Source organism: Muscardinus avellanarius (genome assembly GCF_963383645.1).
Source record: "Muscardinus avellanarius genome assembly, chromosome: 3".
Taxonomy (NCBI): Eukaryota; Metazoa; Chordata; class Mammalia; order Rodentia; family Gliridae; genus Muscardinus; species Muscardinus avellanarius.
The window spans coordinates 26082023-26223259 of NC_137788.1; the positions used below are offsets into that span (position 1 = coordinate 26082023).

The 141237-nt window shown below is 48.6% G+C and overlaps 7 protein-coding genes across 8 annotated transcripts in view; 4 read left to right on the forward strand and 3 right to left on the reverse strand.

Moving 5' to 3' along the window:
• Positions 1 to 2449: 2449 nt before the first annotated feature.
• FAM167B (family with sequence similarity 167 member B) lies at positions 2450 to 3719 on the forward strand (the record flags this gene model as incomplete). The annotated part of the gene is made up of 2 exons (XM_080693484.1): positions 2450 to 2704; positions 3489 to 3719. 2 exons carry the CDS (start codon positions 2450 to 2452, stop codon positions 3717 to 3719), a joined length of 486 nt encoding a protein of 161 aa, XP_080549610.1.
• Positions 3720 to 32424: 28705 nt separating this feature from the next.
• Positions 32425 to 49700, forward strand: LCK (LCK proto-oncogene, Src family tyrosine kinase; the record flags this gene model as incomplete). 2 transcript variants are annotated; one of them, XM_080692247.1, is made up of 12 exons in its annotated part: positions 32425 to 32529; positions 33012 to 33093; positions 34027 to 34117; positions 34310 to 34408; positions 34537 to 34640; positions 35131 to 35280; positions 35550 to 35702; positions 35860 to 36039; positions 39788 to 39864; positions 39954 to 40107; positions 40187 to 40318; positions 49498 to 49700. In XM_080692247.1, the coding sequence occupies 12 exons, from the start codon at positions 32425 to 32427 to the stop codon at positions 49698 to 49700; spliced, it is 1530 nt and encodes a 509-aa protein (XP_080548373.1). The 2 variants fall into 2 exon arrangements, with proteins under 2 accessions (XP_080548373.1, XP_080548374.1); XM_080692248.1 differs by lacking the exon at positions 35550 to 35702.
• A 9555-nt stretch (positions 49701 to 59255) lies between these two features.
• On the forward strand, positions 59256 to 100724 carry HDAC1 (histone deacetylase 1; the record flags this gene model as incomplete). The annotated part of the gene is made up of 13 exons (XM_080692062.1): positions 59256 to 59304; positions 75732 to 75844; positions 83773 to 83890; positions 89247 to 89321; positions 92900 to 93038; positions 93491 to 93632; positions 94839 to 94931; positions 97529 to 97637; positions 97718 to 97858; positions 99447 to 99555; positions 99640 to 99770; positions 100048 to 100200; positions 100672 to 100724. The coding sequence occupies 13 exons, from the start codon at positions 59256 to 59258 to the stop codon at positions 100722 to 100724; spliced, it is 1425 nt and encodes a 474-aa protein (XP_080548188.1).
• Positions 100725 to 102526: 1802 nt separating this feature from the next.
• MARCKSL1 (MARCKS like 1) lies at positions 102527 to 103786 on the reverse strand (the record flags this gene model as incomplete). The annotated part of the gene is made up of 2 exons (XM_080692376.1): positions 102527 to 103042; positions 103700 to 103786. The coding sequence occupies 2 exons, from the start codon at positions 103784 to 103786 to the stop codon at positions 102527 to 102529; spliced, it is 603 nt and encodes a 200-aa protein (XP_080548502.1).
• A 27105-nt stretch (positions 103787 to 130891) lies between these two features.
• Positions 130892 to 131795, reverse strand: FAM229A (family with sequence similarity 229 member A; the record flags this gene model as incomplete). Its single annotated transcript, XM_080690724.1, has 3 exons — positions 130892 to 130994; positions 131431 to 131577; positions 131659 to 131795. 3 exons carry the CDS (start codon positions 131793 to 131795, stop codon positions 130892 to 130894), a joined length of 387 nt encoding a protein of 128 aa, XP_080546850.1.
• A 512-nt stretch (positions 131796 to 132307) lies between these two features.
• On the forward strand, positions 132308 to 133805 carry TSSK3 (testis specific serine kinase 3; the record flags this gene model as incomplete). Its single annotated transcript, XM_080693491.1, has 2 exons — positions 132308 to 132467; positions 133144 to 133805. Exons 1-2 carry the CDS (start codon positions 132323 to 132325, stop codon positions 133803 to 133805), a joined length of 807 nt encoding a protein of 268 aa, XP_080549617.1. The 5' UTR covers positions 132308 to 132322.
• Positions 133806 to 135732: 1927 nt separating this feature from the next.
• The window catches only part of BSDC1 (BSD domain containing 1), a gene marked incomplete at both ends in the record, with an annotated part of 34524 nt that continues 29019 nt past the window's right edge, over positions 135733 to 141237 (reverse strand). The window contains 2 exons of the mRNA XM_080691375.1: positions 135733 to 135765; positions 137693 to 137796. Of these exons, the coding sequence (XP_080547501.1) occupies positions 135733 to 135765; positions 137693 to 137796 (137 nt within the window). The remainder of the gene's footprint in view (positions 135766 to 137692; positions 137797 to 141237) is intronic.

The following is a 141237-nucleotide window of genomic DNA, read 5'->3' on the forward strand; positions in this document are numbered from 1 at the left end:
CAATAAATGATGGATCTTGCTGGAAACTAAAGCTCAAGATAACACTTTTTGATGGGTAGAATTGGGAATTGATGTGTATACCACTTATATGTTAAAAATTGTATATTTACTTGTGTGTCTTACAGTTTTTTATTTGAGGGAAAATTATTTTCCATCAATTTCTTCTTTGTCAAAATACCTTTTATGTTTTATTATTTTTGAAGTCATGGAGCCATCATAAAAATATTTTTAAAATCTGGATTACTGGTAATGTAGAGTGTGAAATGTCAAATTTTTAAATATAATCAAAGGTCTGACTTTTTATAAAACACACAAAAACTTTCACTACTTTGGGTTAGCCCTTGTATGCCACAGCTATGCTCTATTTATTATTATTTTGCAAATAACCATTTTAACATTTGATAAAGCATATTTATGACCATATTTCTTAATAAGAAAAATGCCCATTTTATTACCATTTTTTATCTTTTTCAAAATATTCAAGTTTTTACCTATATGTCTTATAATAAAAGAAATAAAACTTTGAAAAAATAAAAAAATAACAAAAAATCAGGCTAGGGATGTAGCTCAGAGGTAGAATGTCCCTGGGTTCCATACCCAGTACCACACACACACACACACACACACACACACACACACACACACACACAGCCTAGATGTATAGAGGGATATAGCTTAAAATGTCCCTGGGTTTAATCCCCAGTACTATAAATAAAAAAAAAAAAGTTTGAGAACCACTGGAATATACACAAATAGCCTTAACAATTTAGTGAGATACTGATCCTGTTTTTTTCTATTTATTTATTTATTTATTTATTTATTTATTTAATATATTTATTTAGTTATTGTGGGTCTGGGGATGGAACCCAGGGGCATTCAACCTCTGAGCTATACCCCTGCCCTATTTTTTTATTCTTTATTTTGAAACCGGGTCTCACTGAGTTGCAGAGGGCCTCACTAAGTAGCTGAGGCCGTCCATGAACCGCGATCCTCCAAATGCTGGGATTACAAGTGGGTGCCACCACGCCCGGCTTCTATTTTATATTTTTGAAACAGGGTCTCTTATGCCAGCTCGGCTGGCTTCGAACCTGCATGACCCTCCTGTCTCCGCCTTCCAAGCAAGGGGATTACAAGCGTGCGCCACCACGCCAGGCGCCCGGCTTCTTTTAATTAATTAATTACTTTATTTTATTTTATTTTATTTTTTGTGGTACTGGTGGTGGAACCTAGGGACTTTTCTACCTCCGGGCTATACTCCCAGACCTATTTTGTACTTTATTTGGAAACAGGGTCTCACTAAGTTGCTGAGAGCCTCACTAAGTAGCTGAGGCTGGCTTCAAACCTGTGCGGTCCTCCTGTCTCAGCCTCTCAAGCTCTGGGATTACAAACGTGTGCTACCACGCCGGACCTGAGATCCTGTTTCTAAACAAAAAATTAAAAATAGCAGCTAGGGTGTAGCTTGAAGATAGAATGATCCTGGGTTCAATCCCCAGTACCACAAACAAAACCAAAAAGAAAGAAAAGAAATGAGGGTGGGGCTGAAGCTGTAGCTCAGTGGTTAAGTGCCGCCTACCATGCTCAGGACCCTGGGCTCAATCTGCACAAACACAAGAGGAAAAGGAAAAGGAGGCCAGGAGCACTGGCAGTGTTTCCTGGGGCTGTGATCCTCTTGCTTGATCTAGGTGCTAATCACCCAAGTGGTATTTGGAAGAATTCGTCTAACTGTGGATTTATGACTTGTATGTTTTTCTGTATGTTACATTCCCATACAAAGTCTAAGAAAAAGGACTCCTCTGGTTACCTGCGATGGGCAGGGAGAGGGAGGACTGGGAGCTCATCCACGATGTGGCCCATCCTCTAGAGGCAGCCCTGGAGGGATTTCCAAGAGAATCTAAGGCTCCTTGGAAAAAAGCTTGAAATCACTGACCATCCCTGCAGAGGGTCAGTGGCTTGCCAAAGTCCCACAGCATCAGCCCGGGAGCCCGGGTCTCCTGGCTCTCAGGCTGAGCCTCTGGGCACTCCTTTGTGAAGGGGCTGACGTCCGATGAGGATGGGGCTGTTGGTGAGCCGCCTCTTCCCCTCGTCTCTGGGACTTGGGTCTTGGGAAGAGGCCAGAGCTGGTGTGGATGATGCTTTCCTTATCCCGGAGCAATTTCCTTTCTGGGAACTGGGAGTCTCCTTCTGGGCAAAGACAATAAAATTCATCTGAAGGACTGGAAGAGCGGGGCTCCTCCTGCTCCCACCCGGACGGGCATCACGTGGCTCCCAGTTAGCAGGGCAGGAAAATTCCAGCCCTGCTTACTTAGCTCCCCAGCCCAACTGCTCACCGCCCTGGGACACTCACTCAGCCTCCCACACCTGTTCACCCTCAGCTTCTTCCACCTCTCCCTGGGCCATTTTGCCAGCCTTTCCCTCCTCCTAAGGTAGCAGCCCTGCCCTGTCACTCACCATGTCCCTGGGGACACTGAAGCTCCAGGCAGTGGGTAAGGAGGAGGAGGAGGAAGAGGAGAGCTTGGATTCCGTGAAGGCACTGACCGCCAAGCTGCAGCTGCAGACCCGGCGGCCCTCATATCTCGAGTGGACAGCCAGGGTCCAGAGCCAGGTATGGCACAGGGCCCAAGCCAGACCTGGGCCTGGTGGACCTGGGGCCATCTGTGGCTTCGACTCAATGGACTCTGCGCTTGAGTGGCTCCGCCGGGAGCTGGTGAGTCAGGGTGTGTGTGTGTGTGTGTGTGTGTACGAGAGAGGGAGAGAGAGAGGGAGGGAGGGAGAGAGAGAGAGAGAGAGAGAGAGAAGAGAAGAGAAGAGAAGAGAAGAGAAGAGGAGAGGAGAGAGAGAGAGAGAACATCCTTGTATGGGACCTTTGGGTCAGTCCCCTTGGGGCCAAAGACAAGGGGTATGGGGAGGAGATCAAATGGAGCCCCTCCCCCAGCAATTGCCTACTCCTGGGTCCTGGGGCCCAGGAACTGGGAATGCCCTTGTCCAGTTTTTTATTTGGTAAGCTTTGCTGAAAAAAGATTCTGTCCAATGTACTGACCTTGTACTCCTGTGGCTCAGGGGACAGAGCCCTGCCTTTGGAGACCATTAGAGGTAGGGAAAGATACAGCCTCCTCTATTCTGGGAATTTCTATAACCCAAAGAAACAGTAAAGTACACTGACTATGCTTGTAGGTAGAATCTGATAGGGAGAGTGTTGAATATTGGCTGTCCAACCAACATGTGCAAATGTAAAGATGCCCAGGCTCCCATCTGGACATTTTGCTTGGTTGATCCGGACTAGAGCCCCAGGCATTTGTATTTGCTTAATAATGGCTCCTTAACTTATTTTTATAACCACCGGTGTGGAGCAAGATCTGAGCGTGAGGAAGGGCTGAAGTTGGGGTGAAAAGGGGCTGGGGTCCAGCGAGCCCAGTGTTGACCTGTAGGGCAAGAATGGCCTTTGAGGCTCGGGCCCAGCCCAGCAGGCTCACGCCACCTCTTGGCCGCAGCGGGAGATGCAGGCTCAGGACCGGCAGCTGGCTGGGCAGCTGCTGCGGCTGCGGGCCCAGCTGCACAGGCTGAAGATGGACCAAGCTTGTCACCTGCACCAGGAGCTGCTGGACGAGGCCGAGTTGGAGCTGGAGCTGGAGCCCGGGGTTGGCCTGGCCCTGGCCCCGCCGCTGCGGCATCTGGGCCTCACGCGCATGAATATCAGCGCCAGGCGCTTCACCCTCTGCTAAGAGGCTCCTGCAAGCCTCCCTTGCCACCTTGGTGAGGGAGGGGGCGGACTCAGGCCAGTGCAGGCTGACAAAGCCCCAGCTGGCAGGAGGGAGGGGAGCAGCTCAGCCCTCCCTCCTTCCCCCGACCCCTCAATAAATGCTCTCTGCCTTCCATCAAGGTCTCCCTGACTTGTGCTTTCAGGCCCAAGGCCACTGTCTAGCTCTGGTCTGTCTCTGGGACCAGCGACTCCAGTGTGGGAGAGAAGAGGGTCGAGATGGAATAATGGAGCCCCATCTCCCCCACAGCTCCGGCTCTAGTTTCTCCACATTATCAAGATGAGAAGTGGGAAAGAATGCAAAATTCTAAGTCACCCCCATGAAAGGTGATTTAGTAAATTGGGTGGTTGAAGAATGCAAAACCCGGGCTGGGATATGGCTGGGTGTCAGAGCACTTGCCTAGCATGCCCGAGGTCTGTGTGCCACCCTCAGTATGAAAAAAAAAGCAATCTGGAAGTAACTGAGTTCAAAGATAGCACACTCTCGCCGGGCGTGGTGGCGCACACTTGTAATCCCCGTGCTTGGGAGGCAGAGACAGGAGGATCACGCAGGTTCAAAGCCAGCTGCGACGAAGAGACCCTGTTTCAAAAATATAAAATAGGTCTGTGAGTGTAGCCCGGAGATAGAAGGGCTTCCAGGAACCCCAGTACCACCAAAAAAGAAAAAAGAAAGAAAAAAAAAAGATAGCACACTCTCTTTCTTCTTTCTTTCCCTTCCTTCCTTCCTTTCTTTTTTGGGGTAGTGGGAATGGAACCCACTGGCTTTCTACTTTGGAGCTACTCCCCCAGACCTATTTTTGTTCTTTATTTTGAAACAGTGTCTCACTGAGTTGCAAAGCCTCACTACTTAGCTAAGGCTGTCTACTAACCATGATCTTCCTGTCTCAACCTCCCAAATGCTGGAATTACAAACCTGTGCCACCATGCCTGGCCCTTTCTTTCTTCCTGCAGAACTGGGAGTCATAGCTAGCAGTGTGATTCACTGAGCTACATTCCCAGCTCTTTTTACTCATTTATTTATTTATTTACTTATTTATTTATTTTGAGGGTCTGGGGATGGAACCCAGAAGCGTTTGACCTCTGAGCTACATCCCCTGCCCAATTTTTTATTCTTTATTTTGAAACAGGGCCTCACTAAGTAGCTGAGGCTGGCCGTGAACCCAGATCCTCATTTCTCAGCCTCCCAAGGACTGGGATTACAAGCGTGTGCCACCATACACAGCTTACTCTTAGAAATTTGAACAGAGTCTCACTAAGTTGCCCAGTCTGGCCTCAAACTGGCAGTCCTCCTGCCTCAGCATCCCAAGTCACTGGGATAACAGGCCTGGGTCACTATGCCTGGCTCCCCCACTTATTTCTAGACATTGAGGGGTTCCCTTAACCACTCCCTGAATCTGTTTTCTCACCTCTAAAATAAGAATGCTGCCGGGCGTGGTGGCGCACGCTTGTAATCCCTGCGCTTGGGAGGCTGAGACAGGATTGCACGGGTTCGAAGCCAGCCTCAGCTACTTAGGCTTTCAGCAACTTAGTGAGACCCTGTTTTCAAATAAAATATAAAAAAGGTCTGGAAGTATAGCCCGGGGGTAGAAAGCCTCTGGGTTCCACCCCCAGTACCACCAAAAAGTAAAAAATAAAATAAAATAAAAATGCTAATTCTCACTCCAGTGATGGCCAGCTGGGCCTCAGCTGAAACCGTGCACAGTAAGCACCCAGTACACGGCGGACTCATGTTCACCGTCGCGGGAGTGTCGTTCCTCTGTGGACCCGAGGGGCTGGGGCTTCCACTGCAGGCAGCGGGGGCACCAGGCCCGGCTCTGTCTCACTCCCAGGGCTTACACTCTGTGTCTTTCAGCCTTTGTCTCTGTCACCCTCTGACTTTTCAACTCAAGCTTCCTCTTCCCCCACCCATTTCCTGTCCCCCCCTCCGCAGCTGAGGTGCACACAGCATCAGCTTCCACCTCACAAACCCCAACAATGCTCTGTGGGTTCCCCCTCCTCCCCGCCTGCTCCCTCGCTCACTCAGTGTAGCTCAGGAGGTGACGGACTTAGATTTTCCTCCTGGCGAGGTCAAGGCCCAGCTCTGGGGCCTGTTGGGGCCACCAGATCTCCTCTTATCACTGGTGACCTGGCCCTCAGCCTGTGATGGGTGCCACCCTCGCTTGGCCCCAAGAAAGCAATTCTTGGCCTGCCTGCTGCTCCTAGCAAGGTTCTAGCCTCCTGCCTATAACAGAAAGTTCTGTCTGCTCCTGGCCCTGGGCGCGTGGGCAGTGTTTGTTCTGTCTCCTACTTGCAGGAGCAGGTGCCTGGCCGGCGCCCCTACTTGGGCTGTGGCCCTGTCTCTACCTGCGTTAAAGTGCTGCCTCCTCACCAGCCACGATTAGTGGGCGTAGTCCTGCTCTCCGCCTAGGCAGGAACTGTCACTTTGTTTTCTTGAAAACATGGGGTTGTCCTGCATGCCTCCCCAAACAGCCTGCTTGTACATTGTGTCTGTAGGAAGTCAGCCTACCCTGAGTCTACCCTGTGCTTCTCTCTCTATTTTTTGGTGAAACTGGGGGGTTGAACCCAGCGGTATTCTACCTCCAAGCTACACCCCCAGCCCTATTTTTTTATTCTTTATTTTGAAACAGAGTCTCACTAAGTTGCTGAAGGTCTCACTAAGTAACTGAGGCTGGCTGTGAACCTGCAATCCTTCTGTCTCAGCCTCCCAAGTACTGGGATTACAAGCATGTGCCACAACACCTGGATTCTTTCTCTCTTTTCTTTAAGTTTTTTGTTTTTGTTTTTTGAGATGTTTTTTTTTTTTTTTTCCCCGTACTGGGGTTGGAACCCAGAGGCATTCTACCTCCAAGCCACACCCCCAGCCCTATTTTTTATTCTTTATTTTGAAGCAGGGTCTCACTGAGTTGCAAAGGGCCTCACTAAGTAGCTGAGGCTGTCCTTGAACTGCGATCCTCCTATCTCAGCCTCCCAAATGCTGGGATTACAAGCATGCGCCACTATGCCTGGCCATAGTCTACTTTTGAGTTCTACCCTCATCCCTTTTTTATTTTCAAACAGGGTTGTGGGGCGTGGTGACACATGCTTGCAATCGCAGCATTTGGGAGGCTGAAACAGGAGGATCTGGGTTTGTGGCCAGGCTCAGCCACTTAGTGAGGCTCTCTGCAATTTAGTGAGATCCTGTTTCCAAATAAAGAATAAAAAATTGGGCTGGGGGTGTAGCTTGAAGGCAGAAGGCCCCTGGGTTCCATCCCTAGCACCACCAATAAATAAATAAATAAATAAATAAATAAATAAAATTTAAAAAGTTTTTTTTTTTTTTTTTTTTTTTTTGCGGGTCTGGGGATGGAACCCGGGGCATTTGACCTCCGAGTTACAACTGTGAAGTATTTTATTTATTTATTTATTTATTTATTTATTTATTTATTGTGGGTTTGGGATGGAACCCAGGGACATTTGACATCCGAGCTATACCCGCTGCCCTACTTTTTATTCTTTATTTTGAAACAGGGTCTCACTGAGTTGTGGAGGGCCTAAGTAGCTGAGGCTGTCCGCGAGCTACGATCCTCCAGTCTCAGCCTCCCAAATGCCGGGATTACAAGCGTGCGCCACCATGCCCGGCTTAAAAAAAGTAAATTTCTAGCCAGGCCGTGGTGGCGCACGCTTGTAATCCCCACGCTTGGGAGGCGGAGACAGGAGGATCGCGCAGGTTCGAAGCCAGCCGCCTTGGCTTAAGAGACCCTGTTTCCAAATTAAAAAAAGTATAAAGATAGGTCTGGGAGCGTAGCCCGGAGGTAGAAGGGTTTCCAGGAACCCCAGTACCAAAAAAAAAAAAGTAAATTGTGTGTGTGTGTGTCACTGGGGGTGGAACCCAGGGGCTTTCTACCTCCGGGCTGTACTCTGAAACCTATTTTATACTTTATTTAGAAACAGGGTCTCACTAAGTTGCTGAGAGCCTCACTAAGTAGCTGAGGCTGGCTTCGAACCTGTGCAATCCTCCTGTCTCAGCCTCCCAAGCGCGGGGATTACAAGCGTGTGCTACCACACCCGGCTTAACCCTTCAATTCTAATAAAGCAATTTTCCCAAGACCTGAGGTGACATGAGTATTGTTCTGTGGGCCTACGGTAGAGCTATTTTAGCTTCACATCTGACTATTTCACGTGTGGTTTTCTCTCCAACTATTTATTTATTTATTTGGCATTGAGGATTAAACCCAGGGGCATTCTACCTCGGAGCCATGCCCTCAGCCCTACTTTATTTTTATTCTGAAGCAGGGTCTCGCTGGGTCGCCGGTCTCACCGCCGGCTGAGGCAGGTGGTGCCAATGCAAGGCAGGCAGGTAGGTGTCAGCTCTTCCCTGTTCACTGGGGCCAAAGGCAGCTCTTGAATCGCTCTCAGGTGCACCCTGGAGGGTCCGTCAAACATCCTCCCCTCAACCTTAAACCTCCAAGAGCCACCCTCCAAGTGAGAAGGGCCTGGCCTGGAGATATCTGGGACCCCTGGGGGCTGAGGGGTGGGGGGCTATGGCAACAGGAAGCTTGGGGTGCTAGAGGCTTGTGGTTGGGTGGCTGGGGCCTGGTTGGCTGCGGAGCCCTCGGGAGGAGGCAGGAAGTCAGGGTGGAACGTGGGCGCCAGGAGACAGGGGCTGCCGCGAAGGCGAGGAGAGCTGAGGCTATGTCTGGGCAGCCACGCCAGGCCAGGAGGACCATGTGAATGGGCCAGACGGCTCCCGGGCTGGGCAGGTAAGGAGTACTGGGAGCAGGGGTCTCGGGACTGGGTTAGGAAGTCTGGCAGCAGAGGGCTGCTGCGGTGTGCAGGGCCGGGGTACGCAGCCACCCTGCAGGCTCGCTGGGAGCCAGCCATGTCTCCTCCTTCCTGTGGAGATGGTGGCTCTTGACTCAGCCGCACAGTCTGCCCTCAGCCCCCATCTTAGTGGGAGCATGCTTTTTGGAGCCCTGCTACATGGCTGTCAGGTATTAAAAAGGCCTTGAGAAATCAGCAAGCCCGGCCCCTCATCCCAGAGGGTGAGGCATGCAAGACCTGGCGAGGGCAAGGCGCTCGGGGCCCACTGGCCCTCGCATGGCGATGGGAGAGCGGGTCCGGGAGAGTAATGGCCTAGGCTGGGATGACCCTCCGCCCCCACAGCGGAGAAGGGCGAGACGATGGGTAGGCTGGGGTCAGGGGACACAGGGGTCAATCCTTCTGGGCAGAATTGAGTGGCAAGAGTCTCCCAAGAGAGTCACCAGAGCATCCAGCCAGACACAGGGAAGTGACTTTAGCTCAGCCACTGGCGATTTGTGAGAGGGACCGGATGGGCATGCCAGGGGCTATTTATCATCCGAGACTGAGTCCCCAGGGCGGACACATCTGCTCTGACTCTGGGAAGTCAGAGGTAAGAGAGGATGATGGGAGATGGGAAGAGGAAGGGCTATTTTTATCCCAGACATGGGTGCAGCTGACCCTGGGCAAGGAACTTCTGAACTTCCATCTGGGAAGCGGCCATTCCTGCCCTGCCAGGTGCCAGGGCAGGATGTCCTCCTGTTGCCCTGTTGCCTCCCACCCTGCTGCGTGTAGGGGACGAGTCGTTCTTGCTGATTACTGCGTTAGACCCTAGAGGGGGAGGCCCAGAAGGCTTCCTGGACGCCTCCCACCCCTCCCACGCTGACCTGGAGCTTGCAGCTTTAGGGGGCAGTCCCCAACTCAGGCAGACTTTCCGGGTTCCCTCTGCCTTGCTGGAATTTTTCTTGTCATGTCCCTTCCACCTGGTCAGTAGTCCCAGCCTGTCTCCAGCCTCAGGCCTGCCAACTCTCACGGGGGCCGGGGAGCATACCGGCTCTCTCTGTGTTTTAGGGGGCTCATCTGTGCTGATGGCTCAGTCAGATAGTGTCCCCCTCCTGCAGGGCTCAGGAGCGGTGTCTCTTCTCAAAGGGAGAAGGGGCGAAGGTTCAGAGGAAGGAGAAGGCTGGCTTGGGGAAGCTTCCCAAGGAGCTAAGGCAGCCCAAGGACAGAGGCCCTTTTTTTTTTTTTTTTTTTTTTGGTACTGGAGGTAGAACCCAGGGGCCTTCTACACTCCCAGACCTATTTTATATATTTTATTTGGAAACAGGGTCTCACTAAGTTTTTGAGAGCCTCACTAAGTAGCTGAGGCTGACTTTGAACCCGTACGATCCTCCTATCTCAGCCTCCCAAGCGCGGGGATTACAAGCGTGCACCACCACGCCTAGTGAGGCCCTTTTCTTATTTTTGTGGTACTGGGGGTGGAACCCAGGGGCTTTTCTACCTCCAGGCTATATTCCCAGACCTTTTTTATATATATACTTTATTTGGAAACAGGGTCTCACTAAGCTGCTGAGAGCCTCGCTCAGCTGAGGCTGGCTTCGAACTTGCACGATCCTCCTGTCTCAGCCTCCGAAGCACTGGGATTACAAGTGTGCGCCACCACACCCAGCTCCCATTTTGGGCAGTGCCTGGGACATGAAGCCCAGGTCGCTATCCCTGGGTTCTGTTCATAGGGACCATGAAGACAGAGACGTCAAAGCCAAAGGCGAGGGAGCCTAGGGGTGTGGTGTGGTCTGAAGGATGCAGAGGGTCAGGCAGACCCAAGTACATTTTCAGTTCTGCCATTTCACTGATGGAGTGGTTTCAAGGCTCCAAGCTTTTGCTTACTAAACCGTGAAGAGCAGTAAGGAATTCCTCCCGTGCAGAGCACTTGCTGAGAATCAAAGCCAAAATAATGGCTGTAATATGCCCTGGGGAGTACCTGGCTCTTACTAAGCCCTTCAGGGAGGCCAGGCACTTCCTCCCACTTTGAAGGATGCACCAAGGGAGGGTTGTCAGCACCCACAATTGTACCTCCTCAAGCTGTACGCAGCGATGCAGTGAACCACCCATTCCCTCACACTTGCATGTGGCTTTGCAAATGAGCTGGCTTCCGGTACAGAGTGGGGTATGAAAACTCACAGACCAGATTCTGAGCTGGGCTATGGGGTCTGCCTTAGAAGGGGGACCCTCAGCCAGGCGTGGTGGCGCACGCTTGTAATCCCAGTACTTGGGAGGCCGAGACAGGAGGATTGCAGGTTTGCGGCCAGCCTCAGCAACTTAGTGAGGCCTTCTGCAACTTAGTGAGCCCCTGATTTGAAATAAAGAATAAAAATAGGGCTGGGAGTGTAGCTCAGAGGTAGACTGCCCCTGGGTTCAACCCCCAGTACTGCAAAAAGAAAAAAAAAGAAGAGGTATCCTGACCTAGGTCCCCCCCACACACACACATACATTCTCTCTTCCTATCCCAAACACCACATATTTATCATAGGAAACACACGTCCAGGTCTGTTCAGAAACAGAGGCAGGACTATGCATAGAGCATGGGTTGGATCCTACAAATCCAGTATACACGCATGTGCACACACATGCACATACATGCACAAACTGAAGGCTTCAAGCCAGGTTCAGTTTGGTGGAGAAACTCTGAGGGGAGGGAGATGGGGTAGAGCAGGCAGGACCATGACACCAAGTGGTTTCAGGGATCCAAACTTTAGTCTACTTATCCCTAAAGAGCAGTAGTAATAAATCCCTCCTGGTAGAGCACTCACCTTCCTTCGGGAGTATGTTTTCTTTCCTTCCTTCTTTCTTTCTTTCTTTCTTTCTTTCTTTCTTTCTTTCTTTCTTTCTTTCTTTCTTTCTTTCTCTCTCTCTCTCTCTCTCCCTCCCTCCCTTCCTTCCTTCCTTCCTTCCTTCCTTCCTTCCTTTCTTCTACATCCCCAGCCCTTTTTTTTATTTTTTGGCGGTACTGAGGATGGAACTCAAGGGCATTCTACCTCTAAGCTATATTTTTTATTATTCTACCCCAGCCCTATTTTTTATTCTTGATTTTGAAACAGGATCTCACTGAGTTGCAAAGGGCCTCACTAAGTAGCTGAGGCTGTTCCTTGAACCTGCAGTCCTGTCTCAGCTTCCCAAGTACTGAGATGATAGGCATGGGCTACCACACCTGGCTCTTTTTTTTTTCTTTTCTGGAGATTAAAACCATGGCTTCTTGCATGCTAAATTGCTAAATACATGCTCTGTCACCGAGCTACATCCTCTACCTCCAAGGTACACCCCTAGACCCCCTTTTTATTTTTCGTTTTGAAATAGGATCTCTTGCTAGATTGCTGAGTCTCACTAACTTGCTGAGGCTGGTCTCGAACCTGCCATCCTCCTGTCTCAGTCTCCCAAGTACTAAGATTACAGTGTGTGCCACATTGCCCAGCTAGGAATGTGCTCTTCAACAACCCACCTCAGTGTGGATTTTAAAATATTTGGAGCTGGGCAAGGTGGCACACACTTATAATTCCAGTACTTGGGAGGCTGAGACAGGAGGATTGCAGGTTTGTCCCCAGCCTCAGCTATTTAGTGAGACCCTGTTTCAAAAGAATAAAAAATAGGGCTGGGGTATAGCTTGGAGGTAGAGTGCCCCTGGGTTCCATCCTCAGTGCTGTGAAAGAAAGAGAGAAGTTAAAAGGAAAGAAAGGAAGAAAGAGAGAAAGAAAGAAAAGAAAAAAGGATGAAAGAAACTGGAGCGCATTTCTAACACTTGTACTAAAGCCCACACGTTTCCAGGGCTGGGATGTGGCTCAGCGGCAGAGCTGCTTGCCATTCACTGGGCCCTGGATTTGATTCCCAGCACTATGAAAAGAACACTAGCTCCATGATGTACTTGGAAAGGAAAGGGGTCTGGGCCCAATAGACAAGGCCTCGGCTACAAACTCTGTCCCCCAGGAGCTTCACAATCAGCGCTACTGGTTAAAAGTTCTGCAAGGCTCCCCAGAGAAGAAGCCTGGTTCATTTAGTCTGATCCAGGGTTTCCCTAACTTCCTGAGCACACCACCTTTTTTTTCCTGTGCTGCCTGCCATTCCCAGCCTACACTTCTTGAAACAAGGACAGGAACCAGAAGGCAGGGGAGCTTGTGGTTGATGTTTCCCAAAGGATTGTGCCGCCTGGCAGTGTCTGTGTTGCTGGTGGTTTGATTCTTTTTGTTTTTCAATTACAAAAGCAACACAAGACTGTTAAAAAAAAAAAAAAAACTTCAAAGAGGGGCCTGGTGGCGCACACTTGTAATCTTCATGCTAGGGAGGCTGAGACAGGAGGATCGCACAGGTTCAAAGCCAGCCTCAGCTACTTAGTAAGGCTCTCAGGAACTTAGTGAGACCCTGGTTACAAATAAAAATAAAGTATAAAATAGGTCTGGGAGTGTAGCCCGGAGGTAGAAAGCCCATGGGTTCCACTCCTAGTAACACACACACACACACACACACACACACACACACACAAACACACACACAGAATAAAAAATAGGGCTGGGGGTGTAGATCAGAGGTGGAATGCCCCTGGGTTCCATCCCCAGCACTAAAACAAAACAAAACAAAACAAACAAACAAACAAAAAACCAGAGGTACCTAAAGAGGCATATAAAGAAATAACAGATGGGAGGCTGAGACAGAAGAATCACAGATTATAGGCCAGCCTCAGCAATTTAACCAGATCCGGAGTGTAGCAGTGTAGCTCAGAGGTAGAATGCCCCTGGGCTCAACCTTTGGAAACACACACACACACAGACACACACACACACCCTCAGCAATTTATTGAGAATCTCTGTAATTGAGTGAGACCCTGTTTAAAAAAGAAAAAGTCGGGTATGTTGGCACAGCCTTGTAATCTCAGTACTTGGGAGGCTGAAAAAGGAAGATCCCAGGTTCACAACTACTTAGTGAGGCCCTCTGCAACTTAGTAAGACCCTGTTTCAAAATAATGAATTAAAAATAGAGCTGGTCATGGTAGCACACACTTATAATCCCAGCATTTGGGAGGCTGAGACAGGAGGATCGCAGTTTGTGGACAGCCTCAGCTACTTAGTGAGGCCCTTTGCAACTCAGTGAGACCCTGTTTCAAAATAAAGAATAAAAAATAGGGCTGGGGGTGTAGATCAGAGGTAGAATGGCCCTGGGTTCCTTCCCCCCAGTACTGCAAAAAAAAAAAACAAAAAAACAAAAAAAAAACTGGGAGCGTAGCTCAGTCATAGAATGCCTCTGGGTTCAATATCTCCAGTATTACATAAAATAAATAATAAATAAATAAATACCCTAGTCTCTGGAGTTAGGCAGACCAGGGTTCAACTATAAACTCCACCACTTATTTGTTATCTAGCTTTAGACAAATAGCTTTACCCAATTTAGACCTTAGTTTTTAGTTTTTTCTTTCTTCTTCTTTCTTTCTTCTTTCTTTCTTTCTTTCTTTCTTTCTTTCTTTCTTTCTTTCTTTCTTTCTTTTTTGTGTGTGTGGTGCTGGGGATTGAATTTAGGGGCACTCTACCTCTGAGCTACACTCCCAGCCTGATTTTTTTTTTTTTTTTTTTTTGGTGGTACTGGGGTTCCTGGAAGCCCTTCTACCTCCGGGCTACACTCCCAGACCTATTTTTTATTTTTGGAAACAGGGTCTCTTAAGCCAGTGCAGCTGGCTTCGAACCTGCCTGATCCTCCTGTCTCCGCCTCCCAAGCGCGGGGATTACAAGCGTGCGCCACCACGCCCGGCCCAGCCTGATTTTTTATTCTTTATTTTGAGACAAATTCTCACTGAAGGGTGTATTCATTTCGAGTCACCCCTCCATGCCAGTCTGGTATGGAGCTGTATTTCTATTTTCTGTATTTCTATCTTTCTAATAAACTTCTTTTAAATCTTCAAAAAAAAAAAATCTCACTGAATTGGAGAGGGCCTTTCTAAGTAGCTGAGGCTGTCTGCGAACCACCATCCTCCTGTCTCAGACTCCATGCCCAACCTATATATACTTGCTGTTGTTGTTGTTACTAGGGGTTGAATCCAGGAGCATTCTACTGCTGAGCTATACCCAAACACCTTTTTTTTTTTTTTTTTTGGTGTTACTGGGGTTCCTGGAAGCCCTTCTACCTCCGGGCTACAGGGCTACACTCCCAGACATATTTTTACATTTTTATTTGGAAACAGGGTCTCCTAAGCCAGCGCGCGCGGCTGGCTTCAAACCTGCGCGATCCTCCTGTTTCTGCCTCCCAAGCGCGGGGATTACAAGCGTGTGCCACCACGCCCGGCCCAAACACCTATTTTTTACTTTTTAGTTTAAAACAGAATCTCAGCCGGGCGTGGTAGCTTATGCTTGTAATCCCAGCATTCGAGAGGCTGAGACCGGAGGATCACATGTTCTCAGACAGCCTCAGCTACTTAGTGAGACCCTCTGCAACTCAGTGAGACCCTGTTTCAAAATAAAGAATAAGCTGGGGCCAGGTGTGGTGGTGCACTCTTGTAATCCCCACGCTTGGGAGACAGAGACAGGAGGATCACGCAGGTGATCACCCTGTTTGCAAATAAAAAAATATAAAACAGGTCTGGGAGTTTAGCCCAGAGGTAGAAGGGTTTCCAGGAATTCCAGTATCACAGAAAGAAAGAAAGAAAGAAAGAAAGAAAGAAAGAAAGAAAGAAAGAAAGAAAGAAAGAAAGAAGAAAGAAAGAAGAAAGAAAGAAAGAAAGAAAGAAAGAAAGAAAGAAAGAAAGAAAGAAAGAGAGAGAAAGAGCTAGGCGTGGTGGTGCATGCTTGTAATCCCAGTATTTGGGAGGCTGAGACAAGAGGATCACACAGGTTCAAAGCCAGCCTTAGCTACTTAGTGAGGCTCTCAGTAACTTAGACCCTGTTTCCAAATAAAATACAAAATAGGTCTGGGAGTGTAGCCCAAAGGTAGAAAGCCTCTAGGTTCCACCCCCAGCACCACACACACAAAAAAAAGAATAAAAAATAGGGCAGGGGGTGTAGCTCAGAAGTAGAATGTCCTTGGGTTTCATCCCCAGACCCGAAAAAATAAGTAAGTAAGTAAGTAAGTAAGTAAGTAAGTAAGTAAGTATAAATAAATAAATAAGAATCTCACTAAGTTGCGGAGGGCTTTACTAAATTGCTGAGGCTGGCCTGGAATGTGTGATCCTCCTATCTCAGCCTCCCAAGGAGGCACACGCCTGGGATTGCAGGCATGTGCCATCAAGCCCAGCTATATACATATTTAAATGCAAATTGGCTTATACTCTGCCTTCTGTTCTGTAGCTCACCGGTCATGCTGAATTCATGAGTCTTTTCGTATCCATTACTGGAGCTCTGCCTCATCTTATTGGCTTTGGCCGATAGATTGGTAAAAGGATAATGGTAGTGATTTTGCAATGTTGTGTCTTGGTCAGTATTTCTGTGTTGAGTTAACCTGTTGTTGCCAGCTAAAGACATATATGACTGCCGGGCATGGTGGCATACACTTGTAATCCCAGTACTTGGAAGGCTGAGACAGGAGGACCCGGGTTCGCGGCCAGCCTCAATTACTTGGTGAGGCCTTCCACAACTTAGTGAGACCCTGTTTCAAAATAAAGAATAAAAACTAGGGCTGGGGCGGGAGGCTGAGACCAGAGGATCACAGTTCCCAAACAGCCTCAGCTACTTAATGAGGTCCTCTGCAACTCAGTGAGACCTAGTTCAAAATAAAGAATAAAATATAGGGCAGGGGGTGTAGCTTGGAGGTCGAATGCCCCTGGGTCCTACGCCACACACACACACACACACACACACACACACACACACACACACACACAAGATAATAAAGCTGGGCATGGTGGCACATGCTTGTCATCCCAGCATTTGGGAGGAGTGGGGTTCGTGGACAGCTTCACCTACCACTTAGTGAGGCCCTTTGCAACTTAGTGAGACCCTGTTTCAAAATAAAGAATAAAAAATAGGGCTGGGGGTGTAACTCAGAGGGTTAATGCTTCTTGATTTCATCCCCAGTGCCGAAAAAAAAAAAAAAAAAAAAAAAGCTGGGCATGGTGGTGCACACTTGTCATCCCAGCATTTGGGAGGCTGAGATAGGAGGGTCACAGTTTGAGGACAACCTCAGCTACTACTTAGTGAGGCCCTCTGCAACTCAGTGAGACCCTGTTTCAAAATAAAGAATAAAAAATAGGACAGGGGGTGTAGCTCACAGGTAGAATGCCCTGGGTTCCATCCCCAGTATCACAAAAATAAATAAATAAATAAATGAATTAATAAATAATAAAGACAAATAGCCTTTGTGGCTTCCTGTGACAATGAAGTGGCCCTTCAGAGGGTGCTCTCCCCGTCACAGCGAGCAGGGCCACGTGATGGCAACCTTTCTGCTCACTGCCGTGTCCTCAGCACTAGACTGGAGCCTGGCTGGTCCCCCCTGAGTCTGTCAATAGGGTGGCTAGTGAAGGAAGTTGTGGCTAGGGACTAAGGGTGTGACTCAGTGGTAAAGTGCTTGCCTAGTACACACGAAGCTCTGGGTTTGATTCCCAGCACTGCAGAGGAAAAAAAAATGTGGTTTTTTTTTTTTTTGGTACTGGGGATTGAACCCAGATTTCATTCTACCTCCAAGCTACATACTCAGCCCTATTTTATTTTTAATTTTGAAATAAGTTCTCACTAAGTAGCTAACAGCCTTGTTAAATTACTGAGACTGGGTTCCAACCTGCGATCTTTTGGTCTCAGCCTACCAAGTACTGGCATTATAGGCATGCACAACCTCGCCCAGCTAATTGTGGCTTTTTTTTTTTTTTTCTGTACTGGGGATGACCACCATGCCCAGTTCTTTTAACCCTCTGACAAAGGCCTAAACCCAAAGTTCAGGACATCATTTCCATAACACAGCCTATACATGACTGATGCGTTTGAGGTCACTTGGGGGGGCGTGGACGCACATTTATAAATGTTCATTTATGTGCTTGTTTTAATGAACACCGACATGTAACTTCTATTTGTGGCTGGTGTTACTGGTTTTCCATTTATGGTAGTGAAGTTTCCATATTCCAACATATTAAAGTTGAAAAGGTATTCTGTGAGAGTGGCAAAAATGAAGAAAAATGAAAATAATAAAGCAGTATAGGCTGAAAGGTTTTTTTTTTTTTTTGTGGTACTGGTGGTTGAACCCAGGGGCATTCTACTTCTGAGCTATACTCCAGCTCTATTTGTAATCCCTGTACTACTTAGGAGGATGAAACAGGAGGATTGCAGGTTCCAGGGTGGCCTGAGAAACAGAGTAAGACTCCCAGTGACCTAGCAAGGTTCTGTAGGTAGAATTCTTTTGAGTTCAATCCCCATTACCACACACATACAGAGAGAGAAAGAGAGAGAGAGAGAAAAGAAAAAAGAAAGAAAGAAAAGAAAAGTATAAAAATCTAGGAGACTTACCCAGCCTAGGATATTTATTTATTTATTTTGTGGTCCTAGAGATTGAACCTAGGGGCATTCTATCTCCAAGCTACATCCCCAAATCTACTTTTTTTTTCTTTTTCTTTTTCTTTCTTTCTTTCTTTTTTTTTTTTTTTTTTTTTTGGCATTGGTGATTGAACCCAGAGGCATTCTACCTCTGAGCTAAACCTTCAGCCCAATTTTATTTCTTATTTGGAAACAGGGTCTCACTAAGTTTCAAAGGGCCTCGCTAAGTTGTCAAGGCTGGCTTGGAACTTGTGATCCTCCTGTTTCAACCTCCCAAGTACTAGAATTAGAAGAGTGTGCTACCATGCCTGTCTCCCAAACCTATTTTTCATTTTTATTTTTATATTTTTTGTGGTACTGGGGATGGAACCCAGAGACATTGTACTTCTGAGCTACACCTCCAGCTCTCTTTTATTCTTTTATTTTGAACAGGTAAATTTGCAGAGGGCCTCACTGAGTTGCTGAGGCTGGCTGCAAATTGCAAATCCTCATGTCTCAGCCTCCCAAGTACTGGAATTATAAGCAAGAACCACCTTCCCCAGCTTAGTTTTATTTTGAAACAGAGACTCTCATCAATCTAGTTTAATGAGCTGTTCTCAAACTTGTAATCCTCCTGTCTCAGCCTCCCAAGCACTGGGATTACAGGTGTTTGCCATCATGCTCAGCTATCCTGGGATCTTCCTTCCTTCCTTCCTTCCTTCCTTCCTTCCTTCCTTCCTTCCTTCCAGTATTGGAGATGGAACCCAGTGGCATTCTACCTCTGAGCTACACCCCCAGCCTTATTTTTTATTCTTTATTTTGAAACAGGAGCTCACTGAGTTGAAAAGGGCTTCACTAAGTAGCTGAGGCTGTCCTTGAACTGCGACCCTTCTGTATCAACCTCCCAAGTACTGGGATTACAGGTGTGTGCCACCATGTTCGGCTAGCCTGGGATGTTTCTATCAGTTACACATCATATGAACAGGGCCACCATGTGTTGGATGGGGCAGAGACTGTTGAGCAAGGAGTGAGGGAAGCAGGGCGTGGCGGTGCACGCTCGTCATCCCAGCATTTGGGAGGTTGAGACAGGAGGATCGCGGTTCAAGAACCGCCTCAGCTACTTAGTGAGGCCCTCTGCAACACAGTGAGACCCTGTTTCAAAATAAAGAATAAAAAATAGGGCTGAGGTATAGTTTGGGGGTAGAATGCCCCTGGGTTCCACCCCCCAGTACTGCAAAAACAACAACAACAACAGCAGTAGTCAAAAACAAAAAACAAAGAAGGAGTGAAGGAGGGGCTGGAATGTAGGTCAGTGGCAGAGCACTTGCCTAGCATACATGACATCCTTGGTTCAATCCCCAGCACCACTAGACAAATAAATAAAGGAGTGGGGGACTGAAATATAGCTTTCATGCTATTCCCCTGTTTGAAACTCCTGAGAGCGGTGGCCCTTTAGTAGTTCTCCTTCTCCTCCTCCTCCTCCTCCCCCTCTTCCCCCTCCTCCTTCTTCTTCTTTTGGTGGTACTGGGGTTCCTGGAAACACTTCTACCTCTGGGCTATACTCCCAGACCTATTTTTTATAGTTTTGTTTGGAAACAGGGTCTCTTAAGCCGCTGGCTTCGAACCTGCGCAATTCTCCTGTCTCCGCCTCCCAGGCGCAGGGATTACAAACGTGTGCCACCATGCCCAGCTCTGTATTCTTTTTTTTTTTTTTTTTTTGGTGGTACCGGGGTTCCTGGAAGCCCTTCTACCTCCGGGCTACGCTCCCAGACCTACTTTTACATTTTTGTTTGGAAACAGGGTCTCCTAAGCCAGCGCGCGTGGCTGGCTTTGAACCTGCGCGATCCTCCTGTCTCTGCCTCCCAAGCGCGGGGATTACAAGCGTGCGCCACCACGCCCGGCCCAGCTCTGTATTCTTTATTTTGAAACAGGGTCTCACTAAGTTGCAGAGGGCCTCACTAAGTAGCTGAGGCTGTCCATGAACCATGATCCTCCGGTCTCAGCCTCCCGAATGCTGGGATTACAAGCGTGCGCCACCGCGCCCGGCACTAGGTCCTCAGCAACACTATGAGACTCTCAGCAACCTAGTACTTAGGAGGCTGAGACAGAAGGACTGCAAGTTCTAAGCCAGCCTCAACAATTTGTGAGGTCCTCAGTAATCTAGTGAGACCCTGTTTCAAAATAAGAAATAAAAAATTGAGCTGGAAGTGGAGCTAAGAGGTAGAATGTCCCTGGGTTTTATCCCTGGTAACACACACACACACACACACACACACACACACACACACACGTGCATTTATGTTATTATCAACATGCTTTACATTATGATGTGAGACTATAATGCACCAATAAAAATATACTCTAAAAAAATAAAATAAACCGGCCGTGGTGGCGCACGCTTGTAATCCCCGTGCTCGGGAGGCTAAGACAGGAGGATCGCACAGGTTCAAAGCCAGCCTCAGCTACTGAGTGAGGCTCTCAGCAACTTAGTGAGACCCTGTTTCCAAATAAAATGTAAAATACGTCCGGGAGTATAGCCCAGAGGTAGAAAGCCTCTGAGTTCCACCCCCAGTACCACCAATAAAATCAAATAAAATAAGCTGGGTATGGTAGTGCACGTTTGTAATCCCAATACTTGGGAAGCTGAGACAGGAGGATTTCAGGCTTGAGGCCAGCCTCAGCTACTTAGTGAGGCCTTTCACAACCTAGTGAGAATCTATTTCAAAATAAAGAATAAAAAATAGGGCTGAGAGTATAGCTCAGAGGTAGAATGCTCCTGGGTTCAATCCCCAATTTCCCCCCTGCCCAACACATACACAGGCTCAAAGAACCCTGTGGACCATGGGCAGGTGAGAAGGTGAGAGGCGGCGGCATCATAAGCCCTGATCAGAGATGGTTTAGAATCTATAAAATTCTCATTCTTGACTTTGAATTCCTGAGTTGGGAAAAGAGAATGTGCTCTGTCATTCACCTTACGTCTGACCTCATTGTTGCTGGTTCTTGTAGCCCTGGGGATTCCTTGGATCTGTTTTTTCCCCCCTCCTTCTTATATTAAGCTTTAGCTTCGATTTCTTTTTACTGACCTCATTATTAACCTGGTTAGATCCTTTTGGCTACCTAGCCATGTTTGTTGAATTAAGATCAGAAGGACAAGAGAACAAGACCCACATTTGTATAAAGAGATGTATATATCTGTGATCTCACAATTACACAAGAACAGGCAGGCCATACACACCCCTCTTCTGTCACACACTTATGCACACACGCAGTGCTCACTGGGTCAGGCTCACAAACCTGCCTTTGCCGGTAGCTGCATTCCAGGGGTAGGGAGAACTGTCTTTAGTGCCGGGTGGTGGATGGTCGAGGCTGGCTGGGGTGCGGTCCGCCCGTCTAGTTTTCTTCATGACCTCTCAGGACAGCCTCGCTCTTAACCTTAGACTTCCCAGAAGAGGCAGAAGAGGGGAGGGGGTGCTGTGATAAAGAGGTAGGGGCTTGATTTGAGTTTTGCCTCTGATAACAATCCTTATTGTGTTACTGGGGAAAATAACTTAATCTTTCTCCTCCTCTTCATTCTCTTCCTCCTCCTCCTTATCATCATCATCATCATCATTGTATCTTTTCATCTTTAAAACAATGCTGGTGCTGGGCCTGGTGGTGCATGTTTGTAATCCCAGTACTTGGGAGGCTGAGACAGGAGCATTGCAAGTTTGAGACCAGCCTCAGCAATTTAGTGAGACCTTATTTCAAAACAAAAATAAAATAAAATAAAATAAAATAAAATAGGGCTGGAGGTTTAGCTCAGAGGTAGAATGCCCTTGGGTTCAGTCCCCAGTGCCACACACACACACACCAAAAAAAAAAACAAAACCCAAAAAACATTGTGGATGTAGTTGGCATGATGCATGGCTGTAATCCCAGCACTTGGGAGGCTGACCAAGGACAGGATCACAGGTTCAAGGACAGCCTCAGTTGGTAGTGAAACTGTCATTTACCAAGAAATACCAGTTTCAAAATAAAAATGAAATAGAAGCTGGGCGTGGTGGTGCACACTTGTAATCCCAGCATTTGGGAGCCTGAGACAGGAGGATCATGGTTCGTGGACAGCCTCAGGTACTACTTAGTGAGGCCCTTTGCAACTCAGTGAGACCCTGTTTAAAATAAAGAGCAAAAAATAGGGCTGGGGATGTCACTTGGAGGTAGAATGCCCCTGGGTTCCATTCCAGTACCACAAAAGAAAGAAGGAAGGAAGGAAGGAAGGAAGGAAAGAAAGAATTAATTAATTAATTAATTAGGGCTGGAGGTGTAGCTTGGAGATAGAATTCGTGTGAATTTAATCCCCAGTACCACAATAAAAAAAAAAAAAAGAAAAGAAAAAACAAGGGCTGGGGGTGGTGTATCCCTATAATCCCAGTTCTCGGGAAGCTGAGACAAAGAATAGCAGATTCAAGGCCATCCTTGGCAACTTGGCGAGATTCACAGCAACCTAGGGAGACCCTGTTTCAAAACAAAAATAAAGCCGACGTGGTGACGCACGCTTGTAATCCCCGCGCTTGGGAGGCAGAGACAGGAGGATCGCGCAGGTTCGAAGCCAGCCGCGCACGCTGGCTTAGGAGACCCTGTTTCCAAATAAAAATATAAAATAGGTCTGGGAGTGTAGCCCAAAGGTTGAAGGGCTTCCAGGAACCCCAGTACCACCAAAATAAATAAATAAATAAAATAAAAAATAAATAAAATAAATAAAAAGGGCTTGGAGATATAGTTCAGAGGTAGAATACCCTAGGTTCAATCCCAAATAACACCAGAAAAAAAAATACTAGCTGAATTACATTAGTGCTTCCGATACTCTTTCCTCTGAAGGATCAGTGCCTTGCCTTGTCCTATACTCTTCCACCCCATGGATCTCATGGTTTTAAAGCTTTATTTTAAGCTGGGCGTGGTGGCGCACATTTGTAATCCCAGCACTTGGGAGGCAGAGACAGGAGGATCGCGCAGGTTTGAAGCCATCCGAGCTGGCTTAAGAGACCCTGTTTCAAATTAAAATATATAATAGGTCTGGGAATGTAGCCTGGAGGTAGAAGGGTTCCATCCCCAGTACCACCAAAAAAAAAAAAAAAAAAAGTTAAATGTAAGCCAGGCATGGTGGCGCACGCTTGTAATCCCCAAGCTTGGGAGGCTGAGACAGGAGGATTGCACAGGTTCAAAGCCAGCCTCAGCTACTTAGTGAGGCTCTCGGCAACTTAGTGAGACCCTGTTTCCAAATAAAATATAAAATAGGTCTGGGAGTATAGCTCGGAGGTAGAAAGCCTCTGGGTTTTACCCCCAGTACCACCAAAAAAAAAGCTTGCTTTATTTATTTATTTATTTATTTATTTATTTATTTATTTATTTTTGTGGTACTGAAGGTGGAACCCAGGGGCCTTCTACCTCCGGGCTATACTCCCAGACCTATTTTATACTTTATTTTGAAACAGGGTCTCACTGAGTTGCAAGGGCCTCTCACGAAGTAGCTGAGGCTGACCGTGAACCGCGATCCTCCTGTCTCAGCCTCCCAAATGCTGGGATTACAAGTGTGCACCACCACGCCCGGCTGTTATTTTAAAGCTTTTGTCTACTAACCTATCTCATTTAGATACTAATTTACTTGTTTCCTACTTTTAAAAAGTATTTTTTATTTTTTGAGCATTGGTGATTGGACTCAGGGCCTTACACATGCTAAGCACATTTTTAGTTCAACATTTTTATGTGTGGCTGGGCGTGGTGGCACATGCTTGCAATCCCAGCATTGGGAGGCTGAGACTGGAGGATCGCGGTTCGCGGACAGCCTCAGCTACTTAGTGAGGCCCTCTGCAAGTCAGTGAGACCCGGTTGCAAAATAAAGAATAAAAAAATAGGGCAGGGGGTGTAGCTCAAAGGTAGAATGCCCCTGGGTTCCATCCCTAGACCCACCAAAAAAAAATTATGTGTGTATGGCACTGGGGATTAAACCCAGGGGCATTCTACCTCTGAGCCTCACCCCCAACTCTATTTCATTTTTATTTAAAAATAGTGTCTCAGTCAGGCATGGTGGCGCACGCTTGTAATTCCAACATTTGGGAGGCTGAGACAGGAGGATCCGGGTTTGCGGCCAGCCTCTTCTACTTAGAGAGGCCCTTTGCAACTCAGTGAGACCCTTTTTCAAAATAAAGAATAAAAACTAGGGCTGGGGGTGGAGCTTGGACGCAGAATGCCCCTGGGTTCCATTCCCAGTACCAAAAAAAAAAAAAAAAAAAAAAGGGTCTGACTAGATTGATGTGAGTCTCACTACTTACTGATACTGCTTTCCAACCTGTGCTCTTCCTGTCTCAGCCTCCCAAGTACTGGAATGAGAGGTGTGTGCCACTATGCCCAGCTATAGTTCAAATTTTAATCAGAGACTTAACTAAGTAAGCACTAAATGAGAAATCATATAATTTGTCAAACCAATAAACATTTTTCCTACAGATTTTCTTTTCTCTTATGATGCTGGAGATCTAATCCATGGCCCCAGGCATGCTAAGCAGGTGTTCTACCACTGAGTTACCGCCCAGTCCCTAGTCTTAAAGGATGTTACATACTTTCCGGTGGGTGCAGATTCAGACCAGGATATACATCCTGCCTGCATGCTCTCCTGGACCCTACCTAAGGCTTTGTGGCTCCTTCTCCCTCCCCCAAAAGACCTCAGCTAGGCCCAGGTGCCAGCTTCCAGCCCTATGATCTCCGGCCTAATTTCCTCCAGCATTTCCACTCATCCCTCCTCACGCTGCACCCCAACTCAACCCTCCTCTTCCTCTTCCTGCTCCTTCTCCTTCGTCTATTTTTTTTTGTGTGTGCGTGTATATATATATACATATATATATATGTATATATATATATGTGTGTGTGTTTGTGTGTGTGTGTATGTGTATGTGTGTGTGTGTGTGTGTGTGTGTGTGTGTGTTACTAGGAATTGAACCAAAGGGCATTCTACCTCCAAGCTACACCCCTAGCCCTATGTTTTATATTTTATTTTATTTTATTTTAATTTTTCAGATCTGGGGATGAAACCAAGGGGCATTCGACCTCCGAGCTACACCCCCAGCCCTATTTTTTATTCTTTATTTTGAAACAGGGTCTCACTAAGTTGAGGAGGGCCTCACTAAGTAGCTGAGGCTGTCTGCGAACCGTGATCCACCTGTCTCAACCTCCCGAATGCTGGGATTATAAGCGTGCGCCACCACACCCGGCTGTTTTATTTTTATAATGAAACAAGTTCTCACTAAGTTGCATAGAGCCTCACTAAGTAGCTGAGGCTGTCCGTAAACCTCCTGTGATCCTTCTGTCTCAGCCTCCCAATGTGTGCCACCACACGGGGCTGTGTGTGTGTGTGTGTGTGTGTGTGTGTGTGTGTGTGTGTTACTTGAAATTCTACCTCCGAGCTACACCTCCAGGCCTATTTTTTTTATTATTTTTTATTTTGAAACAACTGTCACTAAGTTGCGGAAGGCCTCACTAAGTAGCTGGGACTGTCCATGAACCTGCAATCCTCCTGTCTCAGCCTCCCAAGTACTGAGATTACAAGTGTGTGCCACCACGCTTGGCTCTATTTTATTTTTTATTTTGAAACAAGGTCTCATCAAGTTGCTGATGGCCTTTGTAAGCTGCTGAGGCTGTTCTGAAACCTGGGATCCTCCTGTTTTAACCTCCCAAGTTCTGGGATAACAGGTGTGCACCACTATGCTCCGCTCAGTTCATCCCTCCCCTCCTCCTCGTCCTCCTCGTCCTCCTCGTCCTCGTCCTCGTCCTCCTCGTCCTCGTCTTCCTCCTCCTCCTCCTCCTCCTCCTCCTCCTCCTCCTCCTCCTCCTCCTCGTCCTCCTCCTCGTCCTCCTCCTCTTCTTCTTCTTCTTCTTCTTCTTCTTCTTCTTCTTCTTCTTCTTCTTCTTCTTCTTCTTCTTCTTCTTCTTGTGTTACTGGGGATGGAACTCAGGGGCCTTCTACCTCTAGGTTACATTCCCAGATATATATTTTTTTCTTTTCCAATACTGGGGATGGAACCCAGGGGCATTCTACCTCTGAGCAACACCTCTGCCCTATTTTTTTATTCTTTATTTTGAAACAGGGTCTCACTGAGTTGCAAAGAGCCTCACTATGTAGCTGAAGCCGTCTGCAAACCAAGATCCTCCGGCATCAGCCTCCCAAATGCTGGCATTACAAGCATACGACACCATGCCCAACTTTATTTTATTTTTTTATTTGGAATGGGGTCTCACTAAATTGTTGAAGCTGGTCTCAAACCTGGGATCCTCCTGTTTCAGCCTCCCAAGTACTGGGATTATAAGCAAGTGCCACCATGCCTGGCTCATTCCTTCCTTTTTTCTTTTTCTTTTTTAGTACTAGGGATTGAACCCAGGGTCATTCTACCTCTAAACTATACCTCCAGACTTTTTTTTGTGTGTGTGATGCTGGGGATTGAGTCCAAGGGCATTCTACCACCAAGCTACACCCCAGCCCTATTTTTAACTCTTTATTTTGAAAAAGGGTCTCACCAAGTTGCAGAGGGCCTCTCTAAGTAGCTAAGGCTGGCCGAGAACCCAGATCCTCCTGTCTCAGCCTCCCAAATGCTGGGATTACAAGTGTGAGCCACCATGCTCAGTTTATTTTTATTTTGAAACAGGGTCTTGCTAGATTAATGAGAGTCTCTCTACTTGCTGAGGCTGTCCTTGAACCTGTGATCCTCCTGTCTCAGCCTCCTAAGTAGTGGGATTACAGGTGTGGACCATCATAGCCAGCTAGTTCATCCCTTCTTAACCCCCAAATTTGTTCTTTCCTTTTTCCAAAGTCTCCAAAAGTGTCAGGCATCAAAGGGACTTACTTAAGTGATCTAAGTCCACAGCCATCCATTAGTATTCTCTCTCCAGCATAACGAATCTGTGCTTTTCTTTTCTTTCTTTCTTTTTTTTTTTTTTTTTTTTTTTGGTGGTACTGGGGGTGGAACCCAGAGGCTTTCTACCTCTGGGCTATACTCCCAGACTTTTTTTATACTTTATTTGGAAACAGGGTCTCGCTAAATTGCTGAAAGCCTCACTGAGTAGCTGAGGCTGGCTTTGAACCTGTGCGATCCTCCTCTCTCAGCCTCCCAAGTGCGGGGATTACAAGCGTGAGCCACCACGCCCGGCTCAAATCTGTGCTTTTCTATGCTTGTTAAATCACAAACAGCAGGATTCTGCTACCTTCCTACACAGCTCAGCTCATCTTCGGCCAGTTCAGGGTTGTTATCAGTCCTTTTTTGAGAGCTTGTACCACTAATCATTTTCTGGTCATAATAAAATGAACAGCCAAGCCGGGCATGGTGGCACACACCTGTAATTCCATTACTTGGAGACTGAGACAGGAGAATAGCAGATTTGCGGCCAGCCCCAGCAACTTAGTGAGACTCTCTGCAACCTAATGAGACCCTGTTTCAAAAGAAAGAATAAACGTCGGGCGTGGTGGCGCATGCTTGTAATCCCCGCGCTTGGGAGGCGGAGTCAGGAGGATGGCACAGGTTCGAAGCCAGCCCCGCTGGTTTAAGAGACCCTGTTTCAAAAATATAAAATAGGGCCGGGAGTGGTGGCGCACGCTTGTAATCCCCGCGCTTGGGAGGCAGAGACAGGAGGATCGCGCAGGTTCGAAGCCAGTCGCGCGCTGGCTTAGGAGACCCTGTTTCCAAATAAAAATGTTAAAATAGGTCTGGGAGTGTAGCCCAGAGGTAGAAGGGCTTCCAGGAACCCCAGTACCACCAAAAAAAATAAATAAATAAAAAAAATAAAAAAAAAGGTCTGGGAGTGTAGCCTGGAGGTAGAAGGGTTTCCAGGAACCCCAGTACCACACAAAAAGAAAGAAAGAATAAGGAAGGGCTGGGGGTATAGCTCAGAGATAGAACACCCCTGGGTTCCATCCCCAGTACCACAAAAATAAATAAAATAAAACAAACAGCCAAAAGTCATTTGCCATTTAAAGGAGTGGACTTTGGCCTGGTGGGATTTCTCAAATGTCTCCCTGCCCCAGGACCCCTAGCAGTATAGCAGGTGAGGACCGAATGTATTAATCTTTTTCTGAAAATCTTTCTAGTGTGGGGTGGTGGTGGTGGTGGTGGTGGTGGTGTGTGTGTAGTACTGGGTATTGAACACAGAGGTATTCTATCTCCAAGCTACATCCCTAGATCTTTTTAATTTTTGTTGTTGTTGTTGCTTTGAAACAACATTAGGTTGTTTTGAACTCTCACTAGGTTGCTGAGAGTATGTCCTTAAACTTGCAATCCTCCTGACTCAGTGTTCTAATACTGGGATTACAGGCATGCACCACCTTGCCCAACGAAGTCTCTTGATTTGGCTTAATTTCTGGTTTTACACAATAGGCCCACATTTAATTTATATGAATAAGGTCAAGTAACACTCAGGTTACAGGAAGATGCATACACCATGACTTCTGGTACCTGTGAAAGGCTACTAGTATTTTATTTATTTATTTATTTATTTATTTATTTATTTATTATTTTCTTTTTGGTGGTACTGGGGGTGGAACCCAGGGGCTTTTCTACCTCCGGGCTATACCCCCAGACCTATTTTATACTTTATTTAGAAACAGGGTCTAAGTTGCTGAGAGCCTCACTAAGTAGATGAGGCTGGCTTCAAACCTGTGTGATCCTCCTGTCTCAGCCTCCCAAGCACTGGGATTACAAGCGTGCGCCACCACGCCCGTCTTAGAGGAAACATGAGCCCAGAGTAAAAAGGATCATTTATCAGTCCCATTTTCCCACCCTCCAGGGCGAGGATTGGTAGGACAGAATGGATGCTGGTGGAAGTCTTCCTAAATTCCAAATTAAGCTCAATTGCTGGGCATGGGCATTGTACGCCTGCAATCCCAGGACTTGGGAGGCTGAGAAAAGAAGATTGCAGATTCAAAACCAGCCTCAGCAACTCAGTGAGGCTGACATCAACTTAGTGAGACTCTGTTTCAAAATAAAAACTAAAGCTGGGCGTGGTGGTGCATGCTTGTAGTCCCAGCATTTGGGAGGCTAAGACAGGAGGATAGTGGTTCGCGGACAGCCTCAGCAATTTAGTGAGGCCCTCTGCAACTTAGACCCTATTTCAAAATAAAGAATAAAAAATAGGGCAAGGGGTGTAGCTCGGAGGTTGAATAATAAAAAAATAAATAAAGTAAAAATAAATAAAGTAAAAAATAAAGTAAAAAAAAAAAGGTCTGGGAGGATAGCCCAGAGGTAGAAAAGCCCCTGAGTTCCACCTCTGTACCACAAAAATAAAATAAAATAAAATAAAGAATAAAAAATAGGGTATGGGATGTCACTTGGAGGTAGAATGCCCCTGGGTTCCATCCCCAGTACTGCAAAATAAAAAATAGGGTATGGGATGTCACTTGGAGGTAGAATGCCCCTGGGTTCCATCCCCAGTACTGCAAAAGTAAATATATAAAAAAATAAAATAAAGAATGAAGCTGTGTGTGGAATAAAATAAAGAATGAAGCTGGGCGTGGTGGTGTACACTTGTAATCCCTGTGCTTTGGAGGCTGAGACAGGAAGATCGCACAGGTTCGAAGCCAGCCTCAGCTACTTAGTGAGGCTCTCAGCAACGTAGTGAGAGCCTGTTTCCAAAAGTATAATAGATCTGTGAGTATAGCCCGGAGGTAAAAAAGCCCCTGGGTTCCACCCCTAGTACCACAAAAAATAAAATAATGAAAAATAGGGCTGGAGGTATAGCTTGGTGGTAGAATGCCCCTGGGTTTCATCCCCAATACCATAAAATAAAATAAAATAAAATAAAATAAAATAAGGCCAGGGATGTAGCTCAGAGGTAGAATGTTCCTAGGTTCATTCTTCAATACCACAGAATGAATGAATAAATAAATAAAGTCAGGATTAAAGCCAGGTGCCAGCCAGGTGTGGTGGTGCAAACCTGTAATCCCAGTCCTTGGGAGGCTGAGACAAGAGGATCACAGGTTTGAAGACTGCCTCAGCAACCTAGTGAGACTGTTTCAAACTAAAAAATAAAATAGGGCTAGAGGTGTAGCTCAGAGGTAGAATGTTCCTAGGTTCAGGCTTCGGTACCACAGAATGAATGAATGAATGAATGAATGAATGAATAAATAAATAAATAAATAAATAAATAAATAAAACAAGCAAGACAGACAGACAGGTGCAGTGGTGCTTGCCTGCAATCCCAGCAACTTGGGAGGCTTGATTCCAGGAATTTGAGGCTAGTTTAGATAATGTGATGAGACCCTGTCTCCTAAAAATAAATAAGTCAGATGTGGTGGTTCCTGTAATCCCAGTACTTGGGAGGCTGAGATAGGAGGATTGCAGCTTTGAGGACAGCCTTTCAGCAATGTAGTGAAACCTTGGATAAGACAGAAAGAAAGAAAGAAAGAAAGAAAGAAAGAAAGAAAGAAAGAAAGAAAGAGAAAAGGACAGGAGTGTATCTCGGAGGTAGAATGTCCCTGGATTCGATCCCCAGAATCAATAAATAAATTAATGAAAAATCAGAGGTTAGGGGTGTGTGTGTGTGTGTTACTGGGGATTGAATTTAGGGGCATCCTACCTCTGAGCTATACCCTCAGCCCTGTTTTATTCTTTTTTTTTTTTTTTTTTTTTGTGATACTGGGTGTGGAACCCAGAGGCTTTCTACCTCTGGGCTATACTCCCAGACCCATTTTATATTTTATTTGGAAACAGGGTCTCACTAAATTGCTGAGAGCCTCACTAAGTAGCTGAGGCTGGCTTCGAACCTGCGCGATCCTCCTGTCTCAGCCTCCCAAGCGCGGGGATTACAAGCGTGCGCCACCACGCCCGGCTGTTTTATTCTTTATTTTGAAACAGGGTCTTGCTCAGTTGCAGAGGGCCTCACAAGTTGCAGAGGCTGGCTGTGAACCTGCCATCCTCCTGTCTCAGCCTCCCAAGTACTGGGATTACAAGCATGCACCACCTAGTCTGGTCCAGAGGTTAGGTTTGATGGTTTCTGAGGCCTTTGCAGATGGGAGAATCTGTGCACTAGCCCTCTGCAGAGCAGTTGACATTCGTTAACAGTAACTGGTTCTAGGTGCTAGTGGCTTTCAAAAAGCATAGCTTCTATTCATGAACCCCCTCCAAGTTCATCAAGGGGGTGGGCGAGGCAGCAGGACTGACACAGAGGTCAGTAATGATGGGTCTCAGCACCTGAGTTGATGACTGTGTTCTGCGTGCAATGGAGCCTGGAGGGATAGGAGGGCAGAGAGGGATGGAGAGCTTCAGAGTAGATGGCATTTGACCTGAACTTTCAGCAGGTGGTCAAGAGCACAAAGACTGATAAAATCACGTAGGGTATTGGGAAAGGCAAAGTAGCTCAAAGCACAGGGTGTGTGTGTGTGTGTGTGTGTGTGTGTGTGTGTGTGTGATCTTGATATTAAAGGGTCATAGTGGTGCACACCTGTGATCCTAGCATCTGGGAGGCTGAGATAGGAAGATAATAGGTTTGAGGCCAGCCTCAGGAACTTAGCAAGGCTGTTTCAAGATAGATAAATTAAAACAGGGCTGGGGGTGTAGCTCAGATATAGAATGGATATCGGATGCCTCTGGGCTCAGCCTCTGGAACCAAAAAAGAGGGGCCTGGTAAACTTCACTTTAACCTGAGGACTAGTGTGTTCCAAGCAGTTCCGAGGAGCAGGCCCAGAACACGAGTGTCTCAGGGACTCCTGGGGCCCTGGGAGGGAGGCCTCCACTCTGCCTTAGGCAGAACAGCTTCACTTTTACCTGTTGTATCTATGGAGTTCTGCTTGATTTCATCTGACAAGAAGTTTCCACTGCTAAAACTGGCAAACAAACAAAAATGTATGGCCAAGAGAGCTACGGAAGGGCTTCTGCTGGTGAGAAGCAAACCCTGTTAGAAGGCGCCCAGTGGGGAAGCTCTGTGGGTGGGGTGGGGGAGGGGAGAGGCCTGAGGCTGACTCTGGGGTGCAGTGGTCTTGGTAGGGCAGGAGAGGTGGGTTTAGGAGAGGGGGCGTGAATCTTCTCTGGTAGGGGAGGATCCCATCAAAACAGGTGTCGCTGGGCTTGATGGCGGTAAGGCAGTCCCCCAGTGGGGGGCCTGGCAGAGGATGGTGAGGCAGGAAGTGGGTAAGGAGACTAACAAAGGTGCCTGTGGCGGTTTGCCCATCCCAGGTGGGAGGGCGGAGCCTTGGCTGCTTCTGGGCCTGGGGCCTGGTGTGAACTGGCTTGCAGCCGGAGGCTCAGAGAGAACCAGGTTCTTCCATTGAGGCTCTTCTGGGGCTGATGAATGGGGTCCCGGGAGCTGGCCATTTCAGGTACTTTCGAAAATTCCCAGGGCAATGCCCTAGGATGTCTGATGTTGGGGTAACAGGTCTAGGGGGAGCACCTCAGCCCCCTCTCCGTTCCCTCAGGGACCATGGGCTGTACCTGCAGCTCAAACCTTGAAGATGACTGGATGGAAAACATCGATGTGTGTGAGAACTGCCATTATCCCATCGTCTCACTCGATGGCAAGGCCACGGTAAGAGGCGAGACGGGGCTTGGTGAGGGAAAAGGGGGGCGTGGATCCCTAAGACAGGCAGGTCCTTGGAATACTGGAGCAGGCCGGGCATGGTGGCTCAGGCTTGTAATCCCAGCATTTGGGAAGTTGAGACAGGTGGATCGTGGTTCCAGGAAAGCCTCAGCTACTACTTAGGCCCTTTGCAATTCAGTGAGACCCTGTTTCAAAATAAAGAATAAAAAATAGGGTTGGAGGTGTCGCTCAGAGGTAGAAAGCCCCTGGGTTCCATCTTCAGTACCAAAAAAAAAAAGAAAAGAAAAAAAGAGAAATACTGGAGCAGCCCTCTCCCCTAGAATGCAGAGGAGGCCCAGAGAGGGAAAGGGACTCTCCGAAGATTACACAGCATATTTGTTGGTGAATTCAGGCTGGGGAAATTCAGAGCAAGGCAGAGGGGTGGGAGCCAGTCTTCTTTCTCTGACTTGACCCTCATCTCCCACCCACAGCTGCCCATCCGGAATGGCTCTGAAGTACGGGACCCACTTGTCACCTATGAGGGCTCCAACCCACCTGCCTCCCCGCTGCAAGGTGACCCCAGCCAGCAGGGCCCGGAGGACAAGGCCTGTGGGTCCTTGACGCTGGCTCCTGTTTTCTCCCTATCTACTGCCTACCCTGACCTGCCCCACTTGCTCTCAGTTCTGTCCCCACCCTGTGGCTCCAGGATGGCTTCTCTTTGATGACCCTCTTTTTTGTGTGTGTGATACCGGGGTTTGAGTCTAGGGGCATTCTGTCTCTGAACTACACTCTCCACCCTATTTTGTCTTTTATTTTGAAACAGGATCTCATTAAGGATCTCACTAAATTGTTGAGACTGGCCAAAACCTGTGATCCTCTTGTCTCAGCCTTCAAAGTAATGGCATTACGGGTGTGCACCATCACACCTGGCTCCCCAGCCCTATTTTATTATTTATTTTGAAACAGGGTCTCACTAAATTGCTGAGGGTCTTGTTAAATTTCTGAGGCCAACCATAACCTGTGATCCTCCTGTCTCAGCCTCCCAAGTACTGAGATTGCAGGCATATGCCACCATATCCATATATCATATCTTTCTTTTTTTTTCTTCCTTTTCTTCCTCCTCCCCCCCACCCCCCGTGTGGTACTCAGTAACAAACCCAGGGACATTCTACCTCCAAGCTACATCCCCAGTCCTATTTTTTTTTTTAATTCTTTATTTTGAAACAGCATCTCACTGAGTTGCAAAGGGCCTCACTAAGTAGCTGAGGCTGGCCGCAAACCTGAGATCCTCCAGTCTCAGCCTCCCAAATGCTGGGATTACAAGTGTGTACCGCCACACCCGGCTTTATTCTTGGATTTGAAACAGGGTCTCCGTAGGTTGCTGAGATTCTTACTAAATCGCTGAGGCTGATCTCAAACCTGCAATCTTCCCGTCTCAGCATCCCAAGTACTGGGATTACAGGCTTGCACCACCCTGGCTGGCTTTGATGGCCCCTTTCTTTACAGACAACCTGGTTATCGCCCTACATAGCTACGAGCCCTCTCACGACGGAGACCTGGGCTTCGAGAAGGGTGAACAGCTCCGCATCCTGGAACAGTAGGTGCCCTCCACCCCCACCCACCCTGCGCTGGCGGATTCGGAGATCCGGGGATGCATCCCTCCTGCGGCCCCTGAGTGGCTGGGGTGGGCGCCTTTGGGAGGCTCTAGCGTGCTCCGGGGGGCGTGGAGGCCTGCGCGGCTGGGGTCTCGATGGCTGAGCAGGCCACGCTGACCCTCTCCGCGGCTCAGGAGCGGCGAGTGGTGGAAGGCGCAGTCCCTGACCACCGGCCAGGAAGGCTTCATCCCCTTCAACTTTGTGGCCAAAGCGAACAGCCTGGAGCCCGAACCGTGAGTGGGAATCGGTCATGGGAGTGGGTGGGGAACAGATCTAGGGATCTCGGAGCAGGGAGTGGTCTTAGTGGGATAGCTGATGGAGAAAGAAAGGGCCAATAGCTGCTGGCTTCTTCCCTACGCAGCTGGTTCTTCAAGAACCTGAGTCGCAAGGACGCTGAGCGGATGCTCCTGGCGCCCGGGAACACCCATGGATCCTTCCTGATTCGAGAGAGCGAGAGCACCGCGGGTGAGGGGCTGGGCGGGACCTGTGTGGGCGGGGCCACGGCTGGTGCTGCGGTTGGGGGGGGGGCGCAGGTGCCGGCGCGCAGCTGGGGGCCCGCGAGCCTAGGGATGCGGTATTTTTGTGTGTGTGGGTCTGGGGATGGGGATAGAACCCAGGAGCATTCTTTGACTTAGACCCCTCCGCCCTATTTTTAATTCTTTGTGTGTGTGTGTGTGTGTGTGTGTGTGTGTGTGTCTATGTGGTATTGGGGGTGGAACCCAGGGGCTTTTCTACCTCTGGGCTAAACTCCCAGACCTAATTTATATATATATTTTTGGAAACAGGGTCTCACTAAGTTGCTGAGAGCCTCACTAAGTAGCTGAGGCTGGCTTCGAACCTGTGCGATCCTCCTGTCTCAGCCTCTCAAGCACGGGGATTACAAGCGTGCACCACTACGCCTGGCTTCCTGCCTTCTTTTGAGTTCGTTCGTTCATTCCCTCATTCATCCATCCAGGGTCGTTTTCACTGTCAGTCCGGGACTTTGATCAGAACCAGGGCGAGATGGTGAAACATTACAAAATCCGTAACCTGGACGACGGCGGCTTCTACATCTCCCCTCGCATCACTTTCCCCGGCCTGCCTGAACTAGTCCGCCATTACACCAGTGAGCCCCGGCAGGACCCCCTCACCTGTGCCCTGTCAACCTGTCTCCTCCAGTCCTCCCAGGGGTCCCCTCCAACCATCTTTTAGGGTACTCCTTCATTCCCCGCAGTGGGTGAGGTGCAGTACCCGACCCCACAGCCCCAGATGGCAGGTGACGGACTCTCAGGCCCCTCCCGACGGTCCTTCTAGATGGGACTTGGAGACGTGGGGCTGGGGGCGCACCCAAAGCCTCCCATATCGAAAGCCCTCCTTCTCTCCCTTTCCTCGCAGATGCCTGTGATGGGTTGTGCACGCGGTTGAGCCGCCCCTGCCAGACCCAGAAGCCCCAGAAGCCGTGGTGGGAAGATGAGTGGGAGGTCCCCAGGGAGACACTGAAGCTGGTGGAGCGCCTGGGGGGTGGCCAGTTTGGGGAGGTGTGGATGGGTGAGTATGGCCTTCGAGACTGGCGGGAACGAGGGAGGGGCAGGCGTCCTCTGGGGTCGTGAAAGTCGAGAGAGACGGGGGGGGGGGGGGCCTATTCCAGGGCCGCTGCCTGGCTCCGGGAGCCTGGGCCCCACAACCCCTCCATTCCCTCCGCCAGGGTACTACAACGGGCACACGAAAGTGGCGGTGAAGAGCCTGAAGCAGGGCAGCATGTCCCCTGATGCCTTCCTGGCTGAGGCTAACCTGATGAAGCAGCTGCAGCACCAGCGACTGGTGCGGCTGTACGCGGTGGTTACCCAGGAGCCCATCTACATCGTCACCGAATACATGGAGAACGGTGAGCGCCATGGCCGGCCTGGCCGCTGGGGGCGCTGTTGTCTCGGTCACGGCCCTGCTTCTCGGCCCAGCACCGAGGGTTTGCAAGAAGAAGCCGTGTCATCCGATCCTAAGGGCCCAGCCTAAGGTGCCAGGCTTTGGAAGAGCATTCACCTCAACCTTCCCTTACCCTTTACCTTCTTCCAAGTCCCACCTGGATCTCAGGGTGCTTGATCTTAGAGAGAGCTCCTAGCCCCACTTCTCTCCCCTTCTGCTCCTGAGCCTTGGGAGGGCGGATCTGCTCCAAAGCCCACGTTTCCGTTCCGGGTGAGCCCCTCACCTCCCCTGATCAGCTGTTGGACACAGGGAGAACCTCGGCGAGAGGGGTAGGAATTTCCAGGCTCAGCTTTGCACCTGCCGATTTGCTATGCGTGCTAGAGGCCAACTTCCTGTACTGTCTTGAATGCTCAGCTTCCCCAAGTAAAGGGGCTCACCCGGAAATCCTAGAGTCACTAAGGGCCCGGAGCCTGACTGCCCGGGTGAGAGTCCTGGCTTCAGGGTTGTGTGAGTGTGGGCCAATTGCTCCATTTCTTTCTGCCACAGTTTCTTCGTTGGTTATTGGTAAGATGGTGATACTATATGCAAGAGTCATTTTCCCATAAAAATGAGGTGTTTGTTTGTTTGTTTGTTTGTTGTGGTACTAGGAATTGAACTCGGGCATTCTGCCTCACAGCTACACCACCCCCAGACCTATGCTTTTTTTTTTTTTTTTTTTTTTTTTTTTTTTTTTTTTTTTTTTTTTTAATGGGTCTGGGGATGGAATCCAGGGGCATTTAACCTCTGAGCTCTACACACTCAACCCTACTTTTCTTTCTTTCTTTCCTTCTTTCTTTCTTTCTTTCTTTCTTTCTTTCTTTCTTCCTTTCTTTCTTTTGGTGGTACTGGGGATGGAACCCTTCTACCTCTGGGCTATACTCCCAGACCTATTTTATATTTTTTATTTGGAAACAGGGTCTCTTAAGTCAGCAAGGCTGGCTTCAAACCTGCACAATCTTCCTGTCTCTGAGGCGTGGGGATTACAAGCATGTGCCACCACCCCCGGCCCCCTCCCCTAATTTTTATTCTTTATTTTGAAACAGGGTCTCACTAAGTTCCAGAGAGCCTAAGTAGCTGAGGCTGTCTGCAAACTGCAATCCCCTGGTCTCAGCCTCCTCCCACATGCTGGGTATTTTTTATTCTTTTTTTTTTTTTTTTTTTTGCGGGTTTGGGGTTGAACCCAGGGGCATTTGACCTTCGAGGTATACCCCCTGCCCTATTTTTTAATTCTTTATTTTGAAACAGGGTCTCACTAAGTTGCAGAGGGCCTCACCAAGTAGCTGAGGCTGTCCGCAAACCGCGATCCTCTGGTCTCAGCCTCCCGAATGCTGGAATTACAAGCGTGTACCACCACGCCTGGCTTTTTTTATTCTTTATTTTGAAACAGAGTGCAGAGGGCCTCACTAAGTAGCTGAGGCTGTTCACAAACCTGCCATCCTTCTGTCTCAGCCTCCAAGTACTGGGATTATAAGCATGCCCGGCTGGAAATTAGGTTTTAATTTCTTCTTTAGGGTGAGTCCCAGCAATTCCCATCCATGGTCTTCTCCCAGCTACCCTCTGCTACCAGAGAGGTGGTCCCTTGGGGCCCCAGGCACTTCTCTTCCTGCTTCTCACTCAATAACATTCAGCACTGGACTGGCACTGGAAACATAGATGGTCAAAACAATGCTCCTGCTGTCAGGGAAACCTGATTTTAGTGATGGGCCCTGGGGAAAAAAGAGTTCATACCATGGGGAAGTTTCAGCAGGCCATAGGGATGTCCGTGATGGGGATCTAGAGAGGCTTCTAGTTGTGGATGCCTGTAATCTCTGTACTTAGGAAACTGAGACGGGAGAATCACAGGTTTGAAGGCAGCCTCAGCAATTTAGTGAGGCTCTCAGCAACTTAGTGAGACCCTGTTTCCAAATAAAAAAAATAAAAATAGGTCTGGGATGTAGCTTGGAGGTAGAATGTCCCTGGGTTCAATCCCTAGCATCACAAATTAAATAATAAATCAATTAATTAAATAAACAGGGCATAGTGGTGCACACCTATAATCCCATTATATGGGAGGCTGAAACAGGAAGATTGCAGGTGAGATCACCACAATTTAGTGAGACAGCCAGTCTTAGGTGAGAGCCTCCACAATTTAGTGAGACTCTGTTTCAAAATAAAAAAATAAGCCAGGCATGGTGGCGCACTCTTGTAATCCCAGCATTTGGGAGGCTGAGACCAGAGGATGGCAATTCGCAGACAGCCTCAGCTATTTAGTGAGGCCCTCTGCAACTCAGTGAGACCCTGTTTCAAAATAAAGAATAGGGCCAGGTGTGGTGGTACACACTTGTAATCCCTGTGCTTGGGAGGCGGAGACAGGAGGATCACGCAGGTTCTAAGCCAGCCTTGCTGGCTTAAGAGACCTGTTTCCAAATTTAAAAAAATATGAAAATAGAGCCGGGCGTGGTGGCGCACGCTTGTAATCCCAGCATTTGGGAGGCTGAGACCTGGAGGATCACGGTTCGCGGACAGCCTCAGCTACTTAGTGAGGCCCTCTGCAACTCAGTGAGACCCGGTTTCAAAATAAAGAATAAAAAGTAGGGCAGGGGGTGTAGCTCGGAGGCCAAATGCCCCTGGGTTCCATCCCCATACCCGCAAAAAAAAAAAAAGAAAAAAAAAATATGAAAATAGGTCCGGCAGTGTAGCCTGGAGGTAGAAGGGTTTCCAGGAAGCCCAGTACCACCAAAAAAAAAAAAAAGAAGAAGAAGAAGAAGAAGAAGAAGAAGAAGAAGAAGAAGAAGAAGAAGAAGAAGAAGAAGAAGAAGGAGAAGGAGAAGAAAAAGAGGAAGAAGAAATTGGGCAGGGAGTCATCAAATGCCTCTGGGTTCCATCCTCAGACCCACAAAAAAAAAAAAAAGAAAGAAAGAAAAAAAGAAAGAATAAAATAGGACTGGGGGTGTAGCTCAGAGATAGAATGCCTCTGGATTCAATCACCAGTACAATAAATAAATAAGGAATAGGGCTGGGGTATAGCTTGGAGCTAGAATGCTTCTGGGTTCACCTTCAGTACAAAAAAAAAAAAAAAAAAAAAAGAGAAGAAACTAAATAATTAAATCACTCCAAGGCAAGCGTGGTGGTGCACACTTGTAATCTCAATACTTGGGAGGCTGAGATAGGAGGATCGCAGGTTCACAGCCAGCCTCAGCTACTTAGTGAGGCCCTCTGCAACTTAGTGAGACCCTGTTTTGAAATAAAGAATAAAAACGGGTTGGAGGTGTAGCTTGGAGGTAGAATGCCCCTGGGTTCAACCCCCCCAGTCACACACACACAAAATAAAAAACAAAAATCAAAAACCTAGAGAGACTTCCTAGAATTATAATCTAGGGAGAGATGAAACAAAAGTGGACTTTTTTTGGCAGGCAGAGATGAAACAAAGAACCATTAAGGTGATAGTCTAGTGGTCCGTGTGAAGAATCTGAAAATTGAAAATTTCCTATGGTGAGCGGGGCATGGTGGCACTGACTCAAAGCCTAGAGACCCCTCCAACAATACCCCATATCCTGAGCATCCTCACCAGGAACACGCACTCCTCCATTCTCACTCCACATTCTTCCTTCTCTCGTATCAAGCCCTGCTGGGGGAGCAGGTCTGGGGGATCTCCTCCCAGGCAACTTGATCAGCGGCCTTGCTTCTGCTCACAGGGAGCCTGGTGGATTTTTTCAAGACTCCCACTGGCACCAAGTTGACTATCAACAAACTCTTGGACATGGCAGCCCAGGTAAAGGGACTGGAGAGGGCCTGGGCATCGGTACCAGCCAGCAGGGGAGGAAGTTTGGCCCTGGACTGATACCTGCACCTGGCCCGCAGATTGCAGAGGGGATGGCGTTCATTGAAGAGCGGAATTACATCCATCGTGACCTGCGGGCGGCCAACATCCTGGTGTCTGACACCCTGAGCTGCAAGATTGCAGACTTTGGCCTAGCACGCCTCATTGAGGACAACGAGTACACAGCCAGGGAGGGTAAGTGTGAGATACGAGGGAGGTCTGGGGCCTGTGGCCAGGCAGACCCAGCTGACCTCAGACCCCCCAACCCATACAGGGGCCAAATTTCCCATTAAGTGGACAGCTCCAGAAGCTATTAACTATGGGACGTTCACCATCAAGTCAGATGTGTGGTCTTTCGGGATCCTGCTAACAGAGATTGTCACCCACGGCCGCATCCCATACCCAGGTCAGTGCCAAGGGCAGAAACTGAAAGGGTCGTGGACAGAGCAAGTCCAGGTCTCCCCAGGTTCAGAGGCTGAGTTCTAAGTGCTCCTGTGCTGTCCCCTCAGGTGTTGACTCATAGCGTTGCCTCTCCTGGATCCTTCTGTAGTTTTCCCCTGGGCAGCCTAGTATTTTAGAGGCAGGTCTCACCTGGGAGGAGAGAAGCCTGTCTTTTTTTTACTGGCTTGGTTACTGATTTTAACTTTCAGTTTGGCTTTGATCAAATCATTTTATCTTTCCCTATCTGTAAAATATAAGATCAAAATTGTGCCAAGCTCATACTAAGCTATTTATTTATTTATTTTGGTACTGGGGATTGAACCCAACAGTATTTTATTTACAAATTAACCCCCTACCCCTTTTTATTTTATTTATTTATTTATTTATTTATTTTATTTTTTATTTTGTGGTACTGGGGGTGGAACCCAGGGGCTTTTCTATCTCTGGGCTATACTCCCAGACCTATTTTATATTTTATTTGGAAACAGGGTCTGTTTCCAAACAGAGGCTGAGAGCCTCACTAAGTAGCTAAGGCTGGCTTTGAACCTGTGCAATCCTCCTGTCTCAGCCTCCCAAATGGTAGGATTACAAGCATGTACCACCATACCCGGCACCCTATTTTATTTTATTTTATTTTTATTATTTTTATTTTTTTGGTGGTACTGGGGGTGGAACCCAGAGGCTTTCTACCTCCGGGCTATACTCCCAGACCTTTTTTTATATTTTATTTGGAAACAGGGTCTCACTAAGTTGCTGAGAGCCTCACTAAGTAGCTGAGGTGGCTTCGAACCTGTGTGATCCTCCTGTCTCAGCCTCCCAAGCGCGGGGATTACAAGCCTGCGCCACCACATCCTTTTTATTTTAAATAAGGATCTTGCTAAATTGCTGAGGCTGTCTTCAAAACCACATCCTCCTGTCTTAGCATCCCCAGTACCAAGCTCACTCAGTTCATACTAAGCTATTATTTTTATTTCTTTTAGTATTGGGGATTGAACCTTGGGGTATTCTATCTCTTGGCCACATACTCATCCCATTATTTATTTATTTATTTATTTATTTATTTATTTATTTATTTTTGTGGTACTGGAGGTTGAACCCAAGGATATTCTATCTCTGAGTTGTACCCCCGGCTCTATTTAATTTAATTAATTAATTTATTTATTTATTAATTTATTTATTTTTGTGGGTGTGGGGATGGAACCCAGGGGCATTCAACCTTCGAGCTACACCCCTTGCCCTATTTTTTTTTTTTTTTTTTGGTGGTACTGGGATTCCTGGAAGCCTTTCTACCTCTGGGCTACACTCCCAGACCTATTTTATATTTTTTATTTGGAAACAGGGTCTCTTAAGCCAGTGAGGCTGGCTGTCTCCGCCTCCCAAGCTCGGGGATTACGAGCAAGCGTGCGCCACCACGCCCGACTTTTTTATTCTTTATTTTGAAACAGGGTCTCCTTGTGTTGAAGAGGGCCTCACTAAGTAGCTGAGGCTGTCCGCAAACCACGATCCTCCAGTCTCAGCCTCCCGAATGCTGGGATTACAAGCGTGAGCCACCATGCCCGGCTTTATTTTAATTTTTTATTTTGAAACAGGGTCTCACTAAGCTGCAGAGGCCACATTAAGTTGCTGAGGCTGTCTTTGAGTCTGAGATCCTCCTCTCTCAGCTTCCCAAGTACTGTGATTATAGGTATGTACCCTGGTGCTTGGTTCATACTAAGCTAGTATTTATTTATTTATTTTGATACAGAAGATTGAACTCTGGAGCATTCTACCTCTGAGCCACACCCAGCCTATTTATTTATTTGTTTGTTTGTTTGTTTTTGTGGTACTAGGGATTGAGCCCAGAGGCATTCTACCTTTGTGTTATAGCCCCAGCCCTCTTTTATTTTTATTCATTTTATTTATATATTTTTGTGGCACTAGGGATTGAACACATAAGCATTCTACCGCCAAGCTACACCCCTCGCCCCATTTTATTTTATTTGGAAACAGGATCTTGCTAGGCTGATGAATTTCACTACTTGCTGAGACTGTCCTCGAACCTGCAATCCTCCAGTTCCCAAGTACTCAGCTTCCCAAGTACTGGGATTACAGGTGTGTGCCACCACGCCCTGTTTACTTTTATTTTGAAACAAGGTCTCACTAAGTTGCTGAGGCTATCCTCAAACCTGCAATTCTATTATCTCAGCATCCCAAATACTGGTGTGTGCCATCATCCCCAACTAATATTATTTTTTTGTGTGTGTGTATAACTGGGGATGGAATCCAGGGGCTTTCTACCTCCAAGCTACACTCCCAGAACTATTTTACATCGTATTTGAAAACAGGGTCTCACTAGGTTGCTGAAAGCCTCACTAAGTAGCCGAGGCTGGCTTCGAACCTCCATGATCCTCCTGTCTCAGCCTCTCAAGTACTGGGATTACAAGCGTGCGCCACCACGCCCGGCTTCATACTAAACTATTATAATTATTGTAATTTTTTATGCAGTACTGAAGATAGAACCCAGGGACATTCTACCTCCAAGCTATACCCCAGCCCTATTATTTTTTCATCCTTTATTTTGAAACAGGGTCTCACTAAGTTGCAAAGGACCTCACTAAGTAGCTGAGGCCGTCTACAAACTGCGATCTCCTGTCTCAGCCTCCCAAATGCTGGGATTATGAGCATGTGCCACCACGCCTGGCCTAGACTATTATTAACCATCATTTTGGGAAAGTCTATTTTTCTGAGCCTCTTTTTCCTGATATGAGAAATAAGAGACTCTGTGAAGGAGCCTGATTCATATAGGTTCTCATTAAATACTGGCTTCCCTTTTCTCAGAAGCTTTCCATCTAAAGAGTGAGAGAGAAAGCCGGGTGTGGTGGCGCACACTTGTAATCCCAGCATTTGGGAAGCTGAGACAGGAGGATCACAGGCTTGCAGCCAGCCTCAGCTACTTAGTGAGGCCCTCTGCAACTTAAGGAGACCGTTTCAAAAATATTAGCTGGCATGGTGGCGCATGCTTGTAATCCCAGAGCTTGGGAGGCTGAGACAGGAGGATCATATAGGTTCGAAGCCAGCCTCAGCTACTTAGGCTCTCAGCAACTTAGTGAGGAGATCCTGTTTCCAAATAAAGTATAAAAAAAAGGTCTGGGAGTATAGCCCAGAGGTAGGAAACCCCCTGGGTTCCACCCTCAGTACCACACACAAAAAAAATCTATCATCTATCTATCTATCTATCTATCTATCTATCTAGCTGGGTGTGGTAGCTAATGCTTTTAATCCCAGCATTGGGAGGCCGAGACCAGAGGATCGTGGTTTGCCGACAGCCTCAGCTGCTTAGTGAGGCCCTATACAACTCAGTGAGACCCAGTTTCAAAATAAAGAATAAAAAGCCAGGTGTGGTGGCACACGCTTGTAATCCCTGCGCTTGGGAGGCTAAGATAGGAGGATTGCACAGGTTTGAAGCCAGCCTCGGCTACTTAGTGAGACCCTGTTTCCAAATAAAATATAAAATAGGTCTGGGAGTGTAGCCCGGAGGTAGAAAGCCTCTGGGTTCCACCCCTAGTACCACCAAAAATAAAAAAAAAGAATAAAAAAAATACATATATGTATATATGTATATATGTATATATGTATATATGTATATATGTATATATGTATATATGTATATAAAAGAGCACACTTGTAATCCTAGTACTTGCTTAGGAGGCTAAGACAGGAGGATCGCAGGTTCACAGACAACCTCAGCTACTTAGTGAGGCCTTCTGCAAAGTAATGAGACTGTTTCAAAGTAAAGAATAAACAATAGGGCTGGAAGTGTAGTTCAGAGGTAGAATGCCCCTGGGTTCAATTCCCTGTACTGCAAAAATAAAAAATAAAAATAAAAGCTGAGCGTGATGGCGCATGCTTGTAATCCCAGCATTTGAGAGGCTGAGACCAGAGTATTGCAGTTCGCTGACAGCCTTAGTTACTTAGTGAGGCCCTTTGCAACTCAGTGAGACCCAGTTTCAAAATAAAGAATAAGCCAAGTGTGGTGGCACATGCTTGAAATCCCAGCATTTGGGAGGCTGAGACAGGAGGATTGTGCAGGTTCAGAGCCAGCCAGAGCTACTTAGTGAGGCCCTTTGCAACTCAGTGAGACCCTGTTTCAAACAATAAAGAATAAAAAATAGGGCTGGGGGTGTAGTTCTGAGGTAGAATGCCCCTGGCGGTTTCATCCCCGGGATGGCAAATAAATAAATAAATTAATATTAAATTAAAAAATAAAGAGGCGAGAGATATATAAACAGCTACCCCGTCCCCATCTCCTGGACAACACCCTTAACCCTAAATTCAGCCACAAGTGGAATTCTTTTTCTTTATGTGGTGCTGGAAATCAAAACCAGGGATTTGCACATACTAGGCTATTGTGCTACCAGCTGCAAGGGTGGAATTTTCTGTCTTTTCTTTTCTTTTCTTTGCAGATCTGGGCATGGAACCCAGGGGCATTTGACCTTTAAGCTACACCCCCTGACCTATTTTTTTTTTTTTTTTTATTCTTTATTTTGAAACAGGGTCTCACTAAGTTGCGGAGGGCCTCACTAAGCAGCTGAGGCTGTCCGCGAACCACGATCCTCCGGTCTCATCCTCCCGAATGCTGGGATCACAGGCCTGTGCCACCATGCCCGCAAGGGTGGAGTTTTCTGAAAGGAGCTTGCTAAGAAACTGTGGGGGAAATAAATGGAACAGGAAGATGAAGATGGGTAGAGAGGCCACAAGGCACCATGGCTAGACTGCCCAGAACAATGTGAAAGAACTTTGCTCCTAAGAAGGAAAGACCCGTAAGAATCAGAGGAGAGGCAGACCTCCTTGCCTTGGGCTTGCCCCATCACACAGTCCAGCAGCAGTGCCCGAGCTAGACCGAACTCCTGTGTCCTGCCAAGGGTCCTCTCTGGTCCTCCACTGTGCCCACAGAGGCAGGCCCATAGAGACACTCTGCTAGGAGAAAAAAGGCAGTAAAGCTGGGTGATAAATGGCTGCTGACACAGGACCTCAGGGTCAGGAAGACAGCGGGGAGAAACAGGGCCTTGGTGAACTCGCATCTGCTCAGCAGATGGTCCCTATTAAGGCACAAGAGTCCCAAAACACAGAGCTTTTGTTTTCTTAAAGAGAAACCAAAACTTGGAGTTTTGGGGGAAAATTTGCTTATTTCCAAATATAAATGATGTATTCAAATTGTTTTAAAACATCATATGGGCCAGGCATGGTGGCATATGCCTGTAATCCCAGTACTTAGAAGCTGAGATAGGAGGACCACAGGTTTGAGGACAGTCTCAGCAATTTAGTGAGGGCCTCAGCAATTTATTTATTTATTTATTTTTGTGGGTCTGGGGATGGAACCCAGGGTCATTCGACCTCCGAGCTACACCCCCTGCTTTATTTTTTATTCTTTATTTTGAAACCCGGTCTCACTGAGTTGCAGAGGGGCTCACTAAGCAGCTGAGGCTGTTCGTGGACCGTGATGCTCCAGGTCTCAGCCTCCCGAATGCTGGGATTACAAGGGTGCGCCACCACGCCCGGCTTATTTCTTTTTCTTTTTCTTTTTTGGTGATACTGTGGTTCCTGGAAGCCCTTCTACCTCCAGGCTACACTCCCAGACCTATTTTATATTTTTATTTGGAAACAGGGTCTCTTAAGCCAGCAAGGCTGGCTTTGAACCAACGTGATTCTCCTGTCTCCGTCTCCCAAGCGCAGGGATTACAAGCGTGCGCCATTACGCCCAGCTTTATTTCTTATTTTGAAACAGGTTTTTATTAAATTGCTGAGAGCCGGGTGTGGTGGCACACGCTTGTAATCCCAGCATTCAGGAGGCTGAGACTGGAGGATGGCGGTTTGCGGACAGTCTCAGCTACTTAGTGAGGCCCTCTGCAACTCAGTGAGACCTGGTTTCAAATTAAAGAATAAAAAATAGGGTAGGGGGTGTAGCTCCGAGGTAGAATGTCCCTGGGTTCCATCCCCAGACCCCCCAAAAAAGTAAGAAAAAGAAAAGAAAAGAAATAAACTGGGCATGGTGGTGCACGCTTGTAATCCCAGTATTTGGGAGGCTGAGATAGGAGGATCACATGGGTTCAGTCCCCAGTGCCACAAAACTAAACAAATAAATAAATAAAAGAAGTCGTGGGTGGTGGTGCATACTTGTAATTCCAGCATTTGGGAGGCTGAGACTGGAAGATCACGTTTTGGGGACAGCCTCAGCTACTTGGTGAAGCCCTTTGCAACTCAGTGAGACCCTATTTTATTTTATTTTATTTTATTTTTTATTTTGGTGGTACTGGGGTTCCTGGGAGCCCTTCTACCTCCGGGCTATACTCCCAGACCTATTTCTATATTTTTATTTTTATTTTGGAAACAGGGTCTCTTAAGCCAGCTGCGCTGGCTGTGATCCTCTTGTCTCTGCCTCCCAAGCGCAGGGATTACAAGCGTGCGCCACCACGCCTGACTGTGAGACCCTATTTTATAACAAAGAATTAGGGCTAGGAGTGTAGCTTGGAGGTAGAATCCCCTGGGTTACATCCCCAGGACCGCAATAGATAAATAAGTATCAATAAATATCAAAAATAAATAAAAGCTAGGCGTGGTGGTACATGCTTGTAATCTCAATACTTGGGAGGCTGAGACAGCAAGATCGTAGGTTTGAGGCCAGCCTCAGTTACTTAAGCCCTCTGCAACTTAGACCCTGTTTTCAGAGAAAGAATAAAAAATAGGGCTGGGGTGTAAATGCCCCTGGTCCAGGTCCAATCCCCAGAAATATATATACTTTTTGTGGTTTGGAAATTGAACCCAGAGGTGTTCTTTTATTTATTTATTTTTTGTGGTGGTACTGAGGGTAGAGCCCAGGGGCTTTTCTACCTCCAGGCTATACTCCCAGACCTATTTTTATACTTTATTTGGCAATAGGGTCTCTCACTAAGTTGCTGAGAGTCTCACTAAAACAGCTGAAGCTGGCTTTGAACCTGTGCGATCCTCCTGTCTCAGCCTCCCAAGTGCGGGATTCCAAGTGTGCGCCACCATGCCTGGCTTCAGAGGTGTTTTAACAGTGAGCCATATTCTCATCCCTATTTATTTATTTTATGATACTGGTGATAGAATCCAGGGGCATTCTATCTCTAAAGTACTGGGATTAAAGCCGGGCGTGGTGGCACACGCTTGTAATCCCTGCGCTTGGGAGGCTGAGACAGGAGGATCGCACAGGTTCGAAGCCAGCCTCAGCTACTTAGTGAGGCTCTCAGCAATTTAGTGAGACCCTGTTTCCAAATAAAAATATAAAATAGGTCTGGGAGTATAGCCTGGAGGTAGAAAGCCTCTGGGTTCCACCCCCAGGACCACCCAAAAAAAAAAAAAAGGTCTGAGAGTATATCCCGGAAGTAGAAAGCCCCTGGGTTCCATCCTCAGTACCACAAAAAAAAATAAATAAATAAAATAAAAATAAATAAAGTACTGGGATTACAGACCACACCTGGCCCTTATTTATTTATTTGTTAATTTTTTTTGGTACTAGGGATTGAGTCTGTTAGGCAACTAGACAGAAGTCAGCAGGTGAGGGTAAGATTGGGGTGGACCTAAATTGAGCATGGTGGCACATGGCTGTAATCCCAGTACCTGGGAGGCTGACAGGAGGCTCACAGGTTCAGGAAATGCCTCAGAAACATAACCAGACTCCCAGCAATCAAGTGAGACCCTGATTCCAAACAAAAACATAAAAAGGGCTGGGTCTCACTGTTTTGTGAAGGGCCTCACTAAATAGCTGAGGCTGTCGGAGAACTGTGATCCTCTGGTCTCCACTTCTGGAATGCTGGTATTACAAGCGTGTGCCAGCATGCCCAGCTCTATTTTATTTGTTATTTATTATTATTATTATTATTATTATTATTATTATTATTTTATTTTTATTTTTGTGGGTCTGGGGATGGAACCCAGGGGCATTCAACCTCCAAGCTACATCCCTGCCCTATTTTTTTTTTTATTCTTTATTTTGAAATAGCATCTCACCAAGTTGTAGAGGGCCTCACTAAGTAGCTGAGGCTGTCCGTGAACCACGATCCTCCGGTCTCAGCCTCCCGAATGCTGGAATTACAAGCATGGGCCACCAGGCCTGGCTTATTTTTTATTTTGAAATAAGATAAGGTTTCACTATATTGTGGAGGACCTCACTATGTTTCTGAACCTGTGCTCCTCCTATTTCAAAGCCTCCCAAGTACTGGGATTATAGGTGTGCACCACCGTTTCTGGTTGGGATTTGGAATGCCTCCTGTGATCCCAGTGCTTAGGAGGCTGAGACAGCAGGTTTGCAGGTTTGAGAACAGCCTTAGCCAGTAGTGAGACTCTCAGTAACTTGGTGAGACCCTTTTTTAAAACAAAACAACAACAACAAAAATAGTGTTAATCCAGCATGGTAGTACACCCTTGTAATCCCAGTACTTGGGAGGTTGAGACAGGTTCAAGGACAGCCTCAGCAAGTAGTGATACTCTTTGTCAACATAGAAAGACTATTTCAAAGCCGGGCGTGGTGGTGCACGCCTGTAATCCCCGCGCTTGGGAGGCTGAGACAGGAGGATCGCACAGGTTCGAAGCCAGCCTCAGCTACTTAGTGAGGCTCTCAGCAACTTAGTGAGACCCTGTTTCCAAATAAAATAGAAAATAGGTCTGGGAGTATAGCCCAGAGGTAGAAAGCCTCTAGGTGCCACCCCCAGTACCACCAAAAAAAAAAAAAAAGACTATTTCAAAATTAAAGTAAAAAATGGGGGCATGTTACATCCCCAGTACTAGAACAAAACAAAACAAAGTAAAAAAATATGGCTAGGGATGTAGTTTAGAGGTAGAATGCCCCCCCTAGTTCAATCCCTAGTAATACACACACACACACACACACACACACACACACACACAGCTGTTACTGTAACAAAATACCTCAGCCAGGAAGCAGAGATCCCACCATCCCCTTCAAAGGCTCCTCACCAGTGTCTAACTTCCTCTCACTAGGCCCCACCTCCTAAAGGTTCCAATATACCCCACTAGCACCACAGGCTGGGGATCGAGCCTTTGGGCGACACTGTAGTCTAGACTAAAGCCTCAGCCCTTCCTACGGACTTTCAGAGCCTTGATGTCCTTTCTTGCGCTGACCTCTAGGGATGACCAATCCTGAGGTGATTCAGAACCTGGAGCGAGGCTACCGTATGGTGCGGCCCGACAACTGTCCCGAGGAGCTGTACCACCTGATGATGCTGTGCTGGAAGGAGCGTCCAGAGGACCGGCCCACCTTCGACTACCTGCGCAGCGTGCTGGAGGACTTCTTCACGGCCACGGAGGGCCAGTACCAGCCCCAGCCTTGACAGGCCTTGCTGGCCCGGGGCCCTTCACCATCCCGCCGCCCTGGCAGGAAGCTGAAATCCTTGTGCCATCCCCACGTGACCTGTGCCCATACGGACTCTGCACATGACTCTCTCCCACGTGTGACACACAGGCCTCTTGTGCCGTGTCCACGTGCCCCCACGTGTATCACGTGCAGTCTGAGCATTTGTCTTGGATACCATCTAACATGTCTTTTTCTGTAGGCTCTCATTTTCTGAGACCACAGAGAAAGGAGAGAGGCCATGATGGCACCCGCTTCTGCCCACCTCTTTTTTCTCTCTACTTCCTCTCTCTCTCCTTCCCTCCCTCCCTCCCTTTCTTCCTTCCTTCTTATTCTTTTTTTTTTTTTTTTTTTTTTTTCCCTTCAGTACTGGGGATTGAACCCAGGGGCATTCTACTTCTGAGCTATACCTCCAGCCCTTTTTTACTTTTTATCTTGAAATAGGGTCTCGCTCAATTGTAGAGGGCCTCACTAAGTTGCTCAGACCTGTGATCCTCTGTCTCAGTCTCCCAAGTACTGGGATGACAAGTGTGTGCCACCATGTCCGGCTGCCAACCTCTTTTCTTTCCTCAGGTCACCCAGAAGCTCCCTGTAGGCTGGGACCTGATCTCATACCTCCATGTACTCCTCTTTGGTGCCTGGCACATATCAGGAGCTCAATAAATGTCTTTTGACAGTTGTACATGTCTCAGTTGTGCCCTCCATCCCAATACAATACAATATATGTACTACTGGAGATTGAGCCCGGGGGCATTCTACCTCTGAGCTATACCACATGTCCTTTTTATTTTCATTTTTTTATTTTTGGTGGTACTGGGGTTGCTGGAAGCCCTTCTACCTCCGGGCTACACTCCCAGACCTATTTTTCCATTTTTATTTGGAAACAGGGTCTTTGTTTTATTTTTAATTAAAAAAAATTTTTTTTTTGTGTGTGTGGGTCTGGGGATGGAACCCAGGGGCATTTGACCTCTGAGCTATACCCCCTGCCCTATTTTTTATTCTTTATTTTGAAACCGGGTCTCACTGAGTTGCAGAGGGCCTCACTAAGTAGCTGAGGCTGTCTGCGAACCGCGATCCTCATGAGGTCTCAGCCTCGCGAATGCTGGGATTATAAGCGTGCGCCACCACGCCTGGCCGGCGCGGCTGGCTTTGAACCTGCGTGATCCTCCTGTCTCTGCCTCCCAAGCACGGGGATTACAAGCGTGCGCCACCACACCCGGCCTTATTTTTTATTTGGAAACAGTGTCTCCCTAGGTTGCTGAGACTCACTAAATTGTTGAAGCTAGTCTTGAACCTTCAGTCTCTCCTATCTCAACCTTTCCCAAGTACTGGGGTTACAGGCATGTGCTACCACACCCAGCTTAACTCACTCATTTAACAAAATATTTAATGAACAGCTACTATGTGCCAGGCACTGTTTGAGGCTCACAGCGAATGCAATAGATAACACACAAATGTGTCTCACGGGGCTTCCCGTCTCGTAAGGGAAGACACACCACAAGCTTCACAGAACTATTCCACGCGGTATAGATGATGAGAGATAAGACCAGAGGACAGCAGGGCAGGGCTGGGGTGAGCTCCTGGTGGAGCACAGGCCGAGCATGCACAAGGCTTTGGGTTCCATCCCCAGCACCAAAGCAATAACAAAAGACCACCCAAAACCAGTAGAGAGAGTGCTTACTGCTATCTTTTTGTGTGTGTTTGTGGTACTGGGAATTGAACCCAGAGGCATTCTACCTCTGAGCTAGAGTCTCACTAGGTTGCTGAGGGCCTTGCTAGAGTGCTAAGGTTGTCCTTGAACCTGGGCTCCTCCTGTCTCAGCCTTCCAAGTATGTGCCACCACGCCTGCTTCTGCTGTCGTGTGTGTGTGTGTGTGTGTGTGTGTGTGTGTGTGTACATGCACATGTTATACTGAGGATTGAACCCAGGAGCATTCTACCACTGAGCTATACCACTAGCCCTCTTAATATTTTTATTTTGTTGTTGTTTATTGGCAATACTGGGGATTGAATCCAGGAACATTCTACCTCTGAGTTACACTCCAGCCCTAATATTTATTTCCTTATTTTATTTTATATTTTTTATTGTGGTACTAGGGGTGGAACCCAGGGGCTTTCCTACCTCCAGGCTATATCCCCAGACCTATTTTTTTAAATTTATTTGGCAACAGGGCCTCACTAAGTTGCTAAGAGCCTCACTAAGTAGCTGAGGCTGCCTTTAAATCTGTGTGATCCTCCTGTCTCAGCCTACCAAGCGCTGGGATTACAAGCGTGCACCACCACACCTGGCTTGCTTGCTTATTTATTTATTTATTTATTTATTGCAGTACTGGAGATGGAACCCAGAGGCATTCTACTTCTGAGCTACACCCCCAGCTCTATTTTTTCTTTCTTCCTTCCTTTCTTTCTTTCTTTCTTTCTTTCTTTCTTTCTTTCTTTCTTTCTTTCTCTCTCCTTCCTTCCTTCCTTCCTTTCTTTCTTTCTTTCTTTCTTTCTTTCTTTCTTTCTTTCTTTCTTTCTTTCTTTCTTTCTTTCTTTCCGGGTCTGGGGATGGAACCCAGGGGCATTCGACCTCTGAGCTACACCCCCTGTCCTATTTTTTATTTTTTATTTTGAAACCGGGTCTCACTGAATTGCAGAGGGCCTCACTAGCTGAAGCTGTCTGCGAACTGCGATCCTCTGGTCTCAGCCTCCCGAATGCTGGGATTATGAGCGTGCGCCACCACGCCCAGCTTATTCTTTATTTTTTTAAACAGGATCTCACTGATTTGCAAAGGGCCTCAAAAGTAGTAGCTGAGGCTGTCTGAGAACTATAATCCTCCAGCCTCCTAAACGCTGGGATTACAAGTGTGTGCCACCAGGTCCAGTTTATTTTTTATCTTATTTGTTTATTATTTATTTATTTATTTATTTATTTATTTATTTTTGGTGGTACTAGGGGTGGAACCCAGGGGCTTTTCTACCTCTGGGCTATACTCCCAGAAACAGGGTTTCACTGAGTTGCTGAGAGCCTTACTCAGTAGCTGAGGCTGGCTTAAAACCTGTGTGATCCTCCTGTCTCAGCCTCCCAAGCGCTGGAATTACAAGAGTGTGCCACTAAGACTGGCTGTCTAGGAGTTTTCTACCTCCAGGCTATACTCCCACACCTACTTTTTTTGTGGGGGTACTGGTGTTGGAACCCAGGAACATTCTATCTCTGAGCTACACCCCAGCCCAATTTTTTACTTTTTTTTTTTTTTTTTTTTTTTTTTGGTGGTACTGGGGATGGAATCCAGGGGCCTTCTACCTCCGGGCTACACTCTCAGACCTATTTTATATTTTATTTGGAAACAGCGTCTCTCTCTTAAACCAGCTAAGGCTGCTTTTGAACCTGCGTGAGCCTCCTGTCTCAGCCTCCCAAGCGCGGGGATTACAAGCACGCGCCACCACGCCCGCTTTACTCTTTATTTTGAAATAGGGTCTCACTGAGTTACAGAGGGCTTCACTAAGTAGCTGAGGCTGGCCGCGAATCGAGATCTGTCTCAGCCTCCCAAATGCTGGGATTACAAACGTGTGCCACCACACCCGGCTGGATCCAGACCTATTTTATATTTTATTTGGAAACAGGGTCTCACTAAGTTGTTGAGAGCATCATTAAGTAGCCTGGCTTATTTTTTACTTTGAAGCAGGGCCTCACTAAGTAGTTAGGCTGGCCTCAAACTTGTGATCCTCTCTGTCTTGGCCTCCCAAGTATTGGGACTACAAGTAAGCACCACCACACCCAGTTCCATAAGAATGTATTTTATTGATAGTAGGACCACAGGTAAGTAGCTAAATTAGCACAAGGTTTGATGGTTAGAAAGTGTTTACTAAATATTAAAGTTACTGTAGCTTTTTTGTTTTGTTTTGCTTTTGGTACTAGGGATTAAACCCAGGGACATTTTACCTTCTAGCTATACCCTCAGCCCATTTTGTTTTTTATTTGAAAACAGGGTCTTGCTAGGTTGCTGAGAGTCTTGCTAAATTGTTAAGGTTATCAGGCCGGGCGTGGTGGCACACGCTTGTAATCCCAGCATTCGGGAGGCTGAGACAGGAGGATCGCGGTTCGCGGACAACCTCAGCTACTTAGTGAGGCCCTCTGCAACTCAGTGAGACCCGGTTTCAAAATAAAGAATAAAAAATAGGGCAGGGGGTGTAGCTCAGAGGTAGAATGCCCCTGGGTTCCACTCCCAGACCCGCAAAAAAAAAAAAAAAAAAAAAAAAAAAAAATTGTTAAGGTTATCAAACCTGCAATCTTCCTAACCAGGCGTGGTGGTGAACACTTGTAATCCCAGTACTTGGGAGGCTGAAACAGGAGAATCTGGGTTCACAGCCAGCCTCAGCTGAGTGAGGCCTTCTGCAACTTAGTGAGACCCTGTTTCAAAATAAAGAATAAGAAAATCGGGCTGGGTGGTAGAATGTCCCTGGGTTAAATCCCCTGTACCGCAAACACAGAACCACCCCCCCCCACATCAGAAAAAAAAAACAACAAACCAGAAATACCACTGCAATCTTTCTGTCTCAGCTTCCCAAGTACTGGGATTATAGGTGTGTACCACTGCACTGGCCTTGAACCCAAGGGCTTTCCAGTCCAGCTCCAAGGTACACCAGCAGATTGATTTATTGATTTATTGATTTGTTTATTTATTTTTCAGGATTGGGGATCAAACCCAGGGGTATTCTACCTCTGAGCTATACTCCAAGTCCTATTTTTTTATTCTTTATTTTTGAAACAAGATCTCACTAAGTTTCAGAGGACCTCACTGAGTAGCTGAGGCTGGCTTCAAACCTGCCTAATTCTCCTGTCTCAGCTGCCCAAGTACTGGGATTACAAACTTGTACCACCACGCCCAACTTTTTTTTTTTTTTTTTTGAAAAAGGGTCTCACTAGGTTAAAGAGAATCTCATTACTTGCTGAGGCTATCTTCAACCTGCAATCCTCCTATCTCAACCACCCAAATACTGGGATTATAAATATGCTCCACCACACCCACCTCCATTTCCTCCTTTTTTTTTTTTTTTTTTTTTTTAGTCTTGGGGATTGAACTCAGGGGCATTGTACCTCTGAGCTACATCCCCAGCCCTATTTTTAATTCTTCTTTTCTTTTTCTTTTTTCTTTTTTTCAGTATCAAGGATGAAACTCAGTGGTAGAAACCTCTGAGCTATATCCCCAGCCCTATTTTTTTTTTTTTTCAGGTCTGGGGATGGAACCCAGGGGCATTCAACCTCCAAGCTACACCCCCTGACATATTTTTTATTCTTTATTTTATTTATTTATTTATTTATTTATTTATTTATTTATTTATTTATTTTTGGTGGTACTGGGGTTCCTGGAAGCCCTTCTACCTCCGGGCTACACTCCCAGACCTATTTTTACATTTTTATTTGGAAACAGGGTCTCCTAAGCCAGCACGTGCGGCTGGCTTCGAACCTGCATGATCCTCCTGTCTCTGCTTCCCAAGCGCGGGGATTACAAGCGTGCGCCACCACGCCCGGCTATTTTATTTTATTTTATCTTGTGGTACTGGGGTTCCTGGAAGCCCTTCTACCTCCGGGCTACACTCCCAGACCTATTTTTATATTTTTATTTGGAAACAGGATCTCTTAAGCCAGCATTGCTGGCTTCGAACCAGCGCGATCCTCCTGCCTCCACCTCCCAAGCGCAGGGATTACAAGCATGCGCTACCACGCCTGGCTTATTCTTTATTTTGAAACAGGGTCTAAGTTGCGGAGGGCCTCACTAAGTAGCTGAGGCTGTCCACAAACCATAATCCTCCAGTCTTGGCCTCCCAAATGCTGGGATTACAAGCGTGTGCTACCACGCCCGGCTCCCAGCCCTATTTTTTATTCTTCATTTTCAAACAGGGTCTCACTGAGTTGCAAGGAATCTCACTAAGTATCTGAGGCTGTCCGCAAACTGTGATCCTCCTATCTTCTGATCCTCCCGTCTCAGCTTCCCAAATGCTTAGATTCCAAGTGTGTGCCACCACGCCCAGCTTTAATTCTTCTTTTTGAAACAGGGCCTCACTAAATTGCAGGGGGCCTCACTAACTAGCTGAGGCTGGCCAGGAACCGGTGATCCTCCAGTCTCAGCCTCCCAAAGTAATGGATTACAAGCATGTTCTGCCACTCCCGGCTCATTTCCTCCTTTCTAAAGACTCTTCATTCTGGGAAGGGTGGAGCATGCCTGTAATCTCAGTACTTGGGAGGCTGTGATTGGAGGAATACAGGTTTGAGGACAGCCAGAGCAACGTAGTGAGGCTCTTATCAACCTAGTGAGACCCTGTGTCCAAATAAAAAATAAAATAGGGCTGGGGGTATAGCACTGAGATAGAGCACCCAGTCACACACACACACACACACACACACACACACACACACACACACACACAGGCTGGGCTGAGGGTGTAGCTGGGAGGCTGAATCCCCCTAGGTTCAATCCCCAGTACCAAAACAAACAAATAAATGAAAGACTGATTTCTGCCACTTTTTTTGGCGGGGGTGGTACTGGGTGGTGGGGTTTTCTACCTCTGGGCTATACTCCCAGACCTATTTTATACTTTATTTGGAAACAGGGTCTCACTAAGTTGCTGAGAGCTTCACTAAGGAGCTGAGGCTGGCTTTGTTTTTTCGGTTTTTTTTGGTGGTACTGGGGTTCCTGGAAGCCCTTCTACCTCCGGGCAACACTCCCAGACCTATTTTTTAAATATTTTTTTTATTTGGAAACAGGGTCTCTTAAACCAGAGAGGCTGGCTCAGAACCAGCTGGATCCTCCTGTTTCCGCCTCCTAAGTGCGGGGATTACAAACGAGCGCCACACCACGCCCGGCCTAAACTGGCTTTGAATCTGTGTGATCCTCCTGTCTCAGCCTCCCAAGCGCTGGGGTTACAAGCGTGCACCACCACGCCCAGCTCTGCCACTTTCTTACAGTGCTTCTGTGCAGAGTAGGCATTCAAAATATCAGTACAGCCGGGCGTGGTGGAGCAAGCTTGTAATCCCTGTGCTTGGGAGGCTGAGACAGGAGGGTCGCGCAGGTTCAAAACCAGCCTCAGCTACCATTCAGTGAGTGAGGCTCTCAGCAACCTAGTGAGACCCAGTTTCCAAATAAAATATAAAATAGGTCTGGGAGTATAGCCCAGAGGTAGAAAAGCCCCTGGGTTCCACCCCCAGTACCACACACACACACAATATATATATATATATATATATATATATATATATATATATATATATCAGTACACCTTGGGCATGGTGGTAAAATGGTGAAATGGGGGTTTCTTGAGAGAAAACCCGGCCTACGGTGAACCCGCAGACCTCAGGAAGGGGAGTAAAAGGTTTATTGGAAGCAGCAGGGAATGGGGGGAGGATGGCTGAACACCCCAAAAGGGGCTGGAACTCTGGGTCCAGCAGCTGCCTTCAGGACAATACTTGAGAGTAGCCCAAGCCGAATTGCCTTCAGGTGCAGGCTGCTTTCTTCCAGAGTCCGCGCGATCTGCCAGAAGGGAATAGAGAAAAGTGGCCGAACACCCCAAAGGGGCGGTCGGAACTCTGGGGTCCAGTAGCTGCCTTCAGGGTCACTACCCGAGTGTCGCCCGAGCCAAGTGCCCGTCAGTTGCAAACTACTTTCTCCCAGAGTCCACGCGATCTGCCAGACGAAGTACAGGTCACCCCTAGGGGCCTGGCCAGCCTTGATGTCCAGCAGAGGCCTTCAGGTCACTACTCGAGAGTTGCCCGAGCCATGTGCCCTCAGATGCACTCTGCCTTCTCTCAGGGCCAACAAGACCTGTGAGAGAGAGAATAGCTCCCCAAAAGGGGAGGGAGTCAAGAGAGGGAAAGTCCCCAATTTGTCAGCTGGTCAGGCATGGCCTGACCGCTTGCAAGTCTGCTTTTGGTTAGGGTGACTTTTGGGAATTCTAGGAAGCAGCTCTCAGGATTTGCATAGGGTATTTGCAAGTCCTTTGAAGGGTCTCATCTCCTTTCATTCAGTAGGAGTGTCCACTTGCTCTGTGCTGGCTCCTGGGTTTGTTGATTAGTAAACAGATGGCTTTGTGAAGTTCTGGCCTTCTTATCTCTGAGTCTTTGTAATTTCAGGTATTTGTCGCCCCTCAGGAAACTCAGGAAATTAACTTTTTTTCTACCGAGGCCTTTTCCCTATCTGCCTATTTCCCTTCTATCTCCTCAGTGGTGCAAACCTATAATCCCAGTATTTGGGAGGCTGAGACAGGAGGATCACAGCCTCAGCACTGTTGTGAGACTCCCAGCAACCTAGTAAGACTGTTTCAAAACAAAAACAACGAAAAAAAAAAAAAAAAGGACTGGAGGTACAGCTTGGAGGTAGAACGCCCCAGGCTCAATCCCCATACTACACACAAAACATAAACAAAAACAAAATATCTGTAAAATGGTGGGATGTGGTGGTACACGCCTGCAATCCCAGCTACTTGAGAAGTTGAGGCGTAAGTATCTCAGTGTTGAAGCCAGCTGGGACAATGTGACAAGAACTTGTCTCAAAATAAAATAGCAAGAAGGCTGGGGATGTAGCTGAATAGCTGAAACGCTTTTTTAACATTGGAAGTCCTAAATTTGTAATCCCAGTACTTGAGAGGCTGAGACTGGTGCATGGGGTTTGGAGGCCAGCCTAGAAACTTAGTGAGGCCCTCCACAGCTTAATGAGACCCGGTTTCTTTTGTAAACAAACGATAAAATTGGGCTGGGAGTATAGCTCAGAGGTAGAATGTCCCTGGGTTTAATCCCCAGTATCAACCTTCTCAAAACCAAAAAAAAAAAAAAAAAAAAACAAATATAAAAGTACTAATGGGCCGGAGTTGAAGTTCAGTGATAGAAGGCTTGCCTTGCACGCTTAAGACCCTGAGTTTCACCCCCATCCTGCCCAAAACAACCTGTATAAGTGAACGTTGAATGGAATGATAAACTGCCCCGTGGTGGGAACTGACAAAGGCCTGAGAGTCTGAGAATCTGTGAGTCTGTGAGAGGGGTCGAGCCTCCACCAGAGCTGCAGCAAGGAGCAACTATGCGGGGGGCCTTGAGAAACCAAGTTTACTTTCCCTTTCTCGTCTTATTTCTCCCTCCTCCAATGTCTTAATCCAGGTTCAACCTAGGCATTAGCCGAGTGGCCTTGTGCAAGTCATTTTTCCTCTGCAGCCCTCGGTCTACTCTCCAAAAATTAGAAGGTTGGCCTCCGACCCCAAAGCGCGCTTCCCACCGGCCTCCCCCGGGACTGATGGTACGGTCCCGGGCGTCCCCCCGCCGCGGGCCGTGGTACAGGCCCAGGGGCCCTGGGCGGCCTCCCGGGCTGCCCGTGCCCCCAGCCGAGTTCCGGGCCGGCTCCGCGCGAGCTGATTGGCTGGAGCGGTGCCCGGGCTGCGCGGCCATAGGTGAGCCGGGGAGGGGCGGGCGGGGCGGCTGGAGGACGCCCCGCCCCCTGGTTGGACGCTGCGCGGAGCCGCGGGCGGGAGGGCGGACGGACCGACTGACGGGAGGGACGGGAGGCAGCAAGATGGCGCAGACTCAGGGCACCAGGAGGAAAGTCTGTTACTACTACGACGGTGAGCACCGTCCTGGCGCCGGGGGCGGGGCGGGGCCGGCCCGGCCGGGCGAAGCGGGCCGAGGAGGTCTGAGCGGGGAGGCTGGGCGTTGGGAAGGGCAGAGGGAGGAGGCTGAGAGAGGGAGGGCGAGGCGGAGGGGGGAGGCTGGGAGAAGGAGGTCGAGGCTTGGGGGCGGCTGAGAGGGAGGTCGAAGCTGAGGGGGGAGGCTGAGAGAGGGAGGTCGAGGCTGAGGGGGGAGGCCGAGAGAGGGAGGTCGAGGCTGAGGGGGGAGGCCGAGAGAGGGAGGTCGAGGCTGAGGGGGAAGGCTGAGAGGGAGGTCGAGGCTGAGGGGGGAGGCTGGAGGGAGGTCGAGGCTGAGGGGAGAGGCTGAGGCTGACAGGGGTCGTGTGCGGGTAGCCCGAGGTAATCCTGGAGGGGAGATGCAAAAGGCGTCTGAAGTAGGGAGTGTTTGAGCGGGACTCCTGGAGGGGAGGCTGAGGCTGAGGGGCAGGCGGAGTCCGATGGATTGATGGATTGCAAGGATCGGTCTTCCCGCTGGGAACACCAGGGACCCTCACTGTCCCATGCCTTCCTCTTCTTTTTTTGGTGCGAGCCCTGCTGGACTGTCCACCCGCCTCTCCACCCCCAGGCTCTGAGCAGGGCCTGCAGTTGCTGCTGGGAAGTGGGGCCCCCAGGTTGGAAAAAGAGGTGTAAACTTTTTTTTGTGTGTGGTACTGAGAATTGAACCCAGAGGCATACTACCTTAGAGCTACACCCCCCAGCCCGATTTTATTTCATATTTGGGAACAGGGTCTCGCTAGGTTGATGATAGTCTCGCTCCTTGCTGAGGCTATCCTCGAACCTGCTATCCTGTTCCAGCCTCCCAAGTACAGGAGTTACAGGCATTAGCCACCACACTCTGCTGAGGCGCAACTTTTTTCTTTTTTTTCCATGCTGGGGATTGGTCCAGGAGCATTCTACCTCCGAGCTACACCCCCATTTCCCCCACCTTTTTTTTTTGAAACAGGGTCTCACTAAGTTGCAGAGGGCCTCACTAAGTAGCTAAGGCTGGCTGGGAACTTTCGACCTCCTGTCCCACCTCCCAAGTACTGGGATTATAAGATGTGCCACCTTGCCCCACTGAGGTGCAACTTTTTTTTTTTTTTTTTGATGGTACTAGGGGTGGAACCCAGAGGCTTTCTACCTCCAGGCTATACTCCCAGACCTATTTTATACTTCATTTGGAAACAGGGTCTCACTAAGTTGCTCAGAGCCTAAGTAGCTGAGTCTGGCTTCGAACCTGTGTGATCCTCCTGTCTCAGCCTCCCAAGCGCGGGGATTACAAGCGTGCGCCACCACGCCTGGCGAGGTGCAACTTTTTAAAACAGACTTTTCATTCAGCACAGTTCTGTGGGGCAGCTTACTGTGTTCTAGGCAGCCTTGAGGGGCGGGGGCTCATCCAAGCACACCTCTCATATCAGCTCACAGTGTGAAGGGGGAAAGGGAGCTTGCTGGCCAGGGCCAGGAGCACTGGGTGCTGGGGTGGTGCGGGGAGCTCAGTGTGAGAGTGCAGAGGAGAAAGAACCTGCCCCAGCCTGAGGGGTCAGGGAAAGAAGTGTCGCCTCACTGAGGACCTGAAGAACAGGAGTTATTAGCCAGGCGCAAGGAAGGCAAGGTAACTTCAAGCTTACAGGCAACACCTTTGAAAACCAGTAGGTATTTGTACAGACTTGCGAGTCTTGATTGGGGGCCTCGTGAAGAAGGTGGGGAACAGGACAGAGGAAAGGGCTGCAAGTGTCGAGGCTGGAGAAGCAGAGACCAGATTATGAAGGGCTTGGCCTGCTATCTCAAAACAGCAGGGCTTTATTCTGAGGACACTTGTGAGTCATTGAAGTTGTATACAGGTTAGTGCCATCATCAGCTCAGAAATATCACTCTGGACAGAAACTAATGTTGGTAGGGATCTACCTCTGAGCTTATATTTTATTCTTTTTTTTTTTTGCGGTACTGGGGTTCCTGGAAGCCTTTCTATCTCTGAGCTACACTCCCAGACCTATTTTTTTTTTTTTTTTTTTTTGGAAACAGGGTCTCTTAAGCCAGTGAGGCTGGCTCTGAAACCAGCGTGATCCTCCTGTCTCCGCCTCCCAAGCCGGGATTACAAGCATGCGCCACCACGCCCAGGCCCAGCTTATTTTTTTATTTTTGAAACAGGGCCTCCCTAAGTAGCTGAGGCTGGCCACAACAAACCTGTGGTTCTCCTGTCTCAGCCTCCCAAGTACTGTGATTACAAGACTATGCCAACAGGCCCGACTTATTTATTTATTTATTTTTGTGGTGCTGGGGATTGAACCCAGGGGCATTCCAGCTCTGAGCTATACCTCCAGCCCGAGTTTTTATTCTTTATTTTGAAACAGTCTCACTAAGTAGCATAGGCTGGCCACGAACCCAGATCCTTCTGTCTCAGTTTCCCAAGTACTGGGATTACAAGCATGTGTTACCATACCTGGCTCTGACTTATTTATTTATTTTTAGTCATGGGGATGGAACCCAGGAGCATTCTACCTTCGAGCTTCACTACCTGCCCTATTTTTTATTATTATTATTTTTAAACAGGGTCTCCTAAGCTAGCGCACGCAGCTGGCTTCTAACCTGCGCGATCCTCTTGTCTCTGCTTTCCAAGCGCAGGGATTACAAGCGTGCACCACCACGCCCAGCCCTATTTTTTATTCTTTATTTTGAAGCAACATCTCACCGAGTTGCAAAGGGCCTCACTAAGTACATGAGGCTGTCTTTGAATCACGATCCTCCTGTCTCATCGTCCTAAAGCCTGGGATTACAAGCATGTGCCACCATGCCTAGCTCTGCTTATTTATTTATTTATTTATTTTCTTTCTGCATTACTTGTAATGGAACCCAGGGCATTCTACTTCCAAGCTACACCCCCAGCCCTACTTTTTTACTTTCTTTCTTTTTTTTTTTTTTTTTTTTTGGTGGTACCCAGGAGGGGCTTTCTACCTCTGGGCTATACTCCCAGACCTATTTTATATTTTGTTTGGAAACAGGGTCTCACTAAGTTGCTGAGAGCCTCCCTAAGTAGCTGAGGTTGGCTTTGAACCTGCGCGATCCTCCTGTCTCAGCCTCCCAAGTGCGGGGATTTATAAGCGTGGGTGCGCCACCACTACCGGCTCCCCAGCCCTACTTTTATTTATTTTGAGGCAGGGTCTCACTGAGTCGCAAAGGGCCTCACTAAATAGCTGAGGCTCCCCTTGAACAGCAGTCCTCCTGTTTCAGCCTCCCAAAAGCGGGGATTACAAGCATGTACTACCACACTTGGCTTCAGTTCTGCTTATTTTTAATTTTAAAATTTGATTTATTTAGCCGGGCGTGGTGGTGCACGCTTGTAATCCCCGCTTTTGGGAGGCAGAGACAGGAGGATCGCGTGTGCTGGCTTAGGAGACCCTGTTTCCAAATAAAAAGTATAAAAAATAGGTCTGGGAGTGTAGCCCAGAGGTAGAAGGGTTTCCAGGAACCCCAGTACCACCAAGAAAAAAAAAATTCTGTGCATTGGGTTTGACCCAGCAGCATTCTACCTTTGAGCTATACCCCCCAACCCAGTTTTTTTTTTTTTTTTTTTTTTTTTTTTTGAGACAGTGTTTTACTAAATTGCAGAAGGCCAACTAGTTGTGGTGGAGCGCCCCTGTAATCCCAGTACTCACTAATTGTGGAGGACCTCACTATGTAACTGAGGCTGGCCATGAACCCTGTGATCCTCCTGTCCTAGCCTCCAAAGTACCAGGATTACAGGTATGCGCTACCACGCCCGGCTTATTCTTTATTTTGAAACTGGGTCTCACTAAGTTGCAGAGGGCCTCACTAACCTGTGATCCTCCCGTCTCAGCCTCCCAAGTTTTAGGATTACAAGCATGCACCACCATGTCTGGCACTTCTTTATTTTGAAACTGGCTGTGAGCCTCCAGTTCTCCTGTCTCAAGCTCCTGAGTACTGGGATTACAAGCAAGTACTACCACACCCTGCTTTTTATTTCTTTGTGTGTGTGTGTGTGTGTGTGTGTGTGTGTGTGTGTGTGTGTGTTACTGGGGGTGGAACTCAGGGGCTCTTCTACCTCTGGTCTATACTCCCAGACCTATTTTATATTTTATTTGGAAACAGGGTCTCACTAAGTTGCTGAGAGCCTCACTAAGTGTATCTGAGGCTGGCTTCGAACCTGTGCGATCCTCCTGTCTCAGCCTCCCAAGCGCTAGGATTACAAGCGTGCGTCACCACACCCGGCTCTGCTTTTTATTTCTGAAAAGGAACTATACGTGGTGGTGTACTACAGTCATCCTAGTTACTCAAGAGACAGAGCAGGAGGATTGCAAGTTAGAGGACAGCCTGAGAAATTAGCAAGCCCTGTTAAAAAGGTTGAGGAGAACCAGGTGTAATCCCAGGACTTGGGAGGTGAGATAGGAAGATTGAGGGTTCAAGACCCGCCTCAACAATTTAGCAAGACCCTGTTTTCCAAAAAATAAAATTGAGCCGGGCGTGGTGGCGCATGCTTGTAATCCCCATGCTTCGGAGGCGGAGACAGGAGGATCGCGCAGGTTCAAAGCCAGACGTGCCGGCTTAAGAGACCCTGTTTCCAAATAAAAAATATATATAAAAAATAGGTCTGGGAGTGTAGCCCGGAGGTAGAAGGGCTTCCAGGAACCCCAGTACCACCAAAAAAAAAAAAAAAAAATTGGTTAATGAGGCCCTCTGTAACTTAATGAGACCTTTTCAAAATAAAGAATAAAGCCGGGCGTGGTGGCCCACGCGTGTAATCCCCGCACTTGGGAGGCAGAGACAGGAGGATTGCACTTGGGAGGCAGAGACAGGAGGATCGCGCAGGTTTGAAGCCAGCCGCGCGCGCTGGCTTAGGAGACCCTGTTTCCAAAATGAAAATGTAAAAATAGGTCTGGGAGTGTAGCCCAGAGGTAGAAGGGCTTCCAGGAACCCCAGTACCACAAAAAAAATAAATAAATAAAAAAATAGGGCTGGGAGTGTAGCTCGGAGGTAGAATGCCCGTGGGTTCAATCTTCAGCCCCACTAAATACATACATACATACATACATACATACATACATACATAAAATTGGGCTGAGGGTGTGTTCAGAGGTAAAAGGCATCTGGGTTCAATTCTCAGTACCACAAAAAAATAAATGAAAGAATTGAAGCTGGGCGTGGTGATGCATACTTGTAGTCCAGCATTTAGGAGGATCCCGGTTCCCAGACAGCCTCAGCTACTTAGTGAGACCCTGTTTCAAAATAAAGAATAAAAAATAGGGCTGGGGGTGTGGCTCTGAGGTAGAATGCCCCTTGGTTCCATCCCCAAGTACCACACACACACACCAAAAAAAAAGAAAGAAAGAAAGAAAGAAAGGGCTGGAAAGCCAGGTGTGGTGGCGCAAGCTTATAATCTCAATACTTGGGAGGCTGGACAGGAGGATCATGGTTTGTGGATAGCCTCAGCTACTTAGTGAGGCCCTCAACAACTTAACCCCTGTTTCAAAATAAAGTTTAAAAAATAAGCCTGGGAGCCGGGTGTGGTGGCGCACGCTTGTAATCTCCGCACTTGGGAGGCTGCAACGGGGATCACACAGGTTTGAAGCCAGCCTCAGCTACTTAGTGAGGCGCTCAACAACTTAGTGAGACCCTGTTTCCAAATAAAATATAAAATAGGTCTGGGATTATAGCCCGGAGGTAGAAAGCCTCTGGGTTCCACCCCAGTACCACCAAAAAAAAAAAAAAAAAAGCCTGGGGGGTATAGCTTGGAGGTAGAATGCCCCTGGGTTCAATCTCCCAGCACCACAAAAAAAAGAAGGAAGGAAGGGAGGAAGGAAGGAAGGAAGGAAGGAAGGAAGGAAGGAAGGAAGGAAGGAAAAAAAAAAAAAGGACTTGGGAACTTAGCGTGGTGGTGCATTTCTGCAATCCCAGTACTTGGGAGGCTGAGGCAGGAGGATCACAGGTTTGAAGATAGCCTCAGTAATTTAGTGAGGCCTTAGCAACTTAGTGAGACCTTGTTTCAAAGTAAAATAAAATAGGGCTAAGGGTATATCTCAGAGGTGGAATGCCCCTGAGTTCAATCCACAGGACAAAAAAAGAGCTGGGCTGGGGCTGGGGATGTGGTTCAGTAGTAGAGCATTTGCCTAGCATACGTGAGGCCCTGGGTGTCATCCCAGCACCATACAGACAAACAACCCTATTCAGATGTTTAGAGGACATCCATCCAGAGGCACCCAGTAAGCATTTGACTGCTTGGGTTTACCATTTGTTTTTTTTATTTTGTTTTGTTATGTATTTATTTTTTGTTACTATGGATTTAATCCAGGGACATTCTGCTTCTGAGCTACACTGCCAGACCTCTTTTATTTTGAAACAGGGTTTTGCTAAATTGCCGAGGCTGTCCTCAAACCTGCAGTCCTGTCACAGCCTCTCAAGTACTGGATTTATAGGAATAGGCCACCACACCTGGCTTCCAGGCTGTGATTCTAATGATTTGGACTGAGGGAAAGTCTCATAGTCCTTATGATGTGTAATCCTGTCATAATGCTTTTCACTGTGTATTGAAATTGGCCATTAGGCTGGTCACATTTCTTGCAGTAAGTAACTCCTTGAGGAAAGGGATCATGCCTTATTTACTTCTAAGCCCCCAGACCCCAAACAGTGCCTAGTTCATAGTAGGCTCTCAATAAGAATTTGTTTAAATGTTAAAGAATACAGAGGTAGGGGGGTGGTGAATTGGCTCAGACTACCCTCCCTCCGTGCCATTTTGGCATGGGGCTGTAACTATTTTCTGTATTTCTATTTTCTGTATTTCTATCTTTTTAATAAACTTTAAATCCTCAAAAAAAAAAAAAAAAGGAATACAGAGGTAGTGGCCAGAGAAGTAAGTGAGCTAGAAAGTGTTGAGTTACTTAAGACAGGGAGGGAGGGAGTGGGTAAGTGTCGGTGGGGGTTGGACAGAAGCTAGGTTGCAGTAAATTCAGGAATGAATGGATAGGTGACACAGGGACTTCAGGTTGAAAACTTTTTTTTTTTTTTTTGCGGGTCTGGGGATGGAAACCCAGGGGCATTTGACCTCCGAGCTACACCCCTGCCCTATTTTTTTTATTCTTTATTTTGAAACAGGGTCTCACTAAGCTGCAGAGTGCCTCACTAAGTAGCTGAGGCTGTCCGCAAACCACGATCCTCCAGTCTTAGCCTCCGGAATGCTGGGATTACAAGTGCATGTGCCACCACGCCTGGCTTTTTTTTTTTTTTTTTTTTTTTTTTTTTTTTTTTTTGGTGGTACTTGGGTTCCTGGAAGCCCTTCTGCCTTTGGGCTACACTCCCAGACCTATTTTATTTTATTTTATTTTGGTGGTACTGGGGGTGGAACCCAGAGGCTTTCTACCTCTGGGCTATTCTCCCAGACCTTTTTTTATATTTTATTTGGAAACAGGGTCTCACTAAGTTGCTGAGAGCCTCACTAAGTAGCTGAGGCTGGCTTCGAACCCGTGTGATCCTCCTGTCTCAGCCTCCCAAGCGCAGGGATTACAAGCGTGCGCCACCACGTCCGGCCCTGCTCTTTATTTTTTTTTTTTTTTATGGTAATGAGTCCCAAAACCAGGACATGCCAGGCATGGTGGCACACACTTGTAGTCCTAGCATTTGGGAGGCTGAGACAGGAGGATCATGATTCAAGGACAGCCTCAGCTACTACTTTCTATCTATCTCTGAGTTAACACCACTAGCCTTATTTCTTTATTTTTTGGAAACAGAGTCTTGTTAAGTTGCAGAGGGGCTCACGAAGTTGCTGAAACTGGCTTTGGTTCTCCTATCCTCTTGTCTCAGCCTTCAAAGTACTGGGATTACAGGTAAATGCTACCATGCCCAGTGCTTGAAACTTTTAAAAAAGAATCTGTGAGGAAGAGAAAGGGCTACTAATAGAGGGGAGAGGTAGTGACTAAGAGTTGAGCATATTCAAATTATTATGGAAAATAGCTAGAAGAGGGAGAAGTTGAAGATGCAGGAAAGGTATTCGTGGTGATGGAGGGTCCAGCAGAGACTAGGTGAGATAGAAACCAGAACCTAGGTAGAGGCCGAGTGTGGTGGCGTGTGCCGTAATCCCAGTACTTGGGAGGCTGAGACAGGAGGATAGCAGGTTGGGGAGTCGGCCTTAGCAACTGAGTGAGCCTCTCAGCAACTTAGACCATGTTTCCAAGTTTTTAAAAAAGGGTTGAGGATGTAGCCTGGAGGTAAGGTAGAAATCCCTGGGTTCCACCCCAGCACCACACACATACACCAAAAACAAACAAAAACAGGTAGACTCTTAACAGAATTTCCTTTGTGGTGAGGTGAAAGTGCAAGGAAAAGTTTCAGATGTCGGTAAGTTTCAGGGAGGAAGATGGGGGGAAAGTTGAAGGAGTTGTCAAGATGAAGTAAAAGTCTGGTGTGGCGGTGTACGCCTGTAATCTTAATACATGAGAGACTGAGAGAGGAGAATGGCAGGTTTGAGGATAGCCTTAGCAACTTAAGGAGGCCCTCTGCAACTCAGTGAGACCCAGTGTCAAAATAAATAAAAAAAACTAGGGCAGGGGGTGTAGCTCGGAGGTCGAATGCCCCTGGGTTCCATCCCAGACCCGCAAAAAAAAAAAAAAAAAAAAAATAGGACTGGGGGTGTAGCTTGGATGTAGAATACCCCTGGGTTCCATCTTCAGTATAACAAGAAAATAAAACAAATTAATAAAAAGGGCTGAGAGTGTAGCTCAGAGGTAGAATGCCTCTGCGTTCAATCCCCAGTATTGCAGAAAGAAGCAAAAAGATGAAATAAGACAGGATTTGTTTTTATGAGAGTGGGGAGGGCAGGTGCTGGTGTTGGAATCTTTTTGTTGTTGTTTTTATGGTACTGGGGATGGAACCCAGGGGCATTCTACCTCCGTAGCTACATCCCCAGCCTTATTTTTCATTCTTTATTTTTTATTTTATTTTATTAATTAATTAAATTTTTTTTTTGCAGTACCGGGGATGGAACCCAGGGGCATTCACCTCCAAACTACACCCCCAGCCCTATTTTTTATTATTTATTTTGAAACGGTCTCACTGAGTGACGAAGGACCTCACTAAGTAGTAGCTGAGGCTGTCTGTGAACTGCAGTCCTCCTGTCTCAGCCTCCCAAATGCTGAGATTACAAGCCTGTGAGCCACCACGCCCGGCTTGACCCTCAGCCTTTTAGTGAAACCCTGTTTCAAAAATAAAAAGGGAAGCCGGGCGTGGTGGCGCACGCTTGTAATCCCAGCATTTGGGAGGCTGAGACTGGAGGATCGCGGTTTGCGGACAGCCTCAGCTACTTAGTGAGACCCTCTGCAAGTCAGTGAGACCCTGTTTCAAAATAAAGAATATAAAATTGGGCAGGGGGAGTAGCTCGGAGGTCAAAAGCCTCTGGGTTCCACCCCCAGTACCACCAAAACAAAAAAAGAAAAGCCCTGTGTGGTGGTGCGTGCTTGTGATCCCAGCATTTGGGAGGCTGAGACAGGATTGCGGTTCACAGACAGCCTCAGCTACTTAGTGAGGCCCTCTGGAATTCAGTGAGACCCTGTTTCAAAATAAAGAATAAAAGCCGGGCATGGTGGCACACGCTTGTAATGACCTGCGCTTGGGAGGCTGAGACAGGAGGATCGCGCAGGTTCGAAGCCAGCCTCAGCTGGCTTAAGAGACCCTGTTTCCAAATAAAAATATGAAAATAGGTCTGGGAGTGTAGCCTGGAGGTTGAAGGCCCCTGGGTTCCATCTCTAGTACCACCAAAAAAAAAAAAAAAAAAAAAAAATTAAAAAAACCCCAAAAGTGAGTCGAGCATGTTGGTGCACTTTCATAATCCCAGCATTTGGGAGGAAGAGACAGGAAGCTCTGTGTTCTTGGCCAGTCTCAGGTACTTAGGTCCTTTGCAACTCAAGTGAAACTGTTTCAAAATATAGAATAAAAAATAGCCGGGCGTGGTGGCGCATGCTTGTAATCCCAGCATTCGAAAGGCTGGACCGGAGGATCACAGTTCGCGGACAGCCTCAGCTACTTAGTGAGACCCTGTTTCAAATTAAAACAAAGAAAAAATAGGGCAGGGAAGCTGGATGTGGTGGCGCACGCTTGTAATCCCCACACTTGGGAGGCTGAGACAGGAGGATTGCACAGGTTCGAAGCCAGCCTCAGCTGGTTTAAGAGACCCTGTTTCCAAATAAAATATAAAATAGGTCTGGGAGTATAGCCCGGAGTTAGAAGGCCCCTGGGTTCCATCCCCAGTATCACCAAAAAAAAAAAAAAAAAAAAAAAAAAAAGGCAGGGGGTGTAGCTCAGAGGTTGGATGTCCCTGGGTTCTATACCCAGAACTGGGGGAAAAAAAAAATGCGGGCATGGTGGTACATGCCTGTAATCCCAACATTTGGGAGGCTGAGACAGGAGGATCTGGGTTCTCGAACAGCCTCAGCTACTTAAGTGAGGCCCTTTGCCTCACTTAAGATTTGTGAGAATCTGTTTCTAAATAAAGAATTAAAAATAGGGCTTGGGGTGTAGCTCGGAGGTAGAATGCCCCTGGGTTCGTTCCATCCACAGTACTGTAAAAAAATAAATAAAAAGGAACCAGGTATGGTGGCGCAAGTTTGAATCCCAGTACTTGGAAGGCTGAGATAGGAGGTTTGTGACTAGTTTCAGCAATTTAGTGAGGCCCTTTGCAACTCAGTGAGACCCTGTTTCAAAATAAAGAATAGAAATAGAGCTGGAGGTGTAGCTCAGAGGTAGAATGCCCCTGGGTTCCATCCCCAGTAGCGTTAAATAAATAAATAAGCAAGCAAATAGATAGGGCTAAAGGTGTAGCTTGGAGGTAGAATGCTTCTGGGTTCAATCCCTAGTAGCACAAAATAAAAATTACAGTGTCTGTGAGCCCCACCCTCAGTTATTCTAATAACCTCCTTGATAAGCTATCTTAGTTCCCCAGGTTTGAGCCTTGGCTCCATCAGGCTTGATAGGCAAAGGAGTTACTAGGGATGATGGCCTGTGCCTCTTTCACTGGGTGTGAAAAGTCATCGCGGAGGCCCTCTACACAGAGATCTTTAGGTATGTAGTTCACTCAATTTTGAAACATCAATTCGTGGAACTTTCTTTTTTTTTTTTTTTTTTTTTTTTGGTGGTACTGGGGTTCCTGGAAGCCCTTCTACCTCCGGGCTACACTCTCAGACCTACTTTTTACATTTTCATTTTGGAAACAGGGTCTCCTAAACCAGCGCGCGCGGCTGGCTTCGAACCTGCGCGATCCTCCTGTCTCTGCCTCCCAAGCGCGGGGATTACAAGCGTGCGCCACCACGCCCGGCTAATTCGTGGAACTTTCTATCAAGTAAACCCACAGAGACCTCTAGATTAAATGCAAACTGGTGTGGATATTTGGAAAACCCAGTGATGCATACTGAATTTTGAGTCAGAAGAGTTAACTCTTAAGATTATTCATTGTCTAAGTGTTCTTCTTGGGCAGGTACATAATTTCTTTGAGTCTCAATTCTTATTTTTTGGGGTACTGGGGATGGAATCCAGGGGCATTCTACCTCCGAGCTACACCCATAGCCATATTTTTTTTTAATTTTAATTTTAATTTTTTAGTTGGTGCATTGTAGTCATATATCAATCACATTGGAGTACAAGACTTGAGAGTATATACAAGCACACATCATCCAATTAGCCCTTATCCAGCCCCCATCCCATTCCCTCCCCCTCCCTCGATTTTTAAAGAGGCTCCGTCCTCCCCTATTCCATACCCTCTGATTGGTCACCTTAGTTGCTTCACTATGGGGCCCTTTCTATGGCTCGACCTCTTCCTGTTGCCCCTTTCCTCCTAGTTATTGCTGATTAGGGGAAGCATCTAATTTATATTTTCTGCGATATTTCTCTGTGCATGCTGCGTTGCAAGTACTGATCCCACTCATGACGGCCCCAGTAGTGGCCTGGCTACCTGACTGATCCACACCTCGCTGGCTCAAGCAGCGGCCTTGCCTAATGGGAGGCCCCGATTCTGGTCTCGCTGGCCCTGACACCAGCCTAACCCCTCAGCTGGCTTCGATCCCGACCTCGGAGGCCCCAGTAGTGGCCTTGCCTCACAGCAGGCTCCGATGCCGGCCATTGGCCCCAGCAGCAGCCTAACCCCTTGGCAGGCTCCGATCCCAGCCTTGGAGGCCCCAGTAGTGGCCTTGTCTCCTGTCAGGCTCCGATGCCGGCCTCAGAGGCCCCAGCACCAGCCTTGCCTCATGGTGAGCTCCATATTTTTTATTCTTTATTTTGAAACAGTCTCACTGAGTTGCAAAGGGCCTCACTATGTAGCTGAGGCTGTCCGGGAACTGCAGTCCTCCTGTCTCCGCCTCCCAAATGCTGGGATTACAAGTGTGGACCACCATGCCCAGAATTGCTAGCCCTTTTTATTTTTACTTTTTGTAGTACTAGGTATTGAACCTAGGGACACTGTACCTCTGAGCTATACACCTCTAGCACTTTTTTTTGTGTGGTGCTTGGGGATGGAACCCAGGGTCATTCTAACTCTGAGCTACACCCCCAGCCCTATTTTTTATTTTTTATTTTTTTATTTTTTGCAGGCCTGGGGATGGATCCCAGAGGCATTTGACCTCTGAGCTACACCCCCTGCCCAATTTTTTATTCTTTATTTTGAAACAGGGTTTCACTGAGTTGTGGAGTGCCTCACTAAGTAGCTTGACCCTCCAGTTTCAGCCTCCCAAATGCAGGGATTACAAGCATGTGCCACCATGCCCGGCTTTTATTCTGTATTTTGAAACAGGGTCTCACTGAATTGCAAAGGGCCTCACTGAGTAGTACCTGAGGCTGTCTGAAAACCACGATCCTCTTGTCTCAGCCTCCCAAATGCTGGGATTACAAGCGTGTGCCACCATGACTGGCCCACTTTTTAATTTTGAAATGGTCTTGCTAAGTTGCTGAGACTGGCCTTGAATTGTGTGTGTGTGTGTGTGTGTGTGTGTGTGTGTGTGTGTGTGTGTGTGTGTTACTGGGGATGGAACCCAGGGACATTCTACTTCTGGCTACACTCCCTAGCGCTATCTTTCTTCCTTCCTTCCTTCCTTTCTTTCTTTTGCGGGTCTGGGGATGGAACCCAGGGGCATTTGACCTCCAAGCTACACCCCCTGCCCTATTTTTTATTCTTTATTTTGAAACCGAGTTTTACTGAGTTGCAGAGGGCCTTACTAAGTAGCTGAGGCTGTCCGCAAAACGTGATCCTCCAGGTCTCAGCCTCCTGAATGCTGATTACAAGCACGCGCCACCACTCCCGGCTTGTCTTTTTTTTTTTTTTTTTTTTTAATTTTTTGAATCAGGGTCTCATAAGCCAGGCATGGTGGTGCACGCTTGTAATCCCTGCGCTTGGGAGGCTGAGACAGGAGGATCACACAGGTTCAAAGCCAGCCTCAGCTACTTAGTGAGGCTTTCAGCAACTTAGACTCTGTTTCCAAATAAGATATAAATAGGTCTGGGAGTATAGCTCAGAGGTAGAAAGCCTCTGGGTTCCACCCCTAGTACCACCAAAAAAAAAAAAAAGACTAAAAAATAGGGTTGGGAGTGTAGCTTGGAGGTAGGATGCCCCTGGGTTCCATTCCCAGTATCAAAAAAAAAATAATAATAATAAGCCAGGCATCACGTGCACGCTTATAATCCCAGCAATTGGGAGGCTGATAAAGGAGGATTGCAGCTGGGTGTGGTGGCTCATGCTTGTAATCCCCGCGCTTGGGAGGCAGAGACAGGAAAATCGCGCAGGTTCGAAGCCAGCTGTGCTGGTTTAAGAGATCCTGTTTTCACTTAAAAAATAAAAGTAAAAAATAGGTCTGGGAGTGTAGCCCATGGGAGTGTAGCCCGGAGGTAGAAGGGCTTCCAGGAACCCCAGTACCACCAAAAAAAAAAAAAAAAAGGAGGAGGATTACGGTTCGCGGCCAGTCTCAGCTACTTAGTAAGGCCCTTTGCAACTCAGTGAGACTGTTTCAAAAAATAAGAATAGCTGGGCGTGGTGGCGCATCCTTGTAATCCCAGCGTTCCATTCGGGAGATTGAGACTGGAGGATCGTGGTTCGTGGACAGCCTCAGCTTCTTAGTGAGTCCTCTGCAGCTCAGTGAGACCTGATTTCAAAATAAAGAATAAAAAATAGGGCAAGGGTGTAGCTTGGAGATCAAATGCTCCTGGGTTCCAGACCCACACACACAAAAAATAAAAATAAAAAATAGGGCTGGGACTGTAGCTTGGAGGTAGAATTCCCCTGAGTTCCATCCCTAATACTGAAAAAAAAAAGTCTTCAGTCTTGAATATAGATATGTAAAAAACTCATGTAAATTAATGAAGTGTTATATACAAATATCTCACAAGGTAAAAAACTTTATTTTGATCAGGAAGGGGTTTGGAGTCTCATTTGAGCTCTAAAAGGCTCTTCTTCATCTTTTATTTTGAAACAGGGTCTTGCTGAGTTGCTTAGACTGGCTGTGGGACGTGCCTCCTGTCTCAGCCTCCCAAGTATTTGGATTATAGGCATCTGCCACCATGCCTAGCTCAGCTAGGTTTTTTGAGTCTCATCCAAACCAAAGAGATTCCAGATCTCAGCCTGAAGATGAATGCTGTGTTCAGCATGTTAATAATCTGGTGTGTCTTAGAATACAAATTGGTAAGCCTTTTCTGTAAATCTGTAAAGTCCACGTAGTAAATATTTGGGGCTTTTTTTTTTGTACTGGGGATGGAACTCAGGGGCAGTCTACCTCTGAGCTGCAACCCCAGCCCCATTTTATTCTTTATTTCAAAACAGGGTCTCACTATGTTGTGCAGGACCTCTTTAAATTGTCAAGGCTGAAGCCGGGCGTGGTGGCGCACGCTTGTAGTCCCAGCATTTGGGAGGCTGAGACCGGAGGATCAGGGTTCGCGGACAGCTTCAGCTACTTGGTGAGGCCTTTCGCAACTTAGTGAGACCCCATTTCAAAATGAAGAATAAAAATTAGGGCAGGGGATGTAGCTCAGAGGTCAAATGTCCCTGGGTTCCATCCCAAGTACCGCAAAAAAAAAAAAAAAAAATTGTCAAGGCTGGCTGGAAACTTTGAATTCTCCTGTCTCAGCCTTCCAAGTACTGGGATTACAAGTGTGCCACCACACCCGGCTCATATTTTTAGGATTTTGCTATCTTGGTGGGTCTCTGTGGTGACTCATTCCTACCACTATGATATAAAAATAGCCATAGATGATATATAAACTAATGGGCATTATTGTTTCTAGTAAAATTTTATTTACAAAAACAAGTAGCACAGCTGGGTGTTAGCACAACCTTATTTCAAAATGAAAAATAAATGGGGTTGTGGCTCAGGGGTAAAATGCTCCTGGGTTCAATCTGCAGAAACAAAAACCAAGCAGCTAGTCATATTTGGTCCAAGTGCAGGAGTTTGCCTACCTCAGTAGCGCAGCGGGTGTGAATCTGAGTGTGTGTGTGTGTGTGTTGGGTTGATGCTGGTAGGTAGCAGGAGATTAAGCTAGAAAGGCAGATTAGGCAAGTCTTTAATGCCGGCCTACTGAAGTTATTCTTTACTCTTATCCTGGAGAGGATGGGGAGCCATTAAGGATTTTTGAGCAGGGGAGTGATGTTATTAGTATTGAGGATTAGGAGAATAACTCTGGTGACACTGTGGCAGATAGTTGGAGCTACAGGCAGAGGGACCAATTAGAAGGCTGTTGCCATAGCAAAGGCAATAAGGGTTTATCTATAAACCTGCCTGTTTTACAGTGTTACTGTAAGGATCCAGTGAGAACGTAAAGTGAATGTGCTTTGGCACCAGATTGTAGCTGATAATAATTCTGAGTAGTCATGGTTCATTTTCTGTTATGGGAGGAATTCCCTGGAGGTCTAGTGAGGTGAGTCACCTCATAGGCTGCTGTTCCCCAGTAGCTTGGAATGAACTGATCATACTATCTAGTGACCGTGGGTTCCATGGGAAGAAAGTGGTCTAGATTCATCCTAAGTGCCAGCCTCACCAGGGTCCCCTGCTTTTTCTTTTTCTTTTCTTTTTTTTTTTTTTTTTTTTGGTAGTACAAGGGATGAAACCTTGGGACATTCTACTCTGAGCTACGCCCCAGCCCTATTTTTTGTTCTTTATTTTCAAACAGGGTCTCACTAAGTTGCAGAGGGTATTACTAAGTAGCTGAGGCTAGCCGAGAACCTGTGATTCTCCTGTCTCAGCTTCCCAAGTACTGGGATTGCAGGAGTGTGCCAGCACACCCTGCCTGTTCCCTTTCTTTTGGAATTACCTTTCCTCAGGGTGGGAGAGACTCTTGAAATCAAATGGCAGCTAGGCCGAGGTTTGCCTGGGATCATATGTCATACTGTGTTACTGAAGCTGTCACTCTTTCTTCAGGGGATGTTGGGAATTACTATTATGGACAAGGCCACCCAATGAAGCCTCACCGAATCCGCATGACTCACAATTTGCTGCTCAATTATGGTCTTTACCGAAAAATGGAAATCTATGTGAGTAACTGGAGCGTTGCCTCTGCTAACCTCGTTTTACATTGTTTCAGTTTTTCAACTACTGACTCCTTAATCAGATGTCTTGAGAGGTCATTGTACATGAAAGGTTGTATGGAGGTCACTCTAGGGCTGAGAGCCACATGTGAACAAACAAACTACATTGTGCATGTGCAACAGTTAAAGAATATGCAGATGAGGCTGGGTGTGGAGGCGCACACGTGTAATCCCTACACTTGGGAGGCTGATGGGGGATCACTATTCGGACAGCCTCAGCTACTTAGTGGGGGCCTTTACAATTCAGTGAGACCTTGTTTCAAAATAAAGAATAAGCCCGGCGGGCATGGTGGCGCTAGCCTGTAATCCCAGCATTGAGGAGGCTGAGATTGGAGGATCAAGGTTCCTGGACAGCCTCACTGAATAGCAACTTAGTGAGACACTGTTTCAAGATAAAGAATAAAAAATTGGGCAAGGGGTGTAGCTTGGAGGTTGAATGCCCCTGGGTTCCATCCCCAGACCCACACACACAAAGAAAGAATAATAAGAGCCGGGCGTGGTGACGCACACTTGTAATCCCAGCATTTGGGAGGCTGAGGCAGGAGGATCCGGGTTCACGGACAGCCTCAGCTACTTAGTGAGGCCTTTTGCAACTCAGTGAGACCCTGTTTCTTTTTGTGTGTGTGTGGTACTGGGGATGGAACCCAGGGGCTTCTCTACCTCTGGGCTACACTCCCAGAACTATTTTTTTTTTGTATTTTGTTTGGAAACAGGGTCTCACAGATTTGCTGAGAGCCTCACTAAGTAGCTGAGTTTGGCTTCGAACCTGTGTGATCCTCCTGTCTCAGCTTCCCAAGTGCTGGGATTACAAACTTGAGCCACCATGCCCGGCTTGAGACCCTGTTTTAAAATAAAGAATAAAAAAATAGGACTGGGGGTGTAGCTTGGAGGTAGAATACCCCTGGGCTCCATCCCCAGTACTGCAAAAAACAAAAACAAAAGCCTTGCTTAGATATTACTTACAGGAAACATTCTGTACCTTCCATATCCCCTTCTTCCTTCACTCATTATCTCTGCATCTTGCATATATATTTTTCCCCTATTATTTATTTATTTATTTTTCCTTTTTTGTGTGTCTGGGGATGGAACCCAGGGGCATTCGACCTTCAAGCTACACCCTCTGCCCTATTTTTTTAGTCTTTTTTTTTTTTTTTTTTTTTTGGTGGTAGTACTGGGGATGGAACCTAGAGGCTTTCTACCTCCGGGCTATACTCCCAGACCTATTTTATACTTTACTTGGAAACAGGGTCTCACTAAGTTGCTGAGAGCCTCATGAAGTAGCTGAGGCTGGCTTTGATCCTTCTGTCTCAGCCTCCCAAGCGCAGGGATTACAAGCGTGCTCCACCATGCCCAGCTATTTATTCTTTATTTTGAAACCACGTCTCACTGAGTTGCAGAGGACCTTACTAAGTAGTTGTGGCTGTCTGCGAACCACGATCCTCCGGTTTCAGCCTCCCAAATGCTGGGATTACAAGGGTGTGCCACCATGCCCAGCTTATTTTTTATTCTTTATTTTGAAACAGGGTCTCACTGAGTTGCAAAGAGCCTCACTAAGTAGCTGAGGCTGGCTTTGAACCTGCGCAATCCTCCAGTCTCAGCCTCCCAAATGCTGGGATTACAAGTATGCGCCACCATGCCCGACTTTGTTTTTTTGATACTGGGGATTGAACTCAGAGACATTTTACTTTTGAACAACACCGCCAGCACTTTTAACTTTTTTTATTTTTTTGGTGGTACTGGGGGTGGAACCCAGAGGCTTTCTACTTCTGGGCTATACTCCCAGACCCATTTATATTTTATTTGGAAACAGGGTCTCACTAAGTTGCTGAGAGCCTCACTAAGTAGCTGAGGCTGGCTTCGAACCTGTGTGATCCTCCTGTCTCAGCCTCCCAAGTGCGGGGATTACAAGCGTGCGCCACCACTCCCGGCATTGCCAGCACTTTTTAAATTTTCTTTCTTGAAACAGGTTCTCACTAGGTTGCTGAGGCTGGTCTTGAACCTGTGACCCTCCTATCTCAGCCACCTATATACTGGGATTACAGGCGTGTGCCACCATGCTTGACTTAAGTAGGGTTTTAAAGATTAAAGAGAATTTAGCCTGGATTTTAGGAAGCGATTGTCATTCTAGGCCAAGGGAAAATAGTAGGCAACGAGGCAGAGGTAAGAAAAATATGGTGTTTAGAGCTAGGTGTGGTGGTGCACCTTTGTAATCCCTGTACTTGGGAGGCTAAGACAGAAGGATCACAATTTTTAGACAGCCTCAGCTAATTAGTGAGGCCCTCTGCAACTTAGTGAGACCCTGTTCAAAATAAAGATTAAACCGGGCGTGGTGGCACACACTTGTAATCCTAGCATTTGAGAGGCTAAGACAGGAGGATCATGGTTCGCTGACAGCCTCAGCTACTACTTAGTGTGGCCCTTTGCAACTCAGTGAGACCCTGATTCAAAATAAAGAATAAAAAATAGGGCTGGGGGTATAGCTCAGAGGTCGAATGTCCCTGGGTTCCATCCCCAGACCCGCAAAAATAAATCAATAATAAAGGCTAATGGAGAAAGAAAGAAAAATATGATGTTTGGGGAAAATATAGGTAGTTCAGTGAACAGATACACAGTGTGAGTAAAAGGAGATATAGCTGGAGAGGTCCTCCTAAGTACTGGGATTACAGGCATGTTCCACTATACCCGGCTGTTATTTAAAATTTGTATACAAACAAATGTATCAGTATATCTGTAGGCCAAATTTAGTTCAACAGTTTCCCTATTTAAATCTTCTGGAGAGCCGGGCGTGGTGGCGCACGCTTGTAATCTCCGCGCTTGGGAGGCTGAGACAGGAGGATCGCACGGGTTCGAAGCCAGCCTCAGCTACTTAGTGAGGCTCTCAGCAACCGAGTGAGACCCTGTTTCCAAATAAAATATAAAAAAGGTCTGGGAGTATAGCGCGGAGGTAGAAAGCCTCTGGGTTTCACCCCCAGTACCACCAAAAAAAATAAATAAATAAATAAAAATAAATAAATAAATCTTCTGGAGGCAGTGAGGGCAAGCCAAGTGAAGTGAAGCCTACCTGAGAAGTAGAAACGGGCTCATTAGGAGCAACAAGGCCAGTTAGAAGGCTGTTGCCAAGAGTCCAAATGGGAAAATAAAGAGGGGCTGGGGACCCATTTTGCCTTATGCATAAGAGTTAAAGTCTGTGGCAGGAGCTCGAGTAACTTAGCAACAGCAGCATCCTTGCCATTCCAGAGTGAAGAGATGAGTCTTCTGTCCCAGATGGCCTTTGTCATAGTTTTGGGGCCCGTGGAGGCACCTGGGGAAGGAAGGAGGGGGACTAGAGGAGCAGACAGACCTTGGGACCAGGGGAGTGTGTAGGTATGAATGGCAGCTGAGGATGAAAACATAAGGGTCCTCATAGATACCCCTCTCCCCTTGTTCATAAAGAGGGAAAATCCTCCCAGAAATTTCCCAGGAGACTTTTTCTGACATCTCAGGTCATTGCCGTTCTCAGATCATTCACCAGTGTAGGTGGATAGGATTACTAGAACTGGCACAGACCAATCACGATTTGATCTCTAGGGCAGGGCACATCAACACCAACCAAATTGGGATCTGTTACCCAGAGAATGGCTCTTTGGGGAGGCAGCATAGGAGATAATACCAGGCTGGAGATGACTTCATCGGTATGGTGTTCTTATTATCAACTCCTCAAGCAAAACTCGAGCATATCTCTCCTTGGATCTCTAGACACTGTTGTCCTTAGTGGGATCTTTTTCCTCCTCTGGCTCTACTTCTCCACTGAATGCGAACCTTCGGCTCTCTCCCATCCTTTCTCAGTGCTGTGGCCTATGCATCCCTTTCCCAAAGTACAGGTAGCCATTTCAGTTATCTGTTCTGAAACTGATGGCTTTGGGGGATTGTCCCTGAAGGAGGCTCCTTTAGAACTTGGCTGTATTTTTTATTTTTATTTATTTGTATATTTATTTATTTTGATGGAACTAAGGATTGAACCCACAGGCATTCTACCTCTGAGGTATACCCCCAGACCTCCTGCCATTTATTTATTTATTTATTTACTGACTGACTGATTTATTTATTTAGTAGTACCAGGGATTAAGCCCAGAGGCATTTTATTTCTGAGCTACAGCCCTAGGCCTTTTTATATTTTGTTTCAAAACAGGGTCTCCTAGGTTGCTGGGAGTCTTGTCTTGGACCTTTGATCCCTTTGGAGTTGCAGACATGTAACACCATGCCTGGCATCCCAGCCCAGTTCATTTCATTTTATTTTTTAATTTTTGTTTGGTACTGGAGATCGAACCCAGGGGATTTTACCACTTATACTTCCAGCCCGATTTCATATTTTAGTTTGTTTGTTTGTTTGTTTATTTTTATTGGGACTGGGAATGGAACCCAGTGGCATTCGACCTCCGAGCTACACCCCCTGCCCTATTTTGTATTCTTTATTTTGAAACAAGGTCTCACTAAGTTGCAGAGGGCCTCACTAAGTAGGTGAGGCTGGCCATGAACCCGGATCCTCCTGTCTGAGCCTTCTGAATACTGGGATTACGAGCATACACCACCACATTCGGCTCATTTTTTATTTTGAAACAGGGCCTTACTAAATTGCCAAGGCTGGCTGCAAACCTGCAGTCCTCCTGTCTAGCCTCCTAAATAATGGAATTATGAATGTGCACCACCATTCCTGGCTTTATTTTTTGTTTTCAAACAAGGTCTCACTTGCTGGGCGTGGTGGCGCACGCTTGTAATCCCCAGGCTTGGGAGGCGGATACAGCAGGATCGCACTGTTTCAAAGCCAGCCTCGCTGGCTTAAGAGATCCTGTTTCCAAATAAAATATAAAATAGGTCTGGAAGTGTAGCCCGGAGGTAGAAGGGTTCCATCCCTAGTACTACCAAAAACAAAAAACACAAACAAAGTCTCACTAAGTTGCTGAGAGTCTCGCTATGTTGTTGAAGCTGTCTTTGAACCTGTGATACTCATGTCTCAGCCTCCCAAGTACTGGGATTACAGGTGTATAAAATTTAATTAATCAATTTGTGGTCCTGGGGATTGAAACCAGGGCCCTATGGATACTAGGCAGCACCCTGTCACTGAGCTACATTCCTAGCCCTTTTAAAATTGTAATTAAATTTTGTTCTCTCACTAAGTTGCTGAGGCTGATATCATACCTTTGATCCTCCTATCTCAATCTCAAGTACTAGGATTACAGACATATACCACCATGTCCAGCTTCAATAAAGTTTTAATTTTTATATTTTTTTTTTTTTTTTTTTTTTTTTTGGTGGTACTGGGATTCCTGGAAGCCCTTCTACCTCTGGGCTACACTCCCAGACCTATTTTATTTTTATTTTTTTTAAAACAGGCTCTCTTAAGCCAGGGAAGCTGGCTTCAAACCTGTGTGATCCTCCTGTCTCCCCCTCTCAAGCGCGGGGATTAAAAGCGTGCACCACCACGCCCGGCGCCAGTTTTATAATTTTTTTCATAAAGACAACACAAAGAACCAGGCGTGATGGCCCATGCCTATAACCTTAGTACATGGGAGGCTGAGACCGGAGGATCACCATTAGCAAACAGCCTCAGCTACTTAGTGTGGCCCTCTGCAATTTAGTGAGACCCTGTTTCAAAATAAAGAATACAAAATAGGGCAGGGGGTGTAGCTCGGGGGTTGAATGCCCCTGGGTTCCATCCCCAGACCCATTTTTAAAAAAGAAAATAGAAGGAATCTAAGCTGGGTGTGGTGGCACATGTTTGTAATCCCAGGACTTGAGGGGCTGAGAAGGGAGGATCACAGTTTCAAAGCCAGCCTCACCAAATTTGGTAGGCTATCAGCAACTTAGATCTTATTTACAAATAATAAAATAAAAAAAGGGCTGGAATGTAGCTCAGAGGTAGAATGTCCCTGGGTTCAATATCCAGTACCACCAAAAAAAAACAAAAAACAAGGAATTTGAGTACAGACACTGGCAAGAAGCTCTGTGCGTCTTGTTGAAGAAGAGTTGCCTGTCTGGAGTATATTTATGAAAAAGGCAAGGTGCCAGGCACCATGTTTGTTGCTTAGATAACGTTTGACCTGCTCCTGGTCCCCTACCCCCAGAGCAGAACAAGCACATGTGCAATATCTGTGCAGTTTGATGCGTGTGATAAGGGAAAGTACAGGATTCTCTGGGGAGCACTTCAAAGAGTTTCTTAATGGAGATTCTGGGGGTTCAGGACAGATTTGTGGGCAAATTGACTTTTCATTTGCAGCCTAAAGGTTGAGTAGAGGGTGTGAAGAGAGCAGTGTTGCATTCTGGGTCATAGTTTTACTGAGGCCTAAGGGTGCAAGAGAGTCCCCTAGTCCCCTTAGGGAATTGCAAATTAAACTGTGCTTGGCAGATTGGTACAGTGCTGTGCATGAGATAAATTCAGTCCCTCAAACATATTTTGTTTATCCTACAATATATTTTTAAGAACTTTATTAGCCAACCATTGAAAACAATGAAACTTGACCCAAATGAACCTGGCAGTCAGGTCCAAACTCCCTCCTGGCATCAAGAACTAAAGCTGTGTAAAGGCTGTCTTCTGCTCACCAGTTTTGAGGCTGTGCATATGTTTATGTTACTATTCAGCCCTATTTTTTTTTTTTTCTCCCCTGGGGTTGAAACCCAGGGGCATTCTACCTCCAAGCTATACCTCCAGCCTGATTTTTTTATTTTTTATTTTGAAACAGGGTCTCACTGATTTGCAAAGGGCCTAAGTAGTTGAGACTGTCCATGAACCGAGATCCTCCTATCTCAACCTCCCAAATGCTGGGTTTACAAGCATGTGCCACCACACCTGGCAATTTTTTTATTTTTGAAACTGGCTTTGAATTATACATTTCTTTTTTCCCCCCAATGTACTGGAGATTAAACCTAGCATTTGTCTTCCAAGCTAGACTCCCCAGCCTAATTTTATTTTTTTATTTTATTTTATTTTTGCAGTTCTGGGGTTGGAACCCAGGGACATCCCACTTCCGAGCTATACCCCAGCCCTATTTTTTATTCTTTATTTTGAAACAGGTCTCATTAAGTTGCAGAGAACCTCAAGAAGTGGCTGAGGCTGGCTGAGAACCCAGATCCTCGTGTCTCAGCCTCCCAAATGCTGGGATTGCATGCATGCGCCACCACGCCTGGCATTATTATTTTTTATTTTGAAACAGGGTCTTACTAAGTTGCTGAGAGCCTCAGTACATTGCTAAGGCTGGCCTTGAACCTATGATCCTGATTGGACTGTACTTTTTTTTTTGCGGTACTGAAGATTCAGCTCAGGGGCATTTTACCTCTGAGTTCCATCCCTAGCCCGATTTTATTCTTTATTTTGAAACAGGATCTCACTAAGCTGAAGAGGTCTCACTAAGTAGCTGAGGCTGGCCGCACACCTGGATCCTCCTGTCTCAGCCTCCCAAATGCTGGGACTATAAGTGTGCGTCACCATGCCCGACTTGTACTCTATTCTTTTTTTTTTTTTTTTTTCAGTACTAGGGATGGAACCCCGGGACAGTCTACCTCCTAGCTACCCGCCCCCCTGCCCTATTTTATTCTTTATTTTGAAAGGAGTCTCACTAAGTTGCAGCAACAGGGTCTTAACGGTGTTGCAAAGGGCCTCAACTAAGTAGCTACGACTGGCTACGGCCTGGATCCTCCTGTCTCAGCCTTCCAAATGCTGGAATTACAAGCGTGCACCACCACGTCCCGTAATTGTACATTTCTTGAGGCCTGAATCTTACGAATTATTTCCTTTTGTCCAGTACCTGTCTCAATGCTGGGCAGAAAATGTGGTCTTCAAATTAGACTGTGTGAAGACTGGCAGTAGTCAAGAGTAACTTGCTCTCCTTCCTGTCCTCCAGCGCCCTCACAAAGCCAATGCTGAGGAGATGACAAAGTACCACAGTGATGACTACATTAAATTCTTGCGCTCCATTCGTCCAGATAACATGTCTGAGTACAGCAAGCAGATGCAGAGATGTAAGTCCATTCTGTTCCTCCCTGCTCTCAAGCCCCCAGTTGTCTACCTTTCCTGTTGCCCTCTCCTTCCCCGTTCCTCACAGTGTTGACCCCATCAGTATAAAGCCAGCCTCACAATGAGAAACGCATAGTGGGAAGAGGGAAAGCTCACAGAAAAGTTCTCCCTGGCCTCTCTGTCCTTTGGAGAGGCCCACCCTGCCTCCTATTCAGCTGACATCTGGTTTCCCTTTCCCCTTAAGGGTGCCAAAGTTCTTCCTTTTTCTTAAGTCTGGTTTTCCAATTGTAAATAATAGATATTGGACTTTTTCCGCCAAGTGTTAAGAGTTGAGCAGATCCGGGCCTGGTGGCGCACGCTTGTAACCCAGCATTCGGGAGGCTGAGATCGGAGGATCGTGGTTCACAGACAGCCTCAGCTATTTAGTGAGGCCCTCTGCAACTCAGTGAGACCCGGTTTCAAAACAAAGAATAAAAAATAGGGCAGGGGCCGTAGCTCAGAGGTCAAATGCCCCTGGATTCCATCCCCAGACCCGCAAAAAAAAAAAAAAAAAAAAAAGAGTTGAGCACAAGCGTGGTGGCACACACTTGTAATCACAGTACTTGGGAGGCTGAGACAGGAGGATCGCAGTTCATGGACAGCCTCAGCTATTTAGTGAGGTCCTTTGCAACTCAGAACCTGTTTCAAAATAAAGAATAAAAATTTGGGCTGGAGTATAGCTCAGAGGTAAAATGCCCCTGAGTTCAATCTTCAGTACTGCAAAAAAAAAAAAAAAATTAGAGGCTGCTCAGCACAGACTTTAGATGATGTAATTTGAGAGATGAGAAGATTCTGTTTTGTCCCTAGCAATTTGAAGCTCCAGAATGGACTCCGTGTCAGAAGCTACACTTCGTTTGGAGGAATCACAGAGATTACTTTATCTGTAGTGAAGGTTATTCAAATTTGGGACTAAACAGTCATACCTAACTTCTCCCTTGTATTAGTTAGAAATAATCTCTTAGCTGGGCGTGGTGGCACACGCTTGTAATCCCTGCGCTTGGGAGGCAGAGACAGGAGGATCGCGCAGGTTTGATGCCAGTCGTGCTGGCTTAAGAGACCCTGTTTCCAAATAAAATATAAAAAATAGGTCTGGGAGTGTAGCCCGGAGGTAGAAGGGTTTCCAGGAACCCCAGTACCACCAAAAAAAAAAAAAAAAAAAAAAATCTCTTAGCACCTCAGGGCTAATAAAACAGTATAATAGTATTGTTCAAAGAAGTTTGATTAGCTTCTGGCATTTTATATTGCAATATCAGGAAATTTCTTCTACTTGTTTTTTGTTACTGGCACAAGGTGGTCTGATTCCAAGGAAGCAAGTTATTTACTAGTTACAGTAGCTGCAGTGTTAATGAGCCCGCCATAGAGACCTTTCTTGAAGCATTAAGCTTCTCTGCTACCCACAACTCCAGATGCTGTTGGCCCCTCTGAGTGAGGTGTTTGCTCTCTGAATTGGCAGGATCTTATTGCTTTCCAAGGTAAGACAAATTCATTTCTTCACTTGCAGATGGCTTTGGGGGTTTCCATACCCATTTAGGCCAAAGATCCAGCTCCATTCTCAGCAGAACAGGCTCTCATTAGAGAAGCAGATTGGCATTGAAGAAAGAAAAAGATCTCAGCTGTCTTAATTTAAATGTTAGTTCTAGACAGGATGGTGGCGCGTGCCTGTAATCCTAGTACTTGGGAGGCTGAGACAGGAGGATTGCAGCTTTAAGGACAGTAGTAGTAAGTAGTGAGACTCATCGACCTAACATACAAAAAAAATGTTAGGTCTAAGCTCCTTCCTCTTCCCCTAGGCCAATCTCCCTTTCCTTTGGAGAGCCCACCTGTCTTCCTTGCACTTCCCATTCAGCATACATCTGATTTCCCTTACTCTCCCAGGGTGCCAAAAGTGTTGCTTTTTCTCAAATCTGGTTTTCCTTGTTTTTTGATTATAAATAATAGATGTTGGACTTGTTCCAGTTCCAGTTAGCATTACAACATCAACCCAAGAGTCCTGTCCTTGTCATGGGAGAAGCACTGGCCAACTACCTTCCTTGCCTCCCTCTCCTTCCCCATTCCTTGCAGTACTGACCCCGTCAGTATAAAGCCAGCCTAATAATGAGAAATGCGTAGTGGGAAGAGGAAAAACTCAGAGAAAAGTTCTCCCTAGCCTCCCAGATTAGCTCAGTGAGTGTTGCTCTCCCTCCCCCTCTTCATCACCCCCTTCCCATCCCTGTCTTAGCTCCTTGAGCTGGGAAGTAATGGGCTGGCTATTAGAGCCACTTGTTGGATTAGGGGCCTGAAGGGAAATATTTTTTCTCATGTCTTAAAACACCCATTCTTTCCCGCGGGGACTTCATATCCCAAGTGGGAGTAGGGATGTAACTTGGGAAACCCAGCAGGTTGGAACCTACTGCAGAAGGAAACAGCCAGAGGAGAACAGGTGCTTATAGATAAATAGCCTGGCCCCAGGGACTAAAGTTTCTGTTGACACAGCCTCCCCTATTTACTCAGGAAGTGAGGAAGAGCCACCCAGTCTTGTGCCCTAAGCAGCAGCTCTTCCTTAGGGCACCAGATCTTGGGCACCCTCCAAGCTAGGGCTTTGCCAGAGCTGGTAACCCTTGTGGTTATTAGAAATCCTGAGGTTCAGGTGCCTTGAGGTGTTACCACAGTCCAAGCTGGGCTCTCCCTCCCTCTCCATCCCAGGGCTCCTTCTCCTCGCTGTGTCGAGAGCTGTTGATGACAGCAGGTGCAGTGAGAAGGCTGGGTAGGGAGAATAAGGAGCTAGTCCCACTCCTGACTCTGCCTTCCTGTATGTTGTTGGTGTCTCGGCAGTTCCCTTCTGTGTGAGCCCAGGCTTCTCATGGGCTCTGTGGTCTGCAGCTCCAGGTGCGCTTTCCTTCCCGTCTTTCTGTGCATTTGCATTAGTGTTTGCATGTTTCCACATTGTGTACTGCTTTGTACATACCGCTGTAGGCCTGAAATAACTCCTCCAGTTGTCACTCATGGGTGTAGTGACGAGCAGTGGACTGTGGGAGTCAGGGCACCTGCACTTTCCGTTCCTGCCACTACCTGGTTCTCTCGCCCTGGGCAAGCCAGAGCCACTCAACTTCTCTGTGTCTGTTTCTCTGCTTAGTGGGGTTGATATCTGTCTCATCTGGCTCATAGGGTTTTGGTGAGAATCAAGTGAGATTGTATATGTGAAGGTACTTGAGAAAGGCCAGGGTTTATTTTCACAAACTTTGGGGACTGACAAGCAAAGCTTGAGTCTTGAACGCCACCTCCGCCATTTATTAGCAGTTTACCTCTCTGAGCTTGTAGGTGGGACCAAATCCTTGCACAGGAGATGGTGTGAGGGATGGTGCATCAGATACCTAAAGCCTTCAGCAGTTTCTACCATGCAGTAAGCACTCAGTGAATGATAGCTGTACAGGTCTCTGTTCTTTGTGTCCTTATATGTCAGCTGGAGTGAAGTCCAGGAGCAAACTTAGGCTGCAGGAAGATAAATTTTTCTTCTTCAGGGAATCAACCAGCCAGGCATGGTGGTGCACACCTAGGATCCCAGTACTTGGGAGGCTGAGATAGGATTACAGGTTGCAGACCAGCCTTAGCAACTTATTGAAATTCTCAGCAATTTAGCAAGACTCTGTTTTTAAACAAAATTTTTAAAACAGCTGAGTGGGGCGTAGTGGCGCACGCTTGTAATCCCAGCATTCAGCTACTTAGTGAGACCCTCCACAACTTAGTAAGACCCTATTTCTTTCTTCTTTTTTTATTGGGGTTCCTGGAAGCCGTTCTACCTCCAGGCTACACTCCCAGACCTATTTTTACATTTTTATATGGAAACAGGGTCTCCTAAGCCAGCGCACATGGCTGGCTTCAAACCTGCAAGATCCTCCTTTCTCTGCCTCCCAAGCGCAGGGATTACAAGCGTGTGCCACCACGCCCGGCCCTGTGAGACCCTATTTCAAAATAAAGAATAAAAAATAAGGCAGGGGGTACAGCTTGGAGGTTGAATGCCCCTAGGTTCCATCCTGAGACCCACAAAAAGATAAAATAAATAAAAAAGGCTGAGGGTGAAGCCAGGTGTGGTGGCACACATTTGTAATCCCAGTACTTGGGAGGCTGAGACAGGAGGATTTTAGGTTCATGGCCAACCTCAGCTACTTAGTGAGGCCCTCTGCAACTCAGTGAGACCCTGTTTCAAAAATAAAGAGTAAGTCGGGCGTGGTGACGCATGCTTGTAATCCCAGCATTCAGGAGTCTGAGACAGAAGGATGGCGCAGGCCTGTAATTCCAGAACAAGAGGATTGTAGATTTGTGGATAGCCTCAGCAAGTAGTGAGACTCATCAACCTAGTGAGAGACCCTGTTTCCAAATAAGAAATAAAACCGAACTGGGGATGTAGCTCCAAGGAAGAATGTCTCTGGGTTCACTCTTCAGTACCACCAAAAAAAAAAAAAAAATCTAAACAAGCAGGATGCGGTGGCACTTACCTATAATCCTAGTACTTCGGAGCCTGAGACGGGAGGGTTATAGGTTTGAGATTAGCCTCAGCAATTTAGGAAGACCCTGTTTTTTATTTATTTTATTTTATTTTATTATGGGTCTGGGGATGAAACCCAGGGGCATTCGACCTCTGAGCTACACCCCCTGCCCTATTTTTTATTCTTCTTGAGTGGTACTGAGGGTGGAATCCAGGGGCTTTTCTACCTTTGGGCTACACTCCCAGACCTATTTTATACTTTATTTGGAAAACAGGGTCTAAGTTGGTGAGAGCCTCACTAAGCAGCTCAGGCTGGCTTCAAACCTATGCGATCCTCCTTTCTCAACCTCCTAAGCGCTGGAATTACAAGTGTGCACCACCACGCCCAGCTATTCTTTATTTTGAAACCAGTCTCACTAAGTTGTGGAGGGCCGTCTGCTAACCGCGATTCTCCTGTCTCAGCCTCCCGAATGCTGGGATTATAAGCGTGACCCACTACGCCTGGCAGAGACCCTGTTTTAAAATAAAAAGTCAAAAGGGATGAGGCTGAGACAGGAGGATCTCACAGGTTCGAAGCCAGCCTCAGCTACTTAGTGAGGCTCTCAGCAACTTAATGAGACCCTGTTTCCAAATAAAATATAAAATAGGTCTGGGAGTACAGCCCGGAGGTAGAAAGCCCCTGGGTTCCACCCCCAGTACCACCAAAAAAAAAAAAAAAAAAAGTCAAAAGGGATGAGAGTATAGCTTGGAGGTAGAATGCCCCTGGGTTCAATCCCCAGTACCAAAAAAAGAAAAAAGAAAAAAAGAAACAAAATGGAAAGAAATTTTGTAAACTAACCTTGTGCTTATTTTTTTTTAAGTCAATGTTGGTGAGGACTGTCCAGTGTTCGATGGCCTGTTTGAGTTCTGTCAGTTGTCTACTGGTGGCTCTGTGGGTAAGGATATACACCCCTCCCCAAGGGATGTGCTGGGCTCGTCTCGTAAGGTCTACCTCACGGTCCTGCTTTTTACTTTAAATCTCTAAATGTCCTCATCTTCATTCCCAGCCGGGGTTCAGGCTCTGACCTGGTCCTGACAGGTATCCTTGACTGTCCTCCTACCAAGAGATCATAAATACAGAATCCGCTGCAGACCTCCTGGGGCTGTTGAGACAGCATATGTGAAAGCACTCTGTGAATGCAAGCTGCTATAAAAATGGAAGTGTCATCACTGATGCCTTCCAAAAGGGGCATGGCGCTTCTCTTGAGAGGTCACAAGTATTCCCACACGCCTCCACTTCCATTGGTAACTTTTGGGTTGCCTTTAAGATTAAAGCCCTTTCTTAACAGATATAGCCATGTGTCACTAATGATGGAAACACATTCTGAGAAATATTTTAGGCAATTTGGTGTACTTAGACAAACCTAAATGGTGTATCCTACTTCCTATCATACTGTATAGCCTAGAGATCCTAGGGTCGTGGTGAACAAAACAGTATGAATTTAACTTAGTGAAGCCCGGCATGGTAGCCCATTCTTATAATCCTGGCATTCGGGAGGCGGAGACTGAGGATCACAGTTTGCGGACAGCCTTAGCCACCTAGTGAGGCCCTCTGCAACTCAGTAAGACCTGGTTTCAAAATAAAGAATAAAAATAGGGCAGGGGTAGCTTGGAGTTCGAATGCCCCGGGTTCCATGCCCAGACCCGCCAACAAAACAAAACAAAAAGACTAAAAATAGGACTGGGGGTATATCTCAGAGGTACAGTGCCCTTGGGTTCCATCCCCAGTACCTCAAAAATTACTGAGACCCCTTTAAAAATAAAAAGGGTTAGCCGTGTATGGTTGCGCACACTTGTAATCCCAGCATTGGGAGGCTTGAGACAGAAGTACTTCGTGAGCCCCTTTGCAGTTTTACACACACACACACACACACACACACGAGATATATGAGGCTGCTGGTATAGCATGGCACACTATTAGAGTGTGTGTGTGTGTGTGTGTGTGTGTTTTACTGGGGATTGAACCCAGGGGCATTCTGCCACTAAGCTACATCACAGCCCTTCTTACTTTTTATATTTCTATTTTTGTGCAGAACTAGGGATTGAACCGAGGGGCATTCTGTCTCTGACCTACACCCCCAGCCCAGATTTTACTCTTTATTTTGAAACAGGGTCTTACTAAATTGCAGAGGGCCTCCCTAAGTAGCTGAGGCTGGCCACAAACCCGTGATCCTCCTGTCTTAGCCTCCCAAGTACGAGATTATAATCATGCGCAACCACGCCTGGTTTATTTTATTTTTTAAAACAGTTTTGCCAAGTTACTGTGTACTGTAGTGCCTTAAATCTTTGAGCCTTTTTACAGCCTCCCCAGTACTAGTATTACAGGCATATACCACCATGCCCAGCTGGCATACTATGTTACAGTGAACTTTATAAGTAGCAGTAGTCTCTCTCTTTTTTTTTTTAATTGGTAGTAGGAATTGAACTCAGAGGCCATTCTACCTTGCAGCTATATCCCATCCCTATTTTTTTTTTTTTTTTGAAATGGGATCCTGCTAGGTTGATGAGTCTCACTACTTGTTAAGACTGGCCTTGCACCTGCAATCCTCCTGTTTCAGTCTCCCAAGTACTGGGATTACAAGCATGAGCCCGTACACCCAGCTAAGAGTACTCTCTAAAATAAGAAGTATGCTGGGTATGGTAGGTAGCGCACACTAGGTAGTTAAGGCTGTGAGGCTGTTCGCGAACTGCAATTCTCTGGTCTTTGCCTCCCGAATGTTGGGATTGCAAGCGTGTGCCACCATGCCCGGCATGGAACCTTTTCTTTTTTTTTTTTTTTTTTTTTTTTTTTTTTTTTTGGTGGTACTGGGATTCCTGGAAACCCTTCTATCTTTGGGCTGCACTCCCTATTTTTTTATATTTTTATTTGGAAACAGGGTCTCTTAAGCCAGTGAGGCTGGCTTCGAACCTACGCGATCCTCCTGTCTCCACCTCCCAAGTGTGGGGATTACAAGTGTACGCCACCACACCCGGCAGAACCATTTAAAAAAAATGTTGTGCACAACTATACTTATTTTCCTGTGATCATTATATCTAACCCCAGCCCCCAAATAATCTCAGAAAACAAAGTTGTACACAGACTAAAACCAAAATCACTTATATTTATACTATTCACGGATAACCATTATTCCCATTTTAATATTTGTATGTCTTTTTTTTCTATTTGTGTATATCTGAACATATATACATCTATCTATTTTACAATTATGTGTTATATAGTTTTGTACCTACTTTTTAACTTATTTTGCCACATGGTATAAGTTTGTAATCTCAGTACTAGTACTGGGATTATAGGAGGATTACTGAGACAGGAGGATTGCAGGTTCGAGGATAGCGTCAACAACTTAATAAGACCCCGTTTCAAAATAAAAGAATAAGCCGGGCGTGGTGGTGCACGCTTGTAATTCCAGCATTCAGTAGGCTGAGACCAGAGGATCGTGGTTCGCAGACAGCCTCAGCTACTTAGTGAGGCTCTCCACAACTTAGTGAGACCCTATTTCAAAATAAGGAATAAAGAAAAAAGGGCAGGGGGTGTAGCTTGGAGATCAAATGCCCCTGGGTTCCATCCCCTACCCGCAAAAAAATAAAAAATAAAAGAATAAAAATGGGCTGGGGGTATAGTTCAGAGGTAGGATGCCCCAGTACCACCAAAAAAAAATTTACATATGCAATCCAGGGTACTTAGGCGAATGTGCGCACATTTACACTCTTATTTACTCTGAAGCCAAAGTTTTCGCAAAAGAGCGGTTATCCTTACTATTATATTTTTATCCTATCCTATTTCCTTTAAAAAGTAGATACTAGCCGGGCGTGGTGGCGCACGCTTGTAATCCCCGCGCTTGGGAGGCAGAGACAGGAGGATCGCGCAGTTAAAAAGTCCTTTCCTAGCTGGGTGTGATGGCCCATGCTTGTAATCCAGTACTTGGGAGGCTGAGACAGGAGGATTGAGGTTCTTGGACACTCTCAGCTCCTTAGTCAAGCCCTCTGTAACCTAGTGAGACCCTGTTTCAAAGTAAAGAATAGCCAGGCGTGGTAGCGCATGCTTGTAATCCCCGCCCTTGGGAGGCAGAGACAGGAGGATCGCGCAGGTTCGAAGCCAGCCGCGTGCGCTGGCTTAGGAGACCCTGTTTCCAAATAAAAATGTAAAAATAGGTCTGGGAGTGTAGCCCGGAGGTAGAAGGGCTTCCAGGAACCCCAGTACCACAAAAAAAAGAAAAGAAAAAAAAGTAGATACTAATCATGACCCACTAAATCAATTTGAAGGCCTAGTGGGTTCATATCCTTGGTTTGGGAACTAGTTTAGGAGTAGCCAGTATCATATACTCCCTGTTGGGGTAGCACGGGAGGGCGGGCACTGCCTTGCGAGCTGTATAGTACAGCTGTTGAATAAGCAAGTCTCAACTCTCACTGGGCTCCTTGGGGGAAGGAGAGAGTGGCTTAGTAACAGGCCTGTGTTCTCTCTCCCCTTGCCCAGCAAGTGCTGTGAAACTTAACAAGCAGCAGACGGACATCGCTGTGAATTGGGCTGGGGGCCTTCACCATGCAAAGAAGTCCGAGGCGTCTGGCTTCTGTTACGTCAATGATATCGTCTTGGCCATCCTGGAACTGCTAAAGTATGCCTGCCTGGCCTTGTTTCTTGGAGGAGCATCTTAGGCCAGGTTCCCACTCCCCTCTCCCCTAGGCTCGCCTCCCTAGTTTGCTTTTCCTACGATGTGCTGGCTAGGATGTGCTCGGTGTCTCTGGCCATCCTCTCCTTGACGGGGTCTTGGTTTAATTTGAACCCACGGCAAGATCAGGGCAGGTGCTGCTCAAATCCTGCCTCCAGAGTGCCCCTGTGTGGCTGGAGTTGACCCTGGCTGTAGAGTAGGAAGATCGGACTTGGTCGGCTTGGTCAGGCCTCTGGAGACACCCGGCCACTCTTCCACCTTCCTTCAGCCAGTTTCCACGTCTCTGGTGCTTAGAGATACCTGAGGGAGGCAGCCAGCCCGGTAAGCTGGGACCTGGCGCCCTTGGCGCGTCCCATCCTTAAAGAGCCCCCAGACCCCTGACCCCCTTCTGATCCTAGGTATCATCAGAGGGTGCTGTATATTGACATTGATATTCACCATGGCGATGGCGTGGAAGAGGCCTTCTATACCACAGACCGGGTCATGACTGTGTCCTTTCATAAATATGGAGAGTACTTCCCAGGAACTGGGGACCTACGGGTGAGAATTCCTTTTATGGGCCAACCAGCTCACCCTCAACTGCCAGCTCTAACTCTCCTATTCTGTGCCACTAAAACCCACTTCCTGCCTCTTTTGCCATTCAGAATGCCACGCCCCAGTCTGTGGCACCTGCCGTGGTCTCTTTCCCTCCCTTATTCTGAAGGAGGAATGATGGGATGTTGAGAGGTCAGAGAGGGATCAGTCTCCTGACACATTATATTTAATTTTTTTCCTCCTGGATACAGCTGAATTATATAACACACACACACACACACACACACACACACACACACACACACACACGTGCTGGGGATCGAACCCAGGGGCATTCTACTTTCAAGCTATACCCCTAGCCCTATTTTTTATTTTTTTTTTAATTTTAAAACAGGGTCTCACTAAGTTGCAGAGGCCCTCATTAAGTAGCTGAAGCTGGCTGCAAACCTGCAATCCTCCTGTCTTGGTCTCCCAAGTACTGGAATTACAAGCATGCACCATCATGCCCAGCTTATCACACTATTTTTGCATCCCATAGACTTGGGTTTGGGGCTAGGAATTAGGAATCTTATGGGTCATTTGAAGAGTTCTTAATATTTTTAAGTCACTGTTCTTTGGACATTTGACCCAGAAAAGTACATGAAAGTTTGCATCTAATATAGAATAGTTAAAAGATATGTTGCCTTACTTATATCTGTCTCTGTGTGTGACTATAAAGAAATCAGCCACTTTGCCATGAATTGGTCCTTGGGTGAAAAAGTGGCACTGATTCTGTTATTTGCCCACGGCAAGCACAAGAGTAAGGAGCATTTACTCTTTTGAAGCTAACTGGGGGAACTTTTCTCCCCTCTTCTCCCGGGTAGAGGACTCTGCAGTAAAACTTGGAAAGGAAAGGGTTGTTTGGGCTGGGGGTCATTTCTGTGACCCAACTGCCAACCCCAGTCCAAAGGTAGAGTCTTGTGCTGTGGGGTAGGGTATTCAGTCTCTGGCCCCATGAGTAGCTCTCAACCTCAGTGGCGGGTTTCGAGCTGTGAGCTGGGCTGGCCTGTGAAGGGACTTGTACCAGCCAAGGCTCCCCTGCCCCATCCCGGCCACCTCCTGGCCCAGCTTGCCTCCTCTAGAACCGCTGCCTTTCCTTAGCCTTCCGGCCCCATCCTTGAACCCTCTCCTGGCTTCAGCTTTCAGTTTTACTTTAATGTTCCTCTTGATTAGGACATTGGGGCTGGCAAAGGCAAGTATTACGCTGTAAACTACCCGCTCCGAGACGGGATTGACGACGAGTCCTATGAGGCCATTTTCAAGCCGGTAAGTGGTTCTGTCCAGCCCATGGGCTACAGATGGGCCTGGTCTAGGGGAGGGGTAGCAGAGCACCCGACGTACCCCAGGGATCTCTTCCCATGGCTAATTGGGAATCCAGGCTAACTCCACCCTGGATTGCAGTGGTCAGTTGGAGGAACAAAAACACCAACTATTTGTTGATGCCTTCTCTGTGCCTTCAAATGCACAACTGGATACAGTATCTAGGCATGATCTTTGCTCTCATAGTCCACGGAGGTGAGGCAGGCACTTAACCAGCAGTCTGTGCACAGTATTCTTTATGAGGGAGGTCATTGTGTCCTTTTGTACTTATGTCCACACATTTTTTTTTTTTTTTTTGGTGGTACTGGGGTTTCTGGAAGCCCTTCTACCTCTGGGCTACACTCCCAGACCTATTTTTACATTTTCATTTTTGGAAACAGGGTCTCCTAAGCCAGCGCGCGGCTGGCTTCGAACCTGTGCGATCCTCCTGTCTCCGTCTCCCAAGCGCGGGGATTACAAGCGTGCGCCACCACGCCCGGTGTGTCCACACATTTTAATAAGGACTAGTTGGGCATGTGCTGGTATATGCCTGTAGCCCTAATACTTCCTTGGGAGGCTATGACTGGAGGATCGCAGGTTGGAGACCATCCTGAGCAAGTAGTGAGAAGCTTGTCAACCTAGCAAGACTGTTTCCAAATAAAAATAAAATAGGTCTGGGGTTGTATCTTGGAGGCAGAATGCCCTTGGGCTCAACCCAAGTGCTCACACACACACACACTCACAAAGTAAGGACTTAAGAGCCGGGCGTGGTAGTGCACGCTTGTAATCCCAGCATTCAGGAGGCTGAGACAGGAGGATCTTGGTTTGAGGATAGCCTCAGCTACTACTTAGTGAGGTCCTATGCAACTCAGACCCTGTTTCAAAATAAAGGCTAAAAAATAGAGCTGGGAGTATAACTTGGAGGTAGAATGCCCCTGGGTTCCATCCCTAGTGCTGAAAAAAAAAAAAAAAAGTGAGGACTTACTCCAGCTTTTTAGACTTATTTTGTCTGGGAAAGCCCATCCAGAGATTCTAGAAAGGCCACCCGGCATGCTCTGGGGATGGAATTGCTGCAGGAGTCCTTGGGCAGGCTGGCCTGGTGCCTTGTGTCTGAGGTGAACAGAGGAGTGAGGCACAAATACTTCCTGGGCCAGAGAGAAGGCAGTCACAGGTGGTGACATTGAGCTGGGCTTTGGAAAATAAGAAGGTTCCCATGTGAAGAGAGTGGGAGGAGCTGGAGGTGTGACGTTCAGAGGCGCCAGCAGAAGTGCAGAGTACCCGAATGGAGCAGCACATGGGCTGTGTGCGCCATGCGCCACGGTGAAGGAGGCAGGAGGAGATGAATGTGGGGCTCTATTTCAAAGGAAGCTTTGAGGCAGCCATGGTGGCGCGCACCTGTAATCCCAGTGCTTGGGAGGCTCAGACAGAATCAGCCTCAGCAGCCAATGAGATCTCAGCAGCCTTAGGAAGACCCTGTGTCAAAACAAGATAAAAAAGGTGGGGAGGGTGCAGCCCAGAGATAGAATGCCTCTGAGTTCATCGTGTGTGTGTGTGTGTGTGTGTGTGTGTGTGTGTCTCACATACACACAATAAGTAAAATCAAAGGAACCCTTGAAAGCCATATATACTGAGGAGTTAAATCTTCACTTATGAGCAATTAGAAACTGTTACTAAAGTGTCAATGAGGTTGGATAACCACTCATCAAATAAGTGTGCAGCAAACAACCTACAGTGTATCTAATAATGATGATGACAGAGGAGCCTGTGTTATTATCTCTTTCCTCAGTAACTAGACTACAGATGTGAGTTTAAGATAAACAAAAGTAAAGTGCCTCTTTGCAATATAGGAGTGCCTCCTTGCTCAAAGTCTGTAGGACCAAGTGAGGAGAGCAGTTCCAGTGAAGGGTCTGGAGCTTCCTAAAGGAAGTGGTGCTGGAGCTTGGGATTGAAAGAAGGGGAAGATTACAGCATTGACAGGGGGGTGTTCTAGGTTCAGAGTTATTAGAGCTAGAAGTATCTTAGAGAGCCTTTCAAACTAGAAAACTCTTTTCCTCTATCCCACAGCCATGAGGGAGAGTGGAAGGGTAGGAGTGCATGGTAAGAACCAAAGTGCTGCTGGGCGTGGTGGCGCACGATTGTAATCCCCGTCCCCACGCTTGGGAGGCGGAGACAGGAGGATCATGCAGGTTCGAAGCCAGCCCCGCTGGCTTAAGAGACCGTTTCCAAATAAAAACATAAAATCGGTCTGGGAGTATAGCCCAGAGGTAGAAGGGTTTCCAGGAACCCCAGTACCACCAAAAAAAAAAAACAGAAGTGCTGCACCCACCCTTTCCACCCCTGAACCTCACATAGCTTTTGTGTGTGGTTGTAGGGATGGGACCCGGGGGCATTCTACCGAAACAAGGTCTCACTAAGCTGCAGAGGGCCTAAGTAGCTGAGGCTGGCTGCAAACCTGTGATCCTCCTGCCTCAACCTTCCAAGTACTGGGATTATAATTGCGCAACACCACGCCTGGCCTTTGCATAGCTACTTTTAAGGTTAGTGACTAGAATATGTCCTCTTAGGTCATGTCTAAAGTCATGGAAATGTTCCAGCCTAGTGCGGTGGTCTTGCAGTGTGGCTCAGACTCCCTGTCTGGGGATCGATTAGGTTGCTTCAATCTAACCATCAAAGGTGAGACCAGGTAGCACAGCGTGGGTGGGCAGGGTCCTTCTGGGTGCTTCTGTGACCCAGTACTCCTTTTCCCTCCAAAGGGCATGCCAAGTGTGTGGAATTTGTCAAGAGCTTCAACCTGCCTATGCTGATGCTGGGAGGAGGTGGTTACACCATTCGTAACGTTGCCCGGTGCTGGACCTACGAAACAGCTGTGGCCTTGGACACAGAGATCCCCAATGGTAAGAGCTCAGGGGACCAGGCTGGGCTGGGCAGGAGCTGGAGCCGCTTCCCCCTTGCTCCCAGGACTCTCTTCTAATACTAGTACTTGGGTCTCCTGCCTGTCCTCTTGTAATCCATAGGCCACAGCCATCTGCTTCTTCCTAGTTCTTTTTGACTATCTCTTCCTACTTGGCGTCTGGGCAGATTTTTTTTTTTTTTTTTTTTTTTTTTTTTTTTTTTTTTGCGGGTCTGGGGATGGAACCCAGAGGCATTCGACCTCCGAGCTACACCCCCTGCCCTAGTTTTTAGTCTTTATTTTGAAACTGGGTCTCACTGAGTTGCAGAGGGCCTCACTGAGTAGCTGAGGCTGTCCGCGAACCGCGATCCTCCAGGTTTCAGCCTCCCGAATGCTGGGATTACAAGCGTGCGCCACCACGCCCGGCCAGAATTTTCAGTTATTATTTACAGCCATGGAATTTCTACGTATGAATGAAGGGAGTGCTCATAATGAGTACTGCTCAAAGTATCCTAAGCCAAGGGCTCAAGATCCTTCCCTCCTAGTGACAGAGGCCAACGTAGACAGTGGAGAATGGTATTAAAACATTAAAGTCCACGCCAAGCACGGTGGTGCATGCCTGTAATTCCAGTATTTGGGAGGCAGGTTCAAGGCCAGCCTCAGCAAGTTAAGAGGGGCCCTGTTTCAAAATAAAATAGGCTGGGAGTATAACTCAGGGTAGAATGCCCATGGGTTCAGTCCCCAACATCAGAAAAAGATTTAAAATCCCATAGGCGGCTGTGCGTGTTGGCGCATGCTTGTAATCCCAGCATCCAGGAGGCTGAGACAGGAAGATGATCACAGTTCGAGGACAGCCTCAGCTACTTAGGCCCTTTGCAACTCAGTGAGACCCTGTTTCTTTTTTTCTTGTTCTTTTTTTGGTGGTGGTACTGGGGTTCCTGGAAACCCTTCTGCTACACTCCCAGACCTATTTTTTATATTTTTGGAAACAGGGTCTCTTAAGCCAGCAAGGCTGGCTTCAAACCTGCGCGATCCTCCTGTCTCTGCCTCCCTAGCTTGGGGGTTATAAGCGTGAGCCACCATGCCCAGCAAGACCCTATTTCAAAATAAAGGATAAAAAAGTAGGGCTGTAAGCCAGGCCTGGTGGCACACATTTATAATCCCAGCATTTGGGAGGCTGAGACAGAAGCATCACGGTTCACAGCCAGCTTCAGCTACTTAGACTTTCTGCAAATCAGTGAGACCCTGTTTTCAAATTAAAGAATAAAAAATAGGGCTGGGGATGCAGCTCTGAGGTAGACCGACCCTGGGTTTTATCCCCAGTACTGCAAAAAAAAAAAAAAATTTTTTTTTTTAAAAAATAAATAATAGGGCTGTGGGTGTAGCTCTGAGGTAGAATGCTCCTGGGTTCCATGTCCAGTACCACAAAAAAAAAAAAAAAAAAAAAAAAAATCCCATAGGTTTCCAAGGCACATCCCATCTGGGAGGCAGTCTGTCTTTCATAGATGGGTAAACAGACCCAGAAAAACCTACAGATGCTTTTCTCAGGGTCCCACAGTTGCTAGGTTTCTGACTCTTCTCTCCTGCCCCAGAGCTTCCATACAATGACTACTTCGAGTACTTTGGGCCAGATTTCAAGCTTCACATCAGCCCTTCCAATATGACGAACCAGAACACGAATGAGTACCTGGAGAAGATCAAGTGAGTGCGCCTGGCTGCCCCATTGAGCCTCGCAGCTCTGGTTTGTCCCTGTCCAGTGCCCAGCCACCCTTTCTCTTTGGCCAGACAGCGGCTCTTTGAGAACCTGAGAATGCTGCCCCATGCCCCCGGGGTCCAGATGCAAGCGATTCCTGAGGATGCCATCCCAGAGGAGAGTGGCGATGAGGACGAGGAAGACCCCGACAAGCGCATTTCAAGTAAGGCCCGGGCCCAGGGCCTGCACCACTCAGCGGGCCACTCTGGCTTCCCTCCACTCTTCCCGGCTCCTTTCCCCCAGGCTTCCCACCTGTGGAGAGATCCAGTGTCAAGTTCAGTGCCTGTAGTAACAGGTTATGGAGCCCCAGTCCTCCCTTTTCCTTCTCTTGATCCCTTGCCTTGGCTTCTCTTGGAGGGGACACAGGAGCACTGGGTATGGATCCTGAGGTAAACAGCCCTCTGCCCTTTCACCCACGCTTTTTATCCATCACCTCCCAGTCTGTTCCTCTGACAAACGAATCGCCTGTGAGGAAGAGTTCTCCGACTCAGATGAGGAGGGAGAGGGTGGCCGCAAGAATTCTTCCAACTTCAAAAAAGCCAAGAGAGTCAAAACAGAGGATGAAAAAGAAAAAGATCCAGAAGAGAAGAAAGGTGGGTTTGTGCTGGGCCAAGACTTGGCTCTTGGGCCCTAGAAAAGGCTCAGCTACATAGGGCACCAAGAGGGACTGGCTCCGCCAGTTCCTGTGGGGCACAAGCTCAGCTCCTTGGGCCTTGCAATGGCTTCAGAAGTGGCAGGGCCCATGAGAAACCACGGAACACTTTGCAGTATCTCCTGGCTGTCCGAGCCTGGTGCTCACATACCACCCAAGCCCTTCTCCTAGCACTTCACCCCGGTTTCCCAGGGGGCTGTCCCCACCCACTGTGTTCTGGCTCTAACAGGCTGGGAAACCTGTCCAACCTGTTTGTTTTCCAAGGGCTCACTGGGAACCTGGGATGGGCTTTTCTCTCTTTTCTATGTCCAGTGAGCTGTAGTGTTGAGAGAAGGGGTTTCAGAGTAAGGGAAGACCCCAGAGTCTTTCCAGAGAGGCTGCCCTTGGCCATCCCTGTGTTCTTATGTTCTAGAAGTCACGGAAGAGGAGAAAACCAAGGAGGAGAAGCCAGAAGCCAAAGGGTGAGGAAGAAGCTGTCAGCCATCTCCCTGGCATTGGAGCATCAGCCCCTTTGTCCCACCACTCTGAGAGGGAAGGCACAGGGACAGCTGGTCCAGCTTACAAAGGCCTCTTTCAGGGACCAGTCTGTCTGTCTCTGCAGTCCTAGGCAGAGCTAGGAAGCCCCAGCCCCCAGCAGTCACCTGGGCAGCTGGGTCCTGTGGAAGCCATTGTATCCACACGTCTCCAGGCCTCCTGGGTGGGCTGTCTCATGCCAGTCTCTGCTTTCTCCACAGGGTCAAAGAGGAGGTCACGATGGCCTGAGCAGACCTCTCCATCTCTGGCTTCTTGCCAGGTTCTCCACTTTGCTCCTCCAGTCCCTCAGATTTTTATATTTTCTATTTCTCTCTGTATTTATATAAAAATATATTAAATATAAATGTCCCCAGGGAATAGCTAGGAACCAGGGCCCTGAGCCCAGGGCAGCTGGCTGGGGGCTCTCCCAGCAGATGCCCTGCCTCCCTGCTTCCTCCCCAGGTTTGGAACTATAAAGGGTGCAGCTCTAGGTGGAAGGGATTCAGCTCTAAGACAAAATCCTGAAGTGCCAAGGGCTTGTTTAGTAGCCTTGGAAAGGCACCCTTACTAAGTATTGTAGAAGGGGTGGCTGGATCTTCAAGAACCCCATTTTCTTCAGTCTCCTAAGGTAACATCAGCCATTTTTAGATTGGCTCTGTTCTCATACCTTCCCACTGGCCTCAAGGAGCCAAGAAACTCACACTGCGCTGTCTTCCCCCAGTTCTGCAGGTGGAGGTTGGTAGTTAGCTTCCTTTCTGAGATACTATTTCCATTTTTGTGAGCCTCTTTGTAATAAAATGGTACATTTCTATACCTTCTTGAGCTTGTTTCCTAGCAGTTTCCCTCAGTTGGTTTCAACTCTACTTCTCTGCCTTTCGGTGCTTTCTGGGTAACTCCTCCACACACAAAAAAAACCCCACAAACTTACCTGTCTCACACTCTCCCGTGTGGGTTCCAGCAGTCTCCTCACCTTACCCCAGAAGACCACTCATTAAAGCACCACTAAAGGGATGACATTTATTCCTTTTCCAAATGTTACAGTAAAACCAGGTGGAAGAGAATGGTTTTAGCAATTAGAAAAAAAAAGTACAAATCTGGGGTTTGGCCATTAAAAGTTATTTACAACAACGGGAGAAAAAAAGACAACAAGAAGTTGTTTCACATTACAGACCTCCCTCCCACCCCAAAGCCTAATACTTGCTTACCAAGTCAAAAAAGAGACACAGGTGATTCACAAGCTGGAGGTTGGAACTTGAGTAAGACATATATAAAAACCTAGACAGGGGTAGTGTCCTCCCCAGCCCAGGTGCCACTAGGCACAGCACAAGAGACTAAAACTCAACAGGGGGAGGCTGGACACTCAGGGTTTTGGGAGTATGAGCACCCCACTTCTGGCTCAGGGATTTGGGGGGCAGGATGAACAAAACCTACTTGGAAAAGAATTGGAGAAAACCAGCAATTGCCTTCTGCAAGGGTGGGGACAGGGAGGTAGGGCCAGGGACAGGAGCATTTCACATCACTAACCTAACTTGGGAAAATGTAAGGAATCATCTTCAACTGGCCTTAGGAGGAGGACCAGATGGCTGATGGGAGAATCCACAGGAGGGAGAGGAGAGGGAACGTGGCTGGGAGGGGGCAGCAAGCCCCTTCCTTTCTGGGCACAGGAAGGCAGCCAGGGCACCAAATCCAGGCAGTGACCTCACAAGGACAGCACAGTTTTTGCAGCTTAGAGATCACCACCTGTCCCCACCCAGCTACTCATTCTGCTCAACGCCGGCAGAGGCAGGGCCGCTCTCTGGCCCCGAGGGAGTGGACGGCTCTGCAGCCTGGGGCCCTGCCTCCTCTTCTGTGTCTCCTCCCTTGGAGGCAGCACTAGCCTCTGCCCGCTTGGCCTGGGGCTCCTGGCTCTCCGGGGTGGCAGCGGCCTTCCCTTCCTGGGCAGTGCCCTCCTCGCTGCAGGCACCCATCTCCCCCTGCTCCTGCTCTTCCTCCGTGGGTGAGGAGGCAGAAGAGTCGCCCCCGCCCTCCTTCCGATTTCTCTTGAAGGACAGGCCGCTCAATTTGAAAGGCTTCTTGAAAGAGAATTTCTTCTTCTTCTTGGGGGTCTCCTTGGGGGCGGCTTCCCCCTTAGCCTCTGCTCCCTGGCTAGCGGGCGCGGGCTCGATGGCATCACCAGTGGCCCCAGCTGCCTCATCTGTTCCGTTCACAGGGGGCGACTCCCCTTCACCCTTGGGGGATAAGTCTCCATTGCTTTTCACGTGGCCATTCTCCTGCAGGGCAGAGGAGACAGCGGTGAGGGCGGGGGCTTTCTTCCCCTCCCCCAGCCCGACCGCCCCCACTCGGGGCCACTGCGGCCCCAAAGCCTGGCTCCGGCCTCACCCCGCGCCCGGGCTCCCGTCAAGCGTCGCCCTCGCGCCTCGCGGGCGGCCGGGGCGCAGCGGAGGCCGCGGCCGGCAGGAGGCGCTGGGGCCCGGGACCCCCACCCCCTCCCCGGGGCGCGCTCTCCTCCGGCCGCGGGGCCACCCCGGGCGGGAAGCGCCGGGCGCCGCCGCCCCACCTGGACGGCCTACTGCTCGGCCTCGGGCTTTGTGTGAACGGCCCCCACCCAGCCCAGGTCCTCCCACACTTCGGCCGCCCCCTCCCCGCCGGCCCGGGCGCCCCCTCGCGCGGCCCGGCAGCGCCTTTGTTCCCCGCGCGGCCCTCGGGGCGGCCGGGGCAGCGCCGGGCCGGGGCCGGGCCGCGAACAAAGGCGGCGGCGGGCCGGCGGCGCCCCTCCCGCCCCTCCCCTCGCTCCGCCGGCGGGGGCTGCGGCGCCGAGAACAAAGGGACCGGGCGGGGGAGGGGGCGCCGCGTGTCCCGGGCCGGACAAAGCGCGCGCCGGCCGGCGGGGGCGAGGGCGGAGGCCGGCGGCCGCCCCGAGCACCCACCTGTCCGTTGGCCTTCGCGGGGGACGCGCCCGCCGCCTCCTCGGCCGTCACGTCGCCCCGGGGAGCCTTGGAGCTCTGGCTGCCCATGGTGGGGGTCTGCTGGGGCGCCCGGAGCCGCCCCGGGCTCGCGCCGCAGGGGATCGTTCGGCGGGGTCGGCCCGGCGGGCGGAGGGGTGGGGCTGGCGCCCGAGGGGGAGGGGTGTCGGGGGGAACCGAGCTGCACCCCCGCTCCGCGGCCGACCCGCTAGCTGCGCCGCCGCCGCCGCGCTCCGCGCCAGAATGCCGCCCGCCGCCCGCCGAGCCGCCTATATATGCGCCCAGGGCTGGGGGCGGGGCCGGGCATTTAAATGAGCACCCAATCGAGGGGCGGAGGCGGGGTCGGGTCGCGGGCCCCACTGGAGCAGTGGGCGATGCTGGCGGTCTGAGCCCCCCATCCGTCTTGACTGCCGGGAGCAGGTAGGGACCAACGTGGGAAGAAGAGGCAGCGGTGTCCTCTGCGAGCTGGACAGGGAGGGGAGTCTCCAAAAATAGGGAGCCGGCAATCATTACCTTCTCTCACCGCCTTGCCCTCAGGGTGGGCACCCGCACCGTGAAGGACCCCATCGTCCTGGCCTGCACTGGCAGTACCCCCATCAGTACCCCCTTGAACTCTTCTAAGGGCTCACATGCCCAGACTCGTTAGACGGCTGGTTCTGAGTTATGCTCCAGAAAATGTAGTCACCGCAGCCGCAGGGCCCCACTCTGGGTTCTGCGCCCCCTCAGGCCTGGAGATGGCCAGAGGTCCCACTCAGTTTCTTGCCGGCGGCGGCCAGCACTGGGGAGGGGGCGCTGGCCTAAGCTGGGCCAGTCGTCAGACTGGTGAGGGCTGTCCATCATCCCTCCGCTGGGACCGAGGCATTGGCCTGTGGCATGTCCTGCCGGCAGCCTGTACCCATGACATAGTCCATCTGCGGGCTTCTGTGACCTTGACATCTCCATCCTCCTTTTGAAAGTTGAGGAGCCTGAGGCTCAGAGACAGGGAGATAAACTGTCTGACTTGAGTTTGGCATCCTCTTTCCCCAATTTGCTCCCCTTTAAACACTCCAGTTTCTGAAGGGGAGGGATGAGATGCCTCAAGCTCCCTCCATGCCTGAGAGCAGGGAGCCTGGAGGCAGGGGTAGGGTGGGGTGACCTCATTCTCCTTCCCCTGGCTTGGCTAGGCCAGCGGGAACTCCAGAGTCCTGGACGCCCAGGACGTGTGTTTCTGTGTGCGCCTGGCTGCCTGCCCTCAGCACCCTGGAGGAAAGGGATGGGGGCCAGAGGAAGCTGTGTTGCAAAATCGAGGCTGTGTCCTGAGCAGCTCACAGTCCCTCCTTCCTTCTTATGGGCAAAACTCCGGGGAAGCTGGAAGCTGTGAGGTGTGGGGGACACCCCAAGCCCTGAGAAATTGGGAACTCCCCAAGACCTAACCACAGAGGGGTGGAGAGGACGCAGGTGGCTTCCACATTCTGCATTTACTCCTATCTCCTTCATCCCCACACAGTCCAGAGACTGTAAGATACTCTCGGCTCCATTAGCCTAGCCCACCTCCCCTCACATTACAGGCAACAACACTGAGGTTAGAATTGGAAAGTAACATGCTCAAGAGTACACAGTAGCTACCAGTAGCTAGGGGTAAGAGGTTTGGAGAGCTCTGGACTGGAGGCTAAACACCCCTGGAAGAATTTCCTATTGAGATCCGGGCTGCCTGGGAACAGGAGGCAAGAAGAGCTAGTTTGGGGTCAGGACGGGCACCGTGTCTCTACTGCAGCTCACCGGCTGCACAGTGACTCCTCCGCCTGCTACCACATAGGGATGCACATCGTGACCTGCTCTCTGTCTCAGCCACAATAAGGAAGCCACAATGCTGCCAGGCACTGCCCGCACTGGCTGGCAGGACTCAGAAAGAGGGTGTGTGAGTGTTGCAGGGGCTGGAGTCAGAGGTTAAGAGCAGATCCCAAGGCTCCTGATCTCCAGGGGCTGCCCCGTAGAGATGAGTGGCAAATCTCCCAGAGGACCCCAGGAGTGGAGGGGAATATCAGGGCTGAGTGACTCTGTGTGCCCCGAGCCCCAGAGAGAGCCTGGTCCACAGGGGAGACCTTGCATGTCCACCAGATATCCCAGGAACCTCAAATCCAGGCTCCTGGATCCTCAGCAAATCCAGGTCACAGCAAAATCTAACTTCTGGAAAAGGGACGAGGCCTAGAATGCTTGGGGTGGGGGGGCAGCAGCAAGTCCCTTGGCCTCCTCGGTCCACAGTGCAGCTCCTTCCTCCCCAGCTGCTGCCAACCAGACAATGCACCCATTGTTCTGTGTCTCCGGGAGCCTGTGTGCGACTGCGTGTATCTGTTTCTCTCTGTGTGTAACTATGTGTAGTGCTCTGTGTCTGTCTGCGTGTGCAACTGAGCGTGCGTGTGACCAGGTGTGTGCATTTGTGGCTGTGTGAGCTTGCATCTCTGGCTCTGTGTAGTCAAGGGTGAGAGCCTTGGTGACACATGGTGACTCCCTCAGACTTTCTGGGTGTGGGTGTGTGCCTATCTTTCCTTGAGACAGTGTGTCAGTGATTGTGTCTGGCTGTGATTGAGTGTGCATGGCTGGGTGGGAAAATACCTGTGCGTGAGCCGGGCGTGGTGGCGCACGCTTGTAATCCCAGCATTTGGGAGGCTGAGACAGGAAGATCGCGGTTCACGGACAGCCTCAGCTACTTAGTGAGGCCCTCTGCAACTCCGTGAGACCCTGTTTCAAAAAAATAAAGACTACAAAACAGGGCTGGGTTGTAGCTCAGAGGTAGAATGTCCCTGGGTTCAATCCCCAACACCTCAAAAAAAAAAAAAAAAACCTGTGTATGTTCTTGTGGGGCTGTGTGTGCCTCAGTGGCCCCGAGGCTGTGCTGGTCACCTCTGAGATGTGGGTCTTTGCCAGGACAGCATTACAGGCAGAGGGGGAATGGGAAGGACAGGGACTGGGACAGATAGGGGAAGGGACTCCATGTCCACACATCCCCATCTGTCCCTGGTCAGACTCAGCTCCTGGCCCTGAGGAATGAATTTCCTGGCAGAAATCTGGGGTTTCTGGATAGATGAGGAAAGGCTGAGGTGGGAGGACAGAAAACTAAATAAAAACAACACCCCCTTAAAGGAGGGGCTACATTGAGGCCTCTGAGGCTCCACAGCCCACTGCCAGGGGTCAGATGAGGCCAGGTGAGGCGTAGTGAGCGATATCTAGTTAGATATGGAGGGACGGGCTTCTCGTGGAGGACTTGCGTGAGGAAAGGCCGGGAGGTAGGAAGGGACATAGAGGCTTTTGGAGAATGAGCCTTGGTCACGTCCAGCTTCCGCCCCAGGGTCCCCTCTCCTCCAGGGGGCTCCGCTTGAGCGGGAGACCTCGGCTCCTCCTCCTGTTCTGGCTCGGCTAGGCAGCCCTCTCTTCTTTGGTGTCGGTTTGCCCGGGCGTACAGTGAGAGTGTGCGCCTCCTGCTCACACAGAGTCTGACTGCAGCGGTCCCTCCTGCTGCTCATGGTGGTGAGTCATGCCAGGTGCCAGCCCTCAGGGATTTCCCATCTAGCAGAAGAGACAGGCGGCATCTTAAGGGGAGACGAAAACCAGCTGTGGAGTTAGAGGAAGGCTCTGTGGGCTGCGTGGAGGAGGGGGCCCGTGGAAGAAGAACTAAGAGTGGGACAGAGTGGCAGTGGAATGGACTGTGTGCAGGTGCAGGTGGAGGGAAGGTCCTAGTTTGGGGCAAAGTTTAGGAGAAGAGATTAAGATTCCATGGCTGGCTGGGTGCAGAGATGCTGGGGACCGGGAATGATGCTGCCATAGCCCCGCTTTCCTGTTTCGGGTGATGAAGCAGATCTATTGGCTGAGAGAAAAAGGACTTGGGGGGGTTACTGAGTCCTCCTTGCTGAGGTGTCCAGGGGACATTCAGGGGAACACTAGGAAGCCGCTTGACGTTTATATGTGTCCGCACACATCTGGTCACACTTCCTGAGCCAAAGGACAATGCCCAAAGTCTGGCTAGTGGCTGTACAGGGACAAGAGACAGGTGTATTTTGTTTTGTTTTCTTCAGTACTGGGGATTAAACCCAAGGATGCTCTACCACTGAGCTACACTCATAGCCCTTTTAATATTTTATTTTGGGACAGGGTCTCAAAGTTACCCAGGCTGGCCTCAAACTTGCGGGTCTAAGGATGGAACCCAGGGGAATTCAACCTCTGAGATACACCCCCTGCCCTGTTTTTTATTCTTTATTTTGAAACAAGGTCTCACTAAGTTGCGGAGGGCCTCACTAAGTAGTTGAGGCTGTCCACGAACTGTGATCCTCTGGTCTCAGCCTCCCGAATGCTGGGATTACAAGCGTGCGCCACCACGCCCGGCTCAACAACAGAGGCTTTAATCAGGACCGACCCCAGGAAACCTGGCCTCTGGTCACTCCCAATAAAGAGTTATTGCCGCTGCGGCCAAGCGGTGCATGAGATCACCCAGGAAGTCCCGGGCAACGGGAGCACTGCGTGGGTGAGGCGGGAGGAGAGGAAGGAGTCAGCCGACTTGGGCAGGAAGAACCCCAGAGTGCAGGGTCATGGGGATCCCTGAGCTTGGGGAGACTTGTAGGAAGGCAAGAAGGACCAACAGCACTAATGCTTACTTACGGCTGCAAGCATTGGTTAGGTGTTTACCTTACGCCCAGTGGACTACTTTCCATATATTAGCTGAGACCCTGGTGAGCTGCACCATCGACGCTCCTGTTCACAGAGCAGGAAAGCCAGCTGGGAGTGCTGAGTGAGCAGGAGGCTTCCAGGAGCTCTGGGGTCCCGGTGACCCTGGGCTCTGCTGGAGACATTGAAAAGAGTGCAGTGGGCCAGGGAGGGTGGGGCTGGCTAGGAGGCCAGGGTGCCCGGCTCCACTTCCACGACCAGGGCAGCTTCTCACAGGCCTGGGCTCCCGTGCTCGCTGGGCTCTGGCTGTCATGCGCAGCTCCCTGCCATCTGTGGGCCTTGAACCCTGGTATGACGCTGGGCCTCCCTTCCCTGGGATCCACCATCCAGATAGTCATCAAATCACAAGGACAGGAATTCGGAAAATTCCGTTACAGAATTTTAGGCACCTGAAACTTTTGTTTTTCCTTTCCCTTCTTCTACTCTTCCCTTTCTTTCTCCTGGAGTGTGGGGTGTGGGAATGTTGGGTACATGAACTGAATCCAGTCTATTAGAGCTATCTCTCTGGGGCTCAGTTTCCCCAATAGCAAAGAGGCTTGTGCTCCTAGCTCACCTGCGTACCTTCCCCAGGCTCCATGAAATAAACAGAAATCCAACCCAGTTTATCTGGGCTGCCCTGAGCCAGCCCCTCTCAGGCCCCACCTCTTTCATTTTCTTTTCTGATCCTGGGTGCCTTTGAGGAAGGAAGGGCCCCACCAGTGGAATGGGGATGCTTACAACTTTCCAAACAAAATCCCCCTCCCAGGGGAAGTCCCTTCAAAAGGGAAACTGAAACTCTCCTAGTCCAGTCCCCAATCCCACCCCTTCCTCTCCACCAGCTCTGAGCTGCCCCCTCCCCTCTCCCATTCAACCTCTCTGCCACAGTGGCTGCTACCCTGCAGCTTTGTGACCCTGGATAAGTCTCTTCCCCTGGTGAGCCTCGCCCACCTCACACTGTATAAAATGAGGGCACTGGAGCTGGCTGTGATAGCTCACACACTCCTGTAATCCCAATATTTGGGAGGCTGAGAAAGGAGGATCACAGGTCAAGGAAATCCTGAGTAAGTAGTGAGACTCTCATCAACCTAGCGAGACTTTGTTCCTAAATAAAAATAAAAAAATAAGGCTGAGGGTGTAGCTTGGAGGTAGAATTCCTTAGCACCACATACACACGCAAAAAGATCCCCGGTAGCCGGGTGTGGTGGCGCACGCTTGTAATCCCGGCATTTGGGAGGCTGAGACAAGAGGATCCTGTGGTTCGCGGACAGTCTCAGCTACTTAGTGAGGCCCTCTGCAACCTAGTGAGACTGTTTCAAAATAAAGAATAGCCAGGGGTGGTGGTGTACACTTGTAATCCCAGCGCTGGGGAGGCTGAGACAGGAGAATCGCACAAGTTCAAAGCCAGCCTCAGCTACTTAGTGAGGCTCTCAGCAATTTAGTGAGACCCTGTTTCCAAATAAAGTATAAAATAGGTCTAGGAGTGTAACCTGGAGGTAGAAAAGCCCCTGGGTTCCAATTTCAGTAACACACACACACACACACACACACACACACACACACACAAACACACACACAAACACAGAATAAAAAACAGGGCAGGGGGTGTAGCTCGGAGGTTGAATGGCCCTGAGTTCCATCCCCAGACCTACACATGCCAAAATAAAAATCCCTGATGACCTTTCCCAGTGCCCACATTTGCAGGTTACTCCTCAGAGAGAAGATGGAGCCCTGAGCCCGTGTCCCTCCTCCCTCCTTGCCCCACTGAGTGTCAGCTCATCTGGCTTTTCACTTCCTCGGTGCTGAGCTTCCTCCCACCCCGGGACATTCCTGTCAGTCTACTGTCTACGTGCAATTTTGACCCTTCTCAGTACCTGTATCAAGCCATTCCTGAGGATCCAGAAGGAAGGATGAGGAAGGAGTATCTCCCCAGGATACATCCTGTGGTGCTCTGGACCTAGAGGGGGCTCCCACTCAGCACTTTTTTTTTTTTTTTTCGATACTAAAGATGAAACCCAGGAGCATTCTACCTCTGAGCGACATCTTCTGTGTGTGTGTGTGCATGTGTGTGTGTGTGTGTGGTTCTGTCCCAGGGCGCTCTACTTCCAGCTACACTACAGCCCCTAATTTTTTTTTTTTATATTCTTTAATTTTGAAACAGGGTTTCACTAAATTGTGAAGGGCCTCACTAAGTAGCTAAGGCTGTCCTCGAACTGTGATCCTCTGGTCTCCCGAATGCTGGGCTTACAAGTGTACGCCAGCCACCACGCCCAGCTTGCTCAGCATTCCTCACACAAGTCAGGAAACTGGGTGACTCACCCACCAGCTGTGTGCTGCCCTGCCCAGCTCAGCCGTAGGTCTCCACCTCCATGACCACCGCCCTCAGGGAGACTTCTTTCATCTGGGCTGGGCCACAGTGTCACCTCCCTGCTCTCTCTGCCACAAGTCCTGCCCCTCAGCTGTGCTTCCCCCATCTTGGGGCCGCTGTCCAATAGAAGCTGCTCGGTACATTTCCTTCTCCTTTTCTTTCTGCAGTACTGGGGGTGGAACACAGGGCTCCAGGCAGGCTAGCCACCTCTGCCGCTGAGCCACTGCGCGCCTGCTGAGCTCACCTCCAGCTGACACCAGAGGATGAGCGGAGTCAGTGCGAGAAGGAGCGCGCGAAGGGTGAAGGAATGTAAAGCTGAACAAGTCTCCTTGCCTTTCATCTGTTGGTGGCTCCCCCAGCTCTCAGGACAGATCTGCACCTTGCATGTAAGGTCTTCATGCACCACAAGCTCTGGGCTTCAAGCCCTGCCCTCTTCCTCTCTCTCCCCTCCTTGCCTTTGGCCAGTCCCCTCTGGCCTTCGCCTGTGCTGTGCAGCAGGGAAACCAACCTGATGCGGTGATCCAGACCAGATGCTACGGGGCCAGGACCAGCACCCCTTGAGCCCCGTGTTCCTGCTGCTTAACGTGTGGGATTACCAGCGCAGCTTTTAGCTGGGCGTGATGGCGCACACTTGTAATCCTAGTACTTGGGAGGCTGAGACAGGAAGGCTGCAGGTTCACGGCCAGCCTCAGCTACTTAGTGAGGCCCTCCGCAGCGACTTAGTGGGACCCTGTTTCAAAAATAAAGAATAGCCGGGTATGGTGGCACACGCTTGTAATCCCTGTGCTTGGGAGACAGAGACAGGAGGATCACCCAGGTTCGAAGCCAGCCTTGCTGGCTTAAGAGACCCTGTTTCCAAATAAAAAGTATAAAATAGGTCTGGGAGCCGGGCGTGGTGGCGCACGCTTGTAATCCCAGCATTCGGGAGGCTGAGACCGAAGGATCGTGGTCCGCAGACAGCCTCAGCTACTTAGTGAGGCCCTCTGCAACTCAATGAGACCCTGTTTCAAAATAAAGAATTAAAAAGAGGGCAGTAGCTCAGAGGTCAAATACCTCTGGGTTCCATCCCCAAATCCACAAAATTAAAAAATTAATAAATAAAATAAAATAGGTCTGGGAGTGTAGCCCAGAGGTAGAAGGGTTTCCAGGAAACCCAGTACCACCAAAAATAAATAAATAAATAAATAAATAACAAAGAAAGAAGTAAACAAAGAAACAAAAAAAAAAAAAAAAAAAAGAAAGAAAGAAAGAATAAGCCAAGCGTGGAGGCACACACTTGTAATCCCAGAATTCAGGAGGCTGAGACAGGAGGATCGCGGTTCACTGACAGCCTCAGCTACTACTTAGTGAGGCCCTTGGCAACTCAGTGAGACCCTGTTTTTTTGTTTTTTTGGCTTTTTGTGTGTGTGTGTTTGTGTGTATGTGTAGTGCTAGGGATGGAACCCTTCTAACCCCAGGCTACACTCCCAGACCTATTTTATATTTTTATTTGGAAACAGGATCTCTTAAGCCAGCAAGGCTGGCTTTGAACCTGAGCCATCCTTCTATCTCTGCCTCCCAAGTGAGGGGATTACAAGCGTGCAGCACCACACCCGCCTGCCCTATTTTTTTTTATAATTCTTTATTTTATTTATTTATTTTGATGGTACTGGGGTTCCTGGAAGCCCTTCTACCTCCGGGCTACACTCACAGACCTATTTTATATTTTGAAACAGGATCTCTTCAACACGGCTGGCTCTGAACCTGTGCGATCCTCCTGTCTCCGCCTCCCAAGCGCGGGGATTACAAGCGTGTGCCACCACGCCTGGCTTCAATGAGGATTTTGACGTTGCCCACTTCATACCATTGTGATAAAGCTTAAAGAAAATGAGCTAGGCAGCCGGGCGTGGTGGCGCACGTTTGTAATCCCAGCATTTGGGAGGCTGAGACCAGAGGATCGCGGTTCGTGGACAGCCTCAGCTACTTAGTGAGGCTCTCTGCAACTCAGCGAGACCCTGTTGTAAAATAAAGAATAAATAAAAAATAGTAGGGCTGGGGGTGTATCTTGGAGATAAAATGCCCCTGGGTTCTATCCCCAGTACCACAAAAAAAAAAAAAAAAGAAAGAAAGAAAAGAAAAGAAGAAAAGAAAAGAAAACGAGCTAGGCAAGACAGGAGGATCCCAGGATCACAGCCAGCCTTAGCAACTTAGTGAAATCCTGCTTCCAACCCTGAGTCCAATCCCCAGTAGCACAGTACCACCAAAAAATAAAGAGAGAGGTAGAGAGAAAGAAAGAAAATGTGTAAGCCAGGCATGATGGCACGTCCCTGTAAATTTGGGAGGTTGAGACAGGAGGATCATCACAGGTTTGAAGCCAGCCTTAGCTACTTGATAAGGCCCTCTGCAATTTAGTGAGACCCTGATTCAAAATAAGAAATAGAGCTGGGTGTGGTGGCGCACACGTGTAATCCCAGCATTCAGGAGGCTGAGACAGGAGGATCACAGTTCCCGGACCGCCTCAGCTACTTAGTGAGGTCCTTTACAACTCAGTAAGACCCTGTTTCAAAATAAAGAATAAAAAATAGGGCTGGGGGGTAGCTTGGAAGTAGAATGCCTCTGGGTTCCATCCCCAGTACTGCAAAAAAAAAAAAAGAAAGAAAGAAAGAAAGAAAGAAAGAAAGAAAGAAAGAAAGAAAGAAAGAAAAGAAAAGAAAAGAAGTAGAAAAAAAGAAAAAGAAAGAAAAATAGGGGCAGGACGTGGTGGCTCAGGCCTGTAATCCCAGGACTTGGGAGGCTAAGACAGGAGGATGGCAGGTTCAAAGTCAGCCTCAGCAACTCAGTGAGGCTCTCAGCAATTTAGCGAAATCTTGTTACAAATAACAAATAAAATAGGACTGGGAGTATAGCTTAGAGGTAGAATACCCCTGGGTTTAATCCCTAGTACCACACACACACAAAAAAAAAAAAGAAAGAAAAAAATGTATTCAAACTTTTTAGCATAGTACCTTGCAGTGAGGAAATATATGATAAACAGTAGTTGTTATTGTCACTGTTTTGCCAGAAGCTTGTTTTTTTTGGTGGGGGGGGGTTACTGGGAATGGAACCCAGGGATATTCTACCTCCAAGCTATACTCCCAGCCCTATTTTTTATTCTTTATTTTGAAACAGGGTCTTAGTAAGTTGTGTAGGGCCTCACTAAGTAGCTGAGACTGGCCGTGAACCCGCATCCTCCTGTCTCAGCCTCCCGAATGCTGGGATTACAAGTGTGCACCATCACACTGGCTTCAGGAGCCCGGTTTCTGGTCCCAGGTCTCCCACTGTTTACCTCTCTGCACCTGCTGGAGTTTCTGTTCCTGAAACGGGATGTTGACGGATTAAAAGAGATCATGGACGTGATAGAGGCTTCTAAGGTGAGTGATTTCTCTGTCCTTTGAGCTTTACCTCCCTGGGGCTGCCAGGGGCTGTCACCTCACCACATCAGGTTTTGACTGGGCTCTCTGTCTAGGCCGGACCTGCCGCCACAGGGCTGGCCCGTCTACTCCCCTCTGCCCACAAAGCAGAATGAGAGGAAAGGGCTGGGGTTGCCTCAGCAGGGACTGTGGTTAGATGGCGTAAAGAACTTCCTTCCGGGCTGCAGGATACTGCCCTGGGAGGGAGCCAGAAGGCACAGGCTGCCCCTGGGGGGAGGGTTGTTTGCCAGTTCAATGGATCAGCTGGGCAATGACTTAACTTCCAGGGGTCCCAGAGCCTCTGTTTAAACCTGTCCCAAGGCTCCTAAGATCACAGAGATAATAGACAGGAACAAGACTCAGAAACACGGGTCCTACGGAACAGAGCCAGAGGCAGGGGTCACCAACCAGACCCTCTGTTTCCTCCACCCAGAACTCTCTTCCCAGGGCCTGGTAATGGCTGACCCCTCATCCCGCAAGCCTAGTTTAAGACTTACCTCCCCAGGGAGGCCCTCCTGACCAACCCCTCACTCCTTCAACACCACTGAGCCCCACTGTGTCCGGCCCCAAGAAACCTGTAAGCAAGACCAAGTCCTTGCCCATCCCAAGCTGCGTAGCATCTGGCCGCACCTGCTCTTCTCACACGCAGCACGCTGTCTGTCTCTGACTCCTTGTTACGCCCCATCTTCCCACCAGAGGCTCCTCCGCGGTCTCACCTGTGGGAACTCAGGCCCTTGGTAAATAAATGGGCCCTCGTTGCACAAAGACATGGACACAGAAACCAGAGAGAGTACACCAAGAGGAGAAGTGGTGCTCAGGAGTGGGAGCCGGCTTTGGAGATGCAGAGAAACGGGTGTAACGCAGACACACACCGGATGATTGCCTGGATGGCACCCTTCAAGCCGACTTTCTTTTTTTTCTTTTTTTCTTTTTTTTTTTCAGTACTGGGGATGGAACCCAGGGCATTCTATGTTCGAGGTATACCCCAGCCCTATTTATTATTCTTTATTTCTTTTTCTTTTTCTCCTTCTTCTTCTCCTTCTCCTTCTTCTTCTTTTGCAGTACCGGAGATGGACCCAGAGGCATTCTACCTCCGAGCTGCACACCCATTTTTTATTTTTTATTTTGAAAACAGGTCTTACTGAGTTGTAAAGAACCTCACTAAGTAACTGAGGCTGTCCCTGAACCACGATCCTCTGGTTTCCACCCTCCAAATACTAGGACTGCAAGCTTATTTGTGTGTGTGTGTGTGTGTGTGTGTGTGTGTGTGTGTGTTACTGGGGGTGGAACCCAGGGGCTTTTCTACCTCTGGGCTACACTCCCAGACCTGTTTTATATTTTATTTGGAAACAGGGTCACACTAACTTGCTGAGAGCCTCACTAAGTAGCTAAGACTGGCTTTGAACCTGTGAGATCTTCCTGTCTTTAGCCTCCCAAGTGCTGGGATTACAAGCATGTGCCACCACGCTGGGCTCTTTTTCTGTTGTTTTTTGTTGAGGCTGTCCTCGATTCTTTGATCCTCTTATCTAGTCCTCCAAAGTATGGTGGTTACAAGAGTGTTCCACCACGCCTGTCTACAAAAATTTTACTTTATTTTATTATTATTTTTTGTGGGTCTGGGGGTGGAACCCAGGGGCATTCCACCTTCGAGCTACACCCCCTGCCCTATTTTTTATTCTTTATTTTAAAACTGGGTCTCACTGAGTTGCAGAGTGCCTCACTAAGTAGCTGAGGCTGTCAGAGAACAGTGATCCTCTGGTCTCAGCCTCCCTAATGCTGGGATTACAAGCGTGCACCACCACTCCCGGCCAAAAATTTTATTTTGAAGCAGAATCTCACTAAATTGCTGAGGTTGGCTTCAACCTACAATTCTCCTGTATCAGCCTCAATCTTTTAAAAAATATGTATGTGTCCAGGTGTGGCGGTTAACACTTATAATCAATCCCATATTTAGGAGGCTGAGACAGGAAAATCGCAATTTCGAGGCCAGCTTCAGTAATTTAGCGAGACCCTGTTTCAAAGTAAAAAAGGATAGCGGTGTAACTTCAGAATTCAACGCCCCTGGATTAAATCCCTAGTACCTAGATAAATAAACAGAGGGAAAAAAAAAAGTCGGGTGTGGTGACGCACACTTGTAATCTTAGCATTTGGGAGGCTGAGACCGGAGGATCGTGGTTTGCAGAAAGCCTCAGCTACTTAGTGAGGTCCTCTTCAACTTACTGACACCCTGTCTCAAAATAAAGAATAAAAAAATAGGGCACGGGGATGTAGCTCGGAGGTCAAATGCCCCTGGGTTCCATCCCCAAACCCGCCAAAAAAAAAGTGTTGGTCAGAGAAGGACGGTGATCCCCGCTCCGTCGCCCCCCCCCCCCCCCCCAGCGTCTTCACGCCTTTGAGCCCAAGATCCTTAAGGCCAAAGCTTTGTCGGCCCGACCTCCTGCTGGGCCCGCCCCCCCACCTCAGGTAGCCACGCCCAGACCAGGTAATTAGGCCCGCCCACCTGTCGCGCCCTGACCCCGCCCCCAACCCAGGGAGTCAGGTGTCTCTTCCTCTTGCCCAGGAACAGGTAGTTAATGTTCTGCCATCGGCGCTTGCACCTGTAGAGCCAGAGAGGATGGGGGCCAGGGTCCCCTCCGTCCCGGTCTTCGTCTCCCTTTTTTCTGCTGTCCACGGCCCTCAGGCCCCTCTCCCACACCAGGCGCTGGTCCCGGGCTCTGGGGATCCGCCCTCCTCAGGCCCCTCCCAGGCTAGGCTTCGCCCTTACCCAGCCCCGCCCCGCCCTCGCTCCCGGCGCTGGTCCCGGGCTCTGGGGATCCGCCCTCCTCAGGCCCCGCCCCCGCTCAGGCCGCTCCCCGCCTGCGCTCACTTGAGGCATGGCGGTGCACTGTAGCTGCAGGGCCCGCCCGACCGCACGTCCTCGAGGCCCATGGCCTCAGGTGTCAGGAGCAGGTTGCGTGCTGGCCAGCACCAGGTGGCTCCAGGCGTGCAGTGGCACTGCGAGTTCAACCAGTAGTCGCCCTGGCTGCTGCAGGCTCCCGCAAGACCAACCTGCGGTATCCCCCAAAACTCAGATCCTGGTCCAGGAGACGTCGGGGCGTGGCCGGGGGCCGCCTCCAGGGAGCCGGGCAGAGTCACCCCGAAGGGCACGATGGTCCGGAGGAGGGGGCCACCTCAGATCTGACGAGGCGGGGCTTGGGATGGTGGATCGGGGTCACTCCTGCTCGACTTAGAGGGACGGGGAGAGGGATCCGAGGTTCCCGAGGTGAAAAGGAGGGGCTTCCCAAGGACCTAGGAGGGTCCTCCCCCAACCCACAGCCGTGCAAGTGCCTGGTCTGGACGTTCCATCCCGCCCCCGCCCTCCTCAGGGCCCCTCACCCAGACAGAAGAAAGTTCAACACGAATAGTGTCCAGCCGCTTGTCCTCCCCTGCCTCCTCCCCTCCTCGTCCCCGCCTCTTCATACCTGCCCTGGCGTGGAGGAGCAGGCCTGAAAGCCCACAGTCTCCGCGGGCAGTTTTAATAAGAGGCGTCAACTGGCGGAGGGGGCTGGGGACAGAGCTGGTCTCTCCAGTGGGGCCTAGGCCGCGGCCTGCCCCAACCAGCGACTTCACTGGGAGGAGGCTGGTCACCAGGTCTTCAGTTCCCCAGAGATAGTCTCTCCCAGGGCCGTGGACAGCTGCAAGGGCCAGCAGAAGCAGAAATGGGGGCCCAAGGCAGGAAGATCAACTGGCTTTTGGAGAAACCCTTTCCATCCTACCCAGAGGCCTACAGCCTCCCTCCCACAACCCATAGCTAGTCAAGAGCAACCCACACCTCAAAGTCACCCACCCCGAATGCCTACAAGGGCCCAGACACCTCTCTGGAGAGAACAGAAAGGATCCCTGACACACACACATCCTCCAATATTTGAGCTGGTCTAAGCCACGCCACCCTTTTGGCAGAAGAAATTGAGGTTCTGAAAGGAGCAGAAAAAAAGTAAACCAAAGCTTTCTCAACTGTGCCTGCCCCTGTCAAAGAGGCGACAACCTTTCTGTGCCCTTGTGAAGGCTCAAGGCTGGGAGTCCAGGCTGGACCCTGCTCCCTGACCCCCCTGGGGATGGGAAGGAACTCACTGGCCCAGCTTCCTTTCCCACACTGCCAGTGTGGGCTATTTCTCCCCCAGTGACTCACACTGGCTACAGGGGAGAGTGGGCAGCTGTTTGGAGCCCCCAGAGCCCGGCACAGGCCCTGGCTTGCTTCCCCCCAGTTGTGCAGCCATATTTGGGAATCTAATCTCTTTTCCCTCCTGGGGAATCTCCCTCCTCCAATTCCTTCCTCTTTCCCATTTTCAGCCTCTCCCTCTCTGATGGCTCCTACCCATCAGCAAACAAACAGGTTCTAGTCTTTCCTATCTGAAAACAAAAAACAAAAAACCCAAAATAGAAAGCCATCCTTCAGCCCCACATCCTCTCCAGCATCCCCCCACAACCAACATTCTTCAAAGAGTTGTATACAGACAGTGTCCCACTTCCTCTCCTTCCCCTGCAATCTGGCTTCCTCCCCCACCATTCCCTAGGGACAGCCCCTCAAGGTCACCTTGGACTCCTTGCTGCCCCGATCCAAGGGATGCTTGCGAATCCTTATCTCACTTGACCCATTAGTAGCGGCTGACTTCTACATAGCCAAAACTACTCCCTCCTGTTTGAGAGTCTCTGGGCCCTTGTTTTCAGGACACTGTGCACTCTGGATTGCTCCTTATCTGACCAGCTGTGGCCGGTGGGGAGCGTCTCGCCTTCTGCCCACTGCCTGCCTGGGCACGGCTCTTCCTGGGCCCCTGTGATCTGGCCCAGTCTCCTCCGTCTGTCCCTTCAGCATTCTGCCACTGTCAGGGATACCTCTGTCCTTCCGCCACCCCATACCTGCCTCCTGCAGCCCTCGCTGGATGTCTCACCTCATCGCAAGCCTGCTCCACACCTGCAGGCCCTCCCCGCTTCCCCCGTGGGGCCCTTTTCTGGTTGTCGGGATCTAAAATCTTAGGCTTGTTTCTAGAATGTGCTGTTTGCCCCATTTCATATTTAAGCAGCTACAAAGTCCCGTCCTCACCAGGACAAACCCCAAATCTGTGCTTATCTCCATTGCTACTCTCCACACCTGGTCCAAGGCCTGCGGGCTGCAACAGCTTCCTGATCGCCTTCTTGCTGCCATGTGGTTTGTCCCCACGGGGCAGCCAGTATTGTCCTTCCAAAACGTGAGTGTGAGGTGCTGCCCGCTTGGGATCCTAGTACTTGTGAGGCTGAGACAGGAGGATCGCAGGTTTGTGGCCAGCCTCAGCAAACTTGTGAGGCCTTCTGCAACTTAGTGAGACCCTGTTTCAAAATAAAGAATATAAAATAGGACTGGAGGTGTAGCTTGGAGGTAGAATGCCCCTGGGTTCCATCCCCAGTACCACAAAATAAACAAACAGATATGAGCATGTATGTGTCTCCACACACACACACAGTGTCTTTAACACCAAGGAAGGCACATACCAATCCCAGTGCCAGGACATTTCCTACCCCCAAATCTTCAGTTGGGTAATTGCTTCTCATCCTTCAGTCCAAGTGTCAGTTACTTATGAAAGCCATTCTTTTTTTTGGTACTGAGGATTGAACTCAGGGGTGTTCTACTACCAAATTCTTCCCAGCCCTAGTTTTTATTTTTATTTTGAAACAAAGTCTTGCTAGGTTGATGAGAGTCTTGCTACTGGCTGAGAATGTCCTCAACCTTGTGATCCTCCTATCTCAGCCTCCCAAATACTGGGATTACAAGCGTGCACCACCATGCCCAGCTTTAGGATCACAGGTTTGAGACTGGCTTCAGCAACTTAGGGAGACTGTTAAAAAAAAAAAAACAAAAAACAAAAAACGGGTGTGGTGGTGCACTCTTGTAATCCCTGTGCTTGGGAGGCTGAGACAGGAGGATCACACAGGTTCGAAGCCAGCCTCAGCTACTTAGTGAGGCTCTCAGCAACTTAGTGAGACCCTGTTTCAATATAAAATAGGTCTGGGAGTATAGCCCGGAGGTAGAAAGCCTCTGGGTTCCACCCCCAGTACCACCAAAAAAAAAAAAAAAAAAAATCAAAATTGTCATTAAAAGATTGACATAAAGCCAGGCGTGGTGACGCTCGCTTGTAATCCCCGCGCTTGGGAGGCAGAGACAGGAGGATCGCGCAGGTTCGAAGCCAGCCACGCGTGCTGGCTTAGGAGACCCTGTTTCCAAATAAAAATGTACAAATAGGTCTGGGAGTGTACCCTGGAGGTAGAAGGGCTTCCAGGAACCCCAGTACCACCAGAAAAAAAAAAAAAAGATTGACATAAAAAAAAAAAAGAGCCGGGCGTGGTGGTGCACGCTTGTAATCCCCACGCTTGGGAGGCTGAGACAGGAGGATCACACAGGTTCGAAGCCAGCCTCAGCTACTTAGTGAGGCTCTCAGCAATTTAGTGAGACCCTGTTTCCAAATAAAAATATAAAATAGGTCTGAGAGTATAGCCTGGAGGTAGAAAGCCCCTGAGTTCCACCCCCAGTACCACACATAAAAAATAGATAAATAAACAAAATAAAGAATAAAAAAATAGGGCAGGGGGTGTAGCTCGGAGGTCGAAGACCCCTGGGTTCCATCCCTAGACCCACAAAGAAGAAGAAGAAGGAGAAGGAGGAGGAGGAGGAGGAGGAGGAGGACGAGGACGAGGACGAGGACGAGGAGGACGAGGAGGAGGAGAAACAGCAAGGAAGAAAGCAAGGAGACTGGCTCCTGGGCTGCTGGAAGAATCCGGATGGCGTGTGTGGGGAGCCAGGTTCAGGATGGTGGCCATGGTGTTGGGGCAGGATGAGGGCCTGGGCTGGAGGTTGGCGAATGTGAGGTTCTCACACTCTGAGGGTGGGTATGGAGAGGGCAGTGGGAGCCGGCCCCTGTGTGTTCAGCCCCTGTTCTATGTGGCATGGTTCTGTCCGTTGTCCATGGTCCTCATCCATCCTTTTCCCCAAGAGCGGGTGGACATTCAGGAGGTAGGAGGCTGTGGAGAAAGGCCTAGCGCCAGGGAGGCCAGAGGGCGCAGAAAGGGGAAGTTGGGTCAGAGCCGGATATGGTGGGGTTTCAGGGAAAGTGGCACCTGGGGGTTCTACTGTCACTGGCTCTGCCCTGAGACCCCAGATCCTGAGATGGTCAAACCCTGGGGCCCCCTCTATAGCCTGTGAGTCTATATCTGAAGGAGTAACCCCGTCCCGCCAGCCCCCGCAGCACTTAGGAGGGTGAGTGAACGTCAGTGCACTTGCTGTGGGTTGGTCCCTGCCCCTGTTACCCGCACAGCCCCACACAATCCCACTGTAAACCTCAGAGGCTCATTTATCTCCACTGGACCTGAGACTCAAGGGGTTAAGGAACTTGCTCAAATTCACACAGCTGGGATGAGCCCGGGAGAGGATTTGAACCGAGGTTTGACTGACATCAGAGTCTGTGCTTTTACCTTCTGTGCTATATTAAGCCCGTTGACCCCTTGGTTGATTGGCTCAGGGAGGGGAGGAGCTTTGTGGGGGGTTTTGCTGTGGTTGGGGTGGCTGCTGCCCCCCTCTTGTATCAAGCGATAGAAAAAGGTAGTGCTGACAGTGCTGACGTCAATTGTTGTCATGGCAATACAGCAACCCTTTCCCTGCCATCTCCATGGTAACCTGGGGGTCCATCTGTATTTCGCCCCCTCCTTCTAAAAGGGGGTTCCTTAGGGAGGGGCCAGCTAATAAGGTGTCTGAAAGAGAAGTCAGGGAGAGCAGTGATTCAAACATCCCTTTTCTCTGGGTCTCTCCTCATTGATCCCAGCTCCCAGAGAACAAGGCTGGGATCTGGGTCTGGGGACAGCTGCTTAACCCTCAAGGGTGAAAGGGGCAGTTCCGCCTTTCCTACCGGGGATTTTTCTGGAAAGGCTCCCTGCCTCCCAGTTTGTAAGTGCCTGAGCAGAACTGCTGGGAAGTTGGCAGAGTGGGGCAAGCGGGTTCCGCCAGCCCCCTGCGGGACTGGACATCATCAGCCCTGGGGGTCAGTGTCCTCTGCTCTCTGCCGCCCCGCACAGCCATTGGGGCCTGCTGCTCGTACTGCACAGACACGACCTTACAGGACCCTCGCAGCAGGTGTTGTTTAACCCCATTTTCCAGATTTGGAAACGGAGGCCGAGAGAGGCTTAGAAATTCACCCCTGGTGGTACAGTCAGTAAATGGCAGAGGCAGGACTTGAACTGAGGTCTAGTGCTTAGGCAGCAGTTTTTTCAGGGTGAAAGAGAAAGAAGAAACAGAGAACAGGATGAAAGAGAATAAGAGAAATAGGCAGTGACTCTGATGGCTACACAACAAATTTCAAACTCCTGAGCCAGGTACTAGAAGGCATCCTTAAGCCAGCTCTCGCTAGCCCATCCCTGAGCCCCCACACTAGACATGGGCTCTTAGTGTGTGCCGTGGGCCAAGTAGGTGTTGGTGACAATTGAACTGGATTCCTTGAGCATGCCTTCCACCTTCCTGCCTCTGCCTGGAATGCCCTTTCCCTGGTCCCTGGAGGTTTTGTGTTGGGAAAGTTGGCATCCCTCCCAAACCAAGCATGTAGGAGGTGGTGGTAAATTGTGTGTGTGTGTGTGTGTGTGTGTGTGTGTGTGTGTGTGTGTGTGTGTGTTGTACTGGGGATGGAATCCAGGTGCATTCTACCCCCAAGCTACATCCCCAGCCCTATTTTTTATTCTTTATTTTGAAACAAGGTCTCACTGAGTTCCAAAGGGCCTCACTAAGTTGCTGAGGCTAGCTGCGAACCATGATCCTCCTGCCTCAGCCTCTTCCTGGCTCAGCCTCCCAAATGCTAGGATTACAAGCAAGCGCCACCATGCCCAGCTTGTGTGTTTTTAATAGGGACAGATGAGCCAGGTGTGCTGGCGCACACTTGTAATCCCCACACTTTGGAGGCTGAGACAGGAGGATCGCACAGGTTCGAAGCCAGCCTCAACTACTTAGTGAGGCTCTAAGCAACTTAGTGAGACCCTGTTTCCAGATAAAAATATAAAATAGGTCTGGGAGTATAACCTGGAGGTAGAAAAGCCCCCAGGTTCCACCCCCAGTAACACACACACACACACACACACACACACACACACACACACACAGGAACGAATGGTTGAGATGAGGGGGAAAGGAAGTGAGGGATGAGGAGAATAGGAAGGTTTGATATTTTGAGGCTGGCAGGGTCTCAGAGAGGCCAGCAGTTTGGAAGTGCCTGGGTGAGAATTTTCTGTGGAAATCAAGAAGGGCATTTTTTTTTTTTTTTTTGGTGTTGGTACTAGGGATAGAACCCAAGGAACCCAGGGGCATTCTACCTTGGAGCTATATCCCAGCCCTATTGCTTTCTTTTCTTTTCTTCTTTCTTTCTCTTTCTTTCTTTCTTTCTTTCTTTCTTTCTTTCTTTCTTTCTTTCTTTCTTTCTTTCTTTCTTTCTTGTGTGGTACTATGGATAGAACCCAGGGGTATTCTACCTTGGAGCTACACCCCCAGCTCTATTTTTTTTTTTCCAGAACTGGGGATGGGACCCAGGGGCATTCTACCTCTAAGCTAAATCCCCAGCCCTATTTTTTATTCTTTAGTTCGAAACAGGGTCTCACTGAGTTACAAAGGGCCTCACTAATTAGCTGAGCCTGGGTTCAAACATGTGCTATCCTCCTGTCTTAGCCTCCCAAATGCTGGGATTACAAGTGTGCACCACCATGCCTGGCTTCCTATTTTTTATTTATTTTGAAACAGGGTCTGACTAAGTTGCAGAGGGCCTTACTAAGTAGCTGAGGCTGTCCGCTGATCCTCCCGTTTCAGCCTCCCGAATCTTGTCCCACCACGCCTGGCTCAGGGAAGGTTTTTTCTTTTTCTTTTTTTTTTCAGTACTGGGGATGGAACCCAGGGGCTTTCTACCTCCAGGCTATACTCCTGACCTATTTTATATTTTATTTGGAAACAGGGTCTCATTAAGTTGCTGAGAGCCTCACTAAATAGTTGAGGCTGGCTTTGAACCTGCACGATCCTCCTGTCTCAGTCTCCCAAGTACTGGGATTACAAGCATGCACCACCATGCCTGGCTCAGGGAAAGTTATTGAGTCAATTGTGCTTAGATATCTGGGGATGGAGACTAAGCCTGACCTTTGGGTGCCATTTTTTCCTATTATTAAATTAATACTGAAACAGGGGGGTTCTTGAGAAGAAACCTGGCGTTTCATCAAAGATGAAACAGTTTCTTGAGAAGAAACTCGGCGTTTCCTTACCGAATTCTTGTCTGCGGCGAGTGAAGAATGACACCCACAGACCACAGGAAGGGGAGTAAATGGTTTATTGGAAGCAACAGGGAATAGGGAAAAGTGGCCGAACACCTCAAAGGGGCTGTCGGAACTACCCAATCTTCCAGAAAGGAATAGGGAAAGTGGCAGAACACCTCTAGAGCTTTTGGGGCTCTGGTGTCCAGTAGCTGCCTTCAGGTCACTACCCGAGTGTAGCCCGAGCCAAGTGCCGTCAGTTGCAAATTGCTTTCTCCCAGAGTCCATGTGATCTGCCAGAAAAGAAGTGCAGGTCACCCCTAGGAGCCCTGGTTGGCCTTGATGTCCAGCAGAGGCCTTCAGGTCACTACCCGAGTGTAGCCCGGGCCAAATGCCTTCATTGCACTCTGCCTTTTCTCAAGGCTAACATGACCTGCAAGAGAGAGAGAAAAGCTCCCCAAAGGGGAGGGGGTTCCCAAGAAGGAAAAACTGTTTTGGTGACTGTGCTAGGGTTTTATATATGTCTGCATGTCCTCTGTTGGTTGTGGTGAGTTTGGGATTCTGGGAATTCTGGGAAGCAGTTCTCAGAATTTACATAGGGTATTTACATGTCCTTTGAAGAGTCTCCTTTCAGTAGGAGTGTCAGACTTGCTCCAGTGATGTCTCCTGGATTTGTTGATTAGTAAACAGATGGTTTTGTGAAGCTTTGGTCCTTCTTATCTCTGAACCTTGGAATGGCTGATCTCAAAAGCCTTGGAAGTTAATTAGTATTCGTCCCCCTCAGGAAATTAAGTTTTTTCTACCGAGGCCTCTTCCCTATCTGCCTATTTCCTTTCTATCTCCTCAATCCCCCCTTCTGAATAGGGAACCCTAACTGCTGTTAGGGATATAGGGTGACAACTGTTCTTAGAGACTTCCTGCTGTAAGGGGGCGTCGTGGGGCAGCGGCAGTTAGGACCCCATCGGAGGTGGGCAATCTAGGTGGCCACGGTAGACTGGGGCATGGAAATTTATGTGAGGCTCCATTTGAAGGACCATTTGTAGCTTGAATTTTTCAAAACGAGAAGAGATGAACTTGGTTAGCATGTTAAGAAGACATGCACCAAAGATGAGAATGACAATTAACATGATTAAAAGGCCCAGAAAGGGCAGCAGCCATGAGGTAATGGATGGAAACATATTTTGGATCTGTTCCCATATTTGGGGTGACAGAGATTTCGCAGCTCGTTCTGGTAGCCACTTAGCTTGTCTTAGAATGTCCTCAGTTTTAGTTTCTACTGTTCCTGAGGAGTTTACATATATGCAACAGGATGTATTAGCAACAGCACAAACTCCTCTTTGGTCAGCTAGCAAATAATCGAGGGCTAGTCTGTGATCTAAAACCATGTGTGCCAATAAGTATAAGGATCTTTGAATCTCCCTAAAATTTAGTCTAGTGTCATTGGCCACTCGAGTCACTGAGGTAGTTAAATTAGTCACTGAGGCTGCGTTTAGGGCGATTTGTGTTCTTAAACCAGCAGCAATTTTTATATTTATTTATTTATTTATTTATTATTTATTTTTGGTGGTACTGGGGTTCCTGGAAGCCCTTCTATATCCGGGCTATACTCCCAGACCTATTTTTTTTAATTTTTGGAAACAGGGTCTCTTAAGCCAGCGCGGCTGGCTTTGAACCTGCGTGATCCTCCTGTCTCCGCCTCCCAAGCGCGGGGATTACAAGCGTGCGCCACCATGCCCGGCGTCAGCAGCAATTTTTAATTTTGCAAAAGGAATAATATTAAAGACAATGGATATCTTATTTGACCACATACCTTAAAAACTATCATAGTACATTCCTGTTGCTGAACTCTAGCACTTTTTTTTGGGAAATATACAAATGGTAGGCTTATTAGAAACCTCCACCCTGTTAATAATCCATCTTTATCACATATGCAAACAAACATACCACAGACACTCTGCGACTTACCACAAACATTCTGTAACTTCCTTTAACTCTCTTGATTTTTTTTTATCCTGGTCCTTTCTTTCCCATTTGGGACAATCTTAGGATAAAACTTACAAATAAACAAACATTCCACCAACACTTTATAACTTGTTTTTTCAGTCTCACAAAATTTTCTTTCTCTGTATTTACCAACATATAGACTCTCTACATCTGTCTTTTGTTGTTATATATAAGTAAACCCAAATAAAGCATATCATTTAATGTTGTTCATATATCAGCAATTAAAAAAAACATTTAAAAGACTTAGGAGTTATTTTAAACCTTATGTAGTTAAGAGCATTTTAAAGCATTGCATTTTGCATTTTAAGCATTGTGTTCCCCATGAAGATTATTTTCTCCTATGAATAAATAGCCTTGTGGGACACAGGCAAGACCTAATGTAGGGGGGAGATACTGACTGAGTGATGGGTTTATTGTTTCAGATCCCACTTGGTCTCTGGGTAGGAGAGAATTTGTAAGACATTACAAATTTCTTTGGCCTTGGGGTGCTGTCAGATCCAGATACAAAATAGAAGAGACAAAGTGAGCAGAGGACTAAGCCCTGTATTAAAAAATCAATATTTTGCCTATCACCTCAAGAGCTACCTAGGCTTTCTCCAGCTGGTCAAAGGGCTGATCAGAGGGGCCTTGTCAAACCTTGGGCATCTTTAGTCCTCAGTCTTTGAGGGCAGCCACAAAGGGAGCAGACGACCTCACTTCCCTTCAGAGGTGAGGGCAGCATGCTTTTTAGAGGTGGCACAGCCCAGATGCAGATGGACTCTTTGGGCAGTCCTTGACACGACACCCAGGCACCTTTGCCATACCGGCAGGTATAAGGCCTTTAGCTCCTTCACTCTCTGTATAAGAAGTCTTTGGTATCTCTGAGGGGGCAAAGACTTACTACCCAATGCAGGGCTATTAAACGGGCCTGTCCCTGTATCTGCATTTGTCTCCTTATTTCTGTTGTTGAGACATCCTAAAGGTCAAACTTAAAAGCTGATTAATGGGAGCCTTTATCCCAGAGATACAATAGGATATGTATCTCATTTTTGTTAGATCAAATATAAAAGGCAGGTCTTGAATTCCTTTCATATATCTATCAGGGTTTTTCTGCTCATGTACGCTGGCCTTGCTCTGGTAGTCCATTGACCCAATTTTATACTGGACTACATTGGTAACTAGTTGTGAGAGTTTGATCCATTATTAATCTCACATCTCTCCAGGAAAGATCAAAGGTCTGAGTAAGTTCCTGAAATTTTCCAATATATTTATCTGGATCATCTGAAAATTTTCCTAGATCAGCCTTAACCTGTCTCATATCTTGGAGGGAAAAGGGGACCTGCACCCGAATAGCTCCTCCAAATTCACCCCCAGCAGGTATAGCTTGGAGGGGGTAAAGGGATGCCTGTGTGTGCCCTGAGCATCCAATTTGACAAGATTCAGGCCTTTTCTGATCTAGGGACCCTGAGTAGGGTGGACAGGGTGGTGCTAAAGGAACATTGGGTATATCTTTCTCCTTTTCTGGAGTTTCTGGGGGTGCTACTGGCGTTTGAGTTGTTCCAACCAGTGTATTTACACACTGGTAATCTTTCCTTAATGTCAGGAATAGTTGTACATAAAGCAGTTCAGCCCATTTACCCTCCTGCCTGCAAAAGGCATCTAATTGTAAAATGGTATCATAATTTGTACTTCCCTCAGGGGTCCAGCTTTCACCATCTCCCACCTGATAGAGGCCAGGCATGGGTGAAGAAGAAGGCCAAATGCTTCTTCTTCAGTGTCTGGGGATAAGGATCCCCAGTTGCTCCATATGCAATTTACTGGGGGTGCTGCTACGCTTAGAAGATGGGCGATTTCCCATCTGAAAGACAGGGGAAAAAATAACAGCGTCCCATAATTTCTTCCACCATCGCAAAATCCCAGAGCATCCTCTGGGCTCGCATATCGTTTCTTGCATGGCCATAAACGAGTATGCTTTAAGTCTACTGGAATCTACCCATGCTCTACCGGCGTGGCTGGAACTGGCATCTGTCACGACCATCGGACGCTCAGTGCATCCATGGCAGGATGTCAGCAAGCTGGACTCCGCACCCTGACGACTGTCGGCACGTGCCGTGGTGTATGTAGCCCCTAGTGCCTGCCTGTGGGCCCTAAATTACCAAGAGAAATTTAGCTGAATAAGCCCGGTTCCGCCCTAGCTGAATAAGCCTGGAACCTTTGTTAGATGAGGAGAGGGCTCTGGAGGGAACCCTGGCAAGAGTCTGCTACATTTTGCATCCCCAGCTTCAAAACTTTGTTCCTTTTAAAGTAAGCCCCCCCCCAAAAAAAAAAAAAAAAAACCAAAACAAAACAAAACAAAATAAAGTAAGCCCAATGTTAAAGCACATTTTAGGTTACCAAACTTTCCCTTTTTCTATTTCTTTGGAGAGGGATTTCTGATATTATCTGTGAGCTACATTTTTCTTCCAAAAGTACAATGCATCTCTGCTAGGATCGAGTAGAGGCATAACTAGTTATTCCTCAATACAGCCAGGCATGGTGGTGCACGCTTGTAATCCCAGCACTACATGGGTTCCATCCCCAGTACTGAAAAAATAATAATATAAGCTCAGCTGGCTGCACATGCCTGTAATTCTAATACTTGGGAGTCTGAGACCGGAGGATCACAGATTCGAGGATTGTTTCAACAAGTAGTGAGACTCTCATCAACCTAGTGAGACCCTGTTTCAAAATAGAAATTAAAAAATAAAATAGGGCTGGGGGGTGTAGCTGAGAGGTAGAATGACTCTGGGTTCAATTAAAAAAAAAAATAGCCAGGCAATTCGGGCGTGGTGGTGCATACTTGTAATCCCAGCATTTGGGAGGCTGAGACAGGAGGGTCGCAGTTCGCCGGCAGCCTCAGCTACTTAGTGAGGCCCTCTGCAACTCAGTGAGTCCCTGTTTCAAATAAAGAATAAAAAATAGGCTGGGGTGTAGCTCGGAAGTAGAATGCCCCTGGGTTACACCCCCTGTGCCAAAAAAAGAAAAAAAAAAAAAAAAGCAGGCAAGGAGTGTACCAATATTGTCCATCTGGGGGGCCTTGGGCAAGTCTTTTTTATTTTTTGGTACTGTTAAGCTAGGTCACGTTACCTTGGAGCTACACCCCAAGTCTTATTTATTTATTTATTTATTTTTGTGGGTTCAGGTGGAACCCAGGGGCATTTGACCTACAAGCTACACCCCCTGTCCTATTTTTTATTCTTTATTTTGAAACAGGGTCTCACTAAGTTGCAGAGGGCCTCACTAAGTAGCTGAGGCTGTCCACGAACCATGATCCTCCAGTCTCAGCCTCTGGAATGCTGGGATTACAAGCGTGCGCCACCACACCCGGCTCTTATTTTTATTTTGAAATGGAGTCTTGCTAGGTTGATGAGAGTCTCAGTACTTGCTAAGCCTATCCTTGAACCTGTGATTCTCCTGTCTCAGCCTCCCAAATACTGGGATTTACAGGCTTGCCCCTCCATGCTTAATTTAGGCAAGTCTCTTAAGGGTCAGTTCCTTCACCTATAAAATAGGAAGCTAAGATATCAGTCTCCAAAGACCTCTTTCCCAGTCTTTTTTTGACTCCGGATTAGGGCCGGGTGTGGTGGTGCACACTTGTGACCCCCGTGCTTGGGAGGCTGAGAGAGGAGGATCGTGCAGGTTCGAAGCCAGCCTCAGCTACTTAGTGAGGCTCTCAGCAACTTAGTGAGGCCCTGTTTCCAAATAAAATATAAAATGGGTCTGGGAGTATAGCCCGGAGGTAGAAAGCCTCTGGGTTTCACCCCCAGTACCACCAAATTAAATAAATAAATAAATAAATAAATAAATAAATAAATAAATAAATAAATAAAACGGATTAGGGTGCCTCCCAAAGCCAGAGCTGACCAGGTGTACAAAATAGCAGAACCGAGTTACAGCTGGGGAGAAAGAAGTATGCAGGCTGGTGTGGCCCGTCTTCTTGCCTGCCCTCTTTGGCTGTGAATCGCCAGCGTCCACAGGGTGACCATTCTGTTACACTGGGAGCCAAGGACAGGGCCTGGGAGATGGACGGCGGCATGGCCAGGGAGAGCAGGACCCTCAAGCAGCGTGGGGAGGATGGAGCTGGGCCGAGACAGGCGACTCAGAAGGGTGGGGCCCCTAGGGCTGGGCCCCAGGGAGGCAGCCCAGGGAAGGGAAGGTGTTATCCCAGGGAGGGGCGTGGAGCAGCTCTTGGGCCGGATCCGACGGACAGACACACACGGCCAGCCCGGAGTGGAAAGAACAGTTTATGCTGTGCTTTATTAAAATGTGCATCATTCTTTTATTTTAAAATGTGCATCATTGTCTCGTGCTCGGCGCGTGCGACCTCAGCGTGTGGCCCGCGGCTGGCCTTGTCCCGCCCGGCTCCCGCGGAGCCGCAGTGCGCAGGGCCGGTCAGGTGGCGCGGGCCCGGGGACTCCCGCCCATGGCCAGGTAGACGTCGATGGGCACGTGCAGCAGCGTCAGGCAGTGGCAGCCGGGGCAGCGTCGAAGCGGCCTGGGGAAAGCGGCGCGACAGGGGGCGCTGGGGCTCGGCTGGGCGCTGGGATTGGGGGCTATTAGGCGCTGGGGCTGGGCGCCGGGCGCTGGGATTGGGAGCTCTTAGGCGCTGGGGTTCGGCGTTGGGTCTGGGCGCGGGGGTTGGGGCTGGGCCCGGGGCGCTGGGCTGGGCTCTGGACTCTGGGCACTGGACGCTGGGCATGGGGCGCTGGGGCTGGGCTCTGGGGCTGGCGCTGGGATCTGGGCGCTGGGGCTGGGGCTGGGCGCTGGGTACTGGACGCGGGGCGCTGGACTCGGGCTGGCGCTGAGCTCTGGGCTCTGGGGCCGGCGCTGGGATCTGGGCACTGGACGGTGGGCGTGGGGCGCGCGCGCGGGCGCTGGGCGCTGGGGGGCGTGCACGTGGGCCCGGGCGGACGGGAAGGGCGCCGGCTCACCTGACCGGGTTGTGCTCCGTAGCTACCGGCTCCGGGCTGTCCTGGGACTCGGGGGTGGCGGCGAGGCCCGGGGAGTCTCCGGCCTCAATGGGGAATCTCCGACCCTGCGGGGGCTCCTGGGCACTCATGTCCAGGCCCCTGGGCGCTCTGCGCGGGGAGTGGCGGTCAGGCCGCTCCCGGGCCTCCGGGCGCCCCCTGCCCGCGCCCGCCCCCGGGGCCGTCGCTCACCTGCCGGAGGCCGAGGCCGGTCCCAGGCTGGAAGCAGCTGCCGGAGCCCTGGCCGCGGGAGGACGCTCCGGTCCGGGCGGAGCCGGGCAGGTGTCTGCGGCGCGCAGGGGACCCGGCGTCCAGGGGGAGGGCTGCATTGTGACCCGGGGCGCGGCGCGCTGACCTCACAGAGCCTGTTCCTCCCGCCAGGGAACCCCCGCGGCCCCCGGGCGCCCGCACGGAGCGGGAGCCGGCCATGGCGCCCGGAGACCCGGCCGCAGCTCTCGCAGCCGCCCAGCGGGGGCGCAGAGGCGACGGCGGCCCCCTGGGGGCGGCGCCCCTGCGGCCCCTGCACTGCCGGGCGGCGGGGCGGCGCCGACTTAGCCCCCGCTGGGTTTCGGGGTGGTGGCGAGGGCAGGTAGGGCCGCTGCCCATTTTGGCCCAGGGTCACACAGCATTTACATCACAATTGGGCCGGAGTTTTAAAATGTCTGGCCATTTCCCTCACCACCACCTGCGGCTGTGTCCAGGCGAGAATGTTCTAGCGCTGGGGGCGGCTGTTGGATGAAGTCCTTGGGGGGAAAAGAATCAGGCCAAGGGCGATGGTGGAGTAGCGCTGCCTCGCCGAGGCAGCATGAGCTGAGAGGGTGATAGGAAGGAAGGAAGGAAGGAGGCGCTAGACAGCATGGAGGACTTTCTGCTCTCCAATGGGTACCAGCTGGGCAAGACCATTGGGGAAGGTACCTACTCAAAAGTCAAAGAAGCATTTTCCAAAAAACACCAAAGAAAAGTGGCAATTAAAATTATAGACAAGATGGGAGGGCCAGAAGGTGAGCTGGGGCCCCTTTGGAGGGAGGCTGGCGGGGCGGGTGGGTGGCTGCTTCCTCGGGTCTGAAGAATCCGTCCCTCCTGCCCTTTAATGGGAAGCCAAGGAAAGCAAGCCAGATTAAGGCCCTGGGGCAGGTCAGTGGGGAGAGGGGGGTGCTGGGAGCCCAAGAACATCACATCTTTCCAAACTCCAGGTAAAAATGGCACCGCGTGGAGGGTCCTTGGGCTTTTCCTATTCAGGAGGAAACATGGGCTGGCAGAGCCCACAGCCAGGGCTAGCAGAGAGCAGGAGCTGGTGCCAAGGCAGGTAGAGGCGGGAAAGGGGGAGACTGGAAAGAACTGTGGGCCAGAAGGCAGGGCTGGAGGAGCTGGCTTTCCACCTGTGGGCACATCAGGCTTCCTGATCCTCAGTGCTTTTAAACAAAGTCCCTCAAGCAGTTTGCTGTTCATGGTCTCGGACTGCTCATCCCTGAGTTTGGCCCGAAATAGTTTGAATATTATTAATACTAAAGTAATAGAAAATATTCTCTGCTATATCCCAGCCACTGGACACATTTAAGACTATATTAAGCTAAGGAACAAGGCCCATACGTGGTGGGTAGACAGAAGCTGGAGCACAGTCGGGAGTCTGGCCTTTCTCAACTTGACAGCCCACCTCTCCTTTCCTTGATTCCTCAGAGTTTATCCAGAGATTCCTGCCTCGGGAGCTCCAGATCGTCCGTACCCTGGACCACAAGAACATCATCCAGGTGTATGAGATGCTGGAGTCTGCAGACGGGAAAATCTGCCTGGTGATGGAGCTGGCCGAGGGTGGGGATGTCTTTGACTGCGTGCTGAATGGGGGCCCGCTGCCTGAGAGCCGGGCCAAGGCCCTCTTCCGCCAGATGGTCGAGGCTATCCGCTACTGCCATGGCTGTGGCGTGGCCCACCGGGATCTCAAATGTGAGAACGCCTTGTTGCAGGGCTTCAACCTGAAGCTGACTGACTTTGGCTTTGCCAAGGTGTTGCCCAAGTCACGCCGGGAGCTGAGCCAGACCTTCTGTGGCAGCACAGCTTACGCCGCCCCCGAGGTGCTGCAGGGCATTCCCCATGACAGCAAGAAGGGTGACGTCTGGAGCATGGGCGTGGTCCTGTACGTCATGCTCTGCGCCAGCCTACCTTTTGATGACACAGACATCCCCAAGATGCTCTGGCAGCAGCAGAAGGGGGTGTCCTTCCCCACTCATCTGGGCATCTCAACCGAATGCCAGGACCTGCTCAAGCGGCTCCTGGAACCAGACATGACCCTCCGGCCTTCAATTGAAGAAGTTAGTTGGCACCCATGGCTAGCAAGCACTTGATAAAAGCAATGGCAAGTCCTCCCCAATAAAGTAGGGGGAGAAAGCAAATGCAAACCGCTTCTAAAATGGTGATATATTTTGCACTTTAAGTTTACTTATCCTAAAGCTTAACTATACCTCCCTAGACTTACACTTCTCTCTAGAGGGTCTTATTCAGACTTCCCTTTTATAAGGGCTGACAAAGAGATTTTCATACAGATGCTTAACTACAAGGTAATTAGACCCCAAAATCATCCACACACGAGGGAGGAGAGGAGACAAATGACCAGGAGCAACTGGAACCACTGTTGCTGCTACTTCCTTTCCAAATAAAAGCAGAAGCGTCAGGAATGCAGAAATGGCCTCCTGACTTCTTGTCGTGGTGAGAGGCCTTCTGGGGCCCGTCCCTTCCTCATCCCAGAGGCCAAGTGAGTCTGAGATGAGGACAAGGGACTTCCTCAGGGCCCAGGCTATACCCCAGATGCCCCCAGCTCCAAGCAGGAAGCTGCCCTTGCAGTGGGTGCATCCTGCCTGGGCTCCAGGGTGGCCACCATAGGGGACAGAAACAGATCCCCAGACACCTTCTGGCTTCTGTTGAATCTTTTTAATGCTGTTAACGGCAAGTCTGTAAAAGGTTCAGGACAAAGTTCTTTTTTCTTTCCTTTTTAATTACAAAACTAACAGCTGTTAGAATCTTTTTTTTTCTTTTTTTTCCCTTTTTTCTTTTCCCAGCTACAAAATACTCTGGGGAGATGCATTATAATTTAAAATATATAATATTGCACAAACAACCAAAAGGTTAATTAAACTAAAATAATTACAAAGAGAAAAACCCCATCCCGCCAAAAAAGGATTGGGCATTCTCTCCATCCCACCCCACTGAAGGTCTGAAGTAGAAGAGCCCCACTGGGTGTCCCTGACCACAATCCCTCTAACTCCCTGCTAGACACACCAGCTTATGTACAGGAACCACCAGAGCAGCGTCGTGAAGCACCAGGCCTCCAGGACTCCCTGCTGCCCTCTGCCCGAAGAGGCGCAGTTTCGCCAGAGAGGAGGGCTAGCCTCCAGCACGTGGCTCAGGAAGCAGAGGGCTGAGGCGGAGGAGCTGTAAGTACTCGCCTTTGTTCACTGCTTGTACCGCTGGTAGCTGGCTCATGTCCTAAGCTATGGGGGAGCAGAGGTGGGCTGGACAAGGTGTCCTGCCGGCAATGCACGGAAGGGCCTGAAGTGGCCCCCACTCCCTGGGGAAGGGGAGAAATGCAAGAGCGGACCCTTGCAGTGGCACAGCTGGGCTAAGGACTTAGGTGCATCTGACATAAAGAAGCCCTGGGAAGAGTGTGGGGACATCCCAGTGTGAGCTAGAGGAAGGAGGGAGGTGGGTCAGGGTTTGGTCTCTAGGTTCTCAATGCCACGGAACGTTTCCAGGAATGCCGAGGGACAAATTTCCCAGAGGTGGATGCCCCTGGCCCACTGGGATAGGAACCATCACATGCTCACTGCCCACTGGACATGGGCAGAGGGCACGCCTTCTTTGTGCATGGGTGGAGCGCGTGCTGTCTCGGCTTCTTCCAAGAGGCTGATGATGATGGTTCAGCTGCTTTGGATGAGGAGAGGAGCTAGCGCTATTCCTTGGGCTTCCCAGCAGGAGGCCCGGAAACAGCGTGTGCTCAGCAGGGAAACGCAGGCTCTCCGGTGAGCGGGCAGGTGTCCTGCCCTTAGTTCATCCTAAGGTTGGCACGAGTCAGAGTTCCGGGCTTGGATTGATAGAGCCCCTTGCCAGATGTGAGCAGAGGCCTGAAGGGCCAGCAGGGGGCCCCCAGAACCTATGACCAGAGCTCTGGACAGCAGAGGCCAGTGGGGACATTCAGTCAGTGTCATCCAGGGCTGGGCTGAGGCGAATGAGGGCGGTGGGAGGTACCGAGGGGGGAGCTGCTCGCCCTGGCTCCCCTCATTCCCAGTCCTCCCACTCTACATCTTCCAGCTGCAAATGGGAGAGGAAAATGGAGAGCACAAACATACATTTACTCCTCGTGTCAAATCCAACCCAACCTCCCCTGCCGAACAGAGCCACCTGCATTTCTGGATGGCTTCCCTCCACCCCACCTTGGGCCTTACCCTGCCCCAGCGGTGAGGGTGAACCTTTTGACTTTTCTTTTTTTTTCAGTACTGGGGATTGAACCCAGGGACATTCTACCACCAAGCTACAACTCCAGCCCTATTTTTTTTTTTATTATTATTTTGAAACAGGGTCTCACTAAGTTGCGGAGGGTCTAAGTAGCTGAGGCTGGCTGTGAACCTGAGATCCTTCTGTCTCAGCCTCCCGAGTTCTGGGAGTACAGATGTGTAATCCATGCATGACTTTTTTTGTTTTAATGTGTTGGAGATTGAGCCCAGTGGTGTTCTATCTGAGTCTCGTCCCCAGCCCTATTGACTGATTGTGGTTCTGTGGATTGAACTCAGGGGAATTCTGCCTCCAAGCTATACTCCCAGCCTTTCTTTATATTTTAGTTTGAAATAGGGTATCACTAAGTTGCTGAAGATGGCCTCAAAACTGCAATCCTAAACCAGGCATTGTGGCGCACACTTGTAATACCAGCATTCAGGAGGCTGAGACAGGAGGATTGCAGTTCATGGCCAGCCTCAGCTACTTAGTGAGGCCCTTTGCAACCCAGTGAGACCCTGTTTTAAAATGAAGAATAAAAAATAGGGCTGGGGATGTAGCTCAGAGGTAGAATGCCCCTGGGTTCCATCCCCAGCACCAAAACAAACAAATGATTGCAATCCTACTGTCTCAGTGTCCCAAGTACTGGGATTACGAGCGTGCACACCATCACACCTTGCTGGTCCTTTTTATTTTTGTGGTTCTGGGGATTGAGCACAGGAGCATTCTATATTTGAGCTACAACCTCAGCCCTATTTTAGTTTTATTTTGAAACAGAGTCTTGCTAGGTTGATGAGCATATTACTACTTGTTGAAGTTATCCTTGAACCTGCAAACCTCCTGTCTCAACCTCCCAAATACTAGAATTATAGCCATGTGCCACCACATCCAGCTACAAGATCCTGTTTCAAAAACAAACACTAAAGCTGGGCATGGTGGTGCATATTTGTAATCCAAGTACTTGGAAGGCCAAGACAGGAGGATCGCAGGTTCGTGGCCAGCCTCAGATACTTAGTGAGAACTTATTTCAAAATAAAGAATAAAAAAATAGGGTTGGGGGTATAGCTAAAGAGGCACAATGCCACCAGGTTCAATCCCCAGTACCACAAAAAAACCAAAACTGAAGTCAGGCATAGTGGCACATGCCTGTAATCCCAGTTCTTGGAAGGCTGAGACAGGACTACTACAGGTTCGAATCAGCCTCAACAATTTAGGCTCTCAGCAACTTGGTAAAACCCTGTTTCCAAATAAAAAATGAAACAGGCCAGTATGGAAGTACACACTTGTAACCACAGTATTTGGGAGGCTGAGACAGAGGATCACAGATTCGAAGTCAGCTTCAGCAATTTAGTGAGGCCTTTCACAAATCAGTGAGACCCTGTTTCAAAGTAAAGCATAAAAAATAGGGATGGGGGTGTATCTTGGAGGTAGAATGCCCCTGGGTTCCATACCCAATACTGGAAAAAAAAAAAAAAAGCAGGGCTGAGAGTGTAGCTCAGAGGTAGAGTGCCCCTAGGTTCAATCCTCGGTACCCAAAAATCAAAACAGGAATTCTCCCACCATTAGCCCTAGTACTGAGAGAAGCAGTACTTGCTGATGACAGCTGTCGGGGGCCCCAGCAACCTCCTGCAGCCTGCCTCCTCAGCCAGGTGCAGGAGTCTCCTCTGAGGGACAGCTGGGCCCACGTGGTGAGGACGGTCCTCAGACCCCGCCACCCGCTGACCTGTGGGGCAAGGGGCCCACTCACCTCCCCAGAGGCGTCCACTTGGGAAAGAACCATCTGCACTTCTTCTTCAGTCATGTCCAGGTCAAAGTCCTTCTCCCAGTCCTCACTGATGTCTGTGCTTGAGCCTGGAACCACAAGCCCAGGTATGAAGGAAGGGCGAGGCGGGGGGAGGTACTTCAAGAGCTCCGAAGCCTGGCGTGGTGGCTCACACTTGGAATCCCCGAGCGTGGGAGGCTGCAATAGGAGGATCGCACAGGTGCGAAGCCAGCCGCAGCTACTTAGTGAGGCTCTCTGCAACTTAGAGAGACCCTGTTTCCAAATAAAGTATAATAGGTCTGGGAGTATAGCCCAGAGGGTAGAATGCCCCTGGGTTCCATCTTCAGTACCACAAAACAAATAAACAAAAAATAAAAGAGCTTTGGCTGAGAGGGACTGCAATCCTTTACAGGGCTGAGAACTGAGCCAGGCACGTGGAGCAAGTCTGTAATCCCAGTATTCGGGAGGCTGAGACAGGGTCACAGGTTTGCAGGCAGCTCAGCAACTTAGCGAGGCCCTTCGAAACTTAGTGAGATTCTGCTTCAAAATAAAAGAATAAAATAGGGCTGGGGGTGTAGCTTGGAGGCAGAAGGCTGCTGGGTTCAATCCCCAGTACTGCAAAAAAAAAAAAGGAGGGGCTCAGAATACACAAGTCTCTCCAGTGCACTTTCACCGCAACTCAGCAATTTTTGTTGTTGTTGTTGTTGTGTGGTGTGTGTGTGTGTGTGTGTGTGTGTGTGTGTGTGTTTGCAGTACTAGGGATAAAACGCAAGGGTACTCTACCTCCAAGCTACACCCCTATTTTTTTGTGTGTGTGGTACTGGGGGTGGAACCCAGGGGCCTTCTACCTCCGGGCTATACTCCCAGACCTATTTTATACTTTATTTGGAAACAGGGTCTCACTAAGTTGCTGAGAGCCTCACTAAGTAGCTGAGGCTGGCTTTGAACCTGCACAGTCCTCCTGTCTCAGCCTCCCAATCACAGGGATTACAAGCGTGCGCCACCATGCTCGGCTATTTTTTTTTTTTTTTTTAAACAGGGTCTCACTGAGTTGCAAAGGGCTTCACTAAGTAGCTGAGGCTGGCTGCAAACCTGGATCCTCCCATCTCAGCTTCCCAAATGCTGGGATTACAAGTGTGCACCACCACGCCCGGCTTTTGTTGTTGTTTTGTTTTGTTGTGGTACTTGGGTTATTCTACCTCTGAGCTATATCCTCAGTCCTATTTTATTCTTTCTTTTGAAACAGGGTCTCACTAAGCTGCAGAGGGCCTAAGTATCTGAGGCTGGCCACAAACCTGAGATCCTCCTGTCTCAACCTCCCAAATACTGGGATTATAAGTGTGCACCACCACACCCACCTAACAACTTGGCAATCTTGTTTTTAGAAATATAAGAAAAAATCCTGGATTCAGAAAAAAAAAATGTAGCCAAAAGGATGTTCCTTGTAGTTTTGTTATAGTGAAGAAAACTTTGAAACAACCTGAAAGTCCACTGATAGGAAGCGTGCATGGGTGCATGTGTGGCTGTGTGCACGCCACCACACCTGGCTCCGCTTGATGGAAAATTAAAATAAACAGCACATTTACATCATGGGATATGATATAGATTTTAAAGCCTAGGCTGTAGGAGTAGTTTTATATCCAGGAAAAAATAATCTTAGAAAAGAATTAAGTTACTCTGGATGCAGTGGCGTATGCTTGTAATCCCAGTACTTGGTAGGCTGAGACAGGAGGATTGCAAGTTCATGGCCAGCCTCAGCTACCTGAGGCCTTCAGCAACTTAATGAGACCCTGTTTTAAAATAAAGCCTGGTGTGGTGGCGCATGCTTGTAATCCCAGCATTCAAGAGGCTGAGACTGGAGGATTGTGGTTCACTGACAGTCTCAGCTACTTAGTGAGGCCATTCGCAACTCGATGAGGCCTTGTTTCAACAATAATAACTAAAAACTAGGGCTGAGGGTGTAGTTCGGAGGTACAATGCCCCTGGGTTCCATCCGGAATACCACAAAAGAAAAAAAAATAAAATAAAGAAAGAAAAAAGAAAAAATAAAGAAAAATTAAAAAAATAAAAAATAAAGAAAAATAAAGAAAAAAATATTTCACCAACAGTCTCAGCTACTTAGTGAGGCCATTTGCAACTCGATGAGGTCTTGTTTCAATAATAACTAAAAACTAGGGCTGAGGGTGTAGTTCGGAGGTACAATGCCCCTGGGTTCCATCCGCAGTACCACAAAAGAAAAAGAAAAAAGAAAGAAAGAATAAAAAATAGGGTTGGGAGCCAGGTGTGGTAGCACATACTTGTAATCTCAGTACCTGGGAGGCTGAGACAGGAGGATCGCAGGTTCAAGACCAGTGTCAACTACTTAGTGAGGCCCTCTGCAATTTAGTGAGACCCTGTTTCAAAATAAAGACTAAAAAATTGGGCTTGGGGTATAGTTTAGAAGTAGGATGCTCCTGAGTTCAATCCCCAGTATTAAAAAAAAAAGACAGGGAATGGAAAAGCACTGTGGGCTGGGGAGACACCGAGATCTACCAGCAGTGAGCCTCTCCCTCCACTCCTACTCTATCTACACTGACCTGGCTCCGTGCCTGACACACGAGGCACATCCCACCTGAGGGCCTGTGAGTGGTGCTGCCTGTGCTGTGAGCGCTCCTCTTCAGAGATCCACGAGGCCAGCCTCCCCATCCACTCCACACCTTGAGCTCAAATCTCACCTTCTCTACATGGTCTATCCTGACCAGACTAGTATATGTATATGTATATGTATATGTATATGTATATGTATATGTATATGTATATGTATATGTATATATGTATATATATGTGTATATATATACATACATATATTTTTTTCTTTTAATTTTTATTTATTTGCAGTACTGGGGATTAAATCCAGGGGCATTCTACCTCCAAGCAACACCCCAGCCCTGTTTTTAATTCAGGGCTCACTAAGTTGCAGAGGGCCTCACTAAGTAGCTGAGGCTATCTACAAACCTATGATCCTCCTATCTCAGCCTCCCAAGTACTGCAATTACAAGCATGTGCCACCATGCCTGGCTCTTAATATTTTATTTTTTGCGGTACTGGGGATGGAACCCAAGGGGCATTTTACCTCTGAACTACACTCCCAGCCCTACCTTTTGTGTGTGTGTGTGTGGGTCTGGAGATGGAACCCAGGGGCATTTGACCTCTGAGCCACACACCCTGCCCTATTTTTTATTCTTTATTTTGAAACAGGGTCTCACTAAGTTGCAGAGAGCCTCACTAAATAGCTGAGGCTGTCTGCGAACCGCGATCCTCCGGTTTCAGTCTCCCAAATGCTGGGATTACAAGTGTGCGCCACCACGCCAGGCTCCAGCCCTACTTTTTATTCTTTATTTTGAAATAAGGTCTCACTGAGTTGCAAAGGGCTTCATTAAGTAGCTGAGGCTGTCCGTGAACTGTCATCTTCCTGTCTCAGCCTTCCAAATGCTGAGGCTACAAGTGTGTACCACCATGCCTGGCTCTAATTAATATTTTTAATTTTTGAT